The sequence below is a fragment of the Accipiter gentilis genome, chromosome 19, assembly GCF_929443795.1.
Source record: "Accipiter gentilis chromosome 19, bAccGen1.1, whole genome shotgun sequence".
NCBI lineage: Eukaryota > Metazoa > Chordata > Aves > Accipitriformes > Accipitridae > Astur > Astur gentilis.
The window spans coordinates 15,581,468-15,725,646 of NC_064898.1; positions in this window are offsets into that span (position 1 = coordinate 15,581,468).

Consider the following 144,179-nt stretch of genomic DNA (forward strand, 5'->3'; position numbering starts at 1 on the left):
GTCAGATAACAAGAAAGGCTTTATAAAGTATGTTAATAGCAAAAGGAGGTCTAAAGAAAACATTGGACTGATACTTCTTGAAGATGGTCATCTGACTAATAGGGATGAAGAAAAAGCAGAGTCATTCAGTGCATTTTTTGCCTCAGTCTTTAATAATACTGATAGACTTTCAACTGCCAGGTCCCCTGAGTCAGAGGACCACGAGTGTAAGAAGAGTGACTTTCCATTTGTGGACACTGAAATTGTAAGGGATGACCTGTATCAGCTGAATGTTCACAAGCCCATGGGGCCCGATGGGATTCATCCCAGATTTCCAAACCAGTTAGCGGATGTTATGGCAGGACACCTCTCGATCATCTACCAAAGGTTTTGGGAGTCTGGGGAGGTCCCTGTTGACTGGAAGCTAGCCAATGTTATTCCAATCCCCAAGAAGGGCGTGAGGGAAGACCTAGGGAACTACAGACCTGCTAGTCCAACCTCAGTTCCTGGAAAAATTATGGAGAAGATTATACTGCATACTATTAAAAGACATTTAAAGAATAGTGCAATCATCAGGCACAGTCAACATGGGATCACAAAGGGTAAGTCCTGTTTAACTAGTTTGATATCCCTCTATGATAAGGTCACCCACCTAGTGGATGAAGGGAAGTCCGTGGATGTAATCTTTCTGGATTTTAGTAAGGCTTTTGATGCTGTCCCTCACAACATCCTTGTGGACGAGCTGTCCAACTGTGGGATGAGCAGGGTCACAGTGCACTGGTTGGAGAACTGGCTGAAGGGCAGAGCTCAAAGGGTTGTAGTGAATGGGGCTACATCTGGCTGGTGACTGGTCACCAGCGGTGTTCCTCAGGGTTCACTTCTAGGGCCAGTTCTGTTAAATATATTCACAATGATCTAGATGCAGGAGTTGAACGCACCATTAGCAAGTTTGCTGATGATACCAAACTGGGAGGTGCTGTTGACTCTTTTGAGAGACAAGAGGCCTTGCAGAGGGATCTAGATAGATTGGAGCATTGGGCAATGATTAATGGGATGAAATTTAACAAGTCAAAATGCCAGATTCTGCACCTAGGATGGAGTACCACTGGGTACAAGTATAAATTAGGAGACGAGTGGCTGGAGAGCAGCTGTCCTGGTTTCAGCTGGGATAGAGTTAATTGTCTTCCAGCTAGTTGGTATAGTGCTATGGTTTTGAGTTAGGTATGAGAAGAATGTTGATAACACTGATGTTTTCAGTTGTTGCTAAGTAATGTTTAGTCTAAAGTCAAGGATTTTTCCGCTTCTCATACCCGGCCAGCAAGAAGGCTGGAGGGGCACAAGCAGTTGGGAGGGGAGACAGACAGGGCAGCTGACCCAAACTGGCCAAAGGAATATTCCATACCACGTGACATCATGTCTAGTATATAAACTGGGGGGAGCGGGGCTGGAGGGATTGCCGCTCGGGGACTAACTGGGCGCCAATCGGCAGGTGCTGAGCAATTGCACTGTGCATCGCTTGTATATTCCAATCCTTTTGTTACTATTATTGTCATTTTATTAGTCTTATCATTATTAGTTTCTTCTTTTCTGTTCTCTTAAACCATTCTTATCTCAACCCATGAGTTTTGCTTTTCCTGATTTTCTCGCCCACTCACTCAGTGGAGAGGGAAGTGAGTGAGTGGCTGCATGATGCTTAGTTGCTGCCTGGGGTTAAACCATGACAGCACCCCTGCAGAAAGGGATCTGGGGTGCTGGTTGACAAGAGGCTCAGTATGAGTCGGCAGCGTGCCCTGGCAGCCAAGACAGCAAGCTGCATCCTGGGGTGCATCAAACACAGCGTAACCAGATGGTCAACAAAGGGGATTATCCCACTGTATTCAGTGTTGGTGCAGCCTCACCTCGAGTATTGTGTGCAGTTCTGGGCCCCACAAATTAAGAACGATGTTCAGGTGCTTAAATGCATCCAGAGGAGGGCAACAAACCAGGTGAACAGGCTGGAAGACATGTCCTATGAGGAGCGGCTAAGGACTTTGGGCTTGTCTAGTTTGGAGAGAAGGAGGCTGAGGGGTGACCTCATGGCTCTCTACAGCTTCCTGAGGAGAGGAAGTGGAGAGGGAGGTGCTGAGCTCTTCTCCCTGGGATCCAGTGACAGGACGCATAGGACTGGTTCAAAGCTGTGCCAGGGGAAGTTTAGACTGGACATTAGGAAGTATTTCTTTACCAAGAGGGTGGTCAAACACTGGAACAGGCTTCCTAGAGAGGTGGTGGACACCCCAAGGCTGTCAGTGTTTAGGAGGCATTTGGACAATGCCCTTAATAACATGTTTTAACTTGGTCAGCCCTGAAGCGGTCAGGCAGTTGATCTAGATGATCATTGTAGGTCCATTCCAACTGACGTAGTCTATAAGTCTATCAGTTTGTTTTTAGAGAAATTTATTGTGCCAGCCCATGATATTTTTGTTTCATTAATCAAAGACATAATCATATTTTCAGGATAAATATTAGAAGACTGTGTAAAAGACTCTGTTAATTGGAAAGTGTTTGTGTGTTTCTGGAGTTTTCATACAATTGTTCCTGCCAAGTTGACATGGATGACGTTGGGTGTATTAGAGCAGCAAGATAACACTATGAATAAGGAGCAAAAAGCTATGAAAAATATTTTTTAAATAGCCATTGGTAATAAAGAACTTTGGTCTAGCTTGGAAACAAAATATCCCTGTGCAGATGAGAGAGCTAAACTTGAACGTGCACATTAACAAGAATATCCTATGTAATGAGTTACTGGAGACAAGTCTTATTCAATGAATGGCATCATACTCCAGCTTTGTTTTGTGTAAAGACCCAAGAGCTGAATGAACATCTACATCAGGCTGGCTTCTTGGTACTTTTTGAAAAAATCGAGATACCTCACTGCTCAGCCTAGGGAAGATTGTAATGGTTAAAACCTGGATCTCTTTAGGGTGCTTCTATGTAAGATTTTAGTGGATGTCCTGTCTGATTTCAGACCCTACAGAAGCATTTTTAACAAGTTAAATTGCCTACACTGCTATATGCATATGTGTGGGAGAAGGATCTGGTTCCACTGGGCTAAAATTGAAAAAAAAAAAAAAAAAGGCCACCTAGTTAGTCTTTAAAAGATGTCTGAACATATTAAGCATTTAATTTTTGGTACAGTTTTTTTAAAAATGTACATTCCTAAATAGCTCTGAAAAGCTTTTTACAGAAACGGCACGTGTAATCTGTAAATCTCTATATAATCTTATTGCAAGAGTTTTGCAAAATAAATGACTGGATAAGCCTAATCAATTACAATTTACTGTATAACACTAAGATAGGAAAATATCATTGCTTCTAAATAAGTACTTGAAGGTTTAAAAAGTGAACATCAGTAACTTCAGGAGCATTTAATGATTTTGCAGATGATTGGTTTTGATGGTGCAATGCTCTTTTGCCTGACTTTAATGTAGACACTTTGCCAGTGGGGTCCAGCCTGCCTACAAAATTTCTAGTCAGTTAGTGATTTTGGAGGTGGGACACTGAATAAAGTAACTGTGGGATCTCAAACGTTGTTTATGAAGGTGTGTGTATGTACAGGTTTTGGCTGGAATAGAGTTAATATTTTTCATAGCATCTTGTATGGTGCTATGTTTTAGATTTGTAGCCAAAACAATGTTGATAACACAGGAATGTTTTCATTACTGCTGACCAGTGCTTACACAGCATCAGGGCCTTTTCAGCTTCTCACCAACCCCCCCAGCGAGGAGGCTGGGGGGGGCACAAGGAGTTGGGGGGGGGACACAGCTGGGACAGCTGACCCCGACTGACCCAAGGGGTATTCCAGACCATACGACGTCATGCTTAGCATATGAACCTGGGGAAGAAGGAGGCAGGGGGATGCTTAGAGTGATGGCATTTCTCTTCCCAAGTAATGGTTACACATTATTTCCTGGAGGTGGCTGAACACCTGCCTGATGATGGGAAGACATGAATGAATTCCTTGTTTTGCTTTGCTTGTGCACACAGCTTTTGCTTTACTAATTAAACTGTCTTTATCTCAACCCACAAATTTTCTCACTTGTACCCTTCTGATTCTCTCCCCCATCCCATTGGTGGGGGAGTGAGCAAGCGGCTGGTGGGGGCTTAGGACTGTTGTTAATGAACAGCAGTCTATGTCAAACAGGCTGCCTGCATTAGGCAGGTGATGTCATGTTACATTCACTTGCTGGTAATTAGTTACACAGTTATCGTGTATGTAAGTCACCACTGAACAGTCACCTTATTGATATTTTGATAACTGTCATAGCAACCTGAATATTAATCAAAGGTTATGCAGATGTTAAATGAAAAATGACATAAAGTAAATGCCAGCACATAAAATTTCAAAATAGGCTTTTTATTACCTATTTTTAAAAGAAAATTGGTTAGGAAAATATCCCATTTTGCCAGAAAAAAGCCAAAACCTGTCGTCTGTCCAGAAGTCTTCTGCTAGAGGCATCTTGCATTTCCCTTCAATATCACAAAACCAAATATCAGCAGTTAAAATGTTGTTGACTAGAAAATAATAATTAGAGAATTAAAATTACTTTCTGTCTGTATTAGATTAACAACTGGATTATTGCACAAGGGACTCAAGAAACAAAATGAAGGGACCGGAAATTATCACTGATGTATTTAACAAAAATTTACTGCAAAGAGTATACTGACTCTACTGTAATCCTTTTTCCTTTTTTCCATTCTTTAACTCAGAGTCTGGTCACATGGCTGTAATCTAACTAGGTTGTATCCAGCACAGGAAATATCTGAAGCAGAGTGAGAGCTGCTATATAGGGTCATGCAGATATTACATTTATCCCTACCAAATGGTCAGAGGGAAGAGCGTATAGGATAAGGCTTAGATAAAGCAGTTCTGGTCCTCATACAGCTGCCACATTTCCATAATTTGCAGTTCAGGGACTTTTCCAAGCCAGAGGTTACATACTCAGGAACATGTTTAGCAGCCACTAAAGACCTATTCTTTGTGAATAGGTCCAATTCCTTTTTTAATTCATTTGTACTTTTGGCCTTCATAACACCCTGTGGTGCTCTAATTGTGCTCTATGTGGAAAAAAGTTTCCTTCCTTCCCAGCACCTTTCCAACATCTCCTAGACTTGGGGAGTATAAGACATGGACTGGATGCAAGACAGGCCAGGAGAAAGAAAGGATGAAATGCCTAATCTTAATGGAAAAGTAATAAATACTAAGCATACTATACTGTTCTTACTGTAATGACTAGATGTGTTGTCATTGGCTTCAGTGGGGGAAGGCACTGAATATGTTTCTATAGCTGTGTAACAAAAATGCTTTTGCTGTGTTTCTGCAGACTGTTTCAGAGCTATTACAAATTTCTTGGCACACATTTGTTTTCACTGAAAAAGAGAAGAGTTTTAGGATTTGGAATTAGTCTGAAAACCTTCTTTCTCCATTAAAGCAAGGATGGACCTCACCTTCTTCAGAAAAAGAGCTCTCCCTCCATCGTCTAAAGCACATTTTGCAACTTTAAACAGATGTTTTAAAACTGTAACTTGGTATTCGGTTCCAGATACTTTTCCTGATAGCAAGAATTACATCCTACAAACTATTGCACTCACATCTCACAGATATTCTAAGAACCATTGGATTAAAGAGATCGGTAACGATGCAGGCTAACAACTTGGTTTTTCCAATCTGGTTTCACAATTACGGATGTAACTGCAAGTGAAGTGCAAGAATAAGAAAAGGTAGCTAGACAACAGAAATTCCTGAAGCTAGCATGCCTGTCAACTGAAAGTAAGTGAAAGCATACCCCTACCATCCCATCCTACATCTGCTCACTTGCTATGGAAATAAGACAGCAGTAACTGATTTATACATCTCGGGGCCAGAACGGTGTCAGTGGCTGACATGATTTCTCCTAAACTGCCAGCAGCCATTGCTCTTCAGTAGCAAAGAATACCAATGAGCCTTAACCACAATCTGCTCCAGGACTCCTTCCCACAAGGTGTTACAGAGAGGAGTTCACTGCCTATGTCTTATAGGCACCCTCCATATGGAAATTCCCTTCAGTTTTGTTTCATGATATAAAAGATGTGGAGAGTTTAACCCATAATTAGGTGGTGGGTTTAGCGATCAGTTGAACTGCCAGTATTTGTCACAGAATAATTGTCCACATTGCATATGGTATGCAGAAAGAGTCTTTTGTAATGCAAGGCAGACATAGCTCTATATGACATATTTTAACTGTTGATTTTTAGATTTCTATCTTTCTATTTTTCAAAAGAACGAGATTAAGAACACCAAACAAAACTTAATGTACTTCACTAGCAGGTAGCATGTGTTTAACACCTTTTTTATTATTTGAACTGAAACATCATTGTTCAGAACTACATATTAGTTCTGAACTTGCCTAAGATCTTTTGGAAAGAAAAGAATTAAAAGTGCTTTGAAACTTTTCCTATTTAGTGGTTAGTCAAAAGAAGAACTCTGTTATGTCTATAATAAACTCGTGATTTATCAATAACCCATAAATGAGAGACTTCCCAGACCTTTAAGGTTCTTTCTAATATGAAAGTTGATTTCTTCTGTAGCTATTTATTTCTCACCAGTATTCATCCCTCATAAGCAAACATGGCATTTCACAGAAGTCATTTCTACTTTTCCTTTGGTCACTTTTGCTACATTTGCAGTTGTCAGACAAATTATTTAAACAGTATCTGGTTTTACCTTCAACTTCTTGTTAATAGAAATAGAAAGTCCACATTACTGCTTGTCTACTGGATACTGATCCTGCCCTACTTGGGCTGAAATATAATTTGATGTACTTGGAAAGAGGGCCTAATAATACCAATTACAAACATAAAAATAACATTTGGATGCAAATTGTTGATAACTGCTTGAATTTTAATGTCCTTAATGAAATAGACTGATGATGTTATGTGAAACATGGCCAGTTTGGAAAGTTATCTCTTGCCTATGCCGATTGCAAACAGTGCTGTAAAACACCTGAAAAATTTTATTAAAGACTCAGAAAAAAAGACGGAATGAACAAAACAAAAACAAAGGAGAAAATGAATTTTCACAGTTTCCTTTATTTCCTTTTCTTTTTCTCATGCAGGTCTGTCATATCAATTCTGTGTTCTACCCAAAACTCAGTGAGTACTGGATTTTTTTCTGTGAAGTTTCATGGGATTTGGGATGGTCCACTTAATGGAAAACCTTTGGCATGTTTCCCTTTGGATTATATGTAATAACCACAGCTATAGGTATATTAGGCACTTGCCTAGAGCAACAGATTATTGTGTGATGCGTAACAGCTTCAGGAAAGCTTTTCTGTGTATTTTAGCTGTAGCAGCTCCTGGAAAAGCTGGAATGTTGTTGTTTCCACCTTACTAGGTAATATTATGTTGATACCTCTGAAAGAGTGTATCTGCTGTAGTATATTGCTACAGAGTTTGGGGAAATGTGGAGAGACAGCAGGTTGCAAAGGATTGAACCTTGCTCTAAGGAACAAGTGGCAAATTATGAGGACACGAAGGTGTGTACGAAATTTCTGGACCAAGGGAGGTGTTCTGTGAACCATGAGGAGACACCACTAAACTACTCACCTGATCCCAGCCTTCACGGAGGGATAAAGCTGTAAATCTGAGCCTTCTTGTGTAGGGAAAACTTTCAGATCCCATCCTCCTCTACTAACCAAACTAGTAGGTACTAATAGGTAACAGTATTCAGAGTGGGTGTGAGGCATCTGTAAATAAATGATCAAGGCAGGTTCACAAGAGGTTTCATCCTGGAAATCACCATCTCATATAAATACCTAATTCTGATGTATACACACATTATATGGGACACAACCCAGGTTTCAGACCTTTTTAGTATGAGCTGTTGAAAGTCATATAGGTCTCTTTGATCAGCAATCTGGTTATTATTAAAGCTGTAATTCTTTCCCTTTGCTGTGCGGGAACAAAAGGACCCGGCTTAGATTTGTAGCTTCTGGGAACTAGGATTGCAGACAGAAGCATTATGCTTAAATACATTATTTTCACAGTCAAAACACTGAATTCATGCTAAACTTCTGCATTTCTCTTCTGCTGATGCAGAACATTTTAACAGAAATTAGCGTATCGTCATAGTACAAATTTGTACAGTGAAATAAATTTGACCTGTAGCACATGCATTTAAATTTCATTCAATATTTGTGAATCTGAACTTGCAAGCTTGTTACTTCATATTCTTTATTGTTGTTTGGGTTTTGTTGGGGGGAGGGAGGGTGTTGTGGTTTTTTTGTAATATGAATTATATGCAAAGGTTATAGCTCCTGAAATTGAACCTACTACATGTACACACATGCAAACAACATTCAAACAACCATGTCAGATTAACAGAAAGGCAATAAAGAAAACCAATTATCAGTGTAAACAAACACTGTTTTATTTTCACTGTTAGCTCATACCAGAGTCAATAAACCTCAACTCTTCAGTCTGGATCTTTACCTGGATCTTTACCTAAACTGTTTAAATTGCCTTGAAGGAAAAGTTGAATAACGTCTTACTTCAACACTTTACAGACTATCAAAAATTGGTTCCTTCCAATACACCTATTATCATGCAAGTGCATGGTTTAATAGTCAGGAAGCACAGGGAAATTCTTAGTTTTGTTTTCAGTGCAATAACCATTTTTGTGTATTTATGCTTGCATGTGCTTCTTTTGAGATACATGGAGAAAACTAACTTCCAGTGGTATGGAAGGCCTAGAGTTCTTATCCACCTCTTCAGGAGTTACGAATTATCGTTATCTTTTCTTATTGGAATACTAGTAGCTTTCTGAAGTAGAGGAAACCTGAAATCAATGACCATTTCTAAAGTATCCGGCATAAGTGACCAGCACAAGGGTCATAAAGGATATCTGAGGTAAAGTCAAGATACCATGATTCACCTTACATTACTTATTCTAGAACCACATCCAATATGCTGCAAAGAGATGTGTACAGGGAATAAAACCCACCTCTTCTACTTCCGATTGCTGCCCTTGTAAGTTCCCCATTAATTAGAAAGCATATTTCATTTGTATTAGGAGGCATATTTCTTTTCTGTGTGTAGCTGCAGGCCAAGAGAAGATGTGCATATATTTGAAATACACTCACATCATTATTGATCACTGGTGCTTCAAGAATACTTCACCAAAAAGAGCATGTTAAATGTATTCCATAGGTAAGTAATGTAACACAATCACATGACTTAATTATCTTAATTTAATCATTAATTAATTTTGTTCCATTTGTTTCTGCCACTAGCATTCTTTTGTTTTTAAGCAGTCAGTTTTAATAGGAAAAATATTTCTGTTTCATCTGCATTAAAAATGTCTTCAGGATAGTAGCCAGAAAAAGGAAAGAGAAACATTAACCATCCGTTCAGGAATGATGCGAGGATCACATTGGATTCTGTGCTTCATAATCTATTTCCTTCTCTTGCTTCAAATCTGGGCAGTGAAAGAGCCAGTGCCATTCACACTGGCACTAGCTGCTGTCTGTGATTTTACCTGTAATGCCTCTTATCCACCAAACCTGACCAACTGTGGGCTCACTGACCCCCTGATTTCCACAAGAGGAAATCTTTCCCAGTATTCCCAGGTGCTTCTGCTTTGGGTCGGTGTTGGTATCCAGTCCAACTGATCTTTGGCGGGGAAAGTAAAGCCCATTTCACATCAGATCATCTTCAGCAGATCATACCCGGTGGTTTTGGTGGGTTTATGAATGGTGCACTGAGAGCAATTAGTGCCTGAATTAAGCTACATGTGGATAACAACAGGCGATTACCTTATTTAACAGCTGTTAAGTGGTGTTAATTGCCGGCTATAGACCACAAGCTGAGCAATTTTGTGCAAACTGTACAAACAGAACAAAACAAAGGGATGATGTAGGGAGAAAATGGATCTGAAAAATCCTCTATTAATCCAAAATATGCATACAGCTGAAGAGATTATATGCATTGCTGGTGTGAACTATTTGTAACAGTTTGTCAAATCCAACCTGTTACTGAATTGTCTGAGGATAGACAGGAATTTCTATTAATTTCTTCATTATTCACAGTCATTTAATTAATGGTTTGTGTGAACACATTTTTTTGCCTAAGGTTTTCTCCAGCAGGGCTAGTTTCTGATAACCTCATTCTTATTGAACGGTGCCTTGATTTCTGTGAAACACAGTAAAGAATAAGATGTTTTCAGAATCTAGCCTTAAATTATAAGGTAATAATCAGCAAATTATCTCTACAAATAGGAAGAAAACATCTCTAAATGAAATTATGTAGAATTTCTTTTGTTCTCACTGAAATGTTGAAAAAAACTGGAAAAGTCCAGACGAAAAGTCCAGACAAAAAGTCTTAGAGATGTTTTTAGATTATATTTTTTTAGGTGCTCTGTTGGCTTTCAGACCTCTGTTCCTAAGAGCATTCAGTAATCACAATGCGGTATATGACCATTAGAGCTGGTCACTGTGTACACTGTATTGCCTAATAGCATGGTTTAGTTTCTACATGGCAGAAAAAGGTTGACTTACTCGGAACGTATAGGTACCAATGTTGGCAAAGGTCTGGATGCTGTTAAGATATTTATAAGTCATGGATGTAATCATGGAAGGAAGTAATTTTAGAGTTTTGTAGGTCTCAAAAAATCTACTAGAGTAAGAAATCCACAGCAGAAAAAGGATATTTTGCAAATGAACTCTGAACGCTTTTCTGAAATTATTTTTTGTGATAAGATTCATACGAACAAGCAAAGTAGCTGCCAAAAAATGTGCCAGATAACAGCAAAGCAGTGGCATTGCTGATCTGCCTAAGCTAAATGCTTCATGCTGGTTGCTTTTGCAAGTGTGAATCAAGAAAGACGACCCACTATCAAGTACACAGCAGACTCAAGGACCAGTATGATCATATGGTTTCTGTTGTTCTAGCTCCTCCTCAGCTTGATAATCTGGTGGATTTCTCTTGCTCTTTTTGTTTTGTTTTGAAAAGGGTCTTATTTTCTCTGAAGTTTATGTTGGTCTTTCTACACATAAATATTTCTCCCTGCATGCACACCACCATTACAAGCCATGACAAAATCCTGACAGTAAGACCTTTTTCAGTAGACATCCATGGTACAACGGAAGAATCTTAATTTTCAGAAAGCTTCATAGCCCATGAAAGTAACTGAACTCTTATTTAGCTGAGAGATTAAATGCAAAATACATTGTCAAAGTTTTTTAAACTGAATTTAAAGTGCCTCTTTTCCCTTCCCTTACTAGAGAGTTTTTGAAGGGAAGAGGAGTGCTAGTATGCAATAAACGTTGCTTATCACTAAGACATGGCCCTTAGGCTATAACATTGGATCCTTGGGTGTTTTGAGTGTGAATTTTCTTGAACTGTGAAAAGTGCAATTTTAGAATACATTTGATCTTCATAGAATTTAAATATTTACATGGAATTTGACTTCACAAAGTAAATTGGCAGTCTTCTGAATTCAATGATTTTCATATCAATGGGAAGGTCATTTCTATAGTGACTATTTAAAGGGTATTCAAACACTGAGCTGCAAGGATTCTGTTTTTCTGGGGTTGGTTTGTTTGTTTGTTTGTTTGTGTTCTTGCCCTTTACCATTTATTTTCGTTTAGCAACCCTGAAGAAGAAAGTCATAAAAATGAGAGAAGAAAAAGAACAGATCTGGTGCTGGCAAAATGGTTACTGATCACAGAAGAATAACCAAGGATTATGACTCTAGAATTTTAGCTGTACATTATAATAGATTTAGGAACTGACCTGCTAAACTTCTTAGCCAGCATGTCCCTGCAGAACCTGGTTATAGCTTAGTCTTTTCTTTAAATAATGTGGGTTGTAGTTTAAGTCTACAGTCTGTGTAAATACATACAGAGAGAGAAGAGGCACAAAAACCTAATCTTCATTTTAATATGGCTGTATTTTATGTATGTTGTTAGATGTATGTATGCTCCAAGACTGTTTCAGGGAATACAGAACCGAGTAAGGCTCGTTGCATTGATATGCAGCACTTGGTTTGGGTAAATTAATGAAATCCTTGATTTATAGAGGTTACAGAGTTGCCAAATCCAGAAGCCTGTTAGGGATGAGGCTGTGGCAGCTCCATGCCCCCAGGTCCTACCAGCAGCAAGGCTGAGCTTGTATTTCCAATAAACACATGCCTGTGAAGTGCATGCATACACCACCCATATACACATATTCGCAGGCAGCCACACACATCAACACAGACACACAGAGCTTTCACAAACACCAACAGCACCAACAACCTCTTCCTGCTCCCTTTTCTAGCTGAGCAAGCTTAGGATGTCTTAGTGTATATATATATGTATACACACACCCATGTACGTTGTGGACAGCTCCTGTAGCTGGGCTCAGACAGTCACTCTGCTCAGTAGCTGCCCCTGAATCCCAGTCTCCCCAGTTGCTGGCACATGGACGTATGAGCCCCCAGGGTCACAGCCCCACTTTAGCTGCAGGTACAGACACCCTTGCATATACACACACACACACACAAACGGGTGTCCCAGTGCACCCCCAGACCTCACGATCTCTCTAGCAGTTGGCCCGGACCCCTGGTCCCTCCAGCTGCCAGCTCCTCCCATGGTCTCACCCTCAGAGACACATATCCTCACCCTGGTCCCCAGCCCACATCACCTACTCTGGCTCGTCTGGAAGGATCTTCACTAACAATCACAGCCACGACCATGCCATTACTGCACCATGGGTACAGGGACCCCTTCCACTCCTGGTCCCAGCCCCAGGGGCTGTCACTGAGACCCATAGACGTACCTCTGCACACAGGACACAGAGACCCTCACTTGGGAAAATCGCTAGAAATGGGGTTTGGTGAGAAGCCAGGACACACTGCACTGGTCAGGCACAGGGCATGGCCAAGCAGGTGCCCTGACCAGCCCCTGCTTGCACACAACCGGCTTCTCTATCCACTTATCTCTCTATTTTCCGATTTGTTCCTCCCCAGACTACCCTGATCCCTCCCTTTCCCTACCCTTGGTTTCTCCCTAAAACATATAGTAAATCCTGTGCACCCAAAATGCCCTTCCCCCGCACCCCATACTGAGCCCCATCCCCTTGATGGCAGTGACCCCTCGGATTGTGGAGTGATGGGGACCCTCCCATGTTGGCTTATGGTGACTGGTGGCCTCTGGCCCATAGGCTGAGGTTTCCCTGGGGGAGCCCTACGGCAAGTGGCTGAGGCTCATATCTGTGGTGGGGTCACTGGGGCTCCTCCCTGTGCTTGTTCTCTGGGATTCTTTAGGGTGGGAATGAGCCTTTGGGGGGCTGGTGTCTCTCTGACAATGCCGTGAGAGCAGCGGAGTCAGGGTGTTATTGGGAGTCCCTATCTGCCATTGTTTCTGAGGGCTCCTTTTTGTGTGGAGACCAGCTTTTTATCTAACCATGGGCCTGATCCTGAATCTTGCAAAGTCAGTAGAAATGAGTGAGCGTTACTGTCAGCTTTGGATCAGGATCTAAAACCCTTCTGGGAGCACTTCTGGCTGCCTAGGATATAGAATCTAGCTACTCAGAAAATCTTAGAGATGTCCCCTTGGAATGCCTGTGTTGTCAAAATGAAGGTATGTAAAGTAGGATCTCACTGCAGAAGGTGAGTCATACTTCAAATAAATAAAGCAGGCAGAGGCTAACACGTGTCCACAGTTGACAGCAGTACAGCGTATACAAAACTACGTATCAATGAGGTGAACAGAGAGGAGAAACAGTCATTGCTCTTTTAAGATAATATGAGCATAGTAGAGAGATTGTTTTCTTCTAACCTCACTAGATTGATGCATCCAGATACACCCCTTATCAGGCAGTGCCTGGGAATGCCTGATGAAATACAATTACAAGTTTATGCATGTAATATGTACTATCTCCCCTCTGTGTAGACAATTATGGATTGGTGCTACGAAGCCTCTGAAAATTCTCCCCTGCATGTCAAGATGACTATTTCTTCTGTGCTTGCTTTATTCGTCCCCTGGCACAATTGCAATACACAGTCAGTGTGGACACGCAGTATGAGTAAAAAATTTGTACTTCAGAGGAAAGCTGCAAGGCTTTCTTGCACTCTTTGCTGTCTTGTCTACTTATACTCTGATTTCTTCAACTTCTGAATGTTACCATAAAACAGATAGCACTAGTAATATAGATAAAGTAAGAAGATCTCAAAACTGAAGAAGGATATTTTGACATTTTCTGTAACATCATGAAGCATCAGGTAAGTTGAATAAGAAGGAAAGAAACCAACCAACCAAGAAAAAAATCAAGCTCTCCTTCATACTTCTTCAGTGCTATAGATCAGAATATTTTTACCCTGATATGGTTGACACAAGACTGTAGAAGCGTGTGTCTCTGTTTTTATTTTTTACTGTTAGATTTCTGTATTAGTTTTTAGTGAATGAAGTCTGAAATAATTAACATAATGAGCAGTGACATTGGCACCTGAGAGTTATGGGGTAGCACTCTGTGTAATAAATAGACTTCACATTTTGTACTTCTTGCATTTCGTTGGAGAAGTCCTTCTTTGATTTCACCTAATGACCAAAGTGAAATGGAATGCAATGGAACACATGGAAATCTAAGCTCCTCCAAGTCCATGGTCAGATTTGGGATGTGGGTTGTATCTTCCCAGTAGGAGTGTTACAAACAAGGCCACAAACACATTTGATTTGTTAGCACAACAGATTTGTTTCCACTTACTAGCAAACTAACACCTTCCTTCCTCTTACTGATAATGTACTTACAGAGTGGTGTTTTTACAGAAATCTCTCCACAGTTGCACATCTTTCTCATCAAGGCCTATAGTGCCATGCGAATTTTTCCCTTAATACTACTTCTCAGTATTTGGTCATGTTAGCATTTTGTGAACTTTCCTGATGAATTTAAAGACAGTGAAGATAACTTGATTTAGCTAAATACTCTATTGCTGCTTCCCCTAGCCACCACCTGAAACAGAATAATATACACTTATTTCTTTTAAAAGCTACCAGCCCTCTTGCACTTTTTATATATATGTATATACTTCCCTTCCTTACTGGTTCGGAGGGCTTTTTCCTTAGCATCCTTTGCTCTTAGTTTGCTGTTCTTGATGCAATTTTTTGTTAAGGATCGTCTCATAATGTCACTCTCACCTTCATTTCAGCAACTTCTTCCCATTTTAATAGAATCAGTACAGAAGAGCTTGCCTGTCTCATGGATGTCTCCATCTTCTGTTTAAATAACTAAACTAATTCCAAAATCTTCAAACAATCCATTTCCCTTTTCCCTGCTCCCAACAGGCCTCTTGATAGCTAAATATTACCCTTATTACTAGTTATGACACTTTGCTCATTCTTCCACTGACACAAAAAGAGTTCTCACCTGGGTTTTACTCATTGTACGAATTTGGTGGCTTAGAGTAATCCTCAACCATAGGGGATCCCTTTTCTTTTTCGCTTTTAACATTAGTCACAGATTTTCAATCAGTCTATTCTCATGCAGCACCTAAACTAGTATTTACACCTTTGATATAAAACACATTTCCTGCCATTTTTCCTTGTCTTCCTGAACAAATTGTATTCACGTGTCAGATGTACAACATATCCCACAAAGTCTCTGTGATGACAGTTAAGTCATCATTTTGATCATGAATTAAGACTTAAAGTACCTTCTTGTATGCCTGTGTTAATAGTTTACAGACACCTAAGATAGTGTAATTTTTCTTCCTATAATTCTGTTATGAATAAAGTCCTTGTCCTCTCATTCTCCATAAATCTTGAGCTTTCATTCTGTGGTTTATATACATTCCTTCAGATTTTAGTTCATTCCGTTAGAAAAGAGATAAGTTAGCTCTTCTATGTGGTACAATCTATAATAAATTCACAGAAATTAGAGTTGTACCAATACTAAATCTTTGGAATTGAGAAGACAATTAGGCCAGCAATCTTTTCTGACTTGAACAGATGTCTGCTGATGATTTTTAAGAACTATTATTGCATTATTATTTGTGTTATTATGCTGACCACTATAGACACAACTACAATAAGACTGAGCCCATACTGCAGTGAAGACATTAAGTTTTCCCTTTGGAAACAATAATAAATTGTGTCAGTTTTCTAGGCCTAAGCAATTTCCTTGAAGAGTGTAATTAATTTGTAAGAAGACCCCAGCCAACTGTAAAGATTGCAGTATAAAATTGCAAATCAGAAACTTGTTGAAAAATAATACTTGCCATAAAAATGATAACAATAGCATGCAAAGTAATTGAAAAGCAACATGTAAATAAATTGCTATGGTGCTGTTCTTGCTGCTATGGTTAATGTTATGTCAGCATTTCCATTATAAGATCCATTTTTCAGGGTTTATGAGTCAGCTATAAAAATTTTTTAAAAAAAAACTTTCTAAGCCTAATGCTGGAAAGTCTTGCCCTAGAAATAGTTCTGATTACAATATTGTAGAGGAAACATACCAACCACTCTTCACAAAATGACTGACTCTGTTTTGAGTTGAAAAACAAGGTATCAGTTTGCAAATATAATTTACATTTTTTTTAACTGAAATTTTAGTTGGGGATGCAGCCATAAAATTAACTTTTTTTCCCTATCATTCAGCTATTTATGTTATCTTAAACACAATGGGATTGAAGCTAAAGGATTTCCTTGGAGATTCTACAGAAAGCTTCAGGTGAGACAAGCTATACTGCCATCCAAAATCACACTGCCTGCCTCACATACTCCTCTGTGAAGAAAAACTTGTTGGAACTAAGCTCCACATCACAAAGGAATGAAAATATGTATGTAGTTGAGTCACTACTGCAATATTATATTTGTACAAGAACAACACAGCGAAGGCGTTTAAGCAAAGATTTAGCAAAGCAAAACTGAAACTACACCAAAACCTCTTTCTGCAGGTGAGTTTTGTTAGATGATTTTCCTTCACAGGTATTAAGAGAAGCTATTTATTTACCACTTTTTGTTTATACAATACTTTCTAGATTTAGAAATTGTTATGTCTAAATAATGGAGTAATCAGTAATAATTTGGGACACAAATGAGATAATGGGAGACTATTAAGGGAAAATACTATATATGCTTTACCCATGCTTACTTTGCAGCTTTCTATTACTATTGAACACAGACTGCTGAATTGCATGGGTCTTTGATCTGACTAAATACAGCATTCTTATGTTTTTATGAGGACTTGTGGTAGTGTTTGAGAGCATTAGCACTGAGATAATGTTGAAGGACTATGGGCATTATAGAGGCAAATCCAGTGCAGTCTCATTTCTACTGACTTTCGGGAAGAACCCTGGTGTGAACCATTCCCTCATACCATTTTAAGGGTAAGTAGTTGAAATGTTTCAAAATAAAATCAAGGAATGAAATAATTGTTCTGTGGGAATGAACTGGATACCAAGAACCAGGTGTCATGGGTCGTCAAGTTATTTACCAGCAAGCAAATCCTTCAAAAACCTATTCTGGATAGCTCCCATATATTTTGCTTGTGAGCAGAGACCTAGGAATCTGTATAAAACCTTTATTTAAACCCCATCTTCTGACCAGCATAGGTTTATGAGGCATTAAAATCACTTTTCTAAAAACATGGTGCATTGGAGAGAGGAAAGGGACTGCACAGTGACACTTTGCTTTGCTGGTCAAGTTGCAAGATGACCTACCATATTAGATTTCTCTGTGTCCACAGCATAGATATTTCTGGGTATTGGATGTGAGTACAAATCAAGGAAGTCCAGTTTAGTTGCCTGCATCATTGTATTTACAGATACTAGAAACCCCACTTTTCTGGCAGAGGCATTCCTAAGTAGTTCTTCCTTCAAAAACTCTTCCTTCCTTGCACATATCAGCAGAACAGAATCACAGAACAACTGAAGAGAGAAGGCAGCCCCACAGATCAAGTCCAACCCCCTGCTCAGTGCAGGGTCACCTACAGCAGGCTGCCCAGGGCCATGTCTGTTGGATTTTGTAAATCTCCAAGGAAGGAGATTCCTCAGCCTGCCTGGGTAACTTGATCCAATGTTCTATCACCCTCACCATATAAAATAAGGTTTTTCTTCTACTTAAAAGAAATTTCTTGTAAATCAGTTTGTGCCCATTGCCTCTTCTCTTTTCACTGGGCACCACTGAGAAGACTCTTGCTCCATCTTCACTCCCCTCGTCAAGTATTTATACACATTGACATGATCCCCCTCCGCCTTCTCCAGGCTGAACAGTCCCAGCTCTCTCAGCCTCTCCTCATATGAGAGATGCTACAAGCCCTTCATTGCCTTTGTGGCCCTTCACTGAACTTGCTCCAGTACGTCCATGTCTCTCTTGTACTGGGCAGTCCAGCACTGGACCATAGCACTCCAGGTGTGTCTCACCAGGGCTCAGCAGGGGGGAAGGTCACCTCCCTTGACCTGCTGGCAACGTTCTGCCTGATGCAGACAGTCAAGCTGTTGGTCTCATTACAGTCATATCCCTCAACTTTAGGCATCAACGTTGGGATCCCATCTGAGATTAAGACACCAACATTTACACCTAGGAGTGCACCAGGTATCATAATTCAACTAGTTCTATTCAATATCATTATTGGGGAATGGAAAGCTATTCAATTCACCTGAACATAGATACCCATGGTAGGATTCAGTCGTCTAAATGTAGGTGTTCTATGTAATTTTAAAAGGTCTAGGGTATTCCCCATGCCCTCCAGCTGCTACTCACCAGGAGATCATATTTGCTATCCTATGTGAATATCTTGGAAAGTCTGTGGTACACCAGAAGCTACTGGCAACCTGGGTTTAGACATCAAAGTAACAATGAAGCTTAGACAGCTGATCACCTGTCAGTTTCCATGTATTATAACTTTTTTATAACTGTGTTATATAACTTTATCCACATAGGCTAAGGTTCCCCCTGGAGTCACTAGAGCTTCTGCCAGAAGCAGTTTAGAGGAGGAGATCATCTCCTTCCATTTAACCAGCTGAATCAAAGTGAAATGGTATGAACATGTGCTTACCCCTTCCATTTACTCACTCCTCCTGGACTTACATATCCAAGATCTCTGCAAGGTGGAGAAGAACTCTGACTAGGCTAATGCTTCTACCGGAAGCACTAACAAATAAAAGAACAATAAAAGAAAAATGCAATCCTAAAATATCTGAGAATTTAAAAAGGGAAATGAAGAGCTGATTATAGGTCACTTTTTTCTCTCCTCCAAATTTTGCAATAAATAACATACTTTAGTAGTGCTACACCTAGTATCTCCTAGTGATTTTGTTTACAAAGCCTTTCATTATTACGCACTCTCCCAATGTGCACTTTGAAGAATGTGAATCACATTAGAGTGATTACATTTGCATTAAACACACGGTTAGTTTTTTAAAAGTACAGTTGCTTGTAATTTTATGACACACCCGCATGAATTATAAAATTATGTATAATAAAACTTTGCTTGATTTCATAATTACCTGTTGTTATCCCTGGCTCATTAAATATTCAGCACAGACATGTTAATCCTGAAAGTCTCCCTGGCACCCTCTCCTCTCTTCTCCTAACTTTTTTCCACATTCCATTGAGTTACAACTTGTTTCATGGAATCTGTAGAAAGAAAAGCATTCAACAGCTATGGATATATGCAAATCTTCAAACAACTATACCCAAAGTTAAACATGGAAATTTTAATATGTACCTATTATTTCTGGCAGGTGTACATTAAATTGCTTTGATCATATTTTTTATTAAGCTTCCTCATCTGGTCGAAATATAGCCTCTTAGAGCTATTTTTTCCCCTCTTCATTTTCTTAGAAAGTTAGCTTGTATTTTATATAGCATAATCTTCTAAAATAGGCATTTTTCTATTTGACAGTGGTGAACTATATGAGCATCTAAAGATACTTGGAAATATGAGAAATTTGAGGCTTGAAATACCTTGTTCAAAACCAGAAAGTGTGGGAGAATAATTACTGTATTGTTGTACCTTAATTTATATGAATCAGATGTCCACGCTTGCTATCATTCCAGTTAGCAGCAAGGTCCTCGGTGGCTTCAGACAGAATATATTATTAAAGCGTACAGAGGTGCTGTTACTTTCATAGCAGGTAGAACTCATGTTTTTAAGAATTAGGTATGTGACCTAGGCAACTTATTTTGCTATCAGAGAGAAAGCACTACTTCCCTATGACGTTTCATTTCATCCTAACACGGGCATCTTCAAGAGGCGTCTCTAGAGGTCAGCTCATTTCACCTCCTTTGCTCCACTGGCTATAAAGGAAATTAGTTTTGACTTGGGAGGCAACTCATTTGCCTACACATAGATATGTGCTGTAGACATGCCATGTGGTATCCAACCAGAACGGCAAGAGGTTTACCCATGGTCTTCTGTCAGATGCAAGCTGTATTTTGATGTCTCAGATATTGTAGGGAAACTGAAAAGCAGCCAATACCTACATTTAAGCTACTAAATCAACTTTACCTGTCTATATTCAAAGCTGGCTAGAGGTAGGTAAGAAATGTTATGAAACTATCAACTGTGCTTCTTTTAGTGATAAGTACAGGTAGGTCTTTCCCCAAGCAAATAGTTTATTCACCAGAACAAGCACTTACAACATATGGAATCATAAAATTCAAATTTTACTTGCAGTTCTTGCTTTCATAATTTGTTTAAGCTTAAAAAGGAATGCCAAATTGAATAAAATGAAACAAATGTTTCATCACAGAAAAAAAATATTGTTTGATGAGCTAAAATACTGGCTTGGTTGGGTTTCTATTTAGCTAAAACTGCTCCAACATCATTGCTACAAAAAAAACCCAAAACCAAACCCAAACAAAAGCCAAAAACTAACACACATACACAAAAAAAAAAAAAAAAACCAACCAAAAAACCAACAAACAGAAAACCCCCAACCCAAACACAAACCAAAAACCCCATACCCCAAAACCCACCACAACACAAAACAAAATAAAGCAGGTCTTATATATGCCAGATTTTGCATTCCAAGATGCAAGAGTTGTTCTCAAAGCACTGCAATGTGTATTAAAAAAAAAAAATATATTTTGAGAAATTGCATGCTTCATACCTTTTCTGTGCATGAAACTTAATTTCTTTACCTACCTTGGTCTCCTCCATATCACACTGTTCCCTGTATATACACCTAGCCTAAATTTAATTTCTTGGTTTTAAACTACTATAATACTACTGCTTTCAGCACATTAAGTGGTGGCTTCTACTGTGCAAATGAAAGGCGAGTCAATCATTCTGCTTTTAGAGCCTTTTATTTTTCAGTTAATAATGATGATCTTTGAGCTTAGTCCTGCAAATGATCATTCATGTGAGTAAAATTAGGCATATAGATCTGTACTTCTGGGATCAGTGATAATGGAAGCTTTGGTATTCTTAGGTTGCTGTGTAAAGGCATAGCAATTCTCCTTTTGATTCCTACGTTCCCTTCTCTATCCCCACACCTTCTTAGACAGGTGAACTGTTAGTCACGTTCTGTGAAGGTTTAATGCTTTGCTAATCTGAACTCTTAGTTATACTGCTCTGTGCTGGTTTTGACTGGGGTAGAGTTAATTTTCTTCATAGTAGCTAGTATGGGGCTATGTTTTGGATTTGTGCTGAAAACAGTGTTGATAACAGAGGGATGTTTCGTTCCTGCTGAGCAGTGCTCACACAGAGCCAAGGGCTTTGCTGCTTCTCCCCCCACCCCACCAGCGAGGAGTCTGGAGGGGCACAAGGAGTTGGGGGGACACACAGCCTGGACAGCTGACCCCGACTGACCCAAGGGATATTCCAGAACATACGACATCACGCTCAGCATAAAAAGCTGCGGGAAGAAGAAGGAAGGGGGGGACATTTGGAGTGATGGCGTTTGTCTTCCCAAGTAATGCTTACGCATATTGGAGCCCTGCTGTCCTGGAGATGGCTGAACACCTGCCTGCCCATGGGAAGTGGGGAATGAATTCCTGGGTTTGCTTCACTTTTGCTTTACCTATTAAACTGTCTTTATCTCAACCCATGAGTTTTCTCACTTTTAGTCTTCTGATTCTCTCCCCCATCCCACTGGGTGGGAATGAGCGAGTGGCTGTGTGGGGCTTGGTTGCCAGCTGGGGTTAAACCATAACAGTCCTCTTTAGCACCACTTGTGGGACTTGAAGGGTTCGAGATAACAACAGATTTGATTGGAATGTGGGAGATCAAATTTATAGCTGTTATTGCTGTTTAGCTATTAATCAGCAAGCTTCTGTTCTTGCCATGGGTCTTGCTTGCCTTACTGTATATTAGAGTCTAGTGCTCGTTCGTGGCTGCTTTTTGCTTTTGCTGCTTGCTGTACTGCTTATCGTCTGACTCTGCTGTGCCTGGGAACATTTTGATAACAGCAATGGCGACGTGCCTGGGCTGGCAGATGGCCAGGGCATCACTGCTGTTTCTGTGCTGCTGTACTGGACAGGCTGGAACTCCAGTGTGTACTTGAGTTGAAGGGTCTGTGATGCGTGGATGAGTCCATGTGGGAGCAGGACACCCCAATGCATCTGTGACTGTGGATAAGCCCATGCCAGAGCAGGTACATGTCAGAGCATCTCTGGCCGTGGTTATGTCTGTGGCCACAGCAGGCGTATCACTGAATGGATTGTGGCCCAAGGATAAGTCCACGCTGGAGAAGATACACCTCGAAGCTCTTCTGGCTGTGGATAAATCCATGCTGCAGCAGGTACACCTTGAAGCATCAGTGGCTGTGCATGAGGTCATGCTGGAGCACCTCAAAGTGTGTGTCCATGGATAAGCCCGCGACAGAGCAGGTACAACCCCGGAGGGACTGCTGCCATGGGCAAGACCGTGTTGGAGCAGGTTTACTTCTGAAGGGACTGGGGCTGTGGCTAAGGCCACGCTGGAGCAGGTCTATCTCTGAAGGCGTTGTGGCCCATGGAGAAGGCCACACTAGAAGAGGTGCACCCGAAAGCCCCTGTGGCTGTGGATAAGTCTCTGCCGCAGCAGGTACAGCCCTGGACAGACTCTGACTCATAGATAAGGCTCCCCTTGGAGCAGGTACACCCCTAAGGGACTGCAGTCTGGGGATCAGTCCAAGCCGGCGCAGGGACAAGGGGAGGAGTTCGTTGCAGTGTTAAACCTGACGGTCTGGTCCAAAGGGACCGGGGTGGAGACTGTAGTGGAAATACCTTTAAATTGTTGTAACCTGTGATTTGAGTTGCGTGTTATGGGAATTACTATAGCAGGAACCACCTGAACCAATGGAGGACAAGCCTTACAAGAAGCGGTACAAGGGCAGCAGTGACCTGACCTGAGCTGGCTTTGGTGCCCAATAACTCCAGGCAACTGTCCTCTCCTGAGTGACCAGCATACCAGATGGAGCCTAAAGTCATGGACTAAATGAACTCAGTGGGCATTTTGGGGACATTTGTGGACATTTATGAACATCTTACAGACATTTCACAGGGGCCGTGCATAGACTAAGGGAGTGATATCTGTGTACTGTATCAAAGGATGGGAAGGGTGGTGGTGGTTAATGAGGATGTATTGGATAATGTAGGACCTGAGCATGATGTAAATGGCATGGAATAAGGGGTGGAAATTGTGCTGGGTTTGGCTGGGGTAGAGTTAATTTTCTTCATAGTAGCTAGTGTGGGGCTATGTTTTGGATTTGTGCTAAAAACTGTTGACAATACAGGGATGTTTTTGTTATTGCTGAGCAATGCTTACACAGAGACAAAACCTTTCCTGCTCCTCATACTGTCCCACCAGCGAGTAGGCTGGGAGTGCACAAGGAGTTGGGAGGAGACAGAGCTTGGACAGCAATCCCCCAGTTGACCAAAGGGATATTCTATACCATGTGACATCATGCTCAGCAATAAACTAGGGGGAAGGTTGGCTGGGGGGCTGCTGCTCGGGGACTGGCTGGGCATCGGTCGGTTGGGTGTGAGAAATTGTTTTCATTTGCATCACTTGTCTTTCTTGGGTTTTATTTCTCTCTTTTTGTTATTTTCTTTACAATTTATTATTACTGTCATTATCATTATTATTACTATTTTATTTTCTTCCAATTATTAAACTGTTTTCATCTCAGCCTCTGAGTTTTCTCACTTCTACCCTTCCAGTTCCCTTTCCCCCATCCCACTGAGGGGGCAGTGAGCAAGCAGCTGTGTGGTGCTTACTTGCCAGCTGGGGTTAAACCACGATTTGTTCTTAAACGACATTTGAACCTTTAGGACTTCATTGCAGCAAATCTATTATAGAAACTATGTTGGGAATGAAAGGGTTAATCGCAGTTATATAAACCTCTGATTTGAGTTGGTTTCCAACATACCAGCACTGGAAAAAACAATAATACCGTCGTCGAGACCCACGTGTACAAGCCTGTTTGCATCTTTCATGTATTATGCAAATAAGATATTTTATTAAACATTTAAAGTAATTAATTCCCTCTCATATGTTTATGCTTTTATTAGCAGTACATAGATGAGCCATTTTCAGTGCAGTCATTATTGTCAGTTTGTTCCTGCTCTCCACTCCACATGTGCTTTCCCCTAGCTTAACTGCCTTGTAGAAAATGTACTAGTCCACAGAATTATACAGAAGTCAGAAGAATAATAACAGAGATGAAGCTAAAAATAATAACTTACATTTTACAGTGGCCATGCTGTAAAGACCCACAATCAGTACCACACAAAGCACTCCTGCATGGTTGGATTCTGTATCCTTTGTTGCCAGATTGCAGACACACACGTTGTACTAATGGAAGTGTTATTTCCTCTCATAACCACAGTAATTCATCAGAATATTTCTCCTTCTTCTTGACCAATTTTTTCCCCAGTCTTCCTGCATTAAAATAAATTAAACAAATTTAGATCAGTTTTGGCTCAACTCTCTTATTACTTTGTCAAAGTCTTTTAGAGCAAACCTCAGACTCGGTTCTTGTCCTCTGTGGCAACAGTCATTGCAAACATCATTAAGGATGTGAGGTCTCTCCCTTAATTAAGAACTAAAAGGTTTCATTTCCTAAAACAAAAGCATGTGGCAGGTTTTATTGATCTGGTCTATGTCGCCAGCTGAACACATTAGCAGGGATTATTGATTACTCTAGCGGTAATGAGCTTTGTTCCTTGTCAGGTAAAGCACACATTCCTAAGAAGATCTTTCCTGAAGAGGTCTATATGTATATAAGCATTCACCAAGATATACAATGGCGGAGGTTTTTAAAGTCTTTATTGCCTATGTATCATTTTTTAAAATTTAACAGCAATCATTAGAAAGGTTATTTTCCAGTCATTATCTTGTTATAATTCCTTCTGAATGCTAATGATGCACTTAGGAATGAATTCAAAACCAAAAGAAGCACAGCATTATTTTTTTTTTTTTTTTTAATGTAAGCACATATGGCTAATACTGCTTTTAATAACCCCCAGCAAAAGAACCACCATTCTACGTTAATAAGCAGCTATGGTGAAGTACAGCTTGGGTAAATAATTGTCTAATGGAACACATAGGATCTCTCCCCAGTATTGAAAGAATAATTTCAGACTGATGACTGTCCTAGTTAATACCTTAACAACAGCTAGTTCAAATTTGGGTAAGGTTCTGCTATTTAAGAAGAAGTTACTTATATTCAATAGTACTTCTGTGGAGAAAGACTTCATAGACAAAAAGGGGTCTAATAGTGTCTGGAAGCTGGAATTAGACAAGTTAAGGTCAAGATGTGGACAAGAAAGACTGTGCAATCAACAAAACAGGGCTGAAGGGGGGCCACCTCAACTGTATGCACACAAATAAGAAGTAGCAAGAGGACATAGTGATGGGGGAAGTTCTCATACCCTTTCTGGGAAATCAGCACAAGTGGGTGTATCTTTGAGCTGCCTTTACCTAAACGCTAACAGCACGAGACACAAACAGGAGGGATTAGAGGTCTGTGTGCAATTGCAGGGCTGCAGTCTTATTGCAGTCACGGAGACACGGTGGGATAGCCCACACAGCTCGAGTGCTTCAATAGATGGATACAAGGTCTTTAGGAAGGACAGCCTGGGAAGATGAGTTGCCCTTTATGCTAAGGAGCAGCTAGAATGTCTGGAGCTCTGCCTAGAGGTGGATGATGACCCATCTGAGAGCTGGTAGGCCAGGGTTAGGAGGCAGATCACAAAGTCGCTCAGATATTGTATTGGGTGTCTGCCCGATGAGGAGAAGACTGCCCGATGATGCTTCAGACAACTGGAAGGGACAAGACAGAAGAGCTCAAGCGATCCGGGAGGTTTCTGGAGTGCATTGATGACAATTTCCTGGCACAGGTGATTGAGAAGTTGATGAAAGGAGGTGTTTTGCTGGACCTCAGAATTATAACAAATGATGAACTGGTCAGGAATGTGAAGGCTGGGGGAAGTCTTGGCCCCAGAGAGATGGTGGTGTTTGTAATCCTGAAAAGAGGAAACAAGGCAAAAGAGAGGTCCAGGAGAGCTGGTTGATTTTCAAGGATCACTTTCTCCAAGCTTGTGAATGGTCCATCCTGATGTGTGGGAAATCAAGTAAAGGTGACAGGACACCTGCATGGATGAACGTGGATTGAGCCTTGCATGTATTGACTAAACCCAAATGTAAAAAAGAAGGAAGCATATGAGAGGTGGAAGAAGGGTCAGGTGCAACAGAAAGAGTATAGAGACGCTGTCCAAGTGTGCAAGGTTGTGCTTAGGAAAACCAAAACCCATTTGGAGTTGTATCTGGCAAGGCTCCAACAGGTACATCAGCAGTGAAAGGAAGAGTAGGAGTAATATCAGTCTGCTGCTAATCAGGGCAGGGAACGTGGTGACAGAGAATATGGAAAAGACCTTGGTCTTCACTGCTAAGACCCATCTTTGGGAATCCCAGGTTCCTGAAACCCATAGGAAAGTCTGGAGCAAGGAAGAGTTACCCTCAGTAGATGAGGATCAGATAGGGGAATATTTAAAGAAACTGAACGTATACAAATTCATGGAACCTGAGCACCCATGAATGTTGCTGGAGCTGGAAAATGTCATTGCAAGGCCACTCTCAATTATCTTTTAAGATCATGGCAACCACAAGATGTTCTTGAGCACTGGAAAAAAGCAAACCGATCAAGACAGGCAAGAATGAGGATCAGGGAAACTACAGGCCGGTTAGCCTTACCTCAGTCCCTGGGAAACTGAGAAGGCAAATAATCGCAAAATACATTTCCAATCATATTAAGGAAATCAGTTGATTTAGAGTAATCAACATGGATTTACAAAGGGGAAATTATACCTGAACAACCTGGTACCCTTCTGCAAAGAGATGACTGGCTCAGCAGATTAGCTGTTGTTGTTTATGTTGACTTTAGATTTTGACACTGTCTCCCATAAAATCCTCATGATCAAACTGATGAAATATAGACTAGATAAGTGGGCAGTGAGGTGGATTGAAAAGTGGCTCAACTGCCAGGCTCAGAGATTTGTGATCAGCCACATCAGGTCCAGCTGGAGGCCAGTCACTAGTGGTGTGTGCCAGGGTTCAATACCATGGCCAATTTTGTTCAACTGCAACATGTTTGCAGATGTTACAAAACTGGGAGCAGTGGCTTGTGCACCATACGGCTCTGCTGCCATTCAAAGAGACATCAACAGGCTGAAGAAATGGGCCAACAGGAACCTCATGAAATTCAACACAGAGAAATGCAAAGTCCTGCACCTGTGGAGGAATAACCCCAGGTACCAGGACCAGGTTTGGTCTGAACAGCTGGAAAGCAGCTTGGCTGGGAGGGATCTGATGCATGTCAAATTAAACATGAGCCAGAAATATGCCCTCACAGCAAGAAAGGCTAACAGCATCCTGGGCTGCATTAGGCAGTGTTGCCAGCAGGTCAAGGAAGATGACCCTTCCCCTCTGCTCAGCCCTGGTGAGACACACCTGCAGTGCTGGTGAGACACACCTGCAGTGCTGTGCCCAGTGCTGGGCTGCCCAGTACAAGAGAGACACAGACGTACTGCAGCATGTCCAGAGAAGGACCTCAAAGGTGATGAAGGGCTTGCAGCATCTGTCATATGAGGAGAGGCTAACAGAGCTGGGACTGTTCAGCCCAGAGAAGAGAAGGCTGAGGGGGACCATGTCAGTGTGCATAAATACCTGATGAGGGGAGTGAAGAAGACGGAGCAAGAGTCTGCTCAGTGGTGTCCAGTACATAGACATGAGGCAATGGGCACAAACTGAATTACAAAAAAATCCTTTTAAATGTTAAAAACTCTTTTTTTATTTCTTTATTTCTTTCTTTCTTTTTTTTTTTTTTTTTTTTTTAATTTACAGTGAGAGTGGTCCAACACTGGAACGGGTTGCCAAAGAGACAATTTTCTTTATAAAGAAAATTGCTATTAAACTTAATCTAAGGTCTCAAAACTATCTGAATTTTTGTCAGTAAGGACAATGATGTTGAACAGAGGAATAAAGACTGGTTCTGGAAATAGAATATGGCTGAGATGTAAAAAAAAAACACCTTGGAGATCTAACCTGTGCTTTGAAATTTTTTAGGAACAAACACAGGAATTTACAAATGCAGTAGCAAAGCTTTTAATAATACCTGTAAAGATGCTATACCATCAGAGAATAGTATAACCTCAACTATGTGCAAGGTTTTAGAACACATTTTGCAAGAATGAAAAATCACATACATAGGAAAAAAAAAAGGAAAATAAGATAAAATCAACAGAGCTATTGTCATTAGGAAAATAATTAATTAAGCAAAGAAAGATGGGAAAGAATTTGGAAGTGGGTATCTGAGAGAAGACATAATGGCTTTAGCAGGGTGTAGAAATAGCAACCCGATTGACATTATGAGTGGAGCTACTTAAAAAACACATCTTGGGACCAACATTATTTAATAATTTTTTGTAATACAGAAAAATAAGTGATATGTCTGGCAGAAAAAAAATTAGTATGTTAATAATGATTGTTGAAGACTCTTCTTTTGGAAACATCATTTACATATTAAAACATCAGAATGTATTTTACAGAGGAAAACAAGGATGATACAGAAAAATGGTGAAATACAGTCATTGAGGACATATGGTGATGCACCTATCTCTTGATTTATCTCAATCTAGGCAGGTCCAAAGGCTAGTTTTTGCAGGTTATTTCTACAATCAGTTGGGAGAAACAGGTGCCTCCAGACTGAGGTACAGAATCCCAAGTGAATGAGTTGTTTTCTGCGGGAGCCTTTCATTGACTGTAAACGGAGTTTGATGGGTGTCTAGTTATGACTAGGCCTGTTTTACAGGATTAATGAAATACATTTCAGCCATAAACTGGAACGTCATCAGTTGAACTCTGCAAAACTTTACTAGTACAGAATTATATTTGAACTACTTCAGTATTTCAAAACAGGTAGCCCTGTGTATCACCCTTAAACAGCTGCAGCAGTTCTGATGTTCACTGAAATTGTAAATTCTTTTCTCTTTTTTGGCTTAGCATCCTGATATTCCTATTAAATATGCCCTGCTCAGTGATGCGATTACACAATACTTTGTTTTTTCCCAGTGAAAACCTGTCAGCATTTGCTTGGCGACTTTTAATTGGTACTTTGCAAATCTGACCATAATGGGAAGGTTTCCAGCATCAGCTTTATCTCAGCAAACATCCACACATATGGTTTAGTGAAGCAATGAAGGGCCCAAAGAATCTTTTTAATTCCCTATATCCCAAGTCCATTTGAGGAGCAGAAAACACAATACAGGCCCTAGAAGTAAGTGTGTGCCTATCAGTAGTTTTAGAATGTAACTGTGACTAAAACACTTCCACATATTAGGGATAATTGTAATTTATCTGGAATATGAGAGAAGGAGACAAAGGTATCCTAAGTTTTTAGTCAATTGGAGGATAATTATGAGCCACCAACATGACAAAGTCATCATAAAGACAAATCCTTGACTATACCAGTAACATCATAATTTTTCCAAACTGCACTAGAAATGAATCAGCAATCACAAGCAAGATTTCATCTGGAATATTGCATACCCTAGTCATTTGGTATACATCTACATTGCCAACTATAACAGTCAGGAACAAGTTTATGTGCCGGATTTGGTTCTCCACACTCCTTAACTCTCAGCTCACTGTCCAGATCTGCCCTGGACCATTCCAGCAAGTTTTCCACAAGGTAGGTCCATTCCTGTTCAGTGGACAATGCCATCCAGGTTCTGTCTCCATAAGGCAGTATAAATACAACTAGACAAGGTCTGCCTGACACAATTCTCTGTGGTTTTACAATATTATACAAACCAGTTTTGTACCTTTGAGTACTCCTACATATGCCATACACCAGGGCATAGAAGCAATATTCTTATTTTCATGCTATAAAAACTTTTCCATAGCAAACTGCAATACAATTCTTCCATTATTTCAGGCACTTTGAACTTATCCCCACTACAACCACTGCCACAAATGCTAATAATTTTATATCTTAGGGGCACTAGCTGGGCCTGAAGATGCCAAGGGCAGGTGTAAGCCTGTGGATGTAGCTGGCCTGCCAGGTAGGGGCTGTCCCTGGCATAGCATGGATTTAAGCAGATCAGTTCTACCTGGCATCAGGGCTGCTCCTCATCTTTCATTTATTCATCAGCATAGACACATCCTTAGGCTCCAGAAAGATTAATTCAGACCCATAGTCTAAGAAAGACTAATAGATTGGATATTTGGACTTTCTGTTTTACAAGAAGACAGAAAAATATTGTTAAAACACATTAATTCCCAAAGGGCACATAACTATCACCTATAAACACATCTGTGGAGTAAGTACTAGAGAGTCAGAATTATTTTTGAGCTAATCCAATGTTTTCTAATCTTTTCCAGCTTGTAGACATCTAACATTTCTTTAGGAGCTTTGGATGGCTTGGGAAAAATCATGTAGGTGTTATTCTTTACATGGAATATAAACAGTTTTTTCTCTGATTCCCTTTCCAGTCTCTTTCAAAGTAGTCCACAGACACACAGGGGTCTGTGGAGACAGGGGGACAACCTCTAAACCCCTCATCAATAGAAGAACTGAGTAATCCAGAAATAAAGTTAGGGTGGGAAATAGGAAAATGTTTCTATTTATTAGAGCACTGAGGTTCTGGAATGTATTTTAAACATGAAGAGTAGGCTCAAATTTAATATTTTAAAGACTATTAGGAAATAAATTATTTCACAAGACCACTGTGATACTGAGGGACTGGTTTGAGGAGGGCATTAATGTTCCTTATGGTGCAGAGAAACTGTTAAGTGAACTGTGTTCCTCTGACATAGCCAAATAATCTAAAAGTTCAGTGAGACAAAATTATTTCCCTGTATAAAAAAAAAAAAAAAGGCTGTGAAGTACAGTTTAAAATTAATTTTCAGATCATAAATTAAAACCTTTGTTTTTAAATATAATTCTAGATCACTCATGCCACGCTGAGATGCTGCTGCTTATCTAACTTGTGGGCGAAAAACAGAATGTCTTCAATGAATAGAATAAAAAAGTCTCCATCACAAAATAAAATACAAAACCTATGACTCATTCTAATTAAAACAGAAACTCATGAATTGATAGTCCTCAAATAAATGTGAGAAATCCACATTGTGTACTACTACATTGTATTTTAGGATTGTTTATTTCTTTTGTAAGGACAAATGTAAGTTACTACTGATTCAGTGCAACCCTAAAGTTTGAGAGTTCAGTTCACTTTGGCACTACAGACTTTAAATTTTCATTTTTACTCTTTTGGTTTGAGGTGGTGGATAGTCCTCACTGGCCCCTTGCACAGATCCCAGAGCTGTGACATCCTCTGGCCCAGTAAAATATGCCAGATCCCCACCACAGTCTAAGTGGGGAATCCTAGGAAAACACAACAGTCTCGATGTAGCCTCAAAAAAATAGCGATAGGGGGATGTTGTACAACAATTAAGAAATAATTGACAGTACTAAGTGAAATTCAACTTTTAGAAGACAAAAAATTCAAACATTTTTAGTCTCAAAATAGGAAGGAAGAGGCAAGTTCAAAACAATTTTGTGGAATGTAAATTCCCTTAAAGAACCACTGGTATTTTAATGGAAATGAAAAATCTGCGCATTCCCAAATACAAATTCCCTGTAAAAACGAAGAGGGGATTCATCAAGCCTAATTTTAGTCTTCATATGAGTTATTTTGTGTTCCTTCTGCAGCTGATAGAAGGTGGCAATGCTAGGGAGATCTTCCTTTGGTTTATTCTAAACATCTACATGAGGATGAGAGCCTGAAATGGGCGGGGGGGTGTTTGTTATTTTCTCCTGTTTTTTCCCCATTTGACTATAAAATGAACCCAAAGGGACCAGTTCACTGTAGTCACACCCACCACGCATATCTAAAGGTGGCTGATGTAAATACAGCTACGTGTCTCAAGTCTGTTCAATACTAAAATGCCTTTTTCTACATGGGAGCAGGGCACAACAGTGACTGCAATATGGAAACGCCAGGTTCTTACTGTGGACAGGGAGCCTTATCCAAAACACACCTGTCATGAGCCAGTGATTGTGGACACAATCCCCATGAATGACAGGAAACATGTTTTAATGTTTTGCTAAAATGATAATTAAATATTCCTGTTTAGGTAATGTATTCAATTTTCCAATACAAATGCTAAAATAAGAAATACACTTTTAAAAATCTAAACTTTTCAGGAAACTGCAATTGTTTGTGTATGTAAAATTATCTTTATGGGAAGCTCCCAACCAGATCTAGAAATTTGTGTAGGGTTCCCTGCCCAGCCAGGAGCTGAGCACCCACATAGCCTCTCACTCACTGCCTCCCCCAATGGGATGGGGAGAATACAAAGAACAAAAGTGAAAAAAACCTCTTGGGTCAGGATAAAGATAGTTTAATAACTGAGGGAAAGGGGGGGTAGGGGGAAGCAGTGATGCAAAGACAATCACTCACCACCTCCCACAAGCAGACTGATGACTATCCAGTGTCTGAGCAATGGCTGCCTTGGAAGACAAACCCCCCTCCACCCCATTTTTGTCACTGAGCATTACACCATATGGTATGGGATATCCTTTCGGCTATTTCAGGTCACTGGTCTCTGCTGTGTCCCATCACACTTTCTTGCTCACCCCCAGCTAACTCACTTGGAAGGAGGGTGGCAGGCTCAGAGAAAGGGAAAGCCTTGATGCTGTACCACCACTGTTTAGCCACAGACAAAACACTGGTGTGTTATCAACACCGGTTTAGTCACAGAAGCAAAATAAAGCATCATACAGGCTGCTACAAAGAAGGTTAACTACATCCCAGCCAGACCCAGCGCAAAGTTACATCATCATCCAGAGAGGTAATACTAATATAAAAGATGAGGATTTAGTTTAATATCTCTATACTACTTACTGTTCAAAATATTTCCAATGCAACCATTTTCTGTCAGAAAATACTAATCAAAATGTTTTGCATGAACACATATTTTGCTTTTTCCTAAGTGAAATTATTATGTTTCAATAAGAAAAAACCTGTCCCTTTTCCCCAGATCATTGAAGTCTTTCTTTGGATTTCATGGCTTCAACATTTATGGTCTATAGTTTAGCATAGGCATAATATAAAAGCTGAAAGCTGAAGCATCCAGGGCAAATAATTTGGAACTGAGCTCAAATTCCCCATCTCACGGCAAGTATATTTTGCATAATACATCATGCCTATGGAAACATCAGGCTTCTATTACCTAACTATGAGTTAGTTACTACTATTATTGTGCAATGCACTCCTGTCTGTGGTTTACTATTGGACTGATCATTGGGCACAAACTGAAACACAGAAGGCTCCATCTGAACACTAGGAAACGCTATTTTTGTGGGGGTGACCAAGCACTGGCACAGGTTGCCCAAGGAGGCGGTGAAGTGCCCACCCTTGTGGTTGTTCACAAGCTGTCTGGATGCACTCCTGAGCAACTGGCTTTAGATGTCCCTGCTGTAGCAGAGGTTTTGGACCAGATGACCTCCAGAGGTCCCTTCTAACCTTAACCGTTCTGTGATTCTGTGACTTTAGAGAATTATTTTGAATTGGACAGATCGCTAACATTAATATTAAAAAGTGCAAAGTGCACAAAATTACAAAAGAACAATCTAAACAAATATATCTGCTTCCGGTTAAGGACTGTCCAGTTGCAGGTGTTACTGAAAATATTTGAAGTGTGAGCCTTTCTCTGCTCATTTGCTCAAAGTATTTTAATTGCCTTTTGGAAACTTGCTGAAAATAAAATCTAACTGGCAAAACACCAGAACAGTAAATTTCTACAATGTATTCTTCATTAGCGGATGAATTTGTCGTCCTGATAGACATGAGGTTGTAGCAGCTCCATGCCCCCAGGTCCAACCAGCAACTATGCTGGGCTTGCATTCCCAGTAGACACACACACACACACAGAAGACACGTATACACCACCTGTATACATATATTCATAGGCAGCCACACAGAACAACACAGACACACAGGGCACTCACATAAACGCCGACAGCACCAATAGTCTCATCTTGCTCCCCTTTTCTAGCTGAGCAAGACTAAGATGTTTTAGTGGTGGTATATATATATACACCCACGTACAATGTGGGCAGCTCCCATAGCTGGGTTTAGTCATTCTGCTCAGTAGTTGTCCCTGAATCCCAGTCTCCCCAGTTGCTGTCACATGGACATATGAACCCCCAAGGCCACAACCCCATTCCAGCTTCAGGTTCAGACTGCCTCACTGGTGTGTATGTGCAGATACATACACACACATGCAGAGACACTATGGATCCCTCCAGTAACTGAGTTTAGACAACCAGTCCATCCAGTCTCTGGTCCTGGATCCTCTGGACTCCAGTTGCCTCCTGCACAAAGATACACAAACACACATACACACACACACATCCCAGTGTACCCCAAAACCCCATGATCTCTTCAGCAGTTGGCCTGGACCCCTGGTCCCAGCCGCCAGCTCCTCCTCTCCTCCTCAGAGACCCCCTTCCAGAGCCCAGCCTACATTCCCTGCTCATCATCTCGTCCAGCGGGGCCTTTACTAACACTCACACTCACTCACAAACCTGCACTCCCTCCAGTTGCTGGCACCATGGACACATGGACCATTCTGACTCACTTGGGAAAATCGCTAGGAATGGGGTTTGGTGAGAAGCCAGGACACACCGTGCTGGTCAGGCACAAGGTATGGCCAAGCAGGTGCCCTGACCAGCCCCTGCTTGCACACAACCAGCTCCTTTACCCACTTATCCCTCTATTTCCCACTTGTTCCTCCCCAAACCACCTTGATCCCTTGTCACAACCTGTGCTGGACAGACCAGGGAGGGGTCGTGGTGAGTTTGGAATTGCCGCAGGCTAAATTAAGGTGAAGCGACACCAAATGATCAATCATTTGAACATTTTCTTTATGGCAGAAGCAGCCTGAACTTGGAAGGTGTAACAGTAGGTGGCGAGGTTTCTCACAACAAGAATTGGCATGAAACTATGTCAGTAAACCGTGTAACACGTGCTAACCATATATATCAATTCAGGGAAGAAAATAAGGAAAGCCCTCCCGTTGAGTCACGAGGTTCAGAGCAGACCCCCTTGCTTTCCAGACTTCTCCTCAGAGAAGAGCACAGGCACGGCTGGATCTGCTCCTAGTCCCACACTGGGTCAACAGTTTTATGTCTAAAGGGATGAGGTGTAGGGATTATGAAAAAAAGACACAGAGAGAGAAAGAGAGAAAGACAAGAGAAAGATGTCACCAGTCCTGGGTGCAGCGTTGGTCCAACCAGCCTAGAGGTCCAGTTCTAGAGGGCATGCATCCGTGGGGCTTCAGTTTGTGTCATTTTGTCATCTCCTTGCCCCTCCTTTGGGCAGGCACTCCAATGCATTAGGCTAATTAGGTGTTATGTGCCGTTTGTGCTTTCAGAACCTTCAGGAAATGGGTCGGTGGCCTTGGGGGTCGTTTGGGGAGTAACTTCTCCTTCCCTGCAGACGTGACCATTGTTTGATCTTTGGCCATGCATGGTGAGCTGCTGCTCAGCGTATCAGAACAGGGAGCTGCACATCCCGCTCCGGCATGCCCTCCATGCCCTGTTGTTGATGTCTTGTGCTGATCTGTGCTGATCAGCGTCTTTTCACCTGTGGTTCCTTGTTATGCAGAACTTGCCGTGCCACAATGTTTGAGACATCAATTCTTTCAGTCCCTCACATCCCTCCGTTTCCCCACCCTTGGTTCATCCCTAAAACATCCCATAGTAAATCCTGTGAAATCCCAGAATGCCCTTCCCCTGCACCGCATGCTGAGCCCCATCCCCTTGATGGCAGTGACCCCTCAGTCTGTGTGGGGATGGGGATCCTCTCATGGTGGCTTGTGGTGACAGGTGTCTTCTGGCCCATGGGCTGAGGTTTCCCTGGGGGAGCCCTACGGCAACTGGTTGGGGTCACGGGGCTCCTCCCTGCCCTTGTGCCGCAGGGTCCTTTGGAGGGTGGGATGGATGAGCCTTTGGGGAGCTGGTCACTCCCCTGTGATGCCCCAGAAACAGCTGAGTTGGGGTGCCACTGGGGCTCCCATCTACCGTTGTTTCTCAGGATGTGTAATTTCTCTCTAAATAATGCAGTGCAATTCAAAATATCCTAAAATCATCTATTGAAATGTTTCTGTGTCAACACTTAAAAAACCCCCAAAACCCAGCAAGAAATAAATGAAGGAATATAAATACCTGGATTCAACACATTTTCTAGAAAACAATAAAAATTCTATTTATCTGAAACATTATCTACTCCCCTGAAGGAAAATTCAAATGTTTGTCAGATGGCAAATAATCACTTACAGTTTTATTACCTGTATCCTTTTCTCTGTAGATAAGCAACAGACATCATTCCATTGTTTTACATGGATATCAAATTTAGGTTCATTCATCAACTACATGTCTCGGCATATGAAATGTAACCACTAATCTATACAATGCTGTCTGTTTCTGAAAATCATGAACTGAGTACCTAGTAATGGTCGACTTCCCTTTTTTAAGTGTCTAAAGGTTTTAGTAATTAGGAAAAAAGACCTCCTTACAAAGTTGAAAGCATGAAAGCCCTACTTGCACTAGACTAATTATTTAAATTGCAACACAGCATAGCTGCTTCAAAACATAGCAAAAGAAAAGAAAAAAAAAAAAAAAAAGAAATATGTGGTTTTTCACCAAGAATGACAGGATGATATTTCATTTCTTTTAAGTTGAAATGCAGAATTTGGGAAAGACTTAAGTCACAATCCAACCCTGCAAATGCCCATGTAGCTTCCTCCTCTAGAACTGAATGCCTGCCCCAGTCCTGTACCCATGCTCCTCGTGGCATTGGACAGAGTCCACTGGGGTTTTAGGAAAGGTGAATTTTCCTCTTAGGTGTTCATATATGTAGCATGTCAACAACCAGTATGGGTTCCTCTCAGGTGCATAGCCCATGTGTCAGGGCTGAATTTACATCAGTTGAATTCTCTGCTAATGCTGCTGGGTTTGGACTTTAGCATGCTGAGAGGTAAGACAGACTGTAAAAACTTTGATGAATTGTGTTCTGCTGATCATATACATCTTAAATAGCTAAACCTATATTTTGTACTGCTGTCTACAGTAGAAACATGCTACCTATTGGCTTTTGTTTTCTGAAAAGAGTTTAATGCTGTTTAATAGAAGGCAAAGGGGTTAGTTGGTTTAATAACAAGTAGTTCTATCAGCAGAAAACTAATGAAAATAAATTTATGTCTGGAAAAGGATGCTTTTATTAACATCTTCTGCTGAGTTATATTAAGATTTTTCTTCAGTATCTGACCATGAATCTTCATGAAACTTTTTGAAACTTTGTGGGTTTTAGTGTCCTTACCATTCCATTACTGTTAAGTTTGCCCAAAAGGCTTCATCAAGTTCAAAACTTCTGAGGACAGCAGATACACATAAAAAAAGTATGATTGTACAGGCTACTTCTGTCCAGAAAACAAAGCTAAAAATTAAATATGGAACATGTAAACAATGTTGCATCGTCTGGAGGAAAGATATATATCTGCTTTCTCCTCCAAATAGTACACAAACAGGAGGTGTACAGAGGTACAGCACACCTAATCCTGAGCATCTATAATTTCTAACAAACCCAATCCTGAAAAAGCTTCTGGTACACATGGCCATCTGTTTCCAAATATCGGTGGCCTTCAAAAATCTGCTCTGCATTCTCAAAAATCTATGAAACTTTTACTGTATTTTATGACATTGAATTCCATTCTTAAATTTTATTTTATTTTTACATTCACAACAAATATTGGGCAAAATAGCTTTGTAATAATTGGGAGTGTAATTTTTTTCTCTCTCTTATTTGTAAGTCAAGCATAATGACTTACAAGCTCAAGCCGCTCTGGAAAAAAAAAAAAGAATTAAACACTGCAACGCACAACTTTGAAACCCTTACTATATGTGCCTCAGCCCCCTATCTATATGATGAACATGACAATAACTTTCTACTTTTCTGAGTCATGTTTAAAAAACATATAATGAAGGCTGCCTCCACCTCTTATAGTCAACCGACATCAATAGAGCTGACTAACTGAAACTTGGGAAACAGCTTAGTATTGACTCTTGTGGTTTAATATTTGTTTGGGATGAGTGAAAAGTAAGAAAATAAAAGAACAGGAGCCCCATTATTGGTAACAATAAAATAGATCACCATCCTTTGCTCTAGAATGTTAGAGGAACAACATAAATAACAAGACATAAAATCGTAGGTATGATTTATTCTTTTTTTTTAATTCAGTTACTTTATATCAACTTACTTTTCATCATCAGCAATACCAGAAATTTTAATTGTATTTTATGTTTTATAAACAGGGTCCATTTATAGAAAGAATCAAAGGACATGTTATAACATGATATAATATGCAATAAAGCATGTAAGAGCATTCATTTGTTAATTTAGCTTCATAGAATAATTTTTCATAGAATTATACTGCTGTGTGGTTACAGTTTTCCATTCTAGATATAATTTGCTTTTAAGAACAAGTATAACTTTTTTTTCTTTTTTTTTTTGGTAGAAGATTGAGTGCTGAGTGCTTTCCCTTAACGTTATGGTGAACACAGTGAGCAGAGTTTCCCACAGGACATGCAGTTATGAGGCTGTGGCTATGCCCCAGAGCTCTGCTGGGATGCCCATGCTAGTTAACAGCTTGCAAACCCCATCCCTAGCACCTTGCTGGCATCGTGCTGCAGAGCCTCAGATAGACATTCAGCCCCACCGGCACAAACTGCACCGCTGGCTTAGAGCCTGCCATCCTTGCACCCCTGCAGGTTATTTACCCACCAGAACACAACCTCAACAGAGCACACCATGGTCCCTCCCTGGGATGCAGCGTGATGACAGCAAAAGCAGTTCTCAGAAACAACACTCTTTCTTACTCTTCATAAAACTCCTAGAGATGCTAAACTGCCCTTTTTTTTTTTTTTCCTTTTAATAAAAAAAAAAAAAAAAAAAAAAAAAATTATAAAAAACCTGCTAAGATTAGGATTTTGTTATGGCTTTTTTTCCTCTGCTTTCATAGACGTAAGATTTTCGATGAAGATTATATTTGATGACTCTGTTGACCTCTGAAAATGTAAGATCTATACTCCTATTTAAAACCAAACCCCTTTCTTTTCATTGCTAACCATTACAGTCTGAGAGACTTTATGACTAATAATAAACCCTAAGTTCTAATCAGCTTGATATTTTTCTATGTTGCAATTCAGATAATTTTTTTATTTCTTAATTTGCAACACTCTGATATGTGTATGAGTAACTTCTGGCATTTGAAAATGAAAGAAAATATCTAGGTGTGGTGTACTGACCCCAACTAGCAGCTAAACACCGCACAGCCCTCTCTTCACTCCTCTCCCCAGCAGGACAAGGAAGAGAATAGGAAAATCAGAAGCAATAAAACTCATGGGTCAAGACAAAGGCAGTTCAATAAGCCATATAAAGACAAATCAAAACGCCCACAAAACAAGTATCCAAAGACTGTCCCACAAGAATAAGATCAATGCCCAGGCAGTCTTGAACAATGGATCCAGTACAATGAATTTTGAAAATCAGCCATTGTGCAGTGTTTAGCAACTTTTTAGATTAAACTTCACATATACCTTCTCTACACCCAATTCTATTACTTTTTGGAATAATAGAATGCATCAAAATGCACCATCTTAAAAATTCATTTAACCTCATCAGAAACTGAGATGATAACATTTCTGAAGAATTATCTTTCCAAAGTGTTGCCAAAGAGTGATACTCTGCTGCTTCAGGCTGGTTTCATCATCAGAAGACTGATGTATCACTTTTCAACTAGCTATAAGAATCTCTACATATAGTAAAGTTGATCTCTAGATATCAGAAATTCACTGTTGTGATGCAAAGTCACTTTCTCCACTCTACAAGTTACGTAGGAGATGTAAGTGATGGTAAAGAAGACATTGCCAGGACAGCCCCGTGCATGGAAAATGATGGGTGCAGTAGCAAGTCCTTAGGATCATAAGCAGTTGGTGCAAAATACTGGGAAGGTGTCTTCCAATGTCTGTTGTTCCTCAGGACCTCAGGGATCAAAGATCAGTAGTTAAATACAATACAGTCACAGTAAAACCAATTTAAATGTTTCCAAGGTTTCCAAGCATTTATCATCCATAAATGCCATTTCATCAGCATCAACATTTCTGAAATGGTATGTCAATTTTGACAAAATTTCATCTGAAAACATAGATGAACCAATAGAACATTTGGGCAATTTTAGATTTTTCAGCTATCATTTTAAAATCTCTTTCTGTTTCAAGATATATTTCATTATCTACCATGAACCACATTATCCCCAAACTGGCACAGACTGCTTTGATTTATGAAAAGATGTTCTGACACTGACATTGACTCAACTCTCTCTCTAACTTCCACCCTTCCAACAACTCCATGAGTTTTGTTCTTTGTTATTACTATTGTTCTAAATACATGAAGACTTACTGTGGAAAAGAAATCCTGAGTTTTAACAAGCATAAAACATGCTGACTTATTGCTGTTTTCTGGACAAAGCTTTCCCAGATGTTTGGATAAATTACATTATAGATCCCTTACCTTGTCTCTATATCATTCAGCAAAGCATCCTTTTGTTGTTACTGCCATCATCCTTTTCTGTCACCAGAACAGTCTAAAAGAAATTTAGAGTAAGTGATTCTAAGTCTTCTAAAGAGATGAATAAAGCTTTATCTTTACCTTTTCTTTTTGTGTCTAGGAAGCATGCTTCTACTTACAGATGTATCACAGTGGCTGGGATGTTTACTTAGGAGAAAAAAAAACAACTAAGATAGTCATGTGACTAAACTTTTAAATAGAGGTTTTCTGGTTTAGTCTTTGACCCTCTCGGAGTAAAGCAGGTTTCTGAAACTGGGTAGTGTGGAACATCTTTATTGAAATCATTGTACTAGCATTAACAAATGTGAATAGATAAAAGATAGATAGATAGATAGATAGATAGACAGACAGACACTTGTTTATATATACATATGTTACCATAGATATATCCCCACTTTAAATCCACTCGCCATTCCCTCTGCAGACTGGAACACAGACACACTCTGGGAGGAAGATGGTTTTGCAGCACTGAAGTACCCAGACTCTTAAAATTTTGCCCTTTGCACCTCAGTCAGAATTGTGGTTTCTTGCAGAAGACTTCACCTGTAAGATGTTTACGAAACCAAAGAAGTAGAAAAGTGACGCTATTTACCCATTTTTACTCAAAAAGCCAAACTATGAACTAGAAAAAAGAGACAGAGGTACAGAGATTAGGCTTTTTTTTCCCTGAGTTTTCAGTCTGTTTGTTTTTCAAGGAAGAAGAGCAAAATCCCAGGGTAGAACTCTTATCACTAAGCTATAGAACAAGGAATGCTATTCTTGTTTTCTTTTAAGGAGATAAATACTGCTTTTGCTGAGACATTAGAGAAACTCTCCCACATTTCCCACTTAAACAACATTTTAGAGGAAGAGATTGCTTTTGGGTTTTTTTTCCCAGAGGTTTGGAGTAATATAAGTTTAGGGGTTTTGTTTGGGTTTTTTTCAGAATTACAGTATTTTTCTAACCTGTATGTTTCTGGTTTCACACTCAGATGGAAACATCTAATTTTCCTGTGAGAGAGTAAGATCCGCTGATAGTATTTGTCTCTTAAGCAGAATTAGAGCATAGAAGTCTCACGAGGAAACTCTCCTGGAATTTCCTAGATAACTTCATAGAGGGCTTTGGATATAGCTTCACATGAAAAAAATTGAAAAAAAATCCTGCTTTTCAAATGTAAAATACCTCTTTTTTCTTTTTGTTTCTTTTTGTTCTTTGTTTTTTTTTTTTTAATTGAAAGCCTTTACAGTTCTGCAGCCATAAGGCTCCCTGCTCTGCCCACAACCAGCAGCACTGAACAGCACGATCGGGAAGCACCACGCAGGAACACGTCCCTCACAAGTAGGGCTAAACTGCCACCGCAGCTGTAGAGGTCAGCCATATAGCTGCATTAGCAGAGTTAGGATGAAGACTTTTGTAAAAGCCATTTAAAGCTACTTAAATACAGTAAAGGAAATTAAGAGAGGCTGGTTAACAAACCTCGCGTGTGAGCCTGAGGCCCCATCAGGAGTAAAATCAGTGAACCAGCTCAATTTATGCTAATTTATAACCACCAAAAGTAAATGCAAAACCAGTGCTTGAGGATCAGCTCATCGATTCCCTGCAAAAATATGGCAGGGGTAGCCAATGGTTAAGAATAATTAATGTGAAATACAGGCTTGAGGGAAAAAACACATTATTTACCATTTTCTGTTGCACTGTTTTCCCATGTGAGTATACCGAGGCTGGATCTTTGCTCACACCCTGTACAAAATGTTCCCACCTTCCCCAGTGGCATTGGCCCCTTGCACACGCGCACACACACCTGTGTGCGCGGATGCAGTGGTGTTGGTGCTGCAGATGACTGTGCAAAGGCACAGCTCTCTCCCACCAATGAAACCAGAACGCCAGGAATGGCAGCACTGTAAATGTTCTGGCTTTGTTAATGGCCGGTGAGTCTTCCTCTGCTGTACAAACAAAATGAAAACCAGCCCTTTACCAGAAACCTTACAGTCTAAGCGAAAAAAGTGAAGTCAGCTTCTCTGGAGAGAGGACCAGTTCTAGTATGTGTTGGTGTATAGGAAATGTTGTGTATTTTAACTCATTAGTATTTTAATATGCATTGGTCTACCCAAATGGGGCGATACGGATTTGGGCCTGAGGCTACTAATGCAACAATGTTAATAAAGAGCAAATCACTACAATAATTATGATTAATACTTTATTTCAATGCAGCAGTCTGCTTCATCATCTTTAGCAAAGTGTTATTTTTAATTTAAACAAAGCACATTGCCAACAAGCTAAATGTGTCAAATTGAACAGTTTAGCCTTCCTAGTATATATACCCTCAAGTGTACTTTTGCATCTGTTATGTATTTAGAGGGTTGTGCTTTTTACAAACAGCTTTCCATAAATTCAAGCAGCCAAGCAGCTAAACTGACACGCAATTGCAATATCACAGTGCTGGAAGGAGTTTCTGGTCGTGTTATCCCTAGGTGGTGAAAAAGTCCTCAATAGGGTTGTCTGGGATTAGCTCTTTAAATCCTTGACAGAATGGGATTTGATGACACTTTATCAATGGGATTAAGCCTGTTTTTTCTTAGTCCCTCCCTCTTGGGCGATTTCCCATAATAAGTACATTTCAAACGTATTCCCACTACAGACAGGCCACCTCACCTGCTGTTCTTCAGTACAGCTCTAGTACCATTGACGTTCACAACCCGGAGCTTGTTACACTGCTATATGCTACACAGCTGATGTTCTGCATCTGCTTCTCAGGCCCAAAAGGCAACACCCTGGTCCATTGAACTAAGGAAAAGATCTGTATGCTCCTTTAGATGTAAGGTAAGTTGTGACCGATTAAAAACATGAAGATTAATTGGGTAAATATAACTAGTACTACTATTATAGCATCATAGAATGACAGAATGGTTTGGGTGGGAAGGGACCTTAAAGATCATCCAGTTCCAACTCCCTGCCACGGGCAGGGACACCTTCCACCAGACCAGGTTGCTCCAAGCCCCATCCAACCTGGCCCTGAACGCTGCCAGGGATGGGGCAGCCACAGCCTCTCTGGGCAACCTGTGCCAGTGCCTCACCACCTTCGCAGTGAAGAACTTCCTCCTTACATCAAATGTAAATTTACCCTCTTTCAGTGTAACTACCTGATAAAGAGGCCCTCCCCGTCTTTCCTGTAGGCCCCCTTTAAGTACTGAAAGGCTGCAATCAGGTCTTCCCACAGCCTTCTCTTCTCCAGGCTGAACAATCCCAAGCCTCTCAGTCTTTTCTCATAGGAGAGCTGTTCCATCCCTCTGATCACCTTCGTGGCCCTCCTCTGGACTCCATCTAACAGGTCCATGTCCTTCTTATGTTGGGGGCCCCAGAGCTGAACGCAGTACTGCAGGTGGGGTCTCACAGGAGCAGAGCAGAGGGGCAGAATCACCTCCCTCATTCTATTACTCTATTCCTGCATTTCAAATAATTACCAAAGGCAGTATAATCCCCAAACTTTCATAGTAGTTTATATAAGTAAAAAAGACCTATCACTTTTTTTGTACAACCTCACAGCTGCTACTATCAGTAAACACAGGGTCAGAAGGGTCTTATTCAAAGAGAAAACAGTGAAAATATTACTTAATGCAACATTAGAATTTTAATTGGAAATGGACAAAAATACTTTGCTCGTAACACTCTGATGACAAAATTAATTTTTCAGTAAAATGTAAAACTCTATCCAAATCCAAGCTCACTGTCACATGTATATATAGACCTGTACATATGTATATGCATATGCACACATTAAAAAAAAATATAACAGCACAGTTCCAAAACAAACAAGGCATGTGCTTATTAATGAGTCTTCTTTTGTTGCTTGGGACAACAACATGGTTAAAGAAAAATCAGTTCAATTCATTTGTTTCGTCAATGAAATAACTGTGGAAAAACATGCATCTAAAACGTATGTAAAAGTTTAATTTTTTTGCAGTAATAACCACAAAAATTTCTCATTGATTCACTCAAGGTTTCCCATAATCAGAGAGAGGAAGATGAGAACTGGTTTTCATAGGAAATTTTGCAAGGACCCCCTCTGCCATCTGGTCAATGCTCTTGCAAATAAGTCATACCAATATAGTGTCTGTCAAGAGCAACATTCAGCTCTAAATTCTTAGACATTTACATTTTTATGTGTCTGAGTGCTGTTGTCTGCTTGTGGTCTGGAGATCTGTTTTCCCATCATAACCGACGGAGCTTTGCTCAAAAAGTTCAATGGACTTCAGAGAGTGATATTATTTAAGGGGTTTCCTTCAGCTGCATATTCATAGACATGTAGTTTCATTTGAAATACCCTCCAGTATCTCCCTGGCCCTCAAATGCCATTCCAGCAAGGCATAGGGCTCCTCTAGGTCCTGATCACCTTTGCAGATGTCCTAGATATTCTGGAGTGTCCCAGATAAAGGAAATGTGTCCAGTGAGGGAACTGCCTGGGGGCTATGATGAGAGCCAAGATACCAAGCTCACTTGCCAATGCAAAGCGTAGGTGTCTACAATTAGGAGTTTAATCCCATCCACGTGCTGCTTCCCTATGTCAGCTCCATGCAGCTGTATTTAAAGACTATTATCTCATGAGCCATTCTGTATGCCTTCCATTTTAATAATTAGATTTATTTCTTGATCTCGGGATATTAATTTACTGTCAAGAAAAATACATTTCCCTAAGTCCTTTATAGTCAACTTTCAGTCCCAAACTGTGGTTGTTTATTGTGAAAGATCACAGACCTTGCAACTAGATTAAGATGAGCATTTTCAGTAATCTTCCCAATTTACCACTTTGCTACTATTGAAAAACTAAGTTTCCTTCAGGCCAGCTGGCTTTAGGTGCTTGTAGAAAAGATTTTTTTCCATAGACCAATTTCAAAGTAAAGGCTAAGACTCCTTTGACAGTGAAGCTCCTGGATTTATATGAAAATTCTACTTTTCCTCTTTTAAGACAAGAGATGTTTATAGAATGAGAGGTTAATATCAGGAACAAATTCAAAGCACAGAGTGCCTGCAGACAGGGAATGCCTAAAGGCTCTAAAGCTAGAAATGATACCACTTTTTTTTTTTTTTTTTTAAAGATAGTTTTCTGAGTTCTTAAGACAGATATTTCCTGCAGGTTTTCAAATAGCTATGGGAATATGTCTGAAGGCTTTAGTTTTACCTGCATGTGAAAAATCTACAGTAATGCTCACAAAATGTTGGACATAAAAAAAAAAAAGAGCAAATAAACACCAGTGGAAAGGGGAGAGATCTGATAGTCTGACAATTGGCATGTGCAGATTCTCATATGATCCAGGTGATTTTTTAAACATTAGAATTACATGTCTTTTGCCAAAAGTTATCACAGACAATTTACAAGAACTTAGAGTATTACAGTAATTTATATTGCACTACTAGTAGTCCTGTATCATAGTGGTATTACATTATTTAGTATTTTTATAGTATTGCATTAATGTGTAGACCAAATGTATCCTCATTGAATGAAGAACCAAAAATATCTGCATCCAGTAAGGAGATTCCTTATGTTATGAAATCTAAATATTTGTAAGACATGAAATCACCTGCAAATTAAATATAGTTTTGTTGTTTTTTTTTTTTTTTTGTCTATAACATAAGGATGAACAATTTTAATAAAGAGCATGTGTACTGGTCTACACGGAAGACCAGAGGGATATAAGAAATCAGATCTGGAAGAGAAAAATCACTGCTTAATTTATCTGTCCATAGAGGTAATGCAAGCATGTCAGGAAGCACAGTGCACACTGTGTACTTTATGCTGTGCTCTATCTGCAGCATTGTTCAGTATGCCTCCCTGCAATTCAATCTCAATTCAATCAATCTCGATTTGTAGAAAGAAAAAATCCATAGAGAAATTACCTAATTGGTTTCTCAATATCTCATCTCTTTTTTTTTTTTTTTCTTTTCTTTTTTTTTTTTTCATTTACTGGTTTCTTGGAATTCAACTTTGTTAATCTCAAGTGCTTGCTATGTAAGAAAATAAAGTCTCCAAAATCATGAAGTTATTTTTTCTAAAAACATGAAGCTTAAGAATATTAAATGTTGGCTCTTCCTTTTTTTCTTCCTTTCACTGACCAGATAGATATTCTGCAGATGTTCACACTGTCTGGGGTGGGTTTTTTTGGGGGAAACATAAAGGCTAGCAGAATACTTGTTCATTTTCTTTAAGAAAGATGAGGGTCTCTAGTAATCACCCAATTCCAATAGTTGTAGAAATAATAATTATTTTATATCCTAAATGACAACTCACAACAAAATCATGAAAAGAGACAGCAGTGAATGCACTTTTCAGAGCTTTTAACAGAAGTATTCACCAATGGCTAGAGGATACCTGCCTGAATAGATATTCAAAATTTAATCTGGCTTCACAAATAACAGGACCAGCTGATTTGATCACTGCTTAACTTGATCTTCTGTTTAATTTGATTAGAGCATTAGGGGCCAATATGTTTTCAGCTTAAAATAGTTCAAGAAGTGTTTGGTTTTAGCAGTACATCAGGACAAGGTTATAAGAATTAAGGAAACCACATTTTCAGGAAGAAATTTAGTAAGTATATTTTGGGAAGAAATATTAAACTCCATCATGGTAAAAGAACAATGGGAAATCTGAGACATCTCTAATGTGTAGAAGGTTACACAGTTCCCATCAAAGAAATCTGAGTGATTTTACCATGTAGATGGTAAAAGTATCAGGTACATCAGCTTTGTCGTGTGGCTGTAGCAAGGAAAAGTGGAATGGAAAGCTAGTATTCCCCTGAGAAAGACAGAGAGCAAGATCCAGACTATAAGCACTCTGCATTCACATCAGTAGGCAGTATTGTGTAGGCACTATTACAGACTGCAGTAAGAATACGGTGTGTCTCATTTTTCAGTTGTTCTGCCCACTTTTAACTTCCCTGTGAATGTTCATCTTCACCTTTGTGTATTGGGAAGCTCCTCTCTTGGACAAGAGAGCATTTCCAACCTCACAGCCACAGAACAACTGATGTGTGAAGGAAGTTTTGGAATACATCTACTCCAAATCGCTGCTCAAAAAGGGGTCATCTAGGGCCTTCTTTACTGAAAGGGCTTATTGCTGTGTTATGGTCAATTTGGTGTCAAACAGGACCTGCTGGTCCTCTTCTGCAAGCTGCCTTCCAGCCAGTCAACACCCAGACTATACTTAAGTTGGAGTTATTCCTCCACAGGGGCAGGAGTTAACATTTCCCTCTGCTGAACTTCATGAGGTTCCTGTTGGTCCATTTCTCCAATCTGTTGAGGATGGTCTGAATGGCAGCACATCTGTCTGGTGCATCAACTACTTTTCCCAGTTTTGTACCATCTGTGAACTTACTGAGGGTATACTGTCCCATCATCCAGATCATTCATGAAGATGTTAAAAAGTATTGGTCCCGGTATCCCCTGGCATATACCATTAATGAATGGTATCCAGCTGGACTTCATGCCACTGATCACAACCCTTTGAGCCCAGTTGTTCAGCCATTTTCCAATTAATCTCATTGTCCTTATAGAGCTCATTCTTCATCACCTTGTCTATAAGGATGTTATGGAAGACAGTACTGAAAGTGTTGCGTAAGCCAAGATAAACAGCATCTACTGGTCTTACTTCACGCATCTCACCAGTCACCTCATCATAGAAGGTCATTGGACTGGTCAGACATTATTTCTCCTTTGAAAATCCATTCTGACTATTTCTATTCATCTTTTTCTGCTTAATATGCTTGGAAAAGGAAAATCAGCAGGATTTTCTCTATCACCTTTCCAGAGATCAAAATGAAGCTGACCAGCCTGTAGTTTTCCTGATCCTCCTTGCCGTTCTTGAAGATAAGAGTGACATTTGCTTTCTGCCACTGGTCATGAACACTTTTGTCCCCCAAATCCCTATGATCTTCCAAAGATAATGGAGAGTATCCTCAAGACAACATCGGCCAGATTCCTCAGCAGTCATGTGTGCAATACATACATAAATTTAAGACAAAACCTTAGTCGCTTTAGTCCAAGTCTGGCTAAATTATAAGGAACAGAATATGAGCTTTAAAATGAAAGCATGGAAAGCCTTATACCACTGGCCAGTAAATATAGTATTACCAAAAGTTTTAATATAGGGATTATTAGAAATAGAGTAACAATGAAAATGTCTTTCCATAGAATCTAACTTGTAGCAAAATAACAATAATAACCACCATGACCAGCTGCCAAATTTATTCAAGGAGAATGTATGATTCTAATCACTTTTAGATCATTTATTTTAGTATTGCTGGGGAGTCCAAATTTTGAGGGAGGTTGAGGGGTGCCATGTGGACTGCACCAGACCAGTTTTCCATACTTAGCTCTCTTCTCCAAATGCTTCTGCTTGGGAGTTTATTACTGCCTAGAACCAAGATGTCCATAAGCCACTAAAGGAGTTGTTCTACTGTCAGTGTCATCGAAACAGGATGGCCAAAGCAGATCTTAGCAGGACTACAAAGGAAACAATTCTGGGGGGAGCTGGGAGTGGTGAATGATAGAAATGATAATGTAAATGCGTTCTGATGCTATGCTACAGGACTAGGGAACTCCCTCTATCTGCATTATGAGAGTTACAACTTTCAGAGCTGATAAGTAATTTAAACATTTGAAGATGCTGTGTATTTTGATAGAAAAAAAAAAGACATAGAAATTCTTGCTCTATCATTAAAGAATATAATTGAAATCTCGTTATATTCTTATAATGCTAGTTTATCTTTTCAAAATTGAGAAAATATCCATTTATTTGGTATTAATAAACCTTTCAAAGGGGCTTTTCTACATGCATTTTTTTGAATGCAACTCCATGTACACTATGAAACAATGTTCTGGATAGATATATAATGTATGACTGCCAGGAAAACCCTGTCAAAGCTTGTCTTATTTAAAAAAAGAGATTTCTGGGCAAAGTGGATGGAGTTAGAGCACAGAAGCAAGAATGGAGAGAAGTATCATTGTGTGGTTCAGTGAGGAAAAGATATGTGATATGAAAATGTTTTCTCTTGTGTTCACACAAGACACATACATTGGATTAATCTGCCAGTCTGTCAGCAGCATAATGCATGAAACTGTGGTCAAAGATCCAGAAAAAAATTAGTCTCTGACATCTTCAAGAAAACTATTAAATCATGTGTATAAAAAGCACATGGAAGTCTACAGGTGATAACAACTATTTAAATGCTAAATATTACTTTTAGCTGTAGTGTAAGTAGTAATGTTATGCTAAAGTGAGAGTAGTGTACTTACATCGTTAAATTTAATCTGTTTTCTACCTGTTCTTTTGCAGCACCTCTGTTTCAAATGATAGTGAAAATGAATCAAACATTCTGCACCTGGGTTATTAACCAAAAAAGCCTAGAATTTCCATATATGATATTAGTTAACACATTTTTTTTCAGTTGTATCTCAAAATATTTGACTTCTTTGTCATTATTTACACAGGGAATTCTATCACTCTTTCTCTATGTTTGTCCAGAGGATTGAGTAGCGCTATAATCTCTGCTCAAACTCTGCCTTTCTGATGTCTTTGACAAATGTCTTAAAAGAAATTTTCAACTATAATTTTCACTCGTACATATGTGGGACCTAAGTTATTGCCTACCATCTTATTGAAATCTGGGGACAAAAAAGCAGAGTGAGAGACATTGTGTTGCAGAAATCAGAATATAATCATCCTAGTTCTCTAGACCAGGATGCTTCTGGGCAAAGGAGACTCTTACCTTGGGGATAGCATCATCCATTCTCACCAGAACATTACAGCTTTCCTAAAAAATCTTTCTGGATAATATTTGCCACTTGCATGAAGTGCAGCAGCAGACTCAGTAGCACCGAACCTGTCCTCAGAGCTCACCGGGGCAAGAATTATAAACTGAAATAGGAAGTACACAGGAGAACCAGAACTACATTGTGCCTGCACAGTGAGGACCAGCTGGAGAGTTTTGATTTCTCTTGAAGTGCCAGGATGATTGTGGACGTCTTCAGGACCTTTAGACAGCACTTAGGCAAGCTGGCTCTTCCCTTAAGTGCCATTCCCTCTTAGTGAATGGGCCAAAGACACTGACCTGTCTTAGGCATTTCTTTTCTGTAATACAGAAGATGCTGAGATGACTGTGCTGGCTGTGACTCTTCTGAGAGAGGGAGTTTATTATCTTCAGTGTGGTGCCATGCAAACACAGCAATATTGCTTTTGGGTCTGAAGGAGTCTGCATGTAGCCTCTGCATGTAACATGAGTTGGCTGGACCCAACTGTTCCTACATTTGCTATATCCAAGAGGAAGGCTCTGGTCCAGGAAAAGATATTTAATTCTCTGCAGATCAGCATCTGCTGCCACAATAAGAACCTTTAAGCATACACCAGCAGCCTGGTATAATACACTAAACATGCATGCCATTAAGTATGAACACTTGTTCATACACTAGGGATGCAACTAAGCATCTGCACTCTGCAGACTAGAAGTATATATGTTTTATGAAGCAATTTCATCCACTGTTCATTAAGAAAGCCATCACCATGGTAACTTATACATTACAAGTCACTACTACTATCTCTAAGATCTTTACGCACATAGCAACAAGAACATACTGCTGGAACATCTCCATTTTAGTAGTGGTCGAAAGCTATAAATAAGGTTTACTAAGCACATTATAAGTATTAGAGAGAAGACATGGGTATTTGATACCCAGCTGGCATAAATCAAAATCACATTATTAATTTGTAGACTTAATGATCTTACATCAAATTATGCCAGCCAAAGATAGCTTATTGTCATGTTTTTCATTTTTCCTTTATTTTTTCTTCTTCACCTTGTTATGTTAGCTATTCTTTTAAAAATGGTTGGTAATATGAATATCCTGAAGAGGAAACACTTTATGCAACTTGCACCACGTAATAAGGTACATGTGGGAAAGCTGCAGAGAATCAAGTGGTCTTCCAAGGGACAGAGACACTTGCTCTGACCTTATTGCTCAATCCTCCACAGGAGGCTCTGTTTTCAGATGCAATTTCCCAACGATGTGGTTCACATCACAGTAACTTTATCTAGTTTTATCACAGGAGGACTCAGCAAAAGACAGGTCCTGCTAGGGCTGTACTAAATGAGAAGGAGGAGTGCAGCCACACGAAGGCAACCCAAAGTCATAGACAGGGAATTTTTCTCAGCAGATTGATGATGGCAGAAAGGTAAAGTAAAAAGAGGAGGGTATCATTTCTGCATCAGCTTTTCTCTGTGCAGCTGTAAGAACAAAGACATGGCAAACTCTCTGGGCTTTCATACTCATGGAAGTGATCTGCTGTTTGTAAAGTAAGGGCAATGACCATCTCTTAATTTCCCTGTCACTTTGCCTGACAAAATGGAAGATATGGCTAACATTTTCTATGTGCACATCCATACATGTACAAGCTTCCGCCTCCTCACTGGCTGAACAAAATGTTCTTAGCTAGACCTGATAGAAATCTTTCCATTTATATTTTGTGGGTATTGATTTTTTTAATGATTTGTTTGTGGAGTTTTTAGGTCAGAATACTGTATTGCCCCAAACTATTTTTAATGAAAAAAATACTTCACTTTAAAGACTCTTGATCTTCTTTCCCAATCTGGGAGAAACCAACTTTAAATTAATATATATAACTAATATCCTTTTTTTTTTTTTTTTTTTTTTTTTTTCTGTGGTGGTAGTGGTGAGAAATGACTCATTTAAACTTGCTTACCTGCTTTCTGTAGTTAGTATAGTGATCTATCTTGCTAGTCATTTATACAATTATAGTATGCTCATCTGAGGCCAAAAAACAGACTAGTTTTTATTTAGAAAATAGATTGATGTAATCTCAAAGAACAGATTTAAATTAGATAAAGGTTAAAAATAATAGGTTATGGTGTTTAAGAAAGTAATTCATATCCACAGTGTGTCAATGCCATTGATGTGCTGCAACCTTTTCAGCTGTTCTTTGGACACCAACAAGATACTATTATTAACATTCAAAAATACTGTAACACAAGTACAGCAAGTTCCAATTCAGCAGTAAGTAGTGTCATGAAAGGTAAGATCCTCACATAAAATAGGTTTTCAATTTTTGCAACAGTAATATTAGTCCCTTCCCCCTCAGAACATCTTGGTAATGATGGAGCTTTACAGCTCCAGTTCTCTTTGCAGCCACAGTCTACAAAGACTATTACTGCTACTACTGTTGCATCAGTGGCTCTCAATCACGTCATGTCTGAAGGCTGCCATCTGTATATCACCATGTTTCCTGGAAAGTTTGTGTCCTCTTCTGTGGCCATATGACAAATATGATCTTCTGCATGAGAACTGTCTTCATGCATTCCATTACCACTGGTCCCCACAAACCCTCATGTTTTTATATCAGTGTATTTTACCATATACCTAATGACAGCAGAATTATGCTTTATGTTTCTTGAATAACACCTTGACTTTGACAATTCCTCGTAAGGTTACCAGATTTACTGACTTGTATTTTCTACTTTGCTTGAGACCCAGTCCTCCAGTATGGGGCTCCATACCTCTGGCTGTCTAGATTTAAGGAAGTAGAAGTTTGCCAAAATTTCATAGAATGAGCTCAGCATCCTGCAGATAACACGCTGTTTTAGATTTCTGTTAGTACGGCAGTTCACCAAAGTTGAAAAGTTATTTTCATGTCATAATCACACATTTTCTTTTTTTCCCCCTTCAAATTATCCCTTGCTTTATTTCAGAACTGCAAACTTGAAAATCATTTCTAACTTCAGAAACAGGAGGGAACAATGCAACAAGGAAAATGTTTGAATAGCTAGTCACAGGGATATTTAAAGGCAGTGGAAAATGTCAAGACTGTAAATTTAACTTTGACTCTAGTAGGAGGTTCAGAAAATGTTACAGCATAACTTGAACAAGAGGGCAAGTTCCTGACAACCACAGCTATCATGCCTAATCAAAGTTAAGCTTCCATTGTGTGAACATATTCAGCTTGACAGAACATTATGTTGTTTTTCTTTAAAATGATACCTAGCCAATAATTTCCACTGTCAATTAAATGAGAAAATATATATAAAGAACACACTGTAGGCAGTAATTATATTTGTTAATATTTTCATTTGACTTGTGGTTTAAATATAGATTTTTTTTCATATTGGGTTTACGTGGTAAGGTTTTGGTAGCAGAAGGACTACAGGGATGGCTTCTGTGAGAAGACACCAGAAGCTTCCCCAGCTCCAAGACGGACCTGCCGCTGGCCGAGGCTGACCCAATCAGAGATGATGGTAGCACCTCTGAGAGAATAGATTTAAGAAGGGGAAAAAAAACTTCTACAATTGCAGCCAGGATAGAGGAGCGAGAATATATATATTAAGGATGAAGAGCAGAACCTACCTCCCTTAATCCAGGAGGAAATAGTTAGGAACGTACTATGCCATCTGGACACTCAGAAATCTATGGGACCTGATGGGATCCATCCAAGAGTACTGAGGGAACTGGCAGAGGTCCTTGCCAAGCCACTCTCTATCATCTATCAGTGATCTTGGTCAACAGGGGAGGTCCCAGAGGACTGGAGGCTTGCCAGTGTGACACCCATTTATGAGAAGGGTCAGAGGGAGGATCCGAGGAACTACAGGCCTGTTAGCCTGTAGGTAGTTAGGGCCAGGCAGCCGGAAGATATCGTGCTGTACGGAAAGACAGGGCCTCTCTCCTGATAGCCAATGGCACTTAGTTTATGATGTAAGTGGACGGAAGTGACGTTGTAAACCCAAGCTATATAATGCCGTGTCACTCACAAATAAACGCCATTTGCTGTCTACCACATTGGTGTCTGCGAGCTGATGGACCGAGCGACCTTGGGGTTGGTCTCCGTGCCGTTCCTGAACCAGGTCGCCACGCCTTACTGAGGCGACAAGTGGTGCCGAAACCTGGGACTCGTCACCTGGACAGGTGAACGGTGGCCGGAGAGGCAGGACCAGCCCAGCGGGGAGGCCCTTGTGCAGGTCATATCACAATTACATAAGCAGTGGGGTATCGATTGTAAACCCAAAGATTTCACTCTTGCAGTTGCGAGGCTTGTGCAAATTGGGGTCATTGATGATCCGGTGGATATTCTCCACCCCGAAACGTGGGATAAATGCACTAAAGCATTAGCCGAGGAGACGATGTCCTCAGGTTGTGCGAAAAATCTTAAATTGTGGGGGAAAGTCATACAGGCCTTGCAAAAGGCCATATAAGAACAGGACACCTGGAGGGCGGCGAAGAACTGTTTGCCGGTCACCCCGAAACTGGGAGTCGGGGCAGCCACGCAGACTTCTCAGCCCCCAGACAATGATGATTCTGCTAAGCCTAAAGATCTACAAGAGGGTGATGTGTCCCCTCAACTTCCAAACCCCGACCCACTAACGGAGGGACAGAAACGAGCTGAATCTTTCTGGGGTGGGTTAGCTGAGGAGGCCAGGGGCGCTGCGGAGAAAGCAAACTCTGGGGAAGTCTGGGCTAAAGCACTGCCCTACGCACCCCAAAATGGCGCCGAGCACAAAGAAGAAGGGCAGGGCGAGGATGCCAGTGGCGGGAACAGGGAGAAGAGTCAGAACTAGAAAGTTAGTGGAAGTGACCGGGAAGAGGAGGGGAGCACGAGCGAAGGAAAGAAAGCCAATCAGAGTAGCCATCGGAAAAGAACTACCCCACCAAGCAGAGGGCAGGGCGAACCCAGAGGGAAGGACGAACCAAGGGGGCGGTGCAAACCCAGAGGGAAGGGCGAACCAAAAGGGAGGGGCCAGCCAAGAGGGAGGGAACAGCCCGCCCGCAAGGGAAGCGGGCGGGGCCGGAGCCTGACAAAAAGGTACTGGGAACCGGAAGCAACTAGTCAGTTGAGTTCCGACTTCGGATCAGACACAAGCTCGGATGAGTGGCTCGCAGCTGACTCAACCTCAGAGGGAGATGAAACGGAAACAAACAAAGTTAAGAGCCAAAATATCCCAATCCAAATTAAAGACAAACCGCGAGGGGGAGAAATCCCTCTCACGGACTGGAGGAAAATAAAGAGCTCATGTGCCGACTGGGTCCCACCAGCTGCGTTAGCGTTCCCAGTCAGGGTGACGGATGGAGGACAAAGGGTTCAATCGCCCATAAACCCTAAGGATATACAAGCGATTGTTAAGGCAATCGCGGATAAAGGGCTTAATTCTGCTATGGTCTCCACCCTCATAGATGGTGTTTTCGGGGGAGATGATATGCTGCCGTTCCTTGTAGACTGATCTTTGACGGGGCAGGTATGATTGTTTTTAAACAGGAATGGGAGGAGAACTGCGCAGGAAAACTGGCCCAAGTAGCTGGGGCGGATCACCCGCTACACGGCTTCAGCCTGCAGCGACTGATGGGTACAGACCCAACAATGATCACCCCTCAGGCACAGGCCCAGGGCCTGCGGGCCCATGAAGTTATAACAACTACTCGTGCGGCCAGAGAAGCCATCTGCACAGCTTCTAGAGTTATTGCCAAGCCATCGCCATGGTCCACAATAAAGCAAAGTGAAAGTGAGAGCTTTATGCAATTTGTGGATCGTCTCCAGGCAGCGGTCGACTCTTCGTCCCTGCCTGCAGAGGCAAAAGGCCCGGTCGTAGCAGAATGTTTACGTCAGCAGTGTAATTCAGCAACCAAAGAAATCCTACGATCATTGCCGGTGGGGTCAAGTATTGCGGACATGATTAAACATGTCGCAAAGGAAGAACAGTTAGCCCCAATTCAGGCGGCTGTTCGTACCACAATAGCTAGTGTGATGGCATGTTTCAAATGTGGCCAGGCGGGCCATGTGGTAGCAAACTGCCCTCAGTTGGGGGATCAGCCAACACGGCCCCCCCCGAGGCCAAAGTCGACCCAGAGGACCATGTTGGGCCTGCGGAAAGAAAGGACATTTTGCTAAGGAATGTAAAACTAAAACTCAGGGAAACGGGAGGGAGAGGGGGCATCCGGGCCGCACACAGCCCTCTTCCACTTGGGATATGAGGCGGCCCGACTATGCCAACCCCTAATGGGGCAAAGCGCTCCCGAACCCACTGCCCCCTCAAGAAGCGACCAACTTTATGGTTCAACTGACAATCCAGCCGAACGTGTCCTCACCTCAGGGACAGCACGGACCACCCTCTGGGGGCGAGACCCCGGGGTGGCCCTGACAGTAAAGTGTGATGATCCACCGGTGGTGTGGGGGATTTGTTCCCTCTATAATACCCTAAATGATATCACCATTAGTGTCCCCTTTTTGATCGATACCGGAGCAGATATTACGGTTATCCCTGAGACGATCTGGCCCCTGCGTTGGAAATTAGAAGATGCCCCCTTGGTGTGTGGAGTCGGGGGATTATCCCGAGCTTGGAAGAGTGCTCAATTAATAGCAGTCACGCTTCATACTGAAAAAGGACCGGAGAAAACTATTACTCTCTTCCCATATGTTATGTCAAAGGTCCCACCCCTGTGGGGAAGGGACGCTCTAGCCCTATTAAAAGCCAGGGTGACAAATTTACCATAAGGGCCACTGCCGTACACCCACTCCAATTAAATTAATGTGGAAATCGTCTGACCTGGTGTGGGTCGAGCAGTGGCCCCTGTCAAAGCCTCGAATGGATGCTCTTCTTGAGCTAGTCGACCGTGAATTACAACGAGGTCACATAGAGCCTTCTACTAGCCCATGGAACCCCCCAGTTTTCGTAACACCCAAACGAACTGGTGAGGGGTTTCGCCTCCTCCATGACCTGTGCGAAGTAAATAAGAGAATTCAACCAATGGGCCCCGTCCAAACACTGTTACCCATGAACTCTATGATACCAAAAGGACAACCTTGCGCTGTCCTTGATATTAAAGACTGTTTCTTTTCAATACCCCTGCATGAGGAGGACAAGGAGCGGTTTGCTTTTTCTGTTGTGTTCCCCAACAGCCAACGCCCCAACCTACGTTTCCAGTGGAAAGTGCTGCCTCAAGGAATGATCAACTTGTCTACCATCTGCCAGATTACAGTGGATCGAGTGTTGGCACCAGTTCGCTGCAGTGACCCAGCCGCGACTATAATTCAGTACATGGACGATATCTTGATCGCTGCGCCGTCAGGAAATCAGGTAGACCAACTGGTATTGACAGTTTCAGAAACTTTAAAAACAAACGGGTTTGAAATCGCAAGTGCGAAAGTTAAAAGAGGACCATGTGTAAGCTTTTTGGGACTAGGGATCATGAGTTCTTACATAACCTCCCCCCAAATAAAAATCTGTTGTGACATCAGAACACTCCACGATATGCAACAGTTAGTGGGGTCTTTGCAATGGCTCCGTAACATTGTCCTGGTCCCTCCGGAAATCATGACCCCCCCGTATGACCTTCTGAAAGGAAAGAACCCATGGGAACAAAAAACTCTGACGACGGAAGCAACGGACTCTCTTGACTTTATCGAGCAACGAGTATCGTCGAGCACGCTCGCCAGATGTAATCCAGATGTACTACTCGATCTGTATGTACATTTCACGGAGGGAGGGGGAGTAAGGGCACTAGCCCAGGGGCCCCCTGAAAAAGCTCAACCAATACAATGGATAGTCCTGGGAAAACCATCACGTGCATTCTCTCCAGGAGTAGAGTGCCTGAGTAACCTCATCATGAAGGGCAGAAAACTTGCCCTAAGACACCTAGGTATCGAACCCGCCAGGATATATCTACCCTTCCGTAAACAGCTCCCAACGCAATCAGTGGCAATATCAGAATACCTGGCAATAGCTCTCGTTGGATTTGGCGGGGAAGTCCAATGTGCCACAAAATTCCCTTGGACTCAAATGCTGACAATTGTCAACATTGATCTCCTACAAAAGATCATGGATCGACCCCAACAGGGACCAACAGTCTTTACGGATGCATCCTCAGCGACTTCAACTGCGGTGGCAGTGTGGCAATCGGGAGGGGGGTGGCACTGCGTTAAATTGACTGACCATGCGCTTTCAGTTCAGCAATTAGAAGCGATGGCCGTAGTACTGGCCTGTGGACTGTTCCCAATGGAGCACCTTAACATAGTGACCGATTCGATGTTCGTGGCCAAACTTTGTTTAGCCATGTCAGGACCCGGTGTATCAACATCCACAACTGCGCTCATGCTGGAAGAAGCACTTTCCTCCCAAAAGGGTACCATATCGGTCATCCACGTCAACAGCCACAACCCAATTAAAGGGTTTTTCCAAATCGGCAGTGACAAAGCAGGCGCCGCTGTGAAAGGATTGTGGACACTAAGGGATGCCAGTCAGCTACATGAGTCTCTAAACATTGGAGCTAAAGCGCTAGCAAAGAAATGCGGGATTTCAGTTACTGACATGAAACATATAGTAGCCATGTGTCCCCACTGTCAGAAAGCACCATTGTGGTCCAGTGGAGTTAACCCCAGAGGCCTTAAGGCCTCCGAAGTGTGGCAGACAGACTTTACACTTTGTCAGTTGCTAAAACCCCGAGTGTGGCTAGAAGTGACTGTAGATACATATAGCGGAGTGATCGTAGCCACACAGCACCTTAAAACCGACTCCAAAGCAACCATCCAACATTGGTTGACGGTCATGGCGTGGCTCGGCATCCCTAACCAGATCAAAACAGACAACGGTCCAAACTTTGTCTCCAAATCAGTCCAGGCATTCACTTTGAAATGGGGTATCACCCTAACACATGGCATTCCATATAATAGCACAGGACAAGCTATAGTTGAACGAGCAAATCAAACTCCGAAATCCAAATTAGAGGTGTTGGCAAAAACAGAAGGTTTTGTCAACACCATCCCCCCAAGAGACCAAACACGCCTGCTAGCGACCGCTCTTTTAGCACTAAACCAATTCTCCACAGGGGAAGAGGTGAATAGCCCCACCCAAAAACATTGGGCCACCCGAGCACTAGAAGAAGGCCCGCTGGTCATAATTAGAAATGAGCTGGGAGAATGGGAACAAGGGTGGAGACTAGTTCTTACAGGACGGGGGTACGCCGCTGTTAAAAAAGATGGAAAAGTTAAATGGTGCCCGCTTAAATCCATCAAACCAGACCTCCAGAATAAAACTAATGAAAACTGTGAGTTTCTATCCACAGGACCCGATCATCGGACGTCCTCGTAATCCGTACACCCCGGTGGCAAGTGAGGACGACAGGCTGACAAACATCCTGTCCGCGCCTGAGAATTCCACACTGGCAGAAACCGGACAACAGCGACGCAACCACCATGGAGGAGGGCTGCGGTGCTTTTGTGTGATCTTGATCTTAGAACTTCTCACTGTAGGACAGGTAGAATCAGGCCACTCTCATCACCAGCCATTCAAATGGTCTCTTCTTCGATTTGAGAATCATCAAGTTATCGCAACTCAGATAACATCAGGTGCACCGAGTTTCAATGCCTCTTTATGTCAGCTAGTCCCGAGAGACCGGTGTTGGGAATACCTAGGGTTTTATATGTGTCCCGGTTCTAATCCCGGGAAGGGGTATTGTAACCTTCCCAACCAGTACTATTGTGGTTACTGGGGATGTGAGACCATAGCCCCTGCTTGGATACCAGGTAGCGGTAGAGACAGATACCTAAAAGTTCAGTGGGGTCCATATGGATGCATCCCACCGCGACGATGGCAAGGACGTGGGAAGTGTTAATACCTCTTCTTGAATGTTACCAGACCCCATGAAGATAGTTGGTTACTTGGGAAAGTTTGGGGAGTCAGGTACACAGAACCAGGATCAGACAAGGGTGGCCTAATCCTCATAAAAAAGGAGGTTGTCCCAAACGATCCACCGCCAGTAGGTCCCAATCAAGTAGTTGTCAAGGAAGCAGCCCAGATTACTCCTAACCGAAACTATGTGACTAAAAAGACCAGCAACCAGGAAATAACAACAAAAAACTATATAACAACATGCACCACAACGACACGCGCCCCGACAACACGCATCCCAACAATATGCACCACAACACCACATATCACAACACGCACTATAGTAACACACACCGCCAAAATCCCTTACGAAAATTCTCTCTGGAAAATGATGCAAGCTAGCTACTGAGTTCTGAACAAAACTAATCCAAATCTTACAGAGCATTGCTGGCTCTGCTACGGGCTAAGACCACCCTTTTATGAGGCGGTAGGAGTGAGTGACACACCCATACGGCTAAACGGTATGAATCCGGCCCAGTGTACATGGGACACAGAAGAACAAAGAATCACGCTAGCACAGGTGGTGGGAACCGGTGTGTGTGTAGGCAAAGTCCCAGAGCATAAAAAACAACTGTGTGTTGATAAGACACAAGTCAATACCCCTGCAAAATGGTTAATACCAGCTAACGATACCAAGTGGGTTTGTTCTACTTCAGGAGTTACACCCTGTTTGTCAATGGAAAAATTTGATGAGTTCTCAGAATACTGCATCCAGGTAACTATAATCCCCAAAATCTTTTACCATTCTGAAGACTTTGTCTACGACTCACAGATTACCCCAGAACAGCATCTGTCAAAATGAGAACCCTTTACGGCACTAACAATAGCTACACTAATGATCATAGGTGGTACGGGAATAGGCACGGGAGTAGCATCCCTGGTGCAACAGAATAAAGAATTCAGTGCCTTGAGAATGGCAGTAGATGAGGACCTGACTAGAATTGAACAATCAATAAATGCACTAGAACAATCAATTAGATCACTTTCTGAAGTAGTGCTGCAAAATCGAAGAGGATTAGACCTGATGTTTCTACAACAAGGGGGGGTATGTGCTGCACTAAGGGAGGAATGTTGTGTGTATGCAGACCACACCGGAATAGTAAGGGATACCATGGCCAAATTGCGAGAGGGATTGGAAAAACGAAAAAGGGAACGAGAGGCACAACAAAGTTGGTTTGCATCATGGTTTAACCATTCTCCATGGCTGACCACTCTGATATCCACCCTGACAGGGCCGATCACAATGGTCGTGGTGGCATTTATCTTCGGACCCTGTATATTGAATAAGCTCGTGTCATTTGTTAAGAGCTGGCTAGAGCAGGTTAACATCATGTTGGTAGAACGCCGACAACTTCTTTAAAAAAGCTTTAGTTCAAAGTTTCCTTTAACTGTCCCCGATTATACCCTATTACTTCCAGTTACCCCCCCCTCCAGCTGCCTCTCGCTTAGTGTGCCTTACATTTTCTATTCAAATTTGTGATGTATATACTTTTTAGATTATTATGTTTTCTACTTAAGATTACGATAGATATATTCTTTTAAGATTGTTATATTTTAGCTAATTTAAATACACATAGGGAGGGGGGAAATGTAGGTAGTTAGGGTCAGGCGGCCGGAAGATATCGTGCTGTACGGAAAGACAGGGCCTCTCTCCTGATAGCCAATGGCACTCAGTTTATGATGTAAGCGGACGGAAGTGACGTTGTAAACCCAAGCTATATAATGCCGTGTCACTCACAAATAAACACCATTTGCCGTCTACCACATTGTTGTCTGCGAGCTGATGGACCGAGCGACCTTGGGGTTGGTCTCCGTGCCGTTCCTGAACCAGGTCGCCACGCCTTACTGAGGCGACACCTGACCTCGGTACAGGGGAAGATTATGGAACGGTTTGTCTTGAGAACACTTGCATGGCAAGTCCAGGATAAGAAGGGGATCAGGCCCAGTCAGCATGGGTTTATGAAAGGCAGGTCCTGCTTGACCAACCTGATCTCCTTCTATGACCAGGTGACCCGCCTAGTGGATGAAGAAAAGGCTGTGGATGTTGTCTACCTTGACTTCAGTAAGGCCTTTGACACTGTCTCTCATGGCATACTCCTTCAGAAGCTGGTGTCTCATGGCTTGGATAAGTGTACTCTTCGCTGGATGAAAAACTGGCTGGGTGGCCGAGCCCAGGGGGTTGTGGTGAATGGGGTGAAATCCAGTTGGTGGTGGGTCACAAGTGGTGTTCCCCAGGGCTCGGTGTTGGGCCCTGTTCTGTTTAATATCATTATCGATGATTTGGATGAGGGGATTGAGTGTACCCTTAGCAAGTTTGCAGACAACGCTAAGTTGGGAGGCAGGATCGATCTGCTTGAGGGTAGGGAGGCTCTACAAAGAGATCTAGACAGGCTGGATTGATGGGCTGAGGCCAATTCTACGAAGTTCAACAAGGCCAAGTGCCGGGTCCTGCACTTGGGTCACAACAACCCCATGTAATGCTGCAGGCTTGGGAAAGAGTGGCTGGAAAGCTGGCCAGCAGAGAAAGACCTGGGGGTGTTGGTCGACAGCCGGCTGAATATGAGCCAGCAGTGTGCCCAGGTGGCCAAGAAGGCCAACGGCATCCTGGTCTGTATCAGAGATAGTGTGGCCAGCAGGAACACGGAGGTGGTTGTTCCCCTGTACTTGGCACTGGTGAGGGCGCACCTTGCGTACTGTGTTCAGTTTTGGGCCCCTCACTACAGGAAAGACATTGAGGTGCTGGAGCGTGTCCAGAGAAGGGCAACCAAGCTGGTGAGGGGCCTGGAGCACAAGTCTTATAAGGAGCAGCTGAGGGAACTGGGGCTGTTTAGTCTGGAGAAGAGGGGGCTGAGGGGAGACCTTATCGCTCTCTACAACTACCTGAAAGGGGGTTGTAGTGAGGTGGGTGTTGGTCTTTTCTGTCAGGTGGCTGAAGATAGGACAATAGGAAATGGCCTCAAGTTAAGGCAAGGGAGTTTTAGGTTAGATATTAAGATATTTTGTTTTACTGAGAGGGTTGTGAAACATTGGAATAGACTGCCCAGGGAAGTGGTTGAGTCACCATCCCTGGAGATATTCAAAAAGCGAGTGGACGGGGTACTTCAGGACATGGTTTAGTGGGCATAGATGATGGTTGGACTCGATGATCTTGAAGGTCTTTTCCAACCTAAATGGTTCTATGATTCTATGATTCTATGAATATGTGAGAGTAACAGCCCTGCAGACCCCCAGGTCAGTGCAGAAGGAGGGGGAGGAGATGCTCCAGGTGCCAGAGCAGAGATTCCCCTGAAGCCCATGGAGAAGACCATGGTGAGGCAGGCTGTCCCACTGCAGCCCAGGGAGGACCCCACTCCAGAGCAGGTGGATGCCTGAAGGAGGCTGGGACCCCGTGGGAAGCCCATGCTGGAGCAGGCTCCTGGCAGGACCTGTGGCCCCATGGAGAGAGAGAGGAGCCCACGCTGGAGCAGGTTTTCTGGCAGGACTTGTGACCCTGTGGGGGACCCACACTGGAGCAGGCTGTGCCTGAAGGACTGCAGCCTGGGGAAGGGACCCACGCTGGAGCAGTTTGTGAAGGACTGCAGCCCATGGGAAGAACTCACATTGGAGAAGTTCATGAAGGACTATGTCCTGTCGGAAGGAGCCCACGCTATAACAAGGGAAGAGTGAGGAGTCCTGCGCCTGAGGAGGAAGGAGCAGCAGAGACAACGTGTGAGGAACTGACCCCAACCCCCATTCCCCATCCCCCTATGCCACTGAGGGGAAGAGGTAGAGAAAATCAGGAGTAAAGTTAAGTCTGGGAAGAAGGGAGGGGAGGTGGGAAGGGTTTTTTTAGGATTTGGCTTTATTTCTCATTATCCTACTCTATTCTGATTACTAATAAATTAAACTAATTTCTCTGAGTTGTGTCTGGTTTGCCCATGATGGTAATTGCTGAGTGATCTCTCTCTATCCTTATCTCAACCCACGAGCCTTTTGTTATATTTTCTCTCCCCTGTCCAGCTGAGGAGGGGAGTGATAGAGAGGTTTAGGTGGGCACCTGGTGTTCAGCCACGATCAACCCACCACAGAGATACAAAGCTTCTGACAGACCTGTCCTTAGCAATGAGTGAACCTCAAAAACTTCAGAGGTTTAGCACATTTCTGATAAACAGTGAAAATGTTAGGTGCTTAGTCAAATCTTAATTTGAACTTTGTAAGCCACCTGCAGGTCTTCTTCAGTAACTCCAGAATTTACATGAGTTTCTGATATTCTTGGAATATTTCAGCTGACCTAAAAAATACGGTGGAAACTTTTTTTATTTTAGCTTAGATTTCTGTGTTTGTAAATGAACTACTCTCATCATCTGATCTAAACATCTTTCCTTTTGACATATCCAGTTGTATTTGTATTTTCTCATCAAAGAAGTAAAGACGTGAATCCTCCCCATTTTAGGATGGTTGAAGAAGTTGCCTCCTTTTGCCCATCTATTCTGATGGGTTTGTTGCCCACACACTGAGGGTAGCTAAAAATGTAGTGAGTCTTCAACCCATGGACTAGCTAAAAGAGTTCAGTCATTTCAGGTTATTCTATTATAAAAGGATTTTATGAGTCCCTCTCAGAAGCTCCTGACTCTCCCTCTATGTCACTCGGTGCCCTAACCACCTCACACAGACCTCTAGATCCTGCTGCTGCAGAACCTGTTTAGAGGTTTCATGGTGTGTGCAACCATGTAAAAAGTCTGCATAGTGGGTGATGCTATCCAAGTCCTTCATGATAACAATACCAGAATGCACCAACTTACACCCAGGTGGCACAACACCATTAACTGCTATGGACAAGAATGACTGAAATATCAGGAGAGTACAAGTGGGAGCACAAGTAAGAGCAGGGAGCTGATCTAATTTTCCTTGGGGACTGGTAGCTACTTGTAGAGGAATTCCTGAAACCTTCAGATCCCTTCTGGCAGCACATGTGAGTAAATGCTTCTATGTTTCAGAAATTTGCTGGGAGCAGAGAGAGGTGGAGATGTGACTTGCCTTCATTCCACACACCAACCCCACCCCACCCCCCAGTTCTGCTCAGGGGAGAGGAGAGGCCAGGCAGGGGGGCTTTGCCCCTTTTCTGGACAGGGCATGGCAGGCTGTAGGACAGGGACACGCTGAGCCTGGGTGGTAAGAGCTATAGCTGTTTACCATAAAGATTTAGGGGTATGGTGGTGTATAAAAAACTAATACCACAGATAGTGAAACGTAACACTCGCACTTAATACCGTTGGTATCAGGTATACAGAATTGCTGATCCAGCTGTTTACTACTGGATCAGTATACAGCTCATCATTAAATCTGAGACTTGAGAAAGAAGAGGAGCTCAAGTCTCATCCACCTTTAGGACATGCCTTGATATTACAAAGTACCCTTTTAAAGTTCTAAGGAAAAAAAATGCTTATTTCATCCAAAATATGTTGTTGATATCTAATCATTATACACTGTCTGTAAGGTACCATCCCTTTCTGAAACGCTTTGAAGGAAAGCTATGTCACAGACTTCACCAGAGGTGGATTCAGCAGTCTGCACCTAGCATTATACTTCTGTCTGTACAACGCATGTTGGATAAAGCATCCTCAGGCATGTTTTATCCATTGGTAACTAAAAGACATAGAAAGAAGCCAGTTAGTATTTCTGCATATCTGCAGTCTGTTTCTAAGACCACCAGAAGAGTTTTCAAGCTCTGAAGTCTTTGGTTCCACTATACTATTTAATTTGCATTGGTATTACACAGGAGGCATTCAGCTTCTACGGGTGGCCAAAACCTGACCCCCTTTGTCTTGCTGAACAGAACCCTTCTCTATAATGAAATCTATTGACTTTATCTAGAGATGAAGTTAAGATGCGGTAGATAAACATTGTATTAGTTACTGAAAGCATTGGAGTTACTTGATAGCTGGCTTTTAAGACAGGTGTCATGTATACATTAGGGTAGTTACGTATTCTCATGCAGGTAATTAATAATACATCAGCATAACTGCAAAGCTCTGTACATAAATGACTGCAATTGCAGTGTAAATAACTGCATCATGTAACTACATTTAAAATGGATTTGTGGAAATAGGAAAGAAAGAGATATTAAAGAGCAGTTCAACAAATGGGACTAACCTCCCTCCTATAAGAAACATTAGTAATTATTTAGATACAGTATAATTACATAATTACAGAATAGTTAGAATTATAGTATTATAAAGTGTAATTACTTCTTGTCTTACCCTAACTCATGACCTGACATATCACTTGAAATTACTTCAAAATAAACAAGATTAATTTGAAGATTTACAGACATACAATCTATTGAACTAGATGGAAAACTGTTATTTCAGTAAGCTTTAGAGTGGGATATATAGATAAAATTATCATATGAGAAGTAATAACTAAGTCCGCTGAAGAAAATGTGAGTTGCTTCTTGCATTCCTACTCCACTGTTAAAGTGATTTTGACAAATAGAAGGACTTAAGGAGAGGAAGAGAGAGAACGGTTTGGGAAGATTATCCCCTTTTGGAACTATTGGGAATTAGGACCTAGTCCAGGAACAGATTTAGGCACCTTGTCCTCCCATCCTGTTTCTCCACTACACTAAGCCTGTGATTCTATTTTTAATGAGGTTTTCCAATGCCCTGCTGTAATGCCAATTAGGAATGCTATTGCTATACAAACAATGCTCTTGTTTTTGTTATATTTTTTCCTGTATAGTTTGGTAGTCCTATGTTATGTTTGATGAGGAACTAGAAAGTATGGAGCCAACTAAACTGTTGTTTTTGTAGATCCTGGATATCAAATGGTCTCAATGCTTACTAATTTCAATGTCTGCAGAAGGCAAGGGCTCTATAGTCCCTTCTGGAAACACTTCTAAGATAAATTACAACATAAATGCAATTCAGAAGTAAAGGGAAGAGCTGTGAACTTTGGTATTTTTAAAGATGATTAGGATAAAAATATATGCTGATGTGACAAGGGAAACAGCTCCCAGATACAAAAAAATTGCTGGATTTAAAGATGGGGAAAAATAAAGAACAAAACAAAACAAAACAAAAAGAACAAAATATTAGATGTGGGATTCCATATCCAGCAACATTAATCATCACAGTAGGAAATCAAACAAGAAAATTTAATGAACCAGAGTGGCAGAGAAATTTCTTAATAATTTGGAGAAAAGAGACATCAGTAATTTTGTAACTTGAGGCACTGGCCTGTCAGTTACAAAATGCATTTGAGTGAATGTAATGGATTTGGAACAAAACATGTGTTACAAAGCTTTATGTAAATTGTAGTCCTGTAAATATCCTGGAAATTTTAAGCTTCAACTTTCTTCCTCTTTTTAAGTCCTTTTTTTTTTTTTTTTTTTTTTTTTTTTTCCCCCCTCCTTGGGAAGGAGGGTTCTTACTTGGGTTTTTTGTTGCTTGTCTGTTTGTTTGTTTTTAATGCCAGATATCTTCATGATATCTGAGCTGAATTCATTCAGGTTAAAATTTCCCTTCCAGTCATATTTTATTCCTGTTTGTTTTACCTGGTCTCTATTAAAAACACCATAAATAACCACTCAGCTGAGCAACATAAAAGAACTACACTGGGCTTATGGAAGCAGAAAGCTGTTCATTACAACTACCTGCTACCTTTGGTGTAAAGAAATACTACTAGGACAATCTGAGAATTCAAGAATCTAGTTTATAGCATGAGATGGCATATCTTCTGTGTACCACAAAGAGCAGTAAAGAAAGTCCCAATCTGCCTGTCCTTGACCCAAAAGCAGTGTGAAATACTACAGACAGTTCTTTGGCATCACACTGTCCAACACTCTGCTAATACAGCATTTCCCATTTACTCTCCTTCCAGGGGTTTCTGTGACTCCCTGGGTGCAGAAGTTGCTTAGCTTAGGAAGTGAGCAAACAGTTCTGAATACCAGAGGAAGGAGGTATTGAAAGATCTTTTCCACAGGACTAATAGACTTCAGAGCGATAGTTAAGGAGTCTTCACTGTCATTACCTTCTTAATCTCTAATTTTTGTTGGTGAATACAATTTGAACAAGCACTTGGAGAGTTTTGTCTTGTAAAGCTTCAGAAATTAAATATTTCAGTGTTTCCAAAATGAAACATTCCCCTTTTGGCATTCTGACTATTCACCAAACCTTTTCATCTCGTGAGAAACTTTGATGCAGAGGCAGAAGTCCTAACTTTGTTGATGTCTTTAACTAAAGGGGAGCAGAGATCAGCTGGTTTTTACTACTTATAACAAGTATCTGGTACTCTACAACCTGCGGGACATAATAAACGTTAAGAGAGAGTCCTGTCGTTATGGCATACACCTTCCTGAGAGAAGATAAATCTTCATATGTATCTGCTGGACGTTGACAGATGACCTTTTGTGTCTTTTGTGTCCGAGCACTCACACAGCACTCGGCTGCCTTTCCTGCTCCCTTGCCAAAGACTGCTTGCAGCAGGAGAAGCAGAACAGAGTGCATGTCTGTCCCTTACCCAACCAAGCTCACTCCACTGTATCTAAAATGGCAATGAACTCGGTTTGGCATTGTACAAGGAACAAGGGAAGCTGAGTCATAGACATTTTTCCCACTCTGCCTCACTTGCAAGGAAGCACTGACCCCTGGCAAAGACACGGGAGCTCAGGAGAACTGGTCTCAGAAACAGCCCCCAAATGACCACAGGATCTCTCAGAGATGTAAGACTAATCCTCCCTACTTTATCCATGTGAGTTCCCAAATCAATCAAAACAAGTTCAAGCTTGTAATTACTTAAGAATAATTGTTTCTCACCTATTAGGAATATATACAGTAACCGTGGTATGTTTATGATCAACTTTGGATTTGAAATGGCAAGGAGATCATGGTCTTCAAGCGATAACCCACAAGCCAGAAGTTTGCATGTGATTATAAACTAAGCTCCAAGTTGTCATTAGACTATAGTGTTAATCACAAGATGGCAACAAGAAGAAAAGATGGTTCCAGTTATAATGAGCTAAATTATTAGCTTTAAAATAACTAGAGAATCTAATAACAATATAATAATAATGACATTCTTGGAAGAAACTACATCCAGAAGCATTTCAAATTTCTGAATTTAACCCCCCTGCCAAAGATCAATGTAAACATCTGCTAACATTTAGCAATTAATTATTGATAACTCAATTTAACTCACTCTCTGTGCTGTTTACTGAAATTAAAGTCATTTAGTAATCAATAATCATCCTTATAAAACAAGGAGAAAAGTTAGCTAACAATAGTGCGGGTCAATAAATTAGCTCATCTAATAGAACCTAATATTTTAGTTCAGCACTCTATGTAAGCAACAGCATGCACTATTTTCACTGAAGGAACCATAAGGAATACGGACTCTTTGCACAATTTCCATCATGAAAATAAATAAAAAAAAAATCCCCATGATGATGGACTTAGATTTTTTTCTTGGTTACAAGTTTGCAAGTATGCAAGAAAGCATAAATGGTCCTGTTCCCTTGAATATGGTTGGACTTAATAAGTAAAATCACCTTGCCTTGCTAGCAGTACAAATTATTTCCTTAGACAGCACTTTTTGCAAAAACCCTCTCTCAGGTTCAACACAGATTCATGTTATGAACATTTATTTAGTTATCTTAGTTTTTCTTGCTGTTGTTACTCCGTACACCTTTTCTGTTGCTTCTTTCTCCTAGGCACAAAAATCTGTTAAGCAGCACTGTTGCCTGGTATTCAACAGTTCTAACAACTCATTTTCTGACATCAGAGCATCTCTGTGATCTCCTAGACATTATGGCTAGTCCCATTCTTCCACCTACTCCCAAAACACCTTAATTACATAAGATATACTCTTATGTAATTAGAGTATATACTCTACAGCTGCAGTGATATTTTCAGCCACTTCTGGTGTGGTAGGGTAACATTTCACTACGCAATAAGTTTTCATTACTGCTGTTTAACCAACTATATACATACTTACAGTATATATAAATTATGCAAATGTATTTTATACATTTCAATTTCTAACAAAATTTTTTTCATCCTTGATTTTTCTTCAAGATTTTAGGGCTGCAGGCAGATAACTATGTTGCTAACTAGGACAGAGATTAAGCTAGTTGGTCAGGATGTAAAAAAGTACTGGACATGACACAAGAAATTGCTGGATGTGATGGACAACAGTGCAAGAAACTAATAAAGATTAAGGACAGCTCCATGAAAGACAACCAAATTTCACAGGTGGTTAGGGGGATCTATATGAGAAATGACCAAACTTCAGAGGTAATGGGTGGGGGTACTGGGGAACTTTTGGAGAGTAGAATTTGCAGGGCCAGCAACATACCTCAGCAATACCAGATTTGAACATGGAAGTAGCAAAACTAGGAGTACAAAGTACTTGGTTCCTCGTTGATTTTTCGGGTGGGAACTGGCACACAGAAAGGTATAGATGAAAGCAGAAAAAAGGGCAACCAGGAAATGGGAAATGGGAGAGCAAGGCAGGCAAGTCTTACTACTGGCTCTCTCTGTGTGTACCTGCCAGCAGCTCTGTGCTAGACCACTATAGCTTAGAGCAGGACAATAAACTCACTTGTTCTGCCCATACTAACTGTGTCCAACCTGTTCCTGTTGTCAGGAGGACAGGGAGAGTATTGGGAGCACCTTTCCCTGATAGCAGGGGAGCTCTTAGGACAGATGGATTGAGCATGCTATTATCACCATGCCAGTGTCATTTCCAGGCATGGTGGCATCACTATCTTTCTAAACAGATCCCAACAAAAACATTAAATTTCTTCTACAGACAGATAAAATCTTCTGGTGTGGATAGCAGACTACTGATAAACTGCTGTAAAGCTTAAGACTGTGTGGTGGGCTGACCTGGCTGAATGCCAGGTGCCCAGCAAAGCTGCTCTATCACTCCCCTCCTCAGCTGGACAGGGGAGAGAAAATACAACGAAAGGTTCATGGGTTAAGATAAGGACAGGCAGAGATCACTCACCAGTTACTGTCACGGGCAAAACAGACTTGACTTGGGGAAATTAGTTTAATTTATTACCAATCAAACCACAATAAAGTGAGAAAATAAAACCAAACCTTAAAAACACCTTCCCCCCACCCCTTCCTTCTTCCCAGGCTCAACTTCATTCCCAATTTCTCTACCTGCTCCCTGTCCAGCAGTGCAGTGGGACGGGGAATGGGGGTTGGGGTCAGTTCATCACACGTTGTCTCTGCTGCTCCTTCCTCCTCAGGGGGAGGACTCCTCACTCTTCCCCTGCTCAGTGTGGTGTCCCTCCATGGGAGACAGTTCTCCATGAACTTCTCCAATGTGAGTCCTTCCCACGGGCTGCAGTCCTTCACAAACTGCTCCAGCGTTGGTCCCTTACCCAGGCTGCAGTCCTTCAGGAGCACACTGCTCCAGCGTGGGTCCCCACAGGGTCACAAGTCCTGCCAGAAAACCTGCTCTAGCGTGGGCTCCTCTCTCTCTCCATGGGGCCACAGGTCCTGCCAGGAGCCTGCTCCAGCGTGGGCTTCCCACGGGGTCCCAGCCTCCTTTGGGCATCCCCCTGCTCCGGCGTGGGGTCCTCTCTCCCCGGGCTGCAGGTGGAGATCTGCTCCCCCGTGGAGCTCCCTGGGCTGCAGGGGGACAGCCTGCCTCACCAGGGTCTTCATCCCCACGGGCTGCAGGGGAATCTCTGCTCCGGCACCTGGACCACCTCCTCCTCCTCCTTCTGCACTGACCTGGGGGGCTGCAGGGCTGGTGCTCTCACATCTTCTCACTCCTCTCTCCGGCTGCAATTTTGTAGGGTTTTTTCCCCTTCTTAAACCTGTTATCCCAGAGTTGTTACCACCGTCGCTGATGGGCTCAGCTTTGGCCAGCATCAGGTCTGACTTGGAGCCCATTGGCATTGGCTCTGTTGGACATGGGGGAAGCTTCTGTTGTATTCTTACGGAAGCCACCCCTGTAGGCCCCCCACGGATACCAAACCCTTGGCATACAAACCCAATACAGACTGCCAGCTCTTCAGATCTAACCAAGAGTTTCTGAGCTGGGTGTCACCATGCAATTGTCACCTTCTAGATCTGTTTAGAGAAAACATCATGCTGAATGAAAGATGGGTGTCATAAAACCTTTCAAGAGACTGTAAGTGACTCCAGTTGAAAACAAATCCTTCTTCAAAGAAAACAATTCACATTCATCATATCCTTGGTTATAATGACATATCAACTTCTTGTAGATAAATCTTTCCCATTGAAGGCTCTTGACTGGTTATTAAATGAACATTTTCCACAGCATGTTTTGTGGTTTTTAAGGAATTTATTTCAATTTACATGAAATCATCATGTAAGAGAATGAAAGTAGAAGGACATGGATGATGAGTCACAGTTGTCTTTTAGTTATTTAAGACTGTGGGTGAACAAAAATCTGGTTTGCAGTAAATACCAAAGAAAAGGTGGTACCATGGAAGCCTGACTCATGCTTTTAATGGAAATTTAAAAGCAAGTTAATCTGCTAGGGTAGAAACTACCATAGCAAAATTTCACAAATGCTAACATTCAAAATGTTCTTCTTTTTTTCAGATAAAAACCATACACAAATAACATGATAACAATCTAAATAATTCATCACCTTGACAATTTCATTTCCTTTATCTCAAAATTTGTAATAAATACAGTTATGAACTCATTGTAGCAATGTTTTCTTCAGAACTACATACAAGCAGCAAGAACCACAGTGTTTTAACTATTCATGAATTATAGCAATGGACACTAACAATGCATTTAACTCCGTGTTTGTTTTACTGAACCTTTGTGTGTTGAAATATTCCAGTCAAATCTGAGGAAAGTGGTAAGCATGACAAGGTCTTCAAATAAGATGGCTCTTGTTTATGGTTCAGTAAAGTAGAGTAAATTGTGAGGAACAAGCCTGGCTCTCTCTGTGAGAGCGCAAGAGTGCTGTCAAAAGGAGGAATGGAAAACAAGCATAACAAAACTAAGGGCTATGTTCACAACAGGATTTACATCACAGAAGTTTAATATTTAGGTGTCCTGAGTTCATACCCTGACTGATAAACATCAAAGGCTAGATTATTCCCACAGCTGAGCAAAAATAATAGCTTTTCTGAGTTTTCTTTTGAACTGAACTTAGAAAAAAAAAGAAGAACAAAGAAAGTTTATTGGGTCTATTTGCTAACTGGAATGCGTCTGATAAATGTCTCACCATGAACCAGTCTCCCTACCAGGTGTTCAAAACCTTTTGATGTATATTTGGAACACATTTCTCGCTGGATCACAGTCCCTTTCTCTTTTGCCCTGAATGGACTGTGTGTAAAAAACCATTGTGTTTCACAGCCAAAACAGAGTCTCTGTGCTGTTTTCCCACAATCCATTTCTAATTTCCTTGTAGAATTGAATACAAAACACTATCTCACAGGAATGTGACTGTAAAGTCTTGATCCCATAGCAAACTTTGGACTTCTTGGGCTACAAATTAAATAGCTAAAATTGGTGCTGTTTCACTGAATCAATGGAATTTGTTCCACCTATGGATTTTCTCCATCTGTGAGGTGCTAAGCACTATAAATTTCTAGATCTATTCATCCAACCTCAAAAGAGCTACTCAAAACCTTCAGGCCAAGCCTTAAAGACTTCAGCTAACAACTTAAAGGTAGACGTGAGAGAGAAGAGAAGCCTTAGAAATGAAAGGTTTAACATACAGATTATTTTAAGAGTGTGTGATATCAATCAATATTCTCTGGAAGAAAATTGAAGCTCACACACTGGAGGTGAGATTTATCTACAGTGACTTATTTTGATCTTTAAAACAAAAAAGAAAAGAGAAACATGCTCCTTAATTTTCAATAGCAGGCTGTTCAGACAGGAAATAAAACTAAAAAAAAATATTGTCAGGGCAACTTAATAAAGGAAATTTATTGTTCAAAGTCAACTAAGAACATCTGGCACCTAATGATGATACTTCGAATTATTCTGTGAGACAAAAACTCATTTAAGTCAAAATAATTTGGAGAAAATCAAGATCAGTGGAGAAATTAATACATAGAAGCTAACAAAGGGAATTCAGATAGGCCAAGGGAAACATTGACAATGTGGATAACCAAAGTAGCAATGAGGAACATGCATTTTGCATTGCGCAATGGGAATTGTTGTATTCATTTCTTTGTATTGGCACTTAAAGCTGGGAGGCGAGGGGGACACACACAAAGAATGATGAGAATCAGAAATCTGGAAAATAGAATTACTGGATTCATTTAGCTGGCAATAAAGAACAGTGAGGCAGACATGGTACAGCCTTTACCTACTAGAAAATCTACTGCAATCTGTTCTCCATGTCCAGGGAGGATAGGACAAGAATTAATGGGTTTAAAATGCAGTGAGGAAGATTGGAATAGACATGAAGAAACTTTGTAACATTGAGGACAGTGAAGTACAAAACCAGACTGCCGTGGGCAGCTATGTAGTCCATATCACTGGAGGTCTCTAAGGGCTGTTTAGATACACAACTGCAAGAAATGATACAGATATTGTTGATCCTGCTTTGGGACACAGGGATAAAGTCGATGACCTTCACATCCTTCGGGTCTATGTGGGTCTGAGATAGATAGTACAACACCTAATTACCACTTGTAATGTTTAGGAATGTCCAGGGGATGTTACACTGAAAAGGGACACTTTTCAGGTTTAACAGCAAGTTGTTTTCCCTGACTTACATGTTAACAATCACCAGGAATACATCTGAGAAACACAAACAGAAAAAGGTCTGGTGTCCCCAATTCCCACTGTAGTTGGTGACAACAGTCCTGTTGATCTCAAGGTGAAAAAGATTAAGGACAAACAAAGAATAATACACCAAGTGCTCAATGCAGTAAATTATTAATCTAAAATGTTTCTAGTGCCTCCTGCAACACATGCTGAAAATTCACCAAATCTTACTATTTTCATACTGACAATGTACAAGAATGAATTCTCATACTGCAGTGTTAGACCCCTAGTGAATACATTATACAAAACTCCACTTGAGGGAAGATCCTTATCTTACTATTTATTAAGAATATAGAAATGTCACTGAAAATCTAAAATAGATAGATAGATAGATAGAACACCAGGTTGGAGAAGTAACATTTTCCTGTCACCTGATCTCTGTGTTCCCAGTTCCCCCTTTATCTGTTTGTTGGGTTTTTTTTGCCCTGCATTTAAAATTTTAAATCTGTCTTTGAATCATTATTCTACCCAGCACACTGGACCCCAGCTCTTTCGTGTAAATGTTGCTATCAAAATCGTCATGCATACAGAAATTCAAGGTTTTATGAAAGAATCTCACTGTTGAAATGAAGGCTAAGAAATATTCACTAAGTTAAACAAACAAAACAAAGTAGTGAGAGAAATTGATAAATGACGGCCATGTGGATTTATGTCTGATGGCACACCTCACATTGCTGAAGAAGTTCAAGTCTCTGAAGCCATTTACAGTCCTAGACTGAGATGAAGAATAGAAGGGACTCTACCCTTTCCAAAAGCAATCTGGGAACAAAGCACAGAGAGGCAATCTGTGTGCTGCAGTCTGGAGGAGGGATAACCAACCCGTGGACTACAGCAAGCTAGGTTTGGGCTAGAGAACAGTTTTATCTCTTCTCCAGGTGCGCAGTTTGATTGCTAAGCCAACCAAATTGGGTAATGTGGGTGCTGGAAAATGTGAAAGGGCAGACTCCAATCCTGACCAAAAGGATTTATTAAGTCAGCTACAGCTGTGCAAACGTAGTTATATTGGCCTGAGCCCCAGGTTTCTACAAGGAAATGTAAACATATGGAAGTTGGCCAGCCCTTGCCTGGATATTGATGAGTCATAAGTTAAAACCAGAAGTAAACCTATCACCTGCTTTAATCTCCTAAATTTCACACAGACCATAACATTTCACTAAGTTACCTTGTTCTGAGTCTAGTTGCTTCAGTTCATCTAAAGCATGTTTACTAGACAGGTATCCAGTTTGATTTGAAGACAAAAGAAACAAAGAAATCCATCACTGCTTGCAGTTTTTCATCCTCTTCATCCCTGCCAATGCTTGATTATCCCATAGTTAAAAATCTGTGTCTTATTTGTCATATGAATTGTTCTAGCTTTAATTTCCAATGGTTTTCATTCTTGTAATAACTTTTTCCAAAAGATTGAAGACCCCATTAGCAACTGCTATTTTCCTCCCCTGAAGATCTTTATACACCTTAATCAATTCACTGTTCAATCTTCTTTTGATACGTTATGCATACTGAACTCACACTGGAAAGCATTTTCTCTACTCATCAGAACATTTTGCAGCTCTCTGTTTCATCAGGTTTTCCCTGTGAAAGAATGTGGCATATACAGTGGAAACCAGCAAGAACCAATTCCAGCTCTGAACTTTTGTGTCAAAGTTTCCTCAGGGCTCCTCATTCACTGTCCTGAAATCTTTTAGAGTCAGCCATTTACCATTTTCCATCTATTTCTAGCTAGGTTGGATCAAACAGTACTCTGAAATGTCATTTCAAATGCTGATTATTAATATTAATCAATTGCTACAGTGGTATTTGGCATGACATCACTGAATGCTCTACCTTCTCAAGTAGCTGATCTGCTGTTAGATGGCAAATGTTTAATACCATCATTGACAATTCTGCATGAGTTGGGCCACTGACTTGTATTGTGGTGCCAGATGAGACACAAGTTCTTATTCTCCTCCTCCGTTATCAGACCTCCAAGTTCATTAAAAAAAATAAAGGAAATTTACTCCAAAACTTGCATGAGAAATGTCAGAGGATGGTAAATTTTAATGCTTTGAAGGATTAAAAGGGATATTCATGCTACCTCTCTGTAGGTACCTAATATGAGTAGCTAATTTAGCCTTTTTAGATTCCTAATGAGTATGATTCAGTGCAGGAACTTAACTTCGGTGTCAAAGACTATGGCTTTTTTGGGGACGAAGCTGTACTCTAGGAAATACCCTGTGATATTTAAGATGCCTACTCTTTCTTCTTGCTCACATTCTCAAATTTTGTTTGCATGGAAACCAGCGAATAGAAGGAGAGAGACAAAAAGGAATGATCTATGCTTGGGTAGCTTCTCAAAAATAAGTTATCACATGACACAAACTTTCTATCATTAGAAAGTTTGAATAGCGTCTTTTGTTTTTACACCCATCAATGTAATTCTTCAAGGGACATTTGACCTGCAACTCTGTGAACTCCATTTTACTGCCTTATTCAATCTGATGAAAAAGCTGGTAGATAGAATGAAGTTAATTAACATTAGTTGAAAAAAAGCTACATTACAAGAGTAGAGTTATGCTGCTGGGAAACTAAAAGGAAGGCCTGCCTTTCAACATTATGAGATTAGAAGCCTCTGAGCATTAGAATTACATTAGAAGAGCAAACTTCCACTGGCAAATTGAAGGTATATGTTCAAAAACCATCTTAACATAATGACTAGCCAGCAAAATACTCTCCCCTCAGGGACAAGGACCAGGGTCAAGGAGCCAAGGACATCCCAGATCTCTGCCTTGCCCTTGTTGAGTGTGCCAGGCAATGTCCAGTAGACACCACGGTGCTAGAACTAGTCAGCTGATGCTGGCACCAGAAACAGACAATAATGAATGCACTGGCACACCTTGCATTTAGTTTTTAAAGAAGATGACAGTATTTGGTCATCAAGGCAGAGATAGGGGTGAACAGACTGATGGATGCTAGGAGACTACAAATCACCATAGGCTGGCAACTAGCGTTATACCAGACCACTCATCATATATGTGTGCATTAAATTATTCTTTGAGAACTTTATATCTTCCAAATAATATGCATTATCTGACCACTTCATAAATGCTGAGAATTATGTTGCATGAAGTAAACACTGTTTCAGTCAGCAGAAACAGAAAATAAAATGTTTGCAGAGTCTTAATATAATGCTGTCAGAACAGGCACAATTTCAACTCTGGCACAGATGACACAGGTTAACACTAAGCATCTGCCTGTCTCATATCTGATGTTACAGTAACTCAGTGAATCCCTCAAACATAATCAGAACAGATCTCTGTCATTCAGGTGACTGCTAAAAAGATATTTTGGAAGCACTGAAAGGACAGGGCAAATATAGCTATAAAATAATGCTGACTGACTTAGTAGGAACAAATTTGTACTCAGGTTTTCTGGAGCATTGAAATTAAACAGAAAATTTTATTGTGACATGTTCTCGTGCCTACATTTCATAAAGAAATCTATGGAAGTACTAAGAAAGCTAGTAATATCAACTGAAACACACAGCCTAGCCTTCAGCACTGAGCTACTGGCTCACTAAGCACATGCTTGAAATAAAACATGTTTAAATGCTATCCTAAATCAATGTGCTTTTTTAAATGGAGACTTCTGAAAACAAGCAAAAGACATGTTGTGGTCAATACATATGGAGCACTTTAATATCCATTTTCATGTATGTTTATATGTATTCCTCAGTGAGTTATTTCTTTGTTCATTTTCTTATGGCTTTTTTAGATAACGTGCAGGACTGGAAAGGATTCTCCCAGGACATCAGTGCAGCCTATGCTCTTACAGACAGGCACACCATATATTGATTAAGATCCATCTTAAAAAAAATTAGCTTTCTTACTGGAAGGCTATTCCAGAATATCTAGATTCCTCCAGCCCAAATCTCCAGTGCACATATACAAAGCATGCTCAAATTGTATGTTATTGATTATCTTTCTTTGCAGGGATTCAGTTTAGTCTCCTGTATCCCATGAAATTTCTCATCAGGTTGGTAAATGAGTACTGGGGGTGTCTCCTCATACGTCATTAGGAACTCTTTTCAGTAGCTCAACGCAATAATTAGAAAGAAACACAAAAAGAGATTCATTTATTCTCAAGGGTGATGAGTCGCATATAGGGTTATATACGACATACATTTTCTACTAAGACACATGATGGGTGTAAAGAAATATGTAAGAGTCAATCATTTACAGTTTTAATCAGGATCATGTAATGTGTAATCCTCAACCCAAGAGGTTCAGCTGCCCTTGATCAAGCACTAGTTTGGCATAGCTGCGTGATCTTGACTCAGTTTTACTATGAAAATTGTGACAAGGTGTGACAAAGCATGTGAGCAAGATAAGAAAAGCAAAAACAGAGATAGAAATGTAATTGTTGAGACACTAACTAACAGTTAATACCTTGAGGATTTTGGAGGAAAAAAGCTAATAAGGGAAGATATAATTCCCCAAGATGGGGGATGTGGGGGGCGTGGGGGGTGGGCACGGGGACACTATAGGGACTCTAGGATGGCAGCTCCACAACATCAAGGACCAGCTCCTTCCAAGGAATAACAAAGACCAACCCTTCCTGCCTGATTAACACGGGAGTATCCTGGTGTCTCTCCAGGGGTGTGAGTGTAAAGCTTAGCCTTCTGACTTGTTAGACCTGGCTGTCTATTATCTGTGTTAACCAGTAAGTTAAAAATCTACATGTGTTTTATGTACATCCTGCTGCAGAGTCTCTGTGCATTCAGCAAATGTTGCCTGAACTGCATGACCCAGAGAGGAAGGATTAACAAGAGGCTTCACTGCTGCAACTGGTCCAAGCTTTGCTGGATCAGCAGCCCTAGCCACAGCCTGTCTTTATTCCACCTACTTTCTAGTTACCAGAAAACCTCTCTTCCCTTCTTGAGCGTTGATTGCTATATTCTCTGCGTCCATAGTAGTGATGATATAGGGTAATAAAAGCCAGGAAAGACTGAAATCTGTTTTCTCTGCCTTTTGGAGTAAATAGGCAAATATTTAGGTAGGAAGTGAGACTTGAAGCAGAAATCCGAATTTCTCCTGTACTTCACTCTTTTATTGCCTATGGATCCTTTCTTACTCTACACTCTCCATAATCCTACTCATCCTTAGGTACTTCAGGAGAAGAGAACAAACTGTGATACCTGGAGTTCTGAGTTTACCCATTTTTATTCCTAATGCCTAGAACAACTTCTAACCCTGGGTGCATCAGCATTCTGGTAAAGAGATAGAACAGGAAAGGACTGGTTTTTAATTCAAAACCTGATCCTATTGAACACATCACAGTAGATGACCACAGAATATATTGGCAAGAAACTTGTTTGTTGGAGCTTAATCTCTGATTAACAGCTCTCTTCGGCTCTATTTGGCATTCATATGGGGTCATTCTGCTGAGAAGAAAAGTGCATTTAAAGCTCTTTCTCATTCTTTTCTGAGCAAAGCATGACCTAGTTGCCAAGCCTATTGCAGTCTAATAGAAATAGCTTGACAATCACCAAACTCATTAAACTGTGCACATTTTCTGTGTATCTTTTCAGCTTTCTGAGACCTGTTTACAAGGCTCAAGATGGGATGCTACATGCAAGGCCTGGATATTTACAATAAGGTGATAATATAAATTTATTGAATTTGCACTTTTTGCCCTTAGAGAAATATGTTGTACAATCCCTATGCTGCCTTTTACTCAAGGGTCATAAACAGTTGCCATGAATCAAATTTTGCAGCATATTTTTGATATAAGGATACATTATATGCCACATTTTATAGATGTGCAAATAGCCACAGGAAAGTAATATGATTTCCCAAATGCCACAGAGACAGGCAAGATTTCTCTCATCTAATATTATCTGTCTGTGGGTCAAGTCTAGCCAGATTGTCTCCACGACCTTTATTGCTAAAAAGAAGAGACATTTGTCCAGAGAATGATGCATCTCACCTATCTTCCACCCTACATTATTCCATGGTTCTACCTCAAACATTTATCTTAGACTGAGATGGATCATCCTATGGATGAAACCACTCCTTTCCATGCACTGCAAAGGAAATATGACAACTAGTTTAGACTTGACAACTTTTAGACAGCTAAGGTTGAACAGCTATATTATTAATATTAGGTGATACAGAGGCCACCTTTACTGATAAATAGAAGCTGGACTCATCAGTTCTTTCTCTGTCTTGATTTGCAAGATCTGGATTGGATATATTACTGGTCTGTGGTACTTACTGCCGGTTACAATGCATTGTCTTCCTTGTTTTGACAAAGACCACTATCAACAGCAACAGCAAAAACCAACCATCTCTGCAAATTGTTACAGGATTTTAACAGCAAAACTGGAAGTTATACTGATTAACACTACTTGAACATCTTGTCAGTTTAGAATAACTCTCACCTAACAAGAAAGCTCAATGTAAACAATTTTATTGCAAAACTCTTACTGTGGCCATTTAGATGTTAAGCTACCTGGACCTGAAGCAGTTACTCATGTAGAAACAAGAATGAAAATATACAACAAAAACTTCCATGATTTCTCTGTCTGATTTTTGGTTTTGGGTTGAGTTTGGGTTTGTTGGTCTTTTTTGATGACCTAATACTGTTAGTAGATGCTTGCAGTGAAAGATTGTGCTTTAATATCTCTCAGCTCCACAAAAGAAGGGAGCAAAAATAATCATAAAAGTTTTGGGAAAAACAACATTGGTTTTTTAAATGGCAGCACATTTTCATTTAGGCATCAGAGCTCAATATAGTGTAAGTAATGATGGAGACGCATCCATGTTTGATCTCTCTGGTGCCTCATTCTTCTTCAGGGGATTGATCACTAAAATTATTCAGAATGGTTAGAAGAGAATGCAGACATAAATCAGAGACTGGATTCACAACATGAGATGAAGTCCTATAGGGATCAAAAACTCAAACCGCAGTCTTCACATCATTGCTGAAATTGAAGAGAAAGTTATTTCTGTGTCTTAGGAGTGGATCCTTGTATTGTGAGTAACACTGTGATACTCAAGAAAATGAGACAGAAATGATGGTAGTGCTCCTGCAACTCACAGGAGAAAGTCAAGAATTATTTTGCTGTGTATTAGAAATAAACTGGGACTTAAAAATTACTTGAGTGATTTGGCCTCTCTGACACTGTGACCCAGAGAAGTTGAGAATCAATTTGGAAAAGTGCTTGCTATGCTTTAGCTTTGGGAAGCTTCAGGAATTATTTAGATAATATGAAATAAAAACAAACCAAGCTTTATTCAGTGCCCCAAACCATCACCCATTTCTTACTTGGAACAGCCCCACCAAGCTAGTGGCAAATTACCTCTGCCTTGGGGCAAGGTAGAAAAAGAACAAATATCAAATGGTTAATACTGGCCTCTGGTTTTGTTGGTTTGGCCATACTGGCTTTACTCTAGTAATATTTCTAAATGACAGTCAAGCTGTAACTCTGCAGTGGCTATTACTTTCAGGGAATAATAATTGTAATAGCTTCAGTCAGGGGACTGTAGTGTCCCTAATTCTCTGCAAAGGAAGCTGAGAGAAAAATATCAGCTTGCTTTTTAATTTTTTTTTCTTGAATTTATCTTAAACAGAAAGGAGAAAGGTCATTAGAGACCTTTCTGGCAAAGTGCTGGTTGCAGCAAAAGTAGGTTTTTTCCTAATATATAAGCATATATGTAAAAGAAAAAATAATTATTTTCAAAAACATTTCAAAATATACATATTTTGTTCATGCCTGTATGTACTTTGGCTTTAGTGTCACAACCTGTATCATACTTTCAAGGGCTGTTTCTCCCATTTATGATTCCTTTGCCATTTTCCCCTCAGAACAGACAATCTATTTGTTTTATCAAAGGGACGGAGGAGGGTAGTGGGCTGCTCTCATCCACAGCCAAAGACTCTATCCTTCCTTCCTTCCTGTGTCACTGTAAGGCGACAGACATCATGAGAACACAGACTGTGCATCCTGTGAGTACTTTACACCAGTGTCAAAATGTTTTATGGTAACATTTGGTGAAGTTCCAGGAAAAGAACTTGCAGCCAAATTTTACACTACCAGTTCAGTCTGAAAACAAAAAAGCTCCATATCTGTTTTTAAACATCCTGTTAGATAATAGTGTCCAGGTGGTCAACCAAATATATATACGGGGAATATTTAAGCATTAACGTGTTACATGCTTCGGTGGATGAAAATTGCAATAAATGAGCCAATTTTCAATCACATTTTCTCCACTGTTACCGTGTGAGCATTCTGTCACCAAGAGTGTCAGTATGGTAGAGTAAAATCATCAAGTGTGGATAAATCTGGAGCCTCCTGTTCCTCAAGTCAGAGACTGTGATAGAAATGGTTCTGTCTCAAATTTATCTGATCCATCTCATATCAGATCAAGAGCTCACTGGTAACACAGTAGTAATGCCTAAGCATATTACCTGATTAGTCTGGGTGTGTAATACAGAGTTGATATATTTACAGAGGTTTGGTTTTGTGGAACAGATTATTTCTTACAGAATTCTCCTTTAAGTTTGTTAAATTAAAATTTTTGATTGGATATTCTGACAAATTTCTTCATTGAGAGGGTTATCAAGCATTGGAACAGGCTGCCCAGGGAAGTGTTTAAGTCACCATCCCTGGAGGTATTTAAAAGACATGTAGATGTGGTACTTAGGGACATGGTTTAATGGTCTATTTGGCAGTTGTATTCGATGATCTTAAAGGTCTTTTTCAGCATAAATGATTCTACGATTCTATGATTTTAGACTAAAAAGTGTCTTCTGGCACCCAAAGAGCCTTTGCCCAGTTTCAACAGCCACTACTGTCAATACCTCCAGGTACGTTCTGTCATTACCTTCCAACGTACCCATAGATGTGGTCATGTGTGCATTTGAGTGTAGTACCTTTAGAGCAGAAATTCTAATTTTCCTTATCTATTTTTTTGTTGTGGTTTAACTCCAGCTGGCAACTAAGCCCCACACAGCCACTTGCTCACTCCATCCCAGCAGGATGGGGGAGAGAATCAGAAGGGTAAAAGTAAGAAAACTCGTGGGTTGAGAGGAAGACAGTTTAAGAGGTAAAGCAAAAGCTGCCCACACAAGCAAAGCAGACCAAGGAATTCATTCCCCACTTCACATGGGCAGGCAGGTGTTCAGCCATCTCCAGGAAAGCAGGGCTCCAGCACGCGTAACCACTGCTTGGGAAGACAAACGCCATCACTCTGAATGTCCCCCCCTTCCTTCTTCTTTCCCCAGTTTTATATGCTGAGTGTGATGTCATATGGTGTGGAACATCCCTTTGGTCAGTTGGGGTCAGCTGTCCCAGCTGTGTTCCCTCCCAAGTTCTTGTGCCCCCCCAGCCTACTTGCTGGTGGGGTGGGGTGGGAACCAGAAAAGCCCTTGGCTCTGCGTGAGCACTGCTTAGCAGGAATAAAAACATCTCTGTCTTATCAACACTGTTTTCAGAACAAACCCAAAACATAGCCCCATACTAGCTACTATGAGGAAAATTAACTCTATCCCATCCAAAACCAGCACAACTTTTCCACAGTGGTTTGCAATGTTTGTTTATTTACAAGACACTGAATATTTTCTAGGATATAACAGATACATCTGCAGAGCATTTAAACTAACAGGCCTACTCTTTAGAGTGAGAAAGGTAAAATCTGCAAGGTATCTTCCACAAACTCTAAAGTAACTTGTGAACTACCAAGTCCCCAGGAATACAACTGGACAAACCATTCTCACACACAATGGTATTGCAGACCCCAAATACCATTCCACTTACAAATATGATACGTTATATCATATATCACATACCCATTGTGCTCAGCACTAATCCATAGTAAAGAAGGGCATCTTTAGAGAAAGAAATGCTGTAAAACATATGTAGTACTTTTGATTCCTGAAATAGTTTAATTTCAATGTTTTTTCACTTTCTGTATATCTTTACTGTAGAAATATTTCACCAGAACTCTCTTTTTATGAATTGGTACAGTAACTATACTAAAATGGGCCTTGAATCAGATCTTACTCAATTGATGTCTGCTGCTAGTGACAGCTAATCTGCACTCCCATTTATGCAAGCAGAGGCTTGACTGTGCATAAACAGCATATTCTATAACTTTAACTGGTATTTCAGGTCATGGTAGTCAACAAGGCTTACAGAAGTACTGTCTTGAACATCCTACCTTGGCATATTCATCCCTTCATTGCATTTGTTTCACATTTCTATTTAGATGTCAGTTCATCTCTAATTTAGTTCACATTCAGATCAATCAGATTCTCTGTTTTCTTTGTAAAGTTCTATCTAAGATAAATTAAATTTCCACCAACTTTCTTTGCTATGTCACTGCCAGCCCAAATATTCGCATTTTGATTTTGTTGTGTACTTCACACACTGGATTCAATTTGTCTTCTACCCATACTCTTGCTTACAGTGTCATGTCCCTTTGTCACAAGGATCCCTCCCGCTTAGTACACTGTTTTCAAAACTGACACATTTAATGTGATTGTAAATGTTATGAATGTGGATTACTGGTGTTTATAAGAGCATACCAGGGCAATGAGGACCGTACCCGTGTTTTTTTTTTATTTTGTACTCTTCCCTAAGCTTTTGCTACTCCTTCCTGATAGAAAAAAGTTTCAAACTAGATTTAGATGGGGTCAAACTCTGAAAGGCAGTTCTTTGTATGTTAACTACTCACATGTAAAATATATGAGGTTGTCTTTGACCCAAAGGAAATATCAAAGGGGGTGGAAGGCATTAAAATGGTAGCAATACTCAGGATGGGACTATATTCACAGGAAAAATTTCTTGACTCTCCACTTCTCATCCCACCCCAGCTTCTCAGCTTGAAATTGCCAGTAATTGATTATGTGAAATTAAAAAAAAAAAAAAAAAAAAAAAAAAAAAAAAAAAAAAAAAAGGTGAAATGATGCCTAAATTTAAAAAAATCCAGTTGTAGTGAAATAAATGAAGAGGTTGTTTTCAAATTTCCATACTGAGAATAAAGGACGTACATACTCTTTTTTTTAGATATGTGAACTCTCCTTAGCACTTAGGTCCTATTCTTAGGCATTTGAATTGTTTGTAGCACAAAAAAATCCACCATAATATCTTTGTTTATATTAGTAACTATTCAGTGAATGTGGAATACAGGCAATGATGTATACAAAACTACTTGCTAGTATAAAGAATATTTTTTTTGTAGATGAGTAAACAGACTTCATTAACTGCTTCATTAGAGCACAAGAAAACACATTTACAGTTGAATGAGGAATTGCCATTATGCTACAAAAATATTTTGGGTTCAGGTATATACAGATCTATCTCAGAAAATGAAACATGCTGAATATAACTTTTTGGTTGGGTTGTTTTGTTTTTTTGCCTCACTACCACATAATAGGCAATAACTTGGTTGACATGAAAAGAGCCTGTTGGCCTAAATATTCCTAAAATAATTTGAAGATTTGCAACAGTGTGAATAGCAGCACTTTTTAAAGGTCTAGTTTGATTCATATATTACAAACAGAATGAGGAATACATGTATTCTTTGCATTTTGATCAAAGTGCATCGAAAGAAAGTACAAAGATCAGGAGTACAAAACCAATCTCTACTTAGGTTAAACTGTCTGTAACTCCTCACAATAACTTTTAGCGAGTGATGCAAAAAAATATGTTTTTCTGCAAGCATTGCATTTATCCTTAAATTTGAGAGTCAGTTGTGAAAATCAAAATGAAACACTTGTTTTGTGTGCTGTTTTATTATTTCATTTTATTGCAATGAAGAGAAGATTCACTAATCTGACCAGTGAGACCCACTGCAAATGTTACTAGTAATTACTTAATGAATTCTTGCAAGTCATTGGTAACAATAAGAAGCACATGCCAGGAATTGAATCCTAAAAGAGATCACTAGATAGACAGTAAGTCCTATGGTGAAAGCCCAGAATTAGCTAGGTTCTGTTTTGCTGAACTTGTGCAGGCTGTTCTTATATCATTCTAATTTCTTCATAAACATTTACTTCAGTAGCAAGTCAAATGACTTAGAGAAAGCTGTACAGAAGAAATCAATTGTAGTTGCTTTATCTACCAAGCATACTACTCCAAAGATTTTTCTGTAAGTTTTTCTAGATTGGCATTAATTATACTGGTTCATTTAACTTTTTAGTAGTTCATTTGCATACCAGCCATGTCACTATTTTGCCTAGGACTGACATTACAATGACGAGCCTGTAACTGTGAAAAGTTGACCAATTTACCCTCTTTAAAATAAATTGTGAAACATTAGCTTCTTCCAGAACGTTGGAGCTTTTCCAGCATTTCAAGGCTCATTGAAAAATCAACATTAACAGCCCGGAGACCTCCTTAGCCATGTCCTTTAAACCTCTTAGTCATAAATTATGTGACAATGCTCTTAAGTGTGTAGCTTTAGAAAAGCTAATCACCCTGTTCCTTGCTGTCATCAAGTCTTCATGTGACATGATTCAGATACATGTTTATTCCCCAAATAGGAACAATACATTTATTGAACATCCAGTCATTTACTAGTAATTCTATCTTTTGGGTTTGTTTTTTTTCAAAAAATGTACAACATCAAGATAAAGATCCTTTTTTCTTTAACTATGCTTTTTTCTACTGAGATCTATATAAAAGTATCTCCTTATGTTATTACTGTTTTTAATAGACATAAGTGTACTGGTTTTAGCTGGGATAGAGTTAATTTTCCTCATAGTAGCTAGTATGGGGCTATGTTTGGGATCCGTGATCCAAACAGTGCTGATAACACAGGGATGTTTTCGTTCCTGCTGAGCAGTGCTTACCCAGAGCCAAGGGCTTTGCTGCTTCTCCCCCCACCCCACCAGCGAGGAGGCTGGGGGGGGCACAAGGAGCTGGGAGGGGACACAGCTGGGACAGCTGACCCCGACTGACCCAAGGGATATTCCAGACCCTATAACATCACACTCAACATCTATAGCTGGGGGAAGGAGAAGGAACAGGGGGATGTTTAGAGTGATGGCGTTTGTCTTCCCATGTCACCGTTAGGTGTCATGGAGCCCTGCTTTCCTCGAGATGGCTGAACACCTGCCTGCCTATGGGAAGTGGTGAATGAATTCCTTGTTTTTCTTTGCTTGCATGCATTGCTTTTGCTTTACCTCTTAAATTGTCTTCATCTCAACCCATGAGTTTTCTTACTTTTACCCTTCTGATTCTCTCCCCCACCCTGCTGGGATGGAGTGAGCAAGCAGCTGTGTGGGGCTTAGTTGCCAGCTGGGGTTAAACCACAACCATCGGTTAGTTCTGTATCCCTTGGCATTCCACACCAATTTTTTTATAACTCCTAGCTTATGAGAAATATTTTTTACCTTTTTTGTCTGTTTGTTTTATTTGTCACATGTAACTGCTCTCTTTTACATTCTAAATCAGAGTAATGTGTAACCAGTGCAGCCCTCTTTCTCAGGAGTGACCATAGATTTTCTGGTACCCACCAAAATATTCTTGAACAACTCCTCATTATCTCTCATATTTTTCATGGTTTTATTTCTTTCTCCCAACTTTTGCCTTCACCCACAATTGTATTTAGCCTGCATTTTTTTCAGCTTTTTGAAAAGATCATTGCCCATAACTATTTCTGGATGAAGACAATGAACTAGTATAGTACGTTAGTAACTGCTTAGAGTATATATGAAGAGATGTAATTATTTTACAGTAGAATGTTTCAATATGATAAAGCCAAAGATTTAATTTTTTTCTGTCTTTTAAAACACCACAATTCCTATATTCTTACACTTGAATAGAATAATGACAAAGATAACAAGGGTAAAAGTATTTAGTATCTTTTCTGAGTGCATCTGTGAATACTGTGTCCAGGTTTTTAGCCATACTCAATAGCACTGGCTTTGTACAACTCTTAGCGTTAAGAATTTCTGCCTTGCTGCAACTCTTCATAAATAATCATATGCCTCTATGACATCCTGCCACACCAGAGAAGTAGGAAAAGTGCACAGGTATAATCACTCAGCAGTATGGTTGAATACAACAGGAACTAAACAGATCTTTCAAAACTTCAGTCAATCTTGGACCTTACAACAAATAGAAGATATTGAAATATTTTCTCAGAACTCATATATATCTCTGGGGTTTGATAACTGAAAACACAAAATATAAAACATCCTTATCTGGAAAAGGCCTGTATCCCTGTTCTGTCTTCCCTGGCTGAGGTTTATACAGGTTGAGGTCCTGGCTAAACATCTTATCTGTTAAAAAGAATTTTTTTACTTCACACAACACCTTCCTATATGTGCCAAATCTGTTTCAGACAGACATACTTAAAAGTACTGGAATCAACAGCATAACTACCTTCCTGTTTTAATCCTTGTTCATGCAGTCAACACTACTATTTTGCTTTTGCACGTGGCCTCTTAATCCATTACACTAATTAGGTTTTTTACCCTCTAAACCCCTATAGTATGTGCCTGCTATGTGCGTGCTCTGACCTTTAATCACCAAACCCTCCATTTTCCGCACAGATGCTTGCTCCTATTATCTCCCCCTTTTATCTTGGCTTGTATACTGACTTCTCATCACTGGATTTGTCCTATTAACCTTGTTCTATTTTTTAAAGCAAACCCCACATGGTATTTCCTTTATTTAGAAATACATTAGATGACACAGTGGTGTCTGAAAGGTGTTGAACTCTGACCCAGGTCATCTAAAGCCCTTTGTTTATCTATTGAGGTTAAAGAAAAGGCTTTATCTAATGCCTCAAGTGAGGGGCAGTAGAGCGTAGATAGCTACTGTCTCAAGCTGAGGATAAAATGCTGCATTAGGTTCACAGAAATAACACCTTCTCAGAAAGAATTATTGTTTTGTACACTAGTGTTTTGGGTTTGTGTGGCAGGGTTTTGGTAGTGGGGGGAGGGGCCGCCGGGGCGGCTGCTGCTCAAAGCTGCCGGAAGCTTCGGCGGGTGGGAGCCGGCCCCGCCGCTGGCCCAGGCCGAGCCCGTCCGTGAGGGCGGTCGTGCCTCTGGGAGAGCAGAGTGAAGAGGGGAACCTGCAGGGAGTAGGGGATTGGGATGGGAGAGGAACCCCTCTGCGGGTACCGAGGTCAGGGAGGAAGGAGGGGAGGAGGAGCGGGGGAGGAGGGGATGCCCCCCCAGCCCGTGGGGAGACCGGGCGGCAGGCCGTGTCCCCCCAGACCAGGGAGGGAGGGCAGCCCCCGGGGGAGCAGAGGCCCACCTGCAGCCCAGGGAGAGAGAAGCCCACGCCGGAGCAGGGGGACGGATGCCCCCAGTATGGCCGGGACTCCAGGGGGAAGCCCGCGCTGGAGCAGGCTGTGCCTGAAGGACTGCAGCCCGTGGGAAGGACCCACGCTGGAGAAGTTTGGGAAGGACTGCCTCATGTGGGAGGGAGCCCACGCTGGAGCAGGGGACGAGTGAGGAGTCCTCCTCCCCCTGAGGAGGAAGAAGCAGCAGAGACAACATGTGGAGAACTGACTCCAACCCCCATTCCCTGTTCCCCTGCGCCACTGCGGGGAGAAGGTGGAGAGAGAACCAGGAGTGGAGTTGAGCCAGGGAGGAGCGAGGGGTGGGGTGAAGGTGATCTAAGGTTTGGTTTTACTTCTCAGCATCCTTGTTTTGATTTGATTGGTAGTAAATTAAATTATTTTTTTTTATTTTTTCCTCAAGTTGAGCCTGTCTTTTGTCCATGACCGTAAGTGGTGAGTGATGCCTCCCTGTCCTTGTCTCAACCCACGAGTGTTTCTTTGTATTTTCTCCTCATCCCATTGGGGCCGGGGTGCAACAAATGAACAAGCAGCTTTGTGGTGTTTTGTTACCAGCTGGGCTTAAACCATGACAACTATCCAAGAGCAAAAAGTCCAGGAACGTTGCACTTCTCTTCAGGACAACTCAGGATTTTGTAGAAATTCTATGTCTTACAGCCAGCCATGCCCACAAGCTACAGAAACATTAGTTTATTTATGCCAGTGTGCCTGCCCTCTTCTATCCTCAGAGCACAGCTGTGATGGGGCTTACACAGCTACATGGTGTGAAAGACATGTTGTCTCTTTCTTATGGGTTTTATTCCTATCATTTTTCTTACTATGTGAAACACCAGATTGGAAATCCTTTGAACCATGTTAATATCTTTTTTGTTTGTACTATGAAGCTCATTCAATATATCAGTGCTAGAAAAGTGGCTAAGGTTTGGTTAACATTATCTCAGGGTATGTTAGCTAGACATGGCCCTCTGTCAGGACAGACTTTGCCCAGCTGAATCACATCTACCCCACAGACTATATCACAGACAGTTTGTTTGCCCTGTCTTGCCTTAAGGGTAGCAAAAACATTACAATGATTAAAAACTGCTATAAAGACAGAAAAAGGAGGAATATAAACTGATCAGTTTTCTTACACTTCGTAACCTTCTTTTGGTGCAGAAAAGCTTTGTAGTGTTTTATTCATCAATGACTAGTCCGAGACATTGGTTTTAAACAAAACATTGGGAGAGGGAAGAAAGCCTGTGGGCTGCACTACTTGACAGAGGATTACAAGAAAAAAAATAATAATAAAAGAAAATTAAAAAAAAAAAAAAAAAAAACAAAACAACAAACAAACCAGAATTTAAATTCTGGTTACTATTTATTTCCCATTTAGTACCTTCTGAAACATTACCCTCCATCACTTCCAGCAACATGTTTCAAGTATGTTTTCACTCCCAAATAAACTTAATAGCTCTTGCATCTGGACTTCCTTCATGATTAGTAATGACCTGATGTCCTTATCTCTATTTTATAGTGAACAAGTTAATTAATCTGTTAAATTCTCTCACTTTATTAAAACAGGGTTTCACAGAGTCAGAGAGTCATGTGAATCCCAATGTGCACTGTTGCCTGGGATTGTTACTCTGTAGGTGCAGGACTTTGCATTTCCCCTCATTGAACTAACTTCATGAGGTTTCTGTTAGCCCATTTCTCCAGCCTTTCAAGGTGATTCTGTATGGTGGTGCACCCATCTGGTGTACCATCCACTCCTCCCAGTTTTATATCATCTGCAAATATGCCGAGAGTGCAGTCCATCCCATTGTCCAGGCCATTACTGAAGAAGTTGACCAGTATTAGCCCCAGGATCACCCCCTGGAACACACCACTAACGACTGACTGGCTTCCAACTGGACTTAGTGCCACGGAACACAACCCTCTGCACCTGATCCTGCAGCCAGATTGCTTTGGTTTGGTAGGGTTCAGCTATAGACTAGGTCTATAACAGAGTTAACACTAAGTTAATTCATCATGTCAACAAGATAGAAAATATAAATAGAGGAATGCTTACCACACAGCAAAGACAAGACAGAATGGTGTGACACAACTATGATCCATCAAAAGAAAGGAAAACAACAGAAATGTTTATCATCTGTTAAAAGAGCTTGTTGGAGCCCACAAGATCAACTGATCATTGAGAAGGACCATGTTCATAACTTCTTTCCAAAATACCACCTTGTATACCAGCTGATCTATAGTTTCATGCTCTTAACTCTTACAAATTATCACAACGTTTTCTCTTTCCAGATACCTTATACATATAATACATAATATTTTCATTGAAAGCTTTCCACTTTTGGGCAATTATAAAATGAGCATTATATGAAAATTTATGTCCATGATACAATTTGTGAATAGGCAGAATGCGGCCAACTGGATAACAATTTTGGGAAAGGAGTTATTTATTATACTTGTAGTTAATGTATTTTGTAATTATAGTTGTGTCTATATTTGCCAAACATTGCTCCTTACTGAGGCTTAGGGTCTGGACACCGAGAATGTGGGGTTATAGCACAGTGGATAAGGGAAGAGCGACTGACAACACCTACCTGGATTGTGCAAAGCATTTGACACTGTCCCACATGACACCCCTGTCTCTAAATTAGAGAGACAGGGATTTGACAGATGGACCACTCGGTAGATAAGGAATTGGCTGGATGGCCACACTCAAAGAGTTGCAGTCAACGGCTCAATGACTGAGTGGTATTCCTCAGGGCTTGGTATTGGGACCACTGCTGTTTAACATCTTTCTAGGTGACATGGACATTGGGATTGATCACACCCTCAGGAAGTTTCCTGATGACACCAAGCTGTGTGGTGCAGTCAACATACTGGAGGGAAGAGATGCCATCCAGAGGGACCTTGACAGGCTTGAGAGGTGGGCCTGTGCGAACCTCATGAAGTTCAACAAGGCCAAGTGCAAGGTTCTGCACATGGGTTGGGGCAATCCCAAGCACAAATACAGGCTGGGTGATGAGTGGATTGAGAGCAGCCCTGAGGAGAAGGACTTGGGGGTAGTAGTGGATAAAAATCTGAATATGAGCCAGCAATGTGTGCTCACAGCCCAGAAAGCCAACTGCATCCTGAGCTGTATCAAAAGAAGTGTGGCCAGCAGGTCAAGGGAGGTGACTCTGCCCCTCTACTCTGCTCCCATGAGACCCCACCTAGAGTACTGTGTTCAGCTCTGAGGCCCCCAACATAAGAAGGAGCAAGTCCAGAGGAGGGCCACAAAGATGATCAGAGGGCTGGAACAGCTCTCCTGTGAAGACAGGCTGTGAGAGTTGGGATTGTTCATCCTGGAGAAGAGAAGGCTCTGAGGAGACCTTATAGCAGCCTTCCAGTATGTAAAGGGGGCCTACAGGAAAGCTGGAGAGGGACTTTTTACAAGAGCATGTAGTGATATGACAAAGGGTAATGGCTTTAAACTGAAAGAGGGTAGATTTAAATTAGATGTAAGGAAGGAGTTCTTTACTGTGAGGATGGTGAGGCACTGGAATGGATTGTGCAGAGAGGCTGTGAATGCCCCATCCCTGGAAGTGTTTATTCTGTGAATTGGATTCACTGCACCTGTGCTTAGCTGTTGAATAATCACGGGTCTTACAGAAGCAGATATCTAAGACCAACTTTACATAGTAAATGGCCCTGCCAGGTGGAGAGCCAGTCTATCCAGCTTAATATCTGCTAAAGGATTTACTGAAATTCCCTTTGGAAATTTCTCACTCTTCTCCTTGACTAAATATAGGTAATGAACTTGGGATACACAAATGACTTTTAAATGGCCAAGGGTATCTAGACTGAAATCTAGAATTACTCTACAATTTTGGTTTTATTACGCTTTCCTCATATGCATTATACATTGTCTTCACTATATGTTTGTGCAAGATATGTTTGTCGTTGTACACTCTACCAAATGTTGTGCACTTAAGTCAGCAATTAACAAAGTTCAAATCATTCAGCAAGATGAATTTCTTTAATGGTAGTAAGTGATCTTTTTATACTCAGGCCAAGTAGCATTTTCTGCTCTCATTGGAGGTCAGATCTGCTTGTAGTCAACCAGACATTGAGTGTAGCTGAGTCCGCCCAGCAGGCAGATCCCATGGAGACAGCCAAGGAAATCTTTTTCTAATGAAGATAAATCCAGCTTCAGGCAGGATTCTACTAGCACAGAAGAGATGCCCTGATTGACTCTGTTATAAGGATGGAGGGTTTATAGGAAGTGGATACAGGTGAATTTACTTTTAGTTGAAAAAGATTGGCAACTTGATCCTATTTGAGGAAAGCCAAGTCTAAGGATTGGCCTTTCTAAAGGACAGGGTCACAGATGTGTGATCTGTGGAAATCACCTGAAGAATTACCCAGGCATCAGAGCCTTCACTCTGATTGGAATGTGAAAATAGTCTTTAAGTTAAACCAGAATAAGTTACATTAAAGTGTGTTATTATTTCATTTATGTTTCCAAGTAAAGGAATAGACTTCATAAAGTTTGCATTTCAGTAAGTAAAATCACTTTCCCTTTCATCTTAATGTTTGTCTACTGTTAAGAATGATTTAAGGAGAGCTGCCAAACAGTAAGTGTCCCAAGAGTGAGACAAGACCTTTTAAGGCTCATCCATTGCCAAGCAGTGACACCTCACAAATAAGACAAAGCATTCAAAGATTTGCAGAATGTTTCTCTACTGAGCTGCGAGAGAGCTCTCAAAGCCTCTTATTGCCAGAATGCATTTGACTTCCAACAGGCAATGAAGCAAGAGTCTCAGATCCACTGGTACTCTCAGCATTCATCCTAGAAAAAGTGGCAAATCTGCTTGTGCTAGATTCACAAGGTGATTTTAGGCTGAGCACCACACTATGCAACTTGCAGGCAGTTTGTCAAGGAGACATTGTAAACCCAAGGCGGTAAGTGGTATCTCTACTGAGACAGAAGAGGAATGAGAAACGTCTAAGCTTGGGACCAAGTAATGTTTGTATAGCAGGTTAGCAAAAGCAAATCAGAGGAAACTGAGGTCTGACACACAAAGATTTGCAACACACATCTGATCAGGATTCAGTAGAAATACCATCCAGACAAGCATCTGCACTCAATTGTTTCTTCCCTTTCAGACCATTAACCTAGTACCTGACATGCATAGGAGCCCTCTGCTTCATCTGAAAGGTCAGGTCTGATCAAGGTTTAGTAAGTATAACATCCCCCTGACAGAAAATAATAACAACAAAAAAAGCAATCTCCCCTTTTTCCTCTAACAATTTTAAATTCTGTCAAAAAAATTATTTTCTGTAGTAATAAGCCTCTGTCTGAAAATCCCTCCCTGTTATGCAATATTCTACACTATAGGTTCAGTTATGGTTTCAAGTGTCTTGCTAACTGAGCCAGAAATTTAATGACAATGTGGGACTGCAGAATAGTCGACATGATATGAATTGTAAAAATTTGCTAGTAAATGCTTCTTGTTAAATTATTCAGAAATCCTGTGAAGATTTATTGCTGTAATTAGACAAGAACCAAAACTTGTATTGGCTTAATAGATGATACTATTTTGAGTGGTCCTTTTAAAATTTTGTATTTAACAGAGTTCAGAACTTAAATTTCAAAGAATAAAGATGTTCTATTTTGGAGATTATCCACATAGAAGCAGGTCTAAAATTTGGCAAATATCCATTTCTCACTGAGTTCTCAGCCAGATAGAGATTAAAAATAATAGTGTAAGGGACTGACAACTAACCTGCTTGTAATCACTGAACAGTTCATTTCAGTTGTCGCATTTGTGTTACGCCCACACCTTTTGATTCTTTTCTATGGCAGTCTTATATCATTCTAATACAGGAAAGACTTTTATGGAGATATCAGTGTAAAAAGAGGTATTAAGAAGAAAATGGGTCTATTAATGAATGAAGTAAGGGGAGACAATTATACAGAATGTTTAAAATATTGAATTCTTTGTTCTATTCCTCTTCAGAAAACAAAAATAACAACAACAACAACAACAACAAACAACCAGAAAATAACTCTGAGCAGTTATGAAAAAAGATATGGATATAGCAAAATAGGTTAGTGATGAAAAAATGGGGAAAAATACATTGCAAAGCAATCACTATTCCTAAAATCCTTGTAGACAAGGTGATCTGCATTTTTCTCCATCCTAAAGGCCTTTAAAAGCAACAGAATACTTAGTATTGACTGCAAGACCCTACAGATACTACGTAACAGCAACTGAAAATAATTTGTGATGTACTGAGGAACCACTGGGGAAATATGAGAATATAGTTGGAAAAAAATATTTATTTTCTAAAATGGTAAGGAGAATATTCATGCTAAGAACTGTTAATAAAGCTTATATATATTATTAACAGGAACATAGCAAGCTAAAAGGGTATAAAAATCTCTCTATATCTTGAGAATCAATTTATAAAGAATATAACTAATGAAGTAAAAAATGATACATTAAATTAAAATCACAGCACAAAGGATACAAAATTTCTATATTTAGGTTTTGCTTTTTAAAAAATCATACAGACCATAATATGGAAGTAGTCACTGATGTAGTAGACAGAATTAAAACAAAGGTTTGAGTTGAGAATGTTGCTTTCAAGATTAATATTCCTAAACTCAAGTGGGAAATTATCTCCTCATTACATGATTATTTTTAAGCTTCCAAACCAGAACCAAATACCACCACCTGAATCATTTTCCTAAAATTCGCTGTGGTAAAATTAAATGAATTAACATGTACTGTTTGCATCTCTTTGTCTTTCTTTCAAAGGGTATTGCTATAATTTCATAATTTTAAAATGAAAGAGTATTTCAAAATTATGTTAGAATTTACTGTGAAAAAGATAAAAATTACATTGTTAAATATGTTCCAAATGCTTTTTTTTTTTTTCCCCAGAAGTTTTTTTCAATGTAGGAGTTTTTTTCTCCTAAAAAAAATAATAAAGAAAAACTTAACTTCTTTTTGAAAATTTGACATTGCTAAAAAGGAAACTACCAGCTCTGGGCATTTTATACAGCTGTTTACAACCTACTTTTACCTCCACAGTGCATCAAGAAGAACTAAAGATTTTTTGACTCAGAACGGGCTTTGCAAACTAGTGAATTGATATGAAACTTCGTAGATTCCATGGCTGTTAAGATGCAGCACACTGTGACAGGCAATGATGACTACATCTCCCGACTCACTAACCAGATTAGCTGAGTACAGCAGTACAGTACCCTGATATACTTTGGCAGTACATCATTAGTGTTATTTATTTGCACTACTTTAACACTCGGCACTGAACATGGATCAAAAAAAGACAGCCCCTGTCTCAGAGAGCTCACAGTCTAAATATAAGACCTGAAACAAAAGATGAATGTAGACAAACAAAGAACAAAGAGAAAGCAATGAGACGTGGCTGATCTTGGCATACCAGGAGACTTAAGTTTTTACTTTGTTTTGTTTTCAGAGGACTCCATGGAGTAAGAAAATGAAGGAGGAATTTGGGAAAGGATGAAAGAAACATTTTTCAGTTGTTTACAGAGATATCCTCCCAACAGGCAGCAAGAGGAAAAACATGAGGGTGCTTGTATAAAAGTCAAACAAGATGGCATCATAGATTTAGTAGGTGCAGAAATGACCTTTTGAAATACCAAGGCATTAGTTGAATTATTTTGTTTGAATCAACCGATTTAAAGAAGGAAAACCAGCACAGTGTAAAGACTCCATTGCATATTTCCTCAGAGTTACAGGTAGCTGTGGAATTGTTTGAAGGCTTGTACCTTCGATGGCTTTTAGGATTGCATTGGCTGTGCAAATACTAAACCTATTTTAAGCTTCCATTCCACTTTCTTATACATCCTTAACTTCAGTTAATTGCCTAATTGTGCTAGAAGTTAAGAGCATTATCTCATTGACAGCCATTGCTGGCAGATGAAGAGAGGTGTTCATAAAGTGGAGAGCAGCACTTCAGAACCAGTTATGTTCCCGTTCTCACTACAAGCTTCTGTGCTGTTCTCAGTAGGTCTGTATGGGGTTTTTTGCATTACTTCAGGGCCCTTCAAATATAGGAGAGGTATATGTATTAAAAAAGCCCAAAGAACAGGAGGTTAAGAGGAATGAATATGAACTGTAAGGACTTAAGTAATTGACAAAGATGATACCTCAGTTTAATGCATTAAAATACTTCTGCTGAACCATAGTAACTGTGTGTGTCATGATCTTAGCTTGTGAGCAGACTTGCTGAGCGCTCTTTCATTTCAGAGCACTGATGATAACTGGAGGACAGATCTCTGTTCCCCTTCCTCCACAAAATGATTGGGTCCATTCAGGCACTCCAGCATGTCTTTAAATCAATAGTCAAATGGTTCAGTGCAAGACTACAGACAGGCCATAACCTGGAATCATGCTATTAAAGTCAGAGGATTTACTATGATATAAAACTGTTGTTGGACAAGAAAGGAGCTATGAAAATGTAATTTAAGGAAAATAATTTTATCTGAGGCCTCCTAATTACTGAGCTACATTTTCTTTCTATTTTAAATGTGTGACTCTCACTTCCACAGCATTCTTCTTTGCTCCTTCAGATTTTATTAGCCCTAGTGATCGAGAATCAGCTGGTTCACTTCACTTTGCTCTTAATAACAGCTTTTTTCTGGATTTGTGATAAATATATATTAGGCTATACTTTGTTCTAATTTGCAATAAACCTTCTGGGCTAAATTTGTAAATTGTTACATATTTTTAAATTAAAGATTTCATTAAAATTATCTGACTTTTTAGCAATTTTGCTTATTGATTTTCTGAGTGGCTGTATATATCTAGCAGAACTTCTTTGATTTCACAGAAACATTAAAAGTACCATACTGATGCTATTACTCAAGTCTAATATTATGTCTCCCATAGTAGCCCAAAACCACACCACCAGAATTAAGTGCAAGAAAACTCAAATGGAAAGCTATGGGATAATAAAGGTGGTTAAAGTTCATGTCTCCTTACATTTCAATTCGATCATACATGCTTATAGGTGTTTCTGTTTTTCTAATGCATCAAACAGTTTGATGACATTAAACGATCTCATTATGGACACTTCCATTATCTCAACAGAAAGTAGGTGAGTGGCTGGGAGACAGCTGGCACAAAACCAAAAACTTTTGTGTCACTTCTTGATGAACATATTATTGAAATGAAGATGAGTGAGGAGGTAGTCTCACAAAGACTAAAAAAAAAAAAAAAAGAAGGTACTTACAGTAACCAGATACTGAGTTTAGAGAAGTCAACTGGAGAGAAGAAATAATAAAAATAAAAAAACACAAACCACTAAACCACCAAAACTAAGTAAATGTAATTATCTCAGTAAAAAGTGGACAAAATAAATGGATTTTTAAGCACTGTGCTAATATACCTGAGGTCGAGCAGTTTCTAAATTGATTCCAGAGACAGAAGTAGGTTCTGCATGATGTCATCTCTATCTAAAGAAGTGTCATGGCTCAACTAAAAATTATTGGCAGAAAATGGCTGTACTTTAGCAGCACTTGTAATGCAGAAGATGAGATTAATTTATGGACAAAATTACTTCCCGAGGTTCCTTAACTACTTTACTATAAATATTTCTGTAAAAACAGAGTAGAAGTTGTTCCTAATAACTGAGGAATAGTTGCATATACTTAGGTACATGTAGCTTAGTGTTTTACATACACTGGTAGTATTGGTTTCATCTTCACTTTCTTCTGTCTTGCAGATGCTATGAAGGTCCTCCAAGTCTGTGTCAAACTGAAACTCTATTAAAAAGCCACCACCATTGAATTGGAAAAGATTCTGTATGCCAGTTACAAGCTGTTTCCTTTAAAACAGTCATATACTCTTTACTCCATGAATCCAGAAGATAGACTAATACTATTAGGCAATTTATAAAACCACAATCATATTTATTGGGAAGTAGTGGGTGTTCTTTTCTGTGAATGTAGCTGGACCTCTCACCTCCAACACAAACTCCAAAGCCCACTGGCAGACAAGACAGAGTGGAGTGTACAGGAAAAACTCTGCTTATGGGTAAACCAGAACAGTCTGCTCCATAAAAGAGTTGAAAGCTGTAGTAAGCATGTAGTGAACACTACCAAGAACCAAGGGAAAACTGTGTCTACTGACTACTTTCATGATTTACTGTTTTGCTGCTTTCTGTAGTTTCCTGTTCATTTACATCTAGCCTACCAGGCATGCACATGAGCACAAAAGGCAGTATCTGTCAGAAAAAAACCCAACGTTATTTGTATTAGCTGTTCTGGCCTGAATGAGTGTGACTGGAGGTTTTCACACTCCTCATTACTCTAGGACAAAACTACACTAAAAGAAAACTACCTTCAACTTTCAATTTAACCACAAAAAATCTGGATTAAGATAAATTCAGTAAAGAATATAGGCAATATAAAATGTGTGTAAACTGGGTTTTAAAACCAGAGTGTATTTATTGAAATGGACCTTTGAGAATACGAATGTTACAGTTGAATCAAGGCTGTACTTATGAAAGGAAAAAAGCTTTGATTTCTTTTAGCTTTGCCTAAGTAATAAACAACACAAGTATTCCACCCATGGGTAATGAGAAGTTAACTGCTTCTATAATTGTGTTATCAGCTGTTTGTGCCAGGTGGGAGAGCAGACTCATCTCAGAGAAATACATACAGGCACAGACACAGAACTTCACATGCTGTTTTCAGCACACAGCTATATATTTATACTTACACAGTTTGAGACACACAACCACTTTGTCTCTCAAAGTGCAGCTGATCTTGCATAGCTAGCATTTGAGATTGAAGACAGGAAGTTTTTTTACATGTGCTCAGTTCCATTTGGATACAGGTACCCGTAAGAGAGAGAGAAATTAGCTGTAACTTATTGCCCCCCAGCCTAACACACATATCCCACAGAAGAAGGTGGCATGCTACCCTTTGCAAATGATGGACAAAGTGTCAGCCTCAGCCCCAGATGAACTCAAAGTCAATGTCATCACTGTCATTAATAGCAGAAGCTGCCATTCAAAAGCAGCATGCGTTTATGTTAAGGTAAATTAAAATGATTGGAATAGACCTTCACCTGAAATAAATTAGTCTACTCCAGCTGAGGACATGGTCCCTCACCTCTATGGCACACAAAGGTTCTCGTAATCTAAGTACAGTATGACTATCATTTTATTTCCTTGTGGATTTACATTTAGCTGTTGTCATAAACATTTGATGAAGAGCTAACACATGCCTGGGGGTTATAGGACATGTTACTGTAGCAACCAGAAGAACAATCTTTTTTTCTTACCTTAGTAATAATCCAAAGTAAGATCAAAATGGGGACAGTGAAAGTCAAAGAAATCTGTGTAACAGTACACCAGAGAAGTATATCATAGTCATGTCAAGGGTTTTGAAGGAAATAGCATGTACTAGTTTTCCATTACAGCAGCAGAATCTGCACAAGGTCTAATGATCAAAAAACATTGATTTATTCCTGTCACAAGCCTTCAGTCTCCCCCTGGCTTCTAATTAAATCCATCTTACATTCAGCTCTGGTATATAACCCTTCTGTTGTACACAAGATAAAACCACTTGCTGTGCCTAATGCCTGCAGCCCATATCATTACTCCGACAAAATGTTACCCTCAGACAAAGGACCCAAGAGTGGTCCATGTGGATAGGAACAATATCTGAAGTTTAAGACTCTGAAGTGATAGGACAGAGAGAGGGTGATTCCATCTTACCAGTACGGTTTTACTATTTTTTTTCAGTTTGCAGTAACTATTTCAGGACTGGAAATAGGACTGAGTGCAACAGTTAGCAACTTTGGAGTAGAGTTGCAAGACTGATTCTTGAATGAGAAAAACCCAAAGTGTATGCAGCTAATGTCCTGTACATAGAATGTGTCATGGTTTAAATCCAGCCAGCAACTAAGCACCATGAAGCCACTTGCTCACTCCCCTCACACAGTGGGATGGGGGAGACAATTGGAAAAAAAAGTAAAACACATGGATTGAGGTAAAGACAGTTTAATAGGATATAAAAGGAAGAAAATAATAATAATTAATAATAATAACAATAATATTAAAAGAATAATATCATAATAAAAATTAGAATACACAAAACAAGTGATGCACAATGCAATTGCTCACCACTCAGCAACCGATGCCCAGTTAGGTCCCGAGCAGCAATCCCCCCAGGCCAACTCCCCCCAGTTTATATACTGGACATGATGTCACATGGTATGGAATACCCTGTTGGACACTTTGGATCTGCTGCTCTGGCTGTGTCCCCTCCCTACTTCTTGTGCCCCTCCAGCCTTCTCGCTGGCTGGGCATCAGAAGCCGAAAAATCCTTGACTTAGTCTAAACACTACTGAGCAACAACTGAAAACATCAGTGTGTTATCAGCATTCTTCTCACACTGAATCCCAAACATAACACTCTACCAGCTACTAGAAAGAAAATTAAATCTATCCCAGCCAAAACCAGGACAAATGTACTATACTACTAACACAAATTTTGACACATAGATTTAAGACCAAAATCTGGATTCTGATAAGCCTCAAATGCTTCAATGTCTCTAAGATTTTGCTTCTACTTTTCTGAATACTGAGGACCTATGTGGAACTGTGGTTTCAAGGGGGTAAATGAAGTGGCAATACATACTACATGTTCCCTTGTGATTAAATACTCTATTCCCTGCAGCTGAAGAATAATAATAGTAGAACAAGCCTTTTTTCTGACATTTCACAGCTGAGATCCTTAAATTAACAGCCTTAATAATTATATTTTTCCAATATAAGATACTCAAGTATCTGTATAGTTTTATTTCAGGATGCTCACATGTATATTTGTGTGTGCAAGCATCAAAGTGGCAACCAATGATCCTAATACTTTTGTATTAGGATTAAATGATAACACTACGATCTTTTATATTTTTTCAGATGTTGGTTTTCTACCTCAGCTTGACTGTAACACAAAATCCACTGCATGCTCAGATAAAGACCTGAGGAAAAGTTTGTGATGCCGAAAAAATATTAAATTTCAAATTAAAGATTTTTTTTAATATTATTGAAAAGTACAGGGACAAAAAAATCATAAACATATGCCTCCCTACAAAGGAATTTCAGCTTTGAGTTTTCACTGATCTGTGAAGCAGTTATAGCTTCTTATTCATCTTTAGATAACACTAAAGCATGCAGCTATTCAGTTTATAGTATGGGTGAAGGAGTGTTTAAAGTAGAAAGCATTCAGTAAAAATACAAATCCCATTCTGCAAATAATTAGTTATGTTTAAACACAATCACATAAGTGCATATATAAACTTTCAAAACATAGTTTCGGATTTCTAGCCTACCCGTTACCAAACAAATAAAAACCTGTCTTGTGCTTGGTGACAGTTGATAAAGCAATAAGAACTAATGGATTTATTTTATCTTTTGTTTCAATCAATTAGGGTAAAAGCAGAGTTAAATTAGTTTGTATTATATTCCTTTAGGTTAAGAGGCTTGGGGAGAGAAAGGAACCTCTCTTATTAATCTATATTTTATGCACCTGTGTTTATAAATCACTTAACACAGTGGCATTTCAATCTAACACCTTTTTAAAAAAATAATAACTAAGAACCATGTAGCAGACTTGAAAGCAACCAAGAGTCAGTGTACCTGGGATCCATCATTTCACATCTTGTTCCTGCTATCTTCACTCTAAACCCACAGTGTATGTGTGTGTATGTGTGTGAAATGGATTTTTTAAATCTCTCCTAATAAACCAAAGAATACTTAAAACTCAACTCTACATTTTTCCAGCTAAATTAAAAGCTTTGAAGAACTGAGCAACCTAAAGTATTCGTAAAAATACATATTTTAATTTAAGCACTGAATATGGTGCATGCTACTAATGTCAAGGGGGGGGGGGGGGCAGTTTTCTAGCTTATTTAGTAAATATTAAAGTCACTGTTTTACAATTCAACAAATACCATCACTTTTCTATTAGAACAACCACAAAGATACGGATTCATCCATGTTGGATTTTATTAATAAGCTTTCTTTTTCTTTTTTCCTCCATTTGATTTATTTATACTATGCATGTTTGACTATTAATCGATCAGTGCCACTTGGGTTTGAATTATATGCACAAATAACAGCAATGTGTTGTATTGCCAGGATTTTTAAAAATACTGCATAAATTACCAAATTTTGGTTTTGATAGAATATTGTCAAAAGCACATAATGCCTTAGGGATTCTTAATTTAGTTACTATTAGCCTTCTCCAAACAATATTCTTTGCTTTAGGAAGACCAACACTTGACCTTCTGTTTCTCTGAAATAGTCTCTTTTATAAGGGGTGATACTGCATGTTGATGGGTGCTAGGCAGATCACTCATGCCTTGAGTAGTGAGTGAAATCCATTACATAGAAAACCCACTGCTTCTTCCAAGAATTTAGCAAAATAAATACTTTAATTGATAGAATATTTACTACTATTAAATGAAGAGATTAATTTAAAGATAAGTGATTTAACCTAGTGGAAAACCAGGTGATTGGACACAATTTATAAGCAGAGGGGAAAATATTTTCAAGTGGTTGCAGAAGAAATCATACACAATCAAACTGATGCATGTAACCCATCATTACCTTAAATGGATAACAAATTTATCATAAGCCATATTGCCCCAATCCATTCCTAAATAGAACATGTCAATATGAATTATAAACTTGCATGAACTATTTAAAAGAAGAGCAGACATTAATCTTCTTACGCATTTCATCTGCTATCCAAAAGTTTTGTGCAGGGACCTTTTTCCTCACATAGTTTGGCTCTTTTATTTATTAGGTGCTCTATCTTTGGGGCAGGACAGTCTCTTTATGAAGCTGTATATTACCTACAAAATGGCCACTATGTTTCAGTTATGGATTAACAGACTTCTGTAAAACAATTAATAAAATGTAAAACCCATTCAGCTTCTTTGTTAAATTACGTAGATAGCTTTTTAATTTTTTTGCTGGTGTAAACCAAGGTAACTCCACTGAAATCAGCAGACTGGTGCTACTTTATATCATCCAAGAATTTGGCTTAGATTCCTCCTTGCTGTAATTCATTGCTTAGCAATTTCAAATCAAGCTGCCCTTGTGCAGTAAATTGAGAACACTAAGTAGTTCTGCACTAGCGTTTGGTGTGCAGGGAGACAACTTCACCATTCATTAAACACTTCCCTTAGAGCAATTTCTGGGCCTGCTCATGTTTATCTCATTCCTTTTCCTTCACAGTCCCTCTACAAGAAATTTTTCCTTTCTACTGCACGAGCACTTCTGCTACGAAGGCGCGCGCCTGAGTGAGGATCTTTCTCCCTGTGCCGTAAACATGCCAATGCCATGGTCAGAAGATTCCCTTGTGAAGTGTTATACAGGGCTTCTCATGCAAGAAATCAGGGAGAAGACGTGAAACCTGGTGTTGCCTAGGAATTGTCACTACTATAATGCATTTTGGGGATTACAATGAACTTTTGAGCCTGTAATTGTGTGTCTTCATACGTTCCTGGTTACACTGCAGGTATCCTCTAGTTCCTATGACTACTCCATACAAAAAGCAATTCACATTGGTAAGATCTGGTAAAATGTCTGTACTTTATTTAGTACCACAGAAATACAGAGAGTCAGCCAGAAGACGGTTTAGTAGTTGAGCTACCTGAGTTTGGCTTGACATTGATTTGACAAACGTAGTTGGTTTCAGATCTTCAAAGCTGTTTAGTCGCCTGTGTCCCATCAAACTCAGTGGGAATTCAACATCTAAACAACTTGTGAATCTGAGCTTTGGTCTTTTTAGTCTTCTGGACATATTTCTCAGTATACCAGGATCTTCTTGCCCCAATCTTTCTTTTCCGTTAGGGATCAGAGTGAGAGGGAAACATGGGACATTCCTGCAAATCCCCATGCCTAGTCAGAGCTGTATCAGGTGCCACTATTCATTTGTCTGCTTTACACCTCATTTGCCTCTCATTATAAAAATAAAAAAAAAATAAATAAGTTAAAATGTAGAAGTAAAACAGTTCCCCTCTTCAGAAGAGAGTGCAAAGACTTACACTGATGACAGTCACTTGCTCAGTGTAGTGGTGGTGGTGGAGACAAGAATCAGAATCTACACAAGAAATGAGGTACCTGTCCACGCAGTTTAGTCACTTGTTTAGCAACGTACTCAGTAGCATAACCAAGAACTCTGCAGCTTTACAGCCCCAAGGCACACCGCTCTTCCATTAGGGTATCACAAAAACAGTGTTATGCATATTCGAACATTGCTTTAGATGTTTATAAGATTCCCTCCAAACTACTTAAAAACAACAAAACTCCCCCCACACCACCACTTAAAAATAGTAAAATTCATCCACTGGCCAGAGAAAATACAAGCAAAACTCCAAGGGACAAGAACTTGTTGTGAGGAAATTTAGGGGGACGTGAATAACCAGACGCAAAATGGATGGACTACTGCCTCTTCTTTGTGTAAATAGCAGATTGTGGTACTGCTGTTTTTCAAGGATAAAAATGTTATTTTCCAATCCCACACAAAAGATGTTTAGTTTCTTCTTGAACTGCATAACAAGCCCTAAAGAAGAATAAGGACCTGTCATCCTCGCTCTGCCTCTGAATTCTGCATTCGTTGGCCTTGCATGGCAAATATGCTCTTATTATTCATTACCTGTAGCCCAATAGTATATAGAGGTCCCACCAAAGATCAGGACCCCATTGTGCTGCACACTGGACAACAACATCGTAAGAGGCAAGATATCCTAAAAACTTTGTAGATTAAACAGACATGAGCCAACATAGGAGATAAATAAAGTCAGACTAGGTAGCTTACTCAAGATCATAGAGGACACCCGTGGTAGGCTGGAGATGTGGTCCCATTGCAATCCATTAGAGCAGGAAAGCCCGGCTTTAAGATCTGTGTCCAGTTAGCCAGGGGAGGACATGTAACCGCAATGTTGCTTTCTGACATATCTGACAGGCCCTTAGGAAGGAAAGCAGGCTGTATCAGGCAGCCCACTGCCAGACTTCCTTTTCCTGGAACTCCTCAGTTAAGGGGAAAGAGAGAGAACAGAGATGGGCACTGTAATGGCAGATGTTAGGTCGACATCCTCTGCAAGGCCTCTTTGTGTACCAAGAGGAATACAGGATAGCTGAGCTTCTAGGGCAGATGAAAGTATGCATCAGGTGCAGTAAAGTTGAGCTGAGCACAGTTAATAAATCCAGTGGTTTGAGGATGCATGTTTCACGTCCTGACCCACTCTGAAGGGAGGACAGCCGTGGCAGAGGGATTGAGTGACACATGACTAATGCACAGGGCTACCCTAGCCTCACTGAAAGAAGACGTTCACTAACCAAGACCAGATACAAAAGTTTACCTCTGGATTGTGCGATATTTGCTGATAAACCCCCATACTTCAGCTATGTTTTCATTAACCTGCTTCCCTTTTTTATTTATCTGTTATTCAGGTTTTAAAATTAGTTCTCCTTCAAGCATTGATTTACTTGAGATACAACCATTGCTTCATGTAGCTGTGTTCAGACCCTAACATCCATGCTCACATATCTAAAGCCAGACCTGGAGAGTAATAGAGTAAATCCAGGCTCTGCTGGGCACCAGTCTCACAAGTAGTAACTAGCTATGTGAGTTGTTCCTTTGAGTGTTGCTGGAGTTTCCTTTTCATGACGGCTGTGAGGGAAAGCTTTTAGTCAGATCCTCCAAAGTCTTACAAATATTAATTCCATAGAAGAATTTGAGCAAATAATTAATTTTTTAAGTCTCATATATGCTTTATGAAGTCACTGTGTTTAGTCGCGCCCAAAGCTTGTCGTAGGGTCCACTGACAAATGCAGAATGAACAATTTCATTCAATCACCGTTTATTTTGTCATCTGTTTCCCTTTGCTGGCAAAAAGGCTTTCCTCTCACTTCTGCATTTACTTATGTAATTTCATGGAGTGATATAGTAGAGAAACAAACATTCACTTGAATGTTTCTTTCCTAATACGTAAAACATGAGGGACCCTAGGGGACCGGGTTTTAAAAAAACAATAGCGTATTTCCAACAGCAACATCAACAAACAGAAATTTTTCCAGATACAAGTTAACTGAATGCCCAGATATAATATTTCTCTTTGATTTACTGCTCTATCTTGCCTACAGTTTGCATAAGAATTACTTCAGCTCAACAAAACTACTTACAGAGAATATACATGCAATTACATTGATTCTGGCTTAAAGGACACGTTGGTTTCTGATAGGACACTGGAGGAGATAAGCCTTCATTTTTATTTTTATATAGGACATTTAGTACCAGACCTGAAGCTGGTATATATTGCTCTTGATCCATTGACTACAAAGGAGAGGCATTGAACCCCACAGTGAGGTTTATAAAAAAGAACCTCCCTACAGCAAACCGCCCCTGCATGCACACAAAAGCTCACATTGACATAAGGAAGATCTCTATAGGTCTATTCAAGGAAAGTTTGGCCTCATTTTCTTCAGTTCACAGAGCCTTGTTTTTATTGTTTTGGAGTTGAATGCGTGAAAGAAAATCCTTACATTTGTCATACAGTGCACATAACAAACTCGTTTCGACACTGCACAACTTCAGCTTTATGCAACCTCTGTTGATTTCATAATATGGCATAAAACTCAGAGTGATAACTGGTTTTATTTGTTTAAAAAATGGAATTAGAATTTAGAAATTTTATGTCCAGTTTTATTTGTGGGTTTAGTATATTAGTAACAGATCTTGTGCTAAACTTCATCATCACTTTTTTATGAGGCATGATTTTAAAATAGCTTTTGACTACAGTGAATGTTCATTTTGTTACAAACACCATATGAAAATATGACACATGACATGCTTTCTCTAAAGAACATGCTATTTCTGGGGGTGCATTTCAGAAGTTCTGCTATGAACCATCTGATCTACTAAGTATGATAGCTATGCAACACCATTTTCAGGACAGTGCAACTTATTTAGAAAGTCTGCCTTTATAACATCACCTTCAGTAAACCTCTGAATGTGTCAGATGTCCCAGGTGAACAATAAAACCATTACATTATTACTATATATGTGAATTGTCACTATTAAATATAAAAATGTGGTAGATCATAAAAAATGTTTCTGTAAAATATGAAAAGAAATTTCATCTCAGGTTAAACATACATGCAGAGAAAAAGAAAAGGAGGTAAGCACAAGGACCAAGAACCATTACAAAAAAATCACCTGTGAAATTAGTTTCCAATTTCAGATATTGACTTTCGTATAATTATCAGAATAACAATCACTACATGTCAATAAAGTTCTCTTTTTCTTTTTTTTTTTTTTTCTTTTTCTGAGTACTTGAAATATTGCAGTGAAATAGATAAAAATATAAGACAATTTTGTAAATTCACATTTTGGACCATTTTCACAGAATAAGTTAGATATTCTACTTAATGGAAACCTTAATACCGCTTTCATTGTACTGGATCATTTGGATTTATAATAAGTTTCATCCTTAAGGGAGTTTAGTCACCTTATGGAAGTACCTATACCTTTCACTCACTGTAAAGAGATCCTGTACAACTAGTTTAACCTATATGTAGTCATTAGTTGGCTATATTTTTTTTTTCTTTCCAAAGAAATGCCTAGGACAATGTTTTTTTGCCACAAAATGCTATCAAATGAGGAAAAGACGTATCCAAAAAGAAGCAGACATGTTTTCTGTTTCAATTGTCTGTATTGAAAGAAAACCCACTCCTCAGAAAAGAACCCCTAAAAGAGTAAATCTGATGTTGATATTTGTGAGCTCAGTAAGAGAGTACAGTAACTGGTATTCTGGTGCAGCTCCAAAGGCCTGAAGAGATGACTGATGTACAAACTGATGTGGTGAAATGCTGGAATCTGTAAGAGTGTGAAGTGCCACATATCCATTATTGGAAGTGTTTTCACTTTGGTCTCCATGCTTTTTTTAAAATCTACTCAGCAGTAATTTGTATGGTCCTGAAAAAGTTATTATGCATTTATTTATAAGAATTATCTTAAAAAATAACAAATAAAGCAGGCAAAACTAGAACAGAATGTACTGTCTGTTGGGTTTTTTTTTTAATATTTATAGAACAAGATTTTCTAGTTAACTGGAATAAACTATTTGTTATAAAACTTGTTCATGGGAGAAATGCGTATTTTTCATTGTTTTCAGTTCAGCATGAAAACACATTTTGAAGTGTTAGTGTCTTCTACACAAGCTAAAACCTGGGTTTTAGAAATAAAGTACATGTTCCCATGGGTCAGAATTTCAATTTTTGAGCAATGCTACAAATACATATGTTTGTTATTGTCATTTATATTAAACATCATTTTCATTACCTTCTGATTAAGAACAAAGTTTAATCGGGTTTCATATTTACTATTAATTTTGTCATTCATATATAATTTCTAAAGTAAAAGTATTGGCATTGCAACTGAAAAAAAAAATAGCACAACTACAGATTTTAAGATATTTAAATCACTCAAGTGCATTATATCTCAAGCTCAATTTTTATTTGTCTAATGAAAAATTGCTAAGGAAAAGTATAATCACTTAAAAATTATTTGAACTGACATGATTTCTACTACATACACATGCATATTTATCTAGTGTAAGCTTTGGGAAATGAATGATCTTTAGGCTAATAAACAGTAATGATTTCCTCCAATCAGCTTTATCTTAATGTACTTCTCTCCATTACTGGTGATGGGATTCATACCAGCTGACCTGTAATAAAAGGCAGTTGCATTAGCCACCTAATCAAAGCTCTCATAGAACAGCACAGCACATTTGAAATTAAAAACCTTTGGGGGGGGGGGGGGGGGGGGGAGGGAGATCAGTATTACTTAGGCAAAACCATAAAATCTATTACCAAACATGAAGAATAATGAAGCATGACAGCCATAAAAGTTGGAATGAAAATGTTCAGTTAATAAGAAGAATGGATTTGCTTTGTTGGATCTTTCCAGTGAAATTTTTTTGTTCTTTTTGAGCATTTATCTCCCATTTGGTTAGCTGAGTCTGTTCTTTTCTTTCAGCAGTGCTCCCCTTTGGCACGTAAAGTACAAAACCAACATGATTAATAAGGATTATAACATGGTAGATATATGACACTTATACAGTTGTTCCCTCCAGCCTGTACTTTAAGTTTAATTTGTGGACAAGTTCACTTCACTCTAGAGTAAGCTACCCGAGCAGGAGGCTATTCCATGCCTAGCCCTCATGGTCCTTGTGGGTGTTTCCCACTTTCTGATCACCGTGCTGAAAGGGGAGGGCAAGAGGGGAGAGGCACAGAGATTTTAGTGGGAACTGACTGTGTCCTATCCTTTATTTCACGAGCTTAGGAGGTAAAGGAAGAAAATAGTCAATCACTCTGTAAGTCTGTCCTAGGGTGGTGTGGAGAGAAGACTAGGGGCAGAATTTCTTTAGAAGCTTTTTGATATACATAGTTAAGATGATTTTTAACACTTGAGCACAGCCAACTCTAGAAGTCCATAACCTGCCTGTTGCACCCAAAAGCTATGGACCTCACAAGTCTTTCTACCTGTTTTACCTTGTCAGTGAAGTACTCATGATGTAGCTGGGGAGAGGAAAGGACACAAAGTTTGATCTTTCGATGATCTCAACAGGGTCTTGAGAACAGTACTTTCTGGAAGATTTCCAGGGTTTGGTACACAGGCTGACAAGGAACTGTTATAAAATGCAGTTGCAGTAGTAATGTGAGGCAATGAGGGGATGATTTTTAGAAATGTTAGAAATATATCGATCCTAAGGATAATTTCTGTCTAGGCCAATATGGAACATACACAAGTATTTGACTTAAAAGTTATAAAACCTTTGAGGTTGAGAGTTGAGGTTGTTGATTCTGGTTTTGTTTTAACAAAGATTAAGGTGAATCTAACAAGAGAATAAGAGAAAACAGTCTGAGATGATTCATCATTTAAGAGTAAAATCTTCATCCTCAAAAAAAAAGATAGAATACAATAAACCTCAGATAGGAAACATCAAAGAATAATCTCGACACATAAATATGGACAAAAAAAAATACACAAATAGATCAAAGGAAAACATGTGTTTTTATCATACTAGAAATCTATAAATACTGAAAATCTATAAAGTAAGATGAATGAACTGAAGGGACTAATTAGACGTGAGGATATGGCCATAATAAGCATGGAAAAACTTGGACTAAGAAACAGATCACTCGGGTGCCTTGAGAAACAAGTAGATAATATATAGGACTGACAAAGTAGATCAGGCTGCTAGTGAAAAGTTTTATAAGATAAAGAAAGCTTAGAGTTAAATATAGTAAATAAATTAACCACAACAATTATCACAATTTATGTGAACTAAAACGTCATGCTTAGATTAAATGAATAAATTATTTGGGTTACATTATAGTATCATGTGTCCCTGATAGTGACTCAGAAATGCTAACATTAAGGCAACTACAAGGAATGAAAATGCAATAATAATTGGACACTTTAATTAACACTCAGATTGTCTGGGATAATGTAACAATGAGTTATGATAAAGTCTTAAATAGTGAGATACCAAAATGACTGCTATGTGAAATAACCAAAAGGAGAATATATATGGTTCAAAATGAAGTAGCTGTAGCAGCAGTGGCACTCTTTAAAAGCGTGCTCTCAAACTTCCCTCATTCAAAATTCCAGTATCATTAAAAAGTTTTCCCTCCTTTCCAAACCACATCAGCGTCATATAAAAGAAACTTGTGGAAAACAAACAAACAAACAAACAAACAAACAAAACAACAACCAAAAAAAACCACAAAAAAAAAGCAAAACACAAAAAAACAGGAAAGCATGGTAAAAGCAAATTAGAAGGAGTAATTAAAATGAAAAAAATGTATGAAAATACATGGACAACACTGCTTAAAAGCATCATGCCAGAAGTGCAAACTCTGGCAAAAAGGTGTTAAAAATCAAAGACCTAAAACCAGACTGCATGGCTATGTGGCAGAGCAAAGACGGCTTTTAGAGCATGAGAGCAGTCATGCTGAGTCACACCAAAGGACAGCCAAGGCCTACGTCCCTCTTCCTTCAATGACGACAAGCAGATTTTGAAGGAAGATCAGAATGATGAGGCATGCAGTGAATACTCTCTGAAGTCCCCAGTGATTTCCTACTCAGGAGCTTCTTGAAACAGAAACAGCCTTTTAGTAGAATCAGGTATTTCTGTCTAACATCTCGTCTATTTTTGTTCATGAACGAGTCCAGTTGCTTTTTCAATGCATGCAAACCTTTACCATCCACAATATCCTGGGCAAAATTCTTCCAAGGTGTAACCTGTGGAGATGCAGATGCCTCCAACTTAACAACCACGTTTGGCTCAGTTTTACCGAGTAACCTGTTTTTCAACTGTAAGGGTGTATGTAAGTTAATGTCTTACAAGATAAGGAAAGTAAAACAGACAAACTGAAGTGAGAAAGTGGCAATTTGCAACTCAGTGATTCAAGAGAAAAATACTGACATGAAACTACTAAGACCTATGGAAAAAGCATAGAATCTGCTTTCTGGCAGCACCAAAGGCCAACCCATGCCAGAGCACAACAGGGCTGACGCTTCCCTACCACCGTCCCACTCGTGATCCAGAGACTCCTCACACATCTCACAGGCCTGCAGGCATAGGTAAGGCAATTTTTGCTCTCTGTTGGGTGCACTAGCTGTTAAATAATTGCGGTGTGCTTGTAAGTCATTCATATACTGCTTGCAGTGTCTTTTTGTGTACAGTAAAGAATGCTGGAAGGAAAGCAATCTGGTGAGGGAGGGTTATCTACACGTTATGTAGACAACTGCCTCTTTTGGATTTTTTTGCTTTGAACATACCACCTGCTAACAGCATGTGATACTCTCATTCTTGCTTTGGAAGAGAAAATGAACCATCTGCCTCTTTTTATCTTTTCCTTTTCCCTTACGATTGGACAGATTTCTGTCAAAGCCTTCCCTCAATTGTCACTTTTCCGACTGAATAGTCCCGATCTATTTATGAATTCCTTTGACTGCCGTTCTATATTTTTTATTATTCTTGGTGCCTTTCTATGAACTTCCAGTTCTGTTACATCCTTTTTTAGATTTTGGGATAACAGCTTTTTACATTGATATGATTATGTTTTCTGTTCTCTTTTCTACTCTTTATTAATAATTCCTAACATTCAATTTACTTTTTTGACCACTGCTGAGCACTGAGCTGACATTTTCATGGAGATATTCATCATAAATCTAAGATCCCATTCCTGAATGATAACAGTCAATACAGAGCATCTCACTAAAGAAGAAAGAATCCTTTAAAAGTAGAATTTGTATCCAAACAAGGAAAATAAAAAAGAACATAAGCTTTGTCATTTTAAATGTAAAAGTGAAAACGGATGCTGAAAAAGGAATGGGCTTCTAAATGAGAAAAATTAATATTAAAATATATACATTGTATTTGGCGTACATGGCAAGATCTTGGAAGCAAAAGGGCTACAAGAGTAGCCTCTGTGAAAAGAGACCAGGGGCTGTGCCCATGTTGGACACAGCCTGTTCCAGCCACCTCCAAAACGGACCTACTGCTGCCCAAAGCTGAGCCCATCAGGGATGCTGGTAGTGCCTCTGTGTTACTGTATTTAGGAAGGGGTTAAAAAAGCACTACACTGCAGTTATGAGAGAGGAGTGAGAAGACGTGAGAGCCCCAGCCCTGCAGCCCCCCAGGTCAGTGCAGCAGGAGGGGAGGAGATGCTCCAGGCGCCGGAGCAGAGATTCCCCTGCAGCCCGTGGGGATGAAGACCCTGGTGAGGCAGGCTGTCCCCCTGCAGCCCAGGGAGCTCCACGGGGGAGCAGATCTTCACCTGCAGCCCGGGGAGAGAGGACCCCACGCCGGAGCAGGGGGATGCCCGAAGGAGGCTGGGACCCCTTGGGAAGCCTGCGCTGGAGCAGGCTCCTGGCAGGACCTGTGGCCCCATGGAGAGAGAGAGGAGCCCACGCTGGAGGAGGTTTTCTGGCAGGACTTGTGACCCTGCGGGGGACCCACGCTGGAGCAGGCTGTGCCTGAAGGACTGCAGCCCGGGGAAGGGACCCACGCTGGAGAAGTTAATGGAGGACTGCACCCTGTGGGAAGGACCCCTGTTGGAGCAGTGGAAGACCATGAGGAGGAAGGAGTGGCAGAGATGAAGTGTTATGAACTTTGTCCCCCTGCACTGCTCAGGGAGAGGAGGTAGAAGAGTCAGCAGTGAAGTTGAGCCCAGGAAGAAAGGGAGTGTGGGTGGAAAGTGGTTTTAGATTTGCTTTTATTTCTCATTACCCTACTCTGTTGGACAAAAAAATTAAATTTATTTCCCCAAAGTCAAGTGTGTTTTGCCCATGATGATAATCAGTGGGTGATCTCCCTGTTCTTATCTTGACCCATGAGATTTCAAATGTATTTTCTCCGCCTGTCCTGCTGAGGAGTAGATGATTGCGATGTAAAAAGAACAGAAAAGATGTGGCCACAACAGAAAAGCTTACTGAATATTTTGCATCAGTGTTCTCTGTAGAAGTCAGAGGGAGCTTTTCCTATGACAAATGAGTCATTGAAACAGTCTCAGACTGAAGTGTCAGTTGAAGATGTTGTAGAATAAATTAATAAAATGAAGAGTAAAATATCTCCAGCACCATATGTTATTCATTCAAGAGCTCTGGAGGAGCTCAAGTAGTAAATTGTGTAATTGTTAACTGTGGAATATAATTTATTACTAAAATCACCATTAGTAAAGGAATAGAATTTGACAAAAGTTACAAATTTAAAAATTGATCATTCAGGAAGACATAAGAAATTATAGGTCTGTACATTTGACTTCTTTAGTGTGCAAATTGCTAGAAACTTGGTAGATTTAACAGAAACATAAATGTACATGGAGGAATAAGACATAGAAAACAGGGCTCTTGTAGAGGGAAATCATACTTCACAAAACTTTTAAAGTCCTTTAAAGAATCAATAAGCAAGTAGATAACAGTGATCTAATTAGCATAGTGGGTTTGAATTTGAAAAAAAGCTTTTGACACATTCCTGGACAAAGGAGACATCTATGACAAGATGGCAAGAAATACTGTTTTCACAGGTGAATGATTTGAGCTAGGACTTGTGATGTTCATCAAAAGAGATATTCCGTGGAAAAGTGATGTGGAAAAGTTTGCTGATGACAAAAATATTACTCGTGGTAGTCAAAAGTGAAAGTAATTGCAAAGGCTTGCAGAAAGATCTCACAAATTGATGAAGGAAGTTCAATGTCACTAAGTGCAAAGCAATGTAAATGGAGAAAAAAGAAAACACATACACAATCTGGGTCTTTAAATTACCTGTTAGGCCATGGTAGAAGCTCTTGGATAGCTCAGTGAAAATCTCCATCATAGTAAAAAAGACATTATTAGGAAATTACTAGGAATTATAAAAGAAAAATAGAAAACAAAACTGCCCCTGTGCTGCTGCATAAACCTATGTTGGATTAAAAACTTGAGTACTCTCTGCAATTCTGGTCACCCAGTTAAAAATGACAGCAGATTATTCTTGAAAAGTTGCCCTTCCCACTTCCAGGTGACATATTCAGATAAAATTAGACAAGTGCTTCTCTTCACCTGTCCTCCTTAAACAAAAGGTCATTTCTGTGATAATGGAGTGAGCTGGACTAGACCTGAGGTGTGTCTGACACCTGTCTATTTGATTTTATAATTATATCAATTGTTCTAATAAAGGATATTACATCTCCCTGCAAATCTTGTCTCTCTAGGTCTCTCCCAAGGTCTTTGGAAAATTAAAATAAAGAGCTTCCTAGCACCCTCTACTTCTTTTTGGTTAGCCAAGGAGAGAACCAGGGCTTCTCTGAGCAACTTGTTGCCCCCTTGTCCACACTGCAGCCCTGAAGGGCGTGTTACTATGTGTTCCAGAATCTGTTCCAAATTGCAACCATTTTAGGAGGACTTTTCTAGCTGAAATCCAATCTGAAACTTGACTTTTCCTACTTTAAAGTGAGTGAGATATGCATCTTGCTTTTCACCATCTATTATTAGCAGATAACTCTTCCCTTGATGATGTTGCAGGAATATCTAGCTATAAACATTAATATGTTACAAATGCCCGTCTGATCTAATATTGCAAGAAACACGCACTGCTTTTAAGTATCTTTCATAGTGAGTAATCTACAAGCAGGCTCTATTTACAGCTGAAATCAATGTCCTTGTACCTTTTCCATTTAGGCTAAAAAGCAGTAAAAAGGTTTCATTCATCATAATCTTCATGCTACTAGGAATGGAGGAACAAGAATTGTTTCTGGGCTCTTTTGGAAACATAGGTGGAAGAAAAATCTTTGTCCTAAAGCCTATTGAAGTACTAATGCATTGTAAATTCAGATACAGAACAGGTGAATTATGGGACTCTAGGTACAAAATGAATGCACCGGCATTCATTTGTAATTCGTGTCTTTACAGATAGAAGTGAATGAATAATCCCTTAACAGAGAAAAAACGAAGGGCTAAAGCAGGGGTCTCATGTTTATTTCCTCACTTTAATGACAAAACCAGAAAAGAGGTAGAAATGTCACTGACAGTTTCATGTGATGGATTGGTCTATACGCCTGAACATTAGGAACGAGACACCCTCAATATCTGAAAGAAGACTGCCTACCATGTAAACATTAGATAGAATTGAAAGTGGCAGTTTCCATGGGCCTCCTACCAAGAGAATGCACAGGCGGTGTACGTGCTTTATTGCTTGACACTCATGCATAAAGACAGCACAGCTTCTGCAATCTAAGTGAATCTCCTTAGGTTTAATGTTCCATTGAAATTTTGCTGAAATGTAAAACATATTTCAAAGGAAAAAAAAAACATTTTCTCAAGCAGAGACCATTTGACTGTCATGGTAGGTTTTTCTCTTTTTTGGAAGTTAATTCCTGGAATAGACACATATTGGAAAAACCAAACTGCCAGGGTCACTGCTGGTACCACAACAATGTTCAAAGTAGCGTTCTAACATCAAAGTACATAAGAAATTGAACTGATCATTCCAAGCAAGCCAGTAATGCTGCAATAGCTGCACCTGTGCAGCACCCCAAACCCCTCACAGACTGTGATGGAATCAGATTTCACTGATCCTTGTTTTGATTTTGATTTCTAACTTGGACCATTTCATTTACAATATACATTGTTAATTGATTGTATTGGCACAAATAAGCAGTGTCAAAGGGCTGCACAGGGGCAAGAATAATTGGCTGAAGGTGGGGGCAATCTGAGCTTCTTAAACCAGCTTTGCTGACAAAGGCAATTTTCATGAAACTACAGATGAGGTACATAAGAATGGAGAATCAGGCTCACATTTGTTTGAAGAACTGTAGGAAGGTTTTTCCTCCATTCTATTTTCTTTTTAAAAAGAGCATTGACTAAAATTCTGTCTTCGTTAAATGGATTTTTTGCCCATGCAGTAGTTAGCCCTAGTGCATGATTAGTATCAGAAAAAGCAGTGCAGTTCTGAACAGGGAGTCTCTTTCAAAAACAGAAGGTATTTGCAATCTGGCAAGAATCTCGCAGCATTCACCTTGTGTCGAACTCACAGAGAAAAATACACATTTAAAAAACAATTTGGTTTAAAAATTGAAATAAGAGACTTCAGACAATTTTTCTGGAGAAACAGCAAGGGATAAAATACAGGTCTGTAGGAGGAAAATGCTAGTAAAATTAAGGGAAACACATAAAAATGAATCCCCATTAACAACTATGAGATACCTCTAGTCATATCTCATGTTTTAAGAGGATAGCATAACTATTTCAGTATCAAGCTTGAATCATCATCTAAACAACCATGCTGTGATAATACTTTCAGTGCTTCTCATTCAGCTTCATAAGAGGTTCATAAAAAGAGGACAGATGTGAATTTTGTAAGCATTGTATGGCTTTTTTCATAATCTTTCAGCTCTATAGCTAAGTACTGTGTTCATATTTCAGGCCAACTGCAGTGAGTATTTGTTGTTTTGAAGGTTTTTTTCCCCTTTTTCAGTTCTTTTTGAATTTTCCTTCATGACTTTTTAAAAGTTCAGGGATCTCTTGCGGCTGTTAAGTATTGTCTGCCATCATCAGTCTCCTTTGCACCACTCCCACTTCTTTAGGACGAAACTTTGCTTCTTTCTGGAAGTCTCACTCCAGAATAACTCTGAGTTAAAAAGTCCCGTGGGTGACAGAGAGAGGTAGAAGTGAAGCTTGCTCTGTTGGTTGTTCTCAGTACAAAGGCTGAATTTTAGCCTATTCACATTTAGGTGCTAAGATAAATAGACAGGTTGTCCCTCTGGAGTCTTTCAAAGACATCTACTCTTCTCCATTCCATCACTATATAGGAATCTTTTTCATTTACCATAGGAGAATTAGGTACAAAACTTAGTCCAAGTTTTGTGTTTATGCTACTCAAACTGGATCCCAGACAAAACACTGGTTTTTTCTTTTGCGAGGAGAGGAAAATCTTCCTTTAAAACAAAAATTCTCCATGGAAACTGACTGAGCAGCTTTGCATTCTTTTCTGTTTGGGTTTTGTTTTGTTTTGTTTTGCTTTTATTTTATTTCATGCAAATTTACACTGCAGATACTATAAAATATATTGCATATCAATCTGAGTTTTCAGTACTAAGCAATACTTTAGTGTATTCTGCTAAACATTTTGGAAGCAACTGGTTTAAATAATCCAGCAACTTATCTGGGCATTTGCTCCTGTATTTATTTGTTTACAAGTTTATGTGGCTTAATTTTTGCAAGTAATTTTTAAATAAATTAATATTGTAAATTAAGAATATAAACCCACCTTTGAGTGTCATTACAGTCAGGGTACAGGTAGAGAGTAACCTCTGGGTTATGTGAAACAATTCATTTTTGGACAAACTCTTTCTGCTGGTGGAAGAATGAAGTGGCTAGAATAGCAACCCTGATGCAAAATAAGGCCTCTTTCCAGAGCTGTCCTAGAAGCAATTCTGTGACCACCCAACTCTTAGGAAGACCACTGAGAGTGGTAGTAAATAACACATAACCCTGTTTTTCACATCATTTTGCTCAATACCATAGTGGTACAGATACCGACAGGAGATTAATCCTTCTCCTGACACATGGGAAAATTGGGCTGCTGAAGCAGATTCTGGCTGCAGGCCTCCATACTAACAAAGACGATATTCTTCCTGGTGATATGTGAATATTATGAGAATTAGTTAGAGATCACTCTCCTCCTATGTTTACAACTGACTGTGCTACCGCAAGGAACATTGCCAGAGTAATACAAATAGGTCTGCCCACTGCTGGGATTAGTTCCAGTAAACTGTTTCACTTGTGCATCCAACTGCGAATCATTTATGATATGCAAGTATAAAGGAACTGTAAAACTGCTTTAGGTAAAATAGGGCAGTGAAAACATTTGTTAAGAACATTGTTCTTGTCATTGTGGGTACCTTACTGCAAAAGTGAGGATATTATGTTTTTTATTTGATCTCTAAAATTCACTTCACTTCACTTCTCTGACAAAGGAGACTGTAAAACACAAGAAGCAAAGAAGAAATGCGGTTAAAACGGAACATACCAATGGTTACCCTATGCCAACTTCATGTGAAAAAAAAGTAAGAGGGAGTGGGTAGCATAACTGTATTTTGCTATTAGAAGACCAACACAAAAGAAACAAAATCTGATATCCATGTTCCTATTAATTAATACCTTAGTCCTTGAAAAGTGCTAGTGTTCTTAATGACATTACTTATAAAATAGGTTGTTCCCGTTATGGTACAAGTCAGGGTGGCAGTGTCTGTCTTAAAATGAATATGGCCTTGTAATATGTAAATAAGTTAGAAACGATTAGGGAGGGCAGAACTTTACTAAATGATATGTTTTGTTTCTCCCATGCTGTTTTTATCTATCTTGATGTATTCAACCTACAGCTGGAACATGACAGTACCATGAAACACAGACTTCATCTTCATTCTTACTGATGTGGTGATGTACCCAGGGAACAGGAAAACGCTTGTTGCAGATTTGTTTATTGGTTTCCTTCCATTTCAACCAATAAAAAGCTGCCAGTCAGTATGGTTTCTGCAATATTGCCAAAAGTTATCTCTGAATTGGGTTAATTTTATCACAAACACTAAGTATCCACAGTGAGGATACCCTTATTCAATGACTTGCCTAAAGTATTTCAGTTCATAAAGGGTGTAGGATTTGAGCGTTAAAATCCCTAATGCCAAAGCCTGGATGGACCATTCAACTGTAATTGCCAAGAACAGATGTAACACACACTTTCAGGACTTCATATGTTTTATTTTCCAAATTCCCATAGGTTCTCTCCCTCTTTCTCTTCGAGAGGAGGTTGGTGTGACCTGACCCTCACTGTCACAGCTGTCTGAGCTCTGCCAGTAAGTGACAGACACATAGTTAGTAAAATGAGTTTCACTTCTAAATGGTACCATTTTCCTTTCTGAAAGCATATTCGATACAAGGTCAGTAGAAACACTTTGGAGGTTCACAGTTCATTAGGGAAATCAGCAGAAAGGCTTGTTGCAGCTGGAGTTTATTTGAAATCATACTGGCATCTGTGAAGCAACAGCATCAAAAAATTATTGTTGTCAACAATGCTCTATGTTTGCTATGGTCACCTTCTAGGGAATTGATCCAAATGAGCAGGCCAGCAACTCAAGAGTTTGAGTTCAAAGCTGTGCTCCCAGGGAAATTATATGTGGTGACAGAAAATGCTGGACCAGATTTTAAGCTGGTGTAAATCAGTATAACATGTAGACTTTAAGACCTCAAGCTACTTTGACATCATTAGAAATAAGCCAATTTACAGCAGCTGAGACTCTGACCTACAGTCTTTCTCCATACAGTGCGATACCATATATTTTAGAGTTAATGTGAACAATAACTCAATATGCTCTATTCATTTTTGTTCTCTGCCCACATTATCATCTGCAAGTTTTACTTTTTATCCTGCTACCATAGAAATCCACCATCTGTTGCAAAGAACCTTTACCGTTCAACTTTTAACCGTGTCAGTTGCCATACTGAGGTCAGTGTATGGTTTCTGGATCAAAGTCCTTGGGTAAAAGAACTATGTGGGATAAATATGAATATATGAAAATCCTGTATTCCCTTCTAAATTTCTACAGCATGGAAGGAGGGAACCCCTCATTTACTACTGCACAGACCCCTCCATTCTGCTGTGCTCAAGTGAAAACCTTTTTCCCAGAGCCGTGCTCTCAAATTCCAGTTTTGTCTTTTTTGAGGCAGCTGCCTCTCATTTCATCTCATATCCACTGGCATCTAGATTTATTTGTTTGTTGTGGTACCTGATTCCCTCACGCAGAACAACTGCTCTCTGTAAAGAGGTTAATTGATAAAAATGCATAATTCAATCACAACCTGACTGCCAGGCTGTCGCAGGTTCCTCTTGCCTTGCCTGGATCTCTTTTGCCATGTTAAGCTGAGACTGCGTGTCATGGCAAGAAACAGAGCAGCACTACAGCATTGCTGCAGAGAGGAAAAGGCACTTTATTTGACCTTCACCACACGTCACTCAGGACATATTCCCGGTTTCCTTTTGGGTCTTTGCTTCCTATTGGTAGTCATTGCTAGGTAGGATTTCTCTGAGTCGTCTCACTCGGAAACATTTTCCAGTTCCCTGGGAGTGTGCCCAGCTCCACATCAGTGTAAAACATGCAGGTGCACCAAGTCCTCTCCCCTACAGCTGCATGCCCTAATCTCCAGCAAGAGGGAACTTGGACTTGACAGAAACCATACCATGCTCCAAACAGGTGCCAGTCTGGATATTTAGGGAGAGCAGAGTCCCAAAGTGCACTAGGGTGCTCATCAAAGCAATCTCTGCAGAGCTTCAGTACCTTTCAACAAGCGATTGCTGCTGTGCGACTGGGCTAAAACTGTGCAGCCAGAGTCCCAGTGGTATGAGGTTTCTGTGGAAAAATCAGCATAGTCTCCACAAAAGGTTTTACTCCTGCTGGATACACAAACTCATCCTTCTCTCTTCTACCTGGATATGTTGAAATGTGCACTGAGTGAACTGGCCAACCTCCAGGAGGCAGGCTGCTGGAAGTATTTTAGGTTTTGGAATACAGACCTGCACTGCAACTTGGGGAAAAGACACGGAGCAGTCATGTCTTGCGAAGCAGAACTCCAGTGTCTACCAAAACTCGGTCTTCCTGAATGTGTCAGCAATGGATGGTAGCCCTAATTAAATACTTCATGACCCAGTGATTAGAACATTATGCTTAGCTGGAGACACCACGTGTTTGCTAATATTAGTAGAGTAACTCTAGCAGCAGAGAAACATCTCTATAATATCTTAGTCCCTGAGATAAGCACATAGGTCTTTGCTCTGAAATATGCAGAAAACAGGTTTTTCCTACATCCCAAGTAAGCAGATATTGCCACTGACTGCTCAGCCACTGAAATCAATCACCCTCAATTAAGTTCTGAGCAGTTGAATTTCCAGAAAACTTGCATCTAAGTAATCTGAACTAAGTAATCTAAGTGATCTGAACTAAAGCTACTACATGGCTCTAGAGCTTACTACACAGATGGAAGCACTCTCTCCTTCTTCCATTTAAAAACATGTTCTTTTGGTATGATCTCTGGCTGTTGGCAGACACTATAAAGCAATGATACAGGTGTGGGTCACGTCATACACATTTAGTGTATTTTTCTGTTTTCTTTCCCTTAACTTCCTTCTCATTTTCTTTACCATGTTTAATCGCTTATACGCATTCCTCTTCTGTCTCTTTTCTTCAGGCTGCTTGTGGGTGTCTGTATGCAAGCCATTCAAAGTGGGTGCTCTGGAAAAGGGCATAAGCCTGGAAATCTTCTGAACTGACTCTACAAAGAAAAAAAAAATATCTCTTTTCATTTTCCATATATTCCACGTTGTTTCTTGACTAAAACTAAAAGCTTAACCTGTCAGGCTCGTTTTAATCCTTAAAAAATACAACTGCAGCAATGATCTTTGTAGAAGTAAACAGAGATAAGCCTACTCTGAGGAAGCGAGGGGATTAGTTGAGTATCTCTGAATGGCTAAACCACTTATAATCATTATTTGTAGTGTACCCATCATGTGCTCATTATCCTACTATGTGCCAGGAAAGACTGAGTCAAAATAAATATGAGCAAAACCTTATTCCTTAATCGGCCTCTCTTTTTCACTGCATACACATGACTGGTTCTATAGCAGAGTTCCTGAAGAATTGCACTGCATCGAGGGTATTTGCTTACCCAGAGTGGAAGAAGTTCATGCAGCTGCTGAAAATCACAGATACCAGGCTCAGATACAGCTTGTTACAGTTTGCCCCGCTTCACGAGAATAACCTCCGTGAATTATTTTGACCAACACCATTTTAAACTAGCACAGCTAAATCATTCCTGCTTTGAAACTCTGGCAAATAATTCATTCGTCTCTCAGCAGGTATTCAGAAAAGGGATTTTCTTGACATGCTAACCAATATATTATCATCAGTACTACCACTGTCCTCTCACTGAACAGGAGAAATGAGCAGATTTTGGCGCCTGGACAGGGAAATTTTGCTTTCAAGTTTGGTAAAGTTCATTTTCATGTAAAAATAAGCAACCAGAGGGTAACCTGCTCTCAGAGAAGCATGTTATTTATCAGATTACTTGTTTTCAATACACTTTCTTCAGTGGATTATTACTGACAGTCTTCTTGAAAGTTGTGTTTGAAATGAAGATTAGGTTAGGAGTTTTAGTAACATGACTTTTCCCATTCCTTTCACACTCATTGATATTCTGGCATTAAAGCACATCAAGACAGAACGTAGACAGGTATAATTGTGGCAGTAAGTGAAATTCTTTTAAACAGAAATACATCAGAACCAAACTGTTAGTTCAACAGCCTGTAGTTTTAAACAAATTAAACAGGTTTTTTTGAGAACTCGTGAAACCAAAAAAAAAAGGTGTCTGTCTTTTAGCGGGCCCAGTGCAAACCAGTTTTGAAACAGCTTTTAGCGGTTGGTAAAATAGGGTTCTGGATAGTCTTCTTGTGGGTGTTGTGGAGGAAAGCAGACAATGGAAACTGAGTTTAATAATTTCATGCATGTGATTGTATGACTTGGCTGACTGCAATATCAGAAGCTAAAATTTGGCAATTCAGAAGGTCCTTCTCACTCTTGTGTTCCTTTTAAATTACTAGGAATAGGATTTTACTCTTCTCCAAACCAGCAGAAATGTGTGGGTGGTTTTTCCTGAATACAGTGGATTATTTTCCGCCTATATGTGTGGGATCAAATATGCAGATTTTTACCAATGATGACAGCTTTGTGAAAACTGTGTTGAGCTTTTGAAAAAAAGTTGGTGAGCTTAAGTTAGTCCCCTGGAGACTTTTAGAGCTGAAAATCAAATATTTACTTAGAAATTTGACATGTAAGAAGCACAAGTAATCTATATAACAAGAAAAGGTACTCAGCTTACCAGTACTGAAGGGTAAGGTGAAGTTTCCGTAGATTTCAGGACTTGCAGATCTGGTCTAAGCTGTGTTTTCAGACAAATACACCTTTTATTTCCCTGGGGAAATTGTGCCATACAGCTGAGTACATTGAGAAAGCAAGGAACTACTCTGCCAAGCAGACACAGCTCTTGCAGCAGCCAGGGAGTGAAAGGAGCCTGGGGCACTATGGATTTTCATAACCAGTAAATCTACGTGGTCACTGAGCAGAAGTTTGGGAACATGATGTTTTCATTTGACTGTCAAATTGTGGCGATTAGATAGTGAAGATTAGGTGGGACCTAAATGCCTAGATCATCTTGTGAGTTTTAGTCCATAGCATATGGTTGTATAAAGCACAGTTATAAGCTTATACATAGTCATATACTTATATTAAGTTTCTTGTAAGGCAGTTTATAATGTAACAGTCTAAAAATTTTTGTATGAGAAGCTGTCTTAAAGGTTTGACATAATTGTTATAACCAACCCGTAAGCAGTTGATTTATCTGCTCATCCCTTTTTCTTTGTGACACATTTACCCACGTATGAAACAGATACAATATACTAGCCTGCTACACTATGAAGAATATTTGAAGCTGTAATTAGATACAGGTGCACAGAGAGAGAGAAAGAAAGAAAGCAGAGAAAATATCATCCCAAAGCGAAATGTGTTTGAAAACAGGTAATGAGAATATTCACAGAACCTGAAGCATTTGAAGTGCTACTGACAGCTTTACTTTTAATCACAAGGACATTCTGGTGTTGTTTCTACAAACCTCTGCTTTGATATTTTACTATCTCCCTTCTTTACATTCTTGTTTATCCTGCCACCATTTGTCTCTCTCTAGACTGTGAGCTCTGCAGAGCAGAGCATCTCACTATGTATTTGTTTAATAATGAGGATCCCTATATCAGATGAAGCCTCTAGTCACTGCTGGAAGACAGCAATAATGATTTTGCATGCACTTCAGAAACACATGTAGTAGCAACAGTTCAAGATTTTTGCTTCTTTGCAGAAGGCAACATACCACTGTGGGACAATTTCCTTTCTTTTCATGATCTATTCCCGTACTTCCCCAGTGCAATGCAACACTTCTCCCATGTTGTCTCAGTAGAGGCTGTTTACTAGGACTAACGTAATCTAGCTGAATCATTCCCCTCAGCACCAATTAAAATTCATAGCCATGTCTGAGAACAGAATTTTAGTCCAGGAAGCAAGTAGTTGGTTGATTACTTCTACGTGACATACCTTTAAAGCAGTGCACAACTAGAAAGACCACCATTCCTGGGCATATTAACCACATTTTTAATGGGCATTTGATCCTTATAATAACATGTAAGCTTTAACATAACAGAAAACAACACTGCTCTCCTGAAATAGTCATGTTTGTTTCCTCCTGCACTTCAGCCCCCAGCTATTTTACTCAAAGGGATCAGAAGTCACAGCTGATCACTTGAGATGCAAAGGGCCATGACAAATTGTGTCCTTATGTCTTTCAAATGGTAAACAAGAGGGTTGCAATACAGTTTCCCATGTCAAAAATATTTTCTCTAATAGTATAATCCTTTAATGGGCCATCCACTTTACGCTTTTACATTATACCAGTTATTAAACTTTATAATTAAATTACCAGATGAGGAATCAGAAGATGTGTATTCAGTACTGGGTTTGCCTCAGATATTCACTATGACACTGAGGATCACTCCAACACTCCATGTGTCAAGTTCCCTAAATCCAGAACAGGGACTGTGAGACTTTATTTTTTCATAGAATAGAATCACAGAATCAGAACAGTTTGGGTTGGAAGGGACCTAAAAGATCATCTAGTTCCAACCCCCCTGCCATGGGCAGGGACACCTTCCCCTAGACCAGGTTGCTCCAAGCCCCATCCAACCTGGCCCTGAACACTGCCAGGGATGGGGCAGCCACAGCCTCTCTGGGCAACCGGTTCCAGTGCCTCACCGCCCTCACAGTGAAGAACTTCTTCCTTACATCTAATCTAAATCTACCCTCTTTCAGTTTAAAGCCACTGCCCCTTGTCCTATCACTACGTGCCCTTGTAAAAAGTCCCTCTCTGGCTTTCTTGTAGGTCCCCTTTAGGTACTGGCAGGCTGCTATAAGGTCTCCCTGGAGCCTTCTCTTCTCCAGGCTGAACAAGCCCAACTCTCTGTCTTCATAGGAGAGGTGTTTTCCTTTGTCCTTATGAGATAAAGACTATATATAGGGGGGACAGGAACAGAGCAATTATTGTACCTCTCTGAACTAATTTGAGTACTACTGCAATACCAAGAGTAATAAAACAGTCTGATTAAAACAAAAACCAGAACTTTTGAGCTCATACAACATAATAGTTTAAATCAGTTGTAAGTGTCAAGAGTTAAGATGATTTATGTAGCAAGATATTATAATTGATAAATCTGTTAATGGAACCTGAAGGTGTTTAATATTAGGCTGCGACTGATGCTTTGATTATCTCAGGACTGGTGTCTAGTGTGAGATCCTAAAGTATTAGCTTTGTACATAGGTATGCACACCTGTTTTGTTTCCTGAATAACAACGGAAAAGCATTTGCAGAAATGCATTAGATTTGGATTAAAAACTTACTTCATAACACATCCAGCAAAGTTCCCATGCCTATGGACTGCAGCAGAGAACCAGACATAACTGTAAAGAATATCTCATCACTGGATAAGGAATCAAAACATTATACCTATATATATATATATATATATATATATATATATATATAGTTTTGGTTTTATTTGTATTTGATGCTTATACTTATCATAGAATCATAGAATGGTTTGAGTTGGAAGGGACCTTTAAAGATCATGTAGTTCCAACCCCCCCTGCCATGGGCAGGGACACCTTCTGCTAGACCAGGTTGCTCAAAGCCCCATCCAACCTGGCCTTGAATGCCTCCAGGGATGGATGGGGCATCCACAACTTCCCTGGGCAACGTGTTCCAGTGTCTCACCACCCACACAGTGAAGATTTTTTTCCTAATATCTAGTCTAAATCTAACCTCTTTCAGTTTAAACTCATTACCCCTCATCCTATCACTACACTCCCTGTTAAAGAGTACTTCTAACACTTCATTTGTATGCTGAGAATCACAGACAAGGAACCATCTGTTTTTCTGACAGTGGTTAAAATTTAAATATTCCTTTAAAGGGGCTTGAATGATGAGGTAGAAGTTAACCAGCAGAGAGGGGTTCAAGACACTTTCTAAGTGAAAATTGGAATCATGACCCAGCTGAGAAAACCTGCACACAAAATTCTGGACCTGAAAAGCATAAGCGGAAATTCAAAAAATTCTGAATCACCATTCTCTTTGCATTCTTCCCCTCCCCCCCTTCCCCACTCCCCCGATGTGGTTTTATCATATCAGGTACACATCAATGCAGATATAGCTATGCTACCAGCCTCTAAGGAAGTTTTCTATAATCTTGAAACATGTATTCTATGCCTACAAAATATCCTACCAACCTTCTTAGACAGTGAGAAAATGTATTGAATAAAGACCTTAGTTCCTCATATTTGCTGAGGCTGAGCCAGACTGATTTATCATTGCCTTGACTCCAGTATAATAATTTACTCCAGCTTAAACTGAGTGTGAAATGGTATCACACTGATTTGAGTGATTTTGATATTACATTAGTTTTGCATGCATGATGGCACACATTTTCACTGAACATATTTAATTCTTTCGATTGTCTTGCCTACAAATCTAAACACAAGGAGTCTTACTTAAACCAAGACTCCACAAGCATAGCCAAACTTCAGTCTCATGGTTACCGAACCTTTTAACCAGTGTTATGCACCAAAGAGAACCATATTGCTTCTGCTATACATGTTGAAGTGATACTTTCTGGCATTATCTTAAAATTTACACCAAACAATCTCAATATCCAGATTTCAGTGCAGTCTTCAGAATACAAAATCCAAAGGTGTAGGACTCTCCAGAGGCATGCAATGAAAACAATATAAATAAAACAGTTAAATGTAAAAGGCAGATCAATACTGTAATTATCATTTATTATCATTTATTATTTATGAAATAAGATAAGCTTACGGAGTTGAATTCAGCCCCTTACAACTTCATTGATTTCAGGGATAAATTTGGTGCAATAACTTTGTATAATTTATATATAAGTTACCAGCTTTATTTCTTTGTTCTGCATTTCATAGATCCAAAACTTTGTTTAATCTTATGTCTCTTCCTCTGCACTAGCATCACAATTTTGACTACTTCTCCAGATAAAGTCCTTTTTCATCTTTTCATGTTTAGGTCTCCTTCCTCACTGTATCTGTCTTTTCTGGCCTCTTTGCCTTTCATTTCATCCTTTTCCATTCCCCCTATATCTTAGAATATCTTTCAAATATGAGGTTTTTCTTCCTTGACAGTTTCCAAGCTTTTCTTGCATCTCCCTCAGCCCCTTCATGTTGTTCATTTCAAGGCTCTGAACAACTGATCATCCATTCCATCTCTCCAAGTCTCTTGATGCTTTGTCCAAGATTATTTCTTCATTACCTTCTTTAACTACCAACAGTTCTGTGCCTGATGTCATGCTGCCCTTAGCTTTCAGTTCAGTGTGCAGGCCAACTATTTCCTTATGATAGATATGTCTTTTTGGTTTCTGTCTGTGCTTCCCACTTCTACCCATAGTCTCTTAAAAAAGTGCATTTATCCAGTTGCTAGGTAATAGACCTGATAATAATCCAGAGCTACTCTGTACAGTCCTTTGTGGTAGGTATGGTTACTCTGACTTTCCCTGAATGCATCAAGGTTCCCACAGATGCACAGATCTGTTGTTTTAAGCACTGCAGTTTTAACTGAATATATCAAGTCTAGTGAAACACTTTAAAAAGGTGTATTAATCATCAATAATATCTAAAGTCATCTGGGTTTAAAAAAACCCTCAAAAACAGATGGCAAGCTTAAGTCTATCCATGGTGGCAAAGAAGAGGTTAAGGGGCAGCAGGGACATTAACAGCAGCATAGAGGTTCTTGCAGTGTAGTTGCAAAACAATGGACCCAAACCCTCAGTAGAGTCAGATGACTTGCTATAGACACATGTCCCTGAAGACAGGACATCAGGAAAAAATTCTCCAGAGAGGTAGTGCAGCACAGGAACAGTTTTCCCAGACTGGGCACATAATCTCTATCCTCAGACGTTTTCAAGACTTGGCTAGAGAAAGCCATGGCTGATGTCATCTAGCATTGGCAGTAGTCCTGCTTCAAGATGTATCTTGGACATGACCTCCGGAAAACCCTTCCAAAGAGCATTTCTACTATTCTATGCATTATGGTGGGTATGATTCTTTGGGTAAGGAACTGATTTCTCATGTGGAGATATGGTCCTTCACTCCACCGGAACATCTTGCCCAAGTAAATTTGATTCCTTTGACTAAAGTTTACCTTACATACCTTGATAATGATTATTAAAAAAAAAAAAAAAAAAGAGGTGCCTATAAAGCAGAGAGCCCTTATTTCAAAGACCCTACAGCATAAGCAGAAATTTAATACACAGATAGAAGGGCTTCTGCACAACAAAGTACAAAGTACACAAAAAGAATGCCAGGTTTTCTCCTGTGGCCTTGAAAAAGGTTTATTTTCATATTTGTTTTGTTGAACTTGTCCATAGAAAAATTTTACTTCTGTCCGAAGAGAAGATAGAATCATAGAATCATTTAGGTTGGAAAAGACCTTCAAGATCATCAAGTCCAACCATAAACCTAACACTGCCAAGTTCCTAAGTGCCACATCTACACATCTTTTAAATATTTCCAAGGACGGTGACTCAACCGCTTCCCTGGGCAGCCTGTTCCAATGCTTGACAACCCTTTCAGTAAAGACATTTTTCCTAATATCCAATCTAAACCTCCCCTGGTGCAACTTGAGGCCATTTCCTCTTGTCCTATCGCTTGTTATTTGGGAAAACAGACCAACACCCACCTCGCTACAACCTCCAGATATCCTGGTATTATCTTAGAACAAAAAAATTACAATGTTTGGAAAAAATGAAAAAATATTTGGCATTGTTTTCTTGGTGACTTACAGAAGCTGTATTCAAAATTATTCAGGACCCTTTTCTTCTTCATCAAATTCGATGGCTGGTCTTCATCTGCCATGATAGGTCTTCTTGTATTAAGAGACGTGGTCTGGCTAGGGCTAGAGATAAAAAGAAACTTGGGGTCTATTGTGAGGAGGTTGGAATAAATTCTTACACTATGTAGAAAAATGATCAGTTTAATTGGATGGAATACATGGAATGAATGAAATCATCTCATCCCAGACACAAAGTCTCTGAAGAATTTCTGAGCTTCACAGGTAACTAGGAATGGGAATTAAACTAGCCAAATAAAAGTCCTTAATTGGAAGAATGGGAGCTACAAAAATTAGCAGATCTAAAGCAATCTAGAAACATAGGAGAAGGTTTAAATAAGCCTGCACTGACCACTGAAAGCAGCAGCAGAAAGCAAGCAAGCAGCTTTACTATTACTAGAAATATTCGATATTTTTCAGTAAACTTGTACGGACATGGCTAATTATGGGGCCATTTCAGAATGTGGAGGGGGAGTACACTTCACATAAAAATGAAACAAAAAAAACTAAAAAAGACTGCCAAAAAGTAGCTGCACAGTCAGGTTAATGGGCTGGCAATTCTAGAAAAACCGGAGGTTTAGTGAGTCCTTTGAAGAGTGATCTGTTTGGGAATATAACATATAACAAAACTGGCCAAAAAACCAAAACTGAGAGTGCCTCTGTGTAAAGAGGAACAGCCGACATGGGGTGTAAATCTCGGAAAAAATTCTGCTCCTGAAGTATAGGATGGATCTTCACAGGAAGCAGGAATAATGAGTTGAAAGCCTTTAGTCTGAGATAGGCTTAAAATGCTATTCTTTTCTTTCCTAAGCAATTTCCCAAGCCACTGGCATAATGTATAAAGAAAAGCAACTCTTTGGGCAGTTGCTTTCAGATCTCTTCACCAAACAAGCCCATCAGCTCTGGCTTGAGCTTCCTGCCTCTTCAGACTCTGATGAAATGCCTAATGCTCCTTACTGGCCAGCTCTCATCAGCGCTGTGCTTGGTGCGTGGCATCACTGCTTACTATGCAAGCACGTTTAGGCAACGCACAAACCCAAGAAACAGAATTAAGGTTTCTGAAGCCTGGAAAGGTGAGATGTCTGCTGCCTATACCAGATAAAATGGACTTCCACCTACAGTCCCTTACTTCTGGGGTAAGTTATGAAACTTGTAAGAAAAGTCAACATAATTAAAATACTACCAGGATAAAGAGCCATAAAGAGGAATAATTAAAACATAAACCTGATACCACAAACCAAAACAGAGCAAGCAACAGAATGAGCACACAAGGGGAAAGATAAAGGTCTTTTAATCAAAACAGATTGACATTAAATGAAAGAATTAAAACCAAAGCCAAATAAAGAGCTTTAAATGAAAAGCAGGGGGAAAAGCAACAACAACTCTGTGCTGCCTCTGAAGTAGTCAGGAATAAAATATACAATGAACAGGTGAGCAAATATAAATCTTTAAGCAAAACAAAAGACAAATGGATAAGAGGAGCCTACCAAAATAGATTCCTAATCCATTTTTACTTTATGGAAGAGTAGGACAGATATTTATCTGAATTTATATTAGTTTAACTCCTGTGCCATGATGGTGCAGAAGGATATCATTTTCTTTGCTTAAACCTGACAGCAAATGGAGGGACTGAGTGTGATATTGAAGATTAAGAGCATGTTTTTCATCACATGGGTGCACTGAGGTCCTTGAAACAAGCTGAGTAAGAACTTCACATATCTTTTCCTTGTTTTAGATGTGTGACTAAAGAGGTTACTGGCCCTCACAGCTACTGGTTGCTGGTCACTTCCCCTTGCAGACCTTACCACCATCTCCAGTCTGATATCTCAGTAACTAGTAGGGAATTAAAACTGTTCAGCATATTTAAATGCTACGTTCTGGAATCTACTGGCTTTTTTCCCCTTTTTTTTTTTTTTTGCTTCTTCACTTTTTAAAATTGAAACAGAGTAGAAAGTGACAAATCAAGCAGGTTGGAGCTCTGGTAACCTCCAGCCGAAAGCAGGAGCAAGTAGAAGTTGCTTTTCAAGCTGGTGTCACTGTATCCAGAAGGCAATTTGTAAGCAAGCTGCTCCTTGTGTGAGTGGCAAGGGCTGGTTGTAAGGCCAGATTTTCCCAGCCCATATTCCTATGCTGGGAACATTTTCACAACAGGAAGAGGGTGGAGGAAGCATTGAAAATAGACTGAACAACCAAGAACTTGGACGGATGCTGTACTCACTACAAGGAGCAAGCAGAGCAAGTATGTATCTCAAAGATTTATCTGTGAAACAGTGCTAACTGCAAGCCTCTTCAGAGCCATAACTGGGCTTAATATGGGCATAGCCAGCATATGCAGTGGTAGGAAAATTGACTCAGCATACCATAAAGCGCTCTAGCTGTAAGATTAATGCAGTCATACCAACATGGCATTTTGACCACCTCTGCAATCCCAGCAAAGATCCTTAACGCACCACTCCATGTGAAATTGTAGCGTAGAGATAGGAAAGCAAGGCTGGATGTAGTAAAACTGTCACTATGAAAAGCCTTGAAACTGTCAGTATGAAAAGCCTTGAAACTCATCATCATGACCATGAAGGAGGATGAACTTTGCAAATGCACTGTTAATATACTGATCAGTGTTTAATGAAACATGAGTCAAATGAACATGAAAAATGCCGGTCCCAGACCAAACAACTGATCCTGAGAAGTACTCTGTTCTGCCAGAGACTACATTTCCTGCCACTCTGTGGAGTATGAGACATGTTAAAATCTGCCTTAGAAGGAATTCAGAAAAGAAACAGGTTATTAATACCTTGCTGCTGCTACATGGCAATCTTGCCATTATGGAAAATATGAACAGGACCTGTTTCCAGATTCTGGCAGTCTTATTCATACTGAAGAGCAGTACCGCCTCCCAACACTGAGAAGGGACTCATGTGAGTAGTGCTAAGAGTGCTACTGGAAGCTGCATGATAAGCAATATCTCTCTGATATGAATCAAGTCTCCACAGTCTGGATTTCTGAGGTGGATCCAATTTATAGAGTTGGTTAGTTAGGAAGCAGGGTGAACCTCGTGCTAAGTTAAAGAACCAGAAGCTGTACTTCATACCTACCTGGATGTTTTTATTTTTTTTTTTAAGCAAAACAACAGACCTAGTTTAAGTCAATAAAAGCACTAATAGGACTAAATAGCACTGTTAGACATGTATCAGTCATCATTGCATTAAATGAACCATCACAGTAATCACATGGTAAGCTGCAGATGGACTGATACATTCCTAGACAACCAGAGACATGAACTAACACTGAATGGAAGAAGGTGCAGCTGCATTAGCATAACTGTGCAAATTGATGCTCTCTGCTTCTCAGTATTGAGTGTTACTTGGATTTAACACCTTTGGCCATCAATTACTATCTACTACGTTTCCAGCCAGCTCATATAAATACGTTCTAAATGCTCAGTAAGAAACTTTTTTTCCTGTGAGAAAATATTTTTGTCCCAAATTGGTCCTATAAAGAAAAAAAAAACACCACATATGTTTCTTATTTGTCCCCTTTGTCCTGGCAAAGAAAGAACACTGTGCTTATTTCTGAAACAAGGACAATGTCTACAGTACATCTCGTACCTGACTATGAAGGGTAAGAACAGTCATCATCATAAGCTCTTCTGAAGGACTTTGTGCCACAACCCAAACTGTGCTGCTGAGAAAACCTAGCTGGGTTTCCCTAATCTTGGTCTTGTTGTGGAAGAATTCTTCTTCATTTGAATAAAAGGATCATTAAAAAAAAAGAAAAAGAAAACCATAAGGATGTCAAACAGGATTCCAAAGCATAAGTCTGACATGACCCTGTTCTATTAGAGAAGAATTACAATTATACCATCACTGAAGGAAGCTCTAACTCAGGCAAACATATTAATATTTACAGTCTAATCATTAGATCATGTTTGTGCCTGACACACTAGAAACTGTTCATAGAAGAGGGCTCCAAGGCACTACAGTAATACAGATATGAAAAAAATAACCAGAGATGAGAAAATACTGATACAAAGGGGTGGATAAATTTCCTGCTGAAGTCAAATGCGGTCCTGTTGACTTTAATGGGATCAAACGGAAAGACAGAGTGTGATTGCATTATGGTAGAATTTATACATTCATTAGAAAGTCAAATACTGTTCCTTGTTTACATTTAAGTTTTCATTTTAATTGTACCTTAATATGTTTTCCTTAGGAAACAAATAGATGTGACAAATTACGCCAGGGAATTTGTTGTAATAGATGCAAAGAACTAGAAGCCTGCTGTGAACCATCAAACATATTTGGAGGTCAAAGCCATACTGTTTAATTCTTAGTTCTAGGAGAGAAACGATTCTGGTAATGTTACCTGGATACCAAATTGCATGCAGACACCTGACTATGCAGTTATAGTGTGAAAACCACTACTTCAGCAACCACCTGGTCACAAGCAACTGCAGTGGACTCTCTCATCATGCATGAAAACTTCCTCTCCTCCTGTCATAGCTGTAGATAAAGTAGAGCCATATACATTACTTCCAGCTTTAATTCCTTAAACACTATTTTACAAATGTCTCCTTTTCATCTCTTTTTTTAAATTTAATTTTTACATGTCTATTTGGAGCCTGAAATTTCCTCTTGCCCTTTCCATTTCTGACATCCCAGCAGTGGACATTCTACCTTTGTGGGCATCAACAGGTCCCTCTCTGTCAATTTTATGCATTAATTGAAATGTATTTCTATTTATACAGAGAGGTATATGATGGCCTCTAGTGGTTCTCTGTATGCGTGCAGATACAATCTTCAATGTACCTCTCATTTTATGAGTATGCATGCAGGAAGAAATAAAATATTGATGTCCAGCTGTTGTCTTTTATGAACAAAAACCTTTTGGCAACAGTAAACAGAGTTGAACAATATGTCCAGCAGAGAGAAGGTGATCTCTTCTATCAAAATGTAAGCTGGAAATGTTTCTGAGCACTGCTCAGAATAGTCAATGTAATGCAATTGCAAATCACCTAAAATTTCCCTTGTCCTTTGGACTAAGCCACACAGATGAGATTATTCATTCTGAATGGAGGCATCCTTCCTGTATTTGGCAGCCAAAATCATAGCAAGCTTGCATGCAGAATGGATTCTTAATTCTGTTTCCAGATGAAGAACTACATGATAGTTGACTGTTAGCCAACAAATGTGTCAGTCTCATCTTTCTTCTGAGTCACATCCAGATCTGTACACAAGAGTCTATGCCTACAAATGCAGATGCATGGAAGGATCTCAGCTCTCTCAGGCAGATTGGATATTAGATGCATATAATACATCAGTGCTGTCACTGCACTCCCCCAAACCTAATGTACTTGCCTCTCAACTGTGATTGCCACTCTAACAAATCCGTACCCCTCAGGACCTGAGTTTGGTTGGCCAGAGTCAGCAACTCCCTGATCTGAGATGCCAAAGAATTAAAACATTAGGGTTAGCAGCATCCTCTCTCTGCATGTTGCTGCAAGTGCTCAGGCTATTTGCCGTTTAGGATCCCTTTCACAGAGGTCTGCGCACTTTGGTGGAGCAGGTTTGCCAACACACAGGAGAAACTATGTTCCAGCTCACCTGAACTCTGTTACTCTCTGGAGGATGTATTGTTCTAGGCCAGGAAATATTTTGATTTTGAAATATAGCTATGCCATGTAGCCAGTTTTTCTCTAGAAAAGCAGATGCTATAGTGAATAGAGCATTGGAATATAAAAAGATTTATGTCAGGGTAATCCTCTGAATGGACAAAATAATGTTACAGTACCTTACCCATGTGGTTCTTCAAAGGCCTTTTGATGTACTAGAGTTGGCATTTTCAAAGTTATAGCTCCCATGTTTTAGGGATTTTACTTACTCTAGTTCAAAAGAAAACTGCATTCCCAATAATTTGGCATCCTCTATTGTTAAAAATTATGCACAAGAGAAATAAACAACCATGGCAACAAGAAATACATTACGAGTATAAATCCCAAAGCATTTAATTCCTTATTCTTGCTTTTTTTTTTTTTTTTTTTTTTAAGTTGTTCATTTGTTGGCTCTTTTTCACAAATTTAAACTTTTGCTTGAGACTTGTTGGATGCAAAGGTATAAGGAAAACAAAGAGCTAAAACATTCTACAGATACATCAGTAGATGACAATTGCAACTTTCTACACTAATACAGTTGTGATATGTTCAAGTATAGTCTTCAGATACTTATTTACACAGACGACCAGGTTATGTGCTTAAACATGTATCTGAATGTCCAACCTTAGGACTTCAATGTATTTAAGGACTGAAAGATTAGAATGCAAATCCATAATGCCATACCTTAGAAAGAAAAAGAGTCTCACAAAAAGCCATTTAGAAAAAAATAATGATAGGTTTTGATTCTGGCTATTGAAATTCTAGCAACATAATTAACAAGCAAGGGGGAGATTATTTGACTTTTGGCTTCCCAAGAATTTAGACGGTGAAATATAACATAATACAGCTGAGGGGAGTTAGACATGAAGAGATGACAGGTGAAAGACTAACAACCCTCAGAAATTGTCTAAACCCTTTTGTTCTACATTATCAGGCATTCTAAGGTAATTTACATAGCATCAAAAAATTGTCAAGAAAATGCATTTCCAGCTGAGCTCTGTTGAGTTCAGTTTCAACCTTACTTGTTTCCAAAATTTTCTGGTTGCAACTTTCTACATGTGATCATTGCTGGCCATCTACCACACAGGCTCTGTTCCTATGTCTCTTTGTTAATTTGCATTTTTGAAGGCAGAAATCCATTTGGAAAGAGAATTCAGTTAAAAAAAAAGAGAACCAACAACCCAAAAAAGCATGCTATGAAAGGAACATCTTTTAGTAAGGAAGAATTACTGCATATAGATTTAAGTGGAATAAAGGACCTAATTAGCTACCCATTGTAGTGGGCAATAAATATTTTATTCCATATACCAGTTGCTGACGGCGTTGAAACACTTTCACCTTTGCCTCCAGACTCATCGTCATTCCCTATGGTACAGTGTATTATTTGTTTTGCTGACAACAAACACTCAAACATCTGACATTAGACCACTTTCAATTAAGTGTGTTAGAATTGGAGACTGAAGCTCCAGGGAAGAGGCATTTCAACTTAATGCCAGTGAAGTATGACTGTCCCTGTACTGAAAAATACAGGTGATTTGAAACAAGTCCTTTAGATCATCTAGGTCACTCCAGATCAAAACTGTTGTATGGCTTTATTTAAACTTCACCTTTCCCTTTTGAATTTCTTTGTTGTGACACATGGGTTTACTTACTCTTTTCCAAGCTCCGCATATATGAGAAAAACCCTGAAGCCATCAGTTTCAAGCTTAAAAATCAACATATTACCAAAATCTTTTCAAAACTGTGCCTAGATGAAATGGGGTTCTTATTAACATAAGCATAGAAAGGATCTCTAATGAAGATTAGAAGTGCCTACACGAGTACTATGTGGGGGAAGAATCACTTATGCAATGCTATGAACCATATCTATACTTTTAACAAACCGAATGCCTTCTTATAGCATATTACTGCACAGACTATTTGACAAGATTGTGTGTTTTATTGTCCTTTCTTGGACACTATATGCTTAAGAGTTTTAGAGAACTGGACAAGATGTGAAGCTGATGATACAGAACCTGATTCACAGGGTTGCAGAGACCCTGTTGAAGCAATTGGCTCCACAACCGCTTAGCACTGCTGAAAATAAAACATTTTCTCTCTTACTAGTATGAAATGAAGCATGACCCAAAACACCTGTCACCTACAGCTGGTTGGAAATTTCAGGAAACCTAAAAAAAAAAAAAAGGAAATCAGATTTCTACTTTCTCTTCTATTTTTGTATAGTTTTTACACAATTATTTCTTCACTTTGCTTATGAATGGAAAAGCTCATTTCAAATCCTTGCCGGAGAGAATTTCTCTCCTAGCACAAGCCAGGCTGCCAGCTGCTTTCAAAAAAGGCATGGGGGTTCAAAAATATCAAGCCCCAAATCTTAAATTATATTCCCAGTGAAGTCTGGGGTGTTATTGAAAGAGGAAAGTAAAGATCTGTCTTATTATCAGGAAGATGATACATTGCTATTCCACCTATACCTATTCTTAGGGTACCAGGGTGTTCTGTTTTCCTTCCATGCTGTCCCTGTACTACTCTTTACAAATGCTGCATTGAAAATCCTGTCCTGAATGAGGTCAGGAGCAAAACTGCTATTGATTTCTGAGAGCCAAGGATTCACACAGTATCTTTATGTATTTTTTTTTCCTCCATGTAGTGATAGATGTGTTTGTGTTTAAAATAGGTAATTAAATTGTCACTGTACTATAAGCTAGTAGTGCTCTTTGGATGATTTTCCATCTGTATATTTAAAGAACCAGACTCTGAAACTAAGCAAAATCTGTATTTAATTACTCTTCTCCAGAAAATTTGCTTTGCGTCTTTCTAAATGAAAAATCAATCACTTTTTTTCCCTTGAAGTAAGAGGGCCCAGTGACATTCTGAGTAAAGTGTATGCCAAAGTAGCCAATATTAATATAATTAGAATAGAATACATCAACAATTTAACTCCTTTGTGACAAACTACAGGAAAAATCAAGTTGTCATCCTGCAGCAAATGATTCCAAAGTCAGAACTGTAGGATACAGTGCGAATTAAAATAGAATAATAATAAAAAAAAAGATAAAAATGGGGAGAAGTTTGCCTAACAAAGCACAAACATTTCGCTGATGCTTCAGCACTAGACAGTAGTTCAGGTTTTGTGAAGAAACTCCAAACTGGTAAGTACAACTGTGCTGCTGAGTATGCTCATCTGGACCATTGCCTTGCAAGAGGTGAAATTATTTGTCTCATGATTCCAGCCCCTGTCTACCAATGTCCTCACAAGACCTTATTTTACTATTATGTTGGTTGAATATGTTTAACCTCTTCTGTTGGGGTGGTTTGAAGCACAAATAAGATGGTTATTAGGACAGTTGTAGCAGTCCGTAACAGTAGGATCCCTTATTCTGTGGAAAGTCTATGTGGGAACCAGTTCTAGAGGATACCTACATATAGATGTATGTATGTAGATTCCTACACATACACCAAATATCTAAGCTCTCCTACAGTCAATATGGTCAAACAATGGCATGGAGTGACAGGCATCACCCTCAAGAAAACAAGCAGCAAGACTCGATTGCCCAAAAGTATGTCTAGGACTCTTGAAGAAGTTCTATTGTGGTTTAACCCCAGCCAGCAGATAAGTCCCACACAGCCACTCGTTCACTCCTCCACGGTTGGATGGGGGAGAGAATCACAAGGGTAAAAGTGAGAAAACTCATGGGTCAAGGTAAAGACAGTTTAATAGGTAAAGCAAAAGCCACGCACGCAAGCAAAGAAAAACAAGGAACGCATTCAGGCAGGCAGGCGGGTGTTCAGTAGTAACCACTACTTGGGAAGACAAACACCGTCACTCCAAACATCCCCCAACCTCCTTCTTTTTCCCTCCAGCTTTATATGCTGAGTGTGATGTCGTATGTTCTGGAATATCCCTCAGGTCAGTTGGGCTCACCTGTCCCGCTGTGTCCACCCCAACTCCTTGTGCCCCCCCAGCCTGCTCGCCGGTGGGGTGGGGTGAGAAGCAGAAGAGGCCTTGACTCTGTGTGAGCACTGCTCAGCAGGAACGAAAACATCCCTGTGTCATCAGCACTGTTTGGATCACAGATCCAAAACACAGCCCCATACCAGCTACTATGAAGAAAATTAACTCCATCCCAGCTGAAACCAGCACAGGTATTTGAGACATCCACCTAAGTTCAGAGAAGTCATAGCCACAGTCTTCTGAAGAGGCACCTAGGGTCCTGGCAGGGTGTCCAGTAATGTCTAAAATACAACTAGATACCTCTGGGGGGTTAGGTAAAGTGACACTTGCTCTCCAGGGAAGGTAGAATAGGATTATTCCTAATCACATTAGAATTTGAACATGAGGAATCGAGATAAATGTAGGTGTCTCCATCTTCTCTAAATCATACCTTGTGTGTATTTTTCAGAAGAAAATCCTTGCTTACCAATAATAATACTAAAATGTAAAGGAAAATTATAAAGAAGAGCTTTAGATTACCTGTATCCCAGACAAGGAACTTTTGCAGTTAATAGCAAAGTCAGTTTCCCTCTAGTTTGCTAATACTGGACAAAAATCCTTTTTTTGTTTCTGACTATAGAGAGGACCAGCTTAAAGAGGAAGCATTAGAAGAAGGTTAAGGATTTTTCTTAGGATTTTTGAGTAATCCTCATTGCCAGAGGAGAGTGACACATCTATTTCCTTTTCTCTCCTGGTGGCCAGATTTATTGCTGAGTTTATACCTCATTTTGAGACCTTGTGTAATTTCCAAGACTTGCTATTCATAGCAAATTATGGGTGAGACTCAGAGTATACAAGAAATAGTCCTGTAGGGACACAACAGAAACTAAAATAATTTACTCCTCATGAAACACAGAAATCAGAAGAAAAAGACGTATGTCAGTTTCTTTTTGAAGGAAATTAAAGCTCTGCATTTTGAGGTCAATTTTTAAGTATGATATTTCAGTTGAGTAAACTGATTTATAGTGATAGGTCATTTTTATTTCCCTCTTGGTAAATTTAATTTATTTTTTTTTTAAGAGCCCTTTGAGCTGGAAAATCATGCCAACAAAATATTCAGGAACTATTTCTGAGAACATATTCAAAGTTTGATTGATAAAAATAATAAATAAAAAAAAGTCAGTGATAGAAAAAGGTATTGAACACTGTTATCCAAGATAAACATCTTTATTAATTCTTGATTATATAAGGAGGACAAAGCATTTAACACTAAATTTTCATAGGTGACTACCTGTTTCCTATTTGTCCTGTGAGGTGACTGGTTTGTCTTGAGTTTATGTCCCTTGTAGCATTCCTTCATTACCTGGTGAGAGGGAACACTAAATCAAATATTACATAAAGCTGAGAAATGTTACTCTTCATGAACATTTTTTCTTCAGGGTACAATTCAGTCTGAGAAATATTGTCAAAACTAAAAGTCCCAAACCTGCATTTAAATTGTACATCTGAAATTACAGTTACGTATGAGAGTTTGTTACTTAAACCATGGTCCATCCCAGACCTTGCAACCCAGATAAGGCTGTGATGTGCAAGGGAGCACATCCTGGGGAGCCTAAATCAGCTGCCAGTACAAAACACCTCATCGCTACAAATGAACAGAGAGAAATGGACATTCCCGAGAGGGATCTGACCCATTCGAGGAGGTTCATATATCTCTTCATTTATAATACAAGAAGCCTAGAAAACTAATTTAGAATCATTGCCAAAGTTCATAGACTTAAATTCTGGATGACAGGGGTTAGGTGAAGTGACTGTTAATGAGAATTGCAGACTTGCAATTTTAAAATTCTTAACGGATGATGAAGATAGAGAAGTCAGAGACTTTCAGTGGCTGAATACCTTTCCCAAAGTGCTGAAAGTTTTCATGTCATCCTGTGATTCGATCCCTACATCAGGAACAATCAGGCTTTCTGTTTTGAACATTCTGACCTAATTCATTTTATTAAAGGATAAATGGCAACACAGAAATGGTGACAAATTCTTGAGTCATAAATATGA